We start from the raw sequence: 107,854 nt of genomic DNA, 5'->3' as shown, positions 1-107,854 counted from the left end.
CACCATTGTTCTTCAGTGATCTCCTGATGGTGGACTCATGAACATGAACATTAGCCAATGTGAGAGAGGCCTTCAGTTGCTTAGAAGTTACCCTGGGGTCCTTTGTGACCTCGCTGACTATTACACGTGTGCCTTGCTCTTGGAGTGATCTTTGTTGGCCGACCACTCCTGGGGAGGGTAACAATCGTCTTGAATTTCCTCCATTTGTACTCAATCTGTCTGACTGTGGATTGGTGGAGTCCAAACTCTTTAGAGATGGTCTTGTAACCTTTTCCAGCCTGATGAGCATCAACAACTCTTTTTGTGAGGTCCTCAGAAATCTCCTTTGTTTGTGCGATGATACACTTCAACAAACACGTGTTGTGAAGAGCAGACTTTGATAGATCCTGTTCTTTAAATAACACAGGGTGCCCACTCACACCTGATTGGCATCCCATTGATTGAAAACACCCGACTCGAATGTCACCTTCAAACTAACTGATCATCCGTGAGGTTCACATACTTTTGCCACTCACAAATATGTAATATTCGATCATTTTCCTCAATAAATAAATAAATGACCAAGTATAATATTTTTGCCTCATTTGTTTAACTGGTTTCTCTTTATCTACTCTTAGGACTTGAGTGAAAATCTGATGATGTTTCAGGTCACATTTATGCAGAAATATAGAAAATTCTAAAGGGTTCACAAACTTTCAAGCACAGCTGTGTAACTGATAGATAGAACTTTATTTGTCCACATGGAATTTTTTTTATGACAGAAGCTCTTTAATTAAATACAGTAAATACATAACTAGACCAATAAATCCATATATACAAACACGCACTATAGTCTGAACACAAGCCTTTTTAAACCGGGTGGCACTACCAAGCACAGACATTGCACCCTGGTTTAAGACAGTGCTTTTATTTTTGGTATGGCTGGACAGCTAGAAATAAATGACAAGCAAAGTGATGCACAGATGGGCTGATACCAGCCATTACAGATATGCCCACTGACATGCCAGCTAGTGTGGTGTGGGCACAAAAACCCAGTTAGAAAGAAATGGTGGTTGCAGGAGACGTAGTTTCAGAGAGAGAGAGAGAGAGAGAAGAAAGACAGAGATGGTGAAAAAGAGACCACCCAGCCTCGCCAGTCCCAAGATGGCATCATTTAACTCTCACTCTGACCTCCCAGCCTCATCGTGCCAGGCGCTGGCAGTCTGTTTCATTCTCCTCCCCTTCTTTTGTTAATGATTTTCTTAGCTGTCTCCTCATAACAAAAAGAACTTCATTTCAGTTTAGGCTTTGCCTTTCACGCTGAAGACCAGTCTGCCATTTTCTGTGACCCAGGTGCAGTCAGTGTTTATTTTTGGATAGCAACTTTTATGACAACTGTCAGCCCCAAGTGGCACACAGATATGCCCATGCTCCCCATGCTGTGAGGTGACGTGTTCTTCCAAGTACCCCTGTGATTGGGGGGAGGATAACTTGAGGTCTCAATGCTGGGGTTTGTGCCCAGGACTTGTCTTCATGCCACCCTGGTCTAAGGCTCAGGAGACAGAACTGCGGGCACAGGGGCATAAAACATCAAAACACAAAGATCGCAAGGTGACTACAGGGACACGACTGTGACAAGCGGGCATGGCATATGAACATCGGGCTAATGAGGAATACAAACAAACAAGCTCATTACAAAGGAGTTTATATTATGGGATATAAATCACAACCAGCAAAATGATGGCAATACTGAATTAGTCACATTTACACTTCCTAACCTCCTCAAAGTGCTTTACATAGACAGTGGGGGGCATCCACAGGGGTGATGTATCAGCAGCCATTCTTGTGCCAGTGCTCTCACCACATGTGAGCTGTGAAGGGGTGACAGAGATAGCACAGGATGATTAGGTGGGGGGTCCAGAATGGACATAGTCATGGTGGGCAATTTAGCCAGGACATCCTCCATATTTGGAAAGCGGTGCAGGGATCTTTTATAACGACACAGAGTGTGGACCCTCGGTTTATATTTTTATTCTCAAAGGATAGCACGACCTTCATTAGTGAACGAGGGTGGCATGCTGGATGCCTCCGTGCCCTCTGGACTCAAAGCAGCAGAGAAGAGCGAGCAAGTGCATCATGGGAGTTGAGCAGAGGGGGTCTCACGGGGACCTCATTGAGACATTCAAAACACTGAAAGGGGAATCCTGTACTTGAGGACAAAGGCAAAGTTTGAAGACTGAAGCACAAGGACGTGTGGGCACCTGCAGGCGTGGCGTTGAAGGAGAAACCCTTGGCAACTTTTAGGAAGGATCTGCTAGCCAAACGAGCCTGATGGCCTGAAGGGTCCGTCTCGTCTAAGTCCTCTCGTCGGCTCTCCTTGTCTCCATGAGGTTTCCTTTCAAATTTCCAATCACGTGCAGGTTGGATTGATGGTGGTCTCTGGACTGGCTTGGTTTGTGGTGGTCTGGGTGGGCGAGTTGGTGCCGTGGGAGCGTTGGTGCTGCTGGCTAATCTCATCAATAATTAACATTGAGTGTGTGTGTCTGCAGCCCACCTTTTTAGAGAGGGTTGTGACCTTAAAAGGCAGCAGCACTGAGTGTGTTTACACGCACTTGAGCAGCTCGATTATTCACAGAAACCCGATTTCTAAAGCACCATGTAAACCCTGTGAGCGCCCAATGGGATGGACTGCCATCCTAGGTGCTGGTTTCTTGCCAGGACAGGAGGCCTTCTCAGAAGGACAGGGGTGTCTGCTTCTCCCCCAAGCACATGATGGCAGCGTCCCACTGATGGAACTCCCATAAGACACCTGCAGGGCATGCTGGGTATTGCAGTCCCATAGGAGAGTCCTGTCAGGGTACTTGGGTGCCACTAGTTGGAGATCTAGGGGACCATTGCACCAGTCACTTCGCATCTCTGCCGCTCACGTATGTGGATTTCACTTTCAAAAAACAATAAATCATTTAATTCTCGGGCAGAGACGCGAAGTTGCTGGCTCGCAGTGCAGGCAGGGGGTTTGGCGAGTGAAGCCCCCGAATCTTTCAAAAAAACATCAAGTCGAATTTTGAGGGTCCCTAAAGTCTTACTGCCCACCACACTACTCGGTCGCTTATTCCAAGTGTCTATCATTCTTTGTGTAAAGAAAAACTTCCTAATGTTTGTGCGAAATTTACCCTCAACAAGTTTCCAACTGTGTCCGCGTGTTCTTGATGACAGGTACTCTACTTGCAGTCCTTCCTGGGAGTCTCCGCATTCCCAACAATGGAAGTTCTTCTATTCCTCTCGGTGTAGAGAAACTGCTTCTGAGAATCCTTGTACTCCAGAAGTTGCAGGTTTAAGGCTGACCACCGCTGACCAGTTACAACAGTGCAAATGTCTGGACTGGGATGGTATGTGGTGTGATTCTACAACAAAGCACTTGGCATAGTCGGCAGGATTTGCACTGTGAGTGGGTGGAATGCTGTAGCGATGCTGCACAAGATGGCCTCAGAGAGAGTGAGAGAGCGAGAGAGCGAGAGAGTGAGAGAGTAAAAGAGTGAGAGAGCGAGAGAGCGAGAGAGTGAGAGAGTAAAAGAGCGAGAGTGCGAGAGAGCGAGAGAGTGAGCTCAGGGGATGTGACCAGGAAGTGCTCCGTTTGTAATGCTTACAGGCAGTTCCTTACGTGCTGAGGGCCACATAGCGAGACCTTTGTAATTTAGAGCTCCTTGCCGCTTTTATAGTGCCTTTCCTTATTAATGACGGCACGTTCTAACTGATGTTTCCCTGTTTGACTGGCGGCAGAAGAAATGACTCTCATTGTCAGAGTCCCATTGGCACAAAGCTGTGATTCACGCCCTTGACCAGCAGGTGGCAACACTGCCTGCCGGCCTCTTTTCATGTCAAATCATAAGGCGACTCCGATGAAGGATTCTCAGATTTCTAGAAGTTGTCCAGCGCCAATGAAGCGACTCCAGCAATGCAACCCAACCCCTTCCCCACCAGGGAGCCTCCACCCTGAACTAGACTGGCAGCTGAGCCTCCCCAACCTCATGGCTGATTAACCCTTCATGTGCACTCCAGGGCTGAAGTTTCTTTTTGAGGGGTCCCAGCAGAAGACTATGGGTTGCTTTCAGCTGAAGCTGTCAGGTTACTCGGGGGGGAGACCCCAGAGTCCTGCTGTAGCACACCCGGCTGTCGCAGTTCGTCTCCGCTGTGTCCTTGACGTCTGCTCTGTGTTTGCTTTGAATTCAGCCTCTACTGCTGCAGCTGCCAGCCAAACCTGGCACCGCCAGCTGAAGCCTGGATTCCTGGTGGCATCCTGTCTTTATTTACACACACACAAACACACACACAGACAGAGAGGCCTTGTCAATTATTAATCAAACACAGTGAAGTGAAATCCAGTAATGCGGGCGACGGCTCGGCCAGTCTGAGGGAGGCACCCGCAGGAGTCGCAGCAGCAGCCGGCTTTTACCAGCGCAGGCCTTTTTCTGTTTTTCTTGAGCGAGTCTTCCTGAAGGCGACAGTTTGGACGGGCAGCGCGGCACCTGGGATGTCAGCACCTGGCGTCTTCATCTCCTGCAGGTAATCAAAAATTTTCTTTTACCCTCTCTGACCTGTGGTGCCCACCCCACCCCAGTAGGCATTCTGGCCTAGTGGCTAATGCGTCAGGAATTGAAGCCACAAGACTGGTGGCCCAGGGCACAGCACCCATGCCCGGGGTGACCCTCAGCGAGTCACCTAAACTGGCTCTGCTCCAGCTCTACCTTGAGGAGGTCGGACTATGAAAAGGCGCTATATATTTGATGTCTAAGTTCAGGGACAGCTATTGAGCTCCAGCTGTAGCGGGTATTTGCTAAAACAGAACTCCGATGTCTTGAAACTTGGATGGACGGGGCGCCACAAATATGGGCATCGCTTCTGGTGTTTAATGTCACCTCTAAAGTTAAGTATAAGCTTGTTTAGTGAAGCACCTTTTGATGCATGAAAGGCACTATATAATAAAAAGGGGCCATACTGGTAGTGATGAGCTGTCGTCACAACCTGGCAGAATGCCCTCCTTCTTGTGCGCAGGGTGTAGTTGCACAGGGCACAGGGCTGAAGCCGACCTCGACCAGGACGGCGGTCCACTCATAAACACACAACAAAATCAAATTCGGGGTAACAGGGTCAGCGACCTGTCCTGGCAGCAGTGGGCACAAGGCATGAAAGTCACAGACTGGATACCAGCCCATTGAAGTGCCCACCTGCCACATAATGGTGTAAAGTGGTGCTGTGAAATACGACTTTGAGGGCGAGTTTTAGATGATGCCACTGGGCACTGTCTAATGCTTCTGAGGTGCCAGGCAGTGGCATCTTGTAACACTTAAGTGCAGCACAGTTATGTTTATTTCATTCATCCCTCCATTTTCTAGCCAAATTATACAGTTCAGGGTGCTGGAGGTCCGTTGAATGCCCTGGCAGAACTGGCTGTGAGGTGGCATCAGTCTACCGCAGGGCACACTCATTCACTCACTCGCTCCCTTGGAAAAATCTTACATTTGCAAGAATTTTGCATGAGCTGCCATCATGACCACTTAGTGGCGCTGTGACACTGGCACCCAGTCTTTGTTAGACTGGCAAGCCAAGTTGTTGGCAATAATAATTTCAGGCCCCCAGTGGTCCACCAAGAGCTTGTCCCGCAGCTTCCAGTTTTTAAGATTCTTTGTTCTCGTTCTTCACATCCTTGGAGGTTACTTAAGAAATGAGTGAGTGGCACCTGAATGTACAAAAAAATCATCAAGTCGAGTTTTGAGGGTCCCTAAAGTCCTACTGCCCACCACACTACTTGGTCGCTTATTCCAAGTGTCTATCGTTCTTTGTGTAAAGAAAAACTTCCTAACGTTTGTGTGAAATTTACCCTTCACAAGTCTCCAGCTGTGTCCCCGTGTTCTTGATGAACTCATTTTAAAGTCACCGTCTCGATCCACTGGACTAATGCCCTTCATCATTTTAAACACTTCAGTCAGGTCTCCTCTTCATCTCCTTTAAAGGCTCAGCTCTTGTAATCTTTCCTCATAACTCATCCCCTGTAGTCCTGGAATCAGCCTAGTCGCTCTTCTCTGGACCTTCTCTAGTGCTGCTATGTCCTTTTTGTACCCTGGAGACCCAAACTGCACACAGGACTCCAGATGAGGCCTCACCAGTGTGTTATAAAGCTGAGCAGAACCTCCTGTGACTTGTACTCCACACATCAAGGCGCTATATAACCTGACAGTCTGTTAGCCTTCTTAATGGCTTCTCAACACTGTCTGGAAGTTGACAGCTTAGAGTCCACTATGACTCCTAAATCCTTCTCATAAGGTGGACTCTCAATTTTCAGACCGCCCATTGTGTATTCAAACCTCACATTTTTACTTCCTGTGTGTAATTCTTTACATTTACTGACATTAAATTTCATCTGCCACAAATCTGCCCAAGCCTGTCTGCTATCCAAGTCCTTCTGTGATGATATAACGGATTCCAAATTATCTGCTAATCCACCTATCTTGGTATCATCTGCCAACTTAACCAGCTTGTTCTTTATATTTCTATGTCAATCCATCCATCCATCCATTTTCTAACCCGCTGAATCCGAACACAGGGTCACGGGGGTCTGCTGGAGCCAATCCCAGCCAACACAGGGCACAAGGCAGGAACCAATCCCGAGCAGGGCGCCAACCCACCGCAGGACACACACAAACATACCCACACACCAAGCACACACTAGGGCCAATTCAGAATCACCAATCCACCTAACCTGCATGTCATTGGACTGTGGGAGGAAACCGGAGCGCCCGGAGGAAACCCACACAGACACAGGGAGAACGTGCAAACTCCACGCAGGGAGGACCCGGGAAGCGAACCCGGGTCTCTGCCTCCGTGCCGCCCCCTATCTAAATCATTTATAGATATTACAATTATAAAAAGCTGCCCCCACACTGCCCCCTGCTGGTCACCACTCAGTTCTGATGAGGTTCCTCACACCATCACCCTCTGCTTCCTGTGTCTGAGCCAATTCTGCACCCATCTAAAAACATCACCCTGAACTGCCACCTCTTTAGGTTCGATGCCCACCCTCTCATGTGGCACCTTACCAAATGCTTTCTGAAATTCAAGATAAGTGATATCATCTGCTCCACTCTTTTATTTGCCATTTGTGCATAAAACCAGCAGTCAAAGCACATTGGAATTCTTGTGCAGAGCTCCGTCCGAGTGATAGTAAAAAACATTAAAAAAAAATTAAAAACAGTGAAACAATATAATAAATAATAATAGATTATAGCAGCACTATACAGAAAGGTGGTACACCAACAATTCATTATATTTGTAGGTATTGCACAGTTCAAATATTGCCCGTTTTTCACTCGCCGTTTCCATGAGCAGTGAAGTGAGGTAGCGTGAGCTTATTTCTCGTGTTCAGCCATTTTGTTTTGCCATCAGCCTGACTGTGTTATTGAAAAGCCTTGTTGTCTGAGCGATGATGCCGTCTGCTCTGCGGAGTCTCACATCGTACGTACAGTTCTTGTGTCTGAGCAGAGAGTGAGCTGGATGGAGTGAGTCCCTGATAATTCCCTCTGCCCTTTTCCGACAACGATGTAAAGTCCATGGAAGGAAGTTGATCCAAGGCGCTATATATTTGATGTCTAAGTTCAGGGACAGCTATTGAGCTCCAGCTGTAGCGGGTATTTGCTAAAACAGAACTCCGATGTCTTGAAACTTGAATGGACGGGGCGCCACAAATATGGGCATCGCTTCTGGTGTTTAATGTCACCTCTAAAGTTAAGTATAAGCTTGTTTAGTGAAGCACCTTTTGATGCATGAAAGGCACTATATAATAAAAAGGGGCCATGCTGGTAGTGATGAGCTGTCGTCACAACCTGGCAGAATGCCCTCCTTCTTGTGCGCAGGGTGTAGTTGCACAGGGCACAGGGCTGAAGCCGACCTCGACCAGGACGGCGGTCCACTCATAAACACACAACAAAATCAAATTCGGGGTAACAGGGTCAGCGGCCTGTCCTGGCAGCAGTGGGCACGAAAGTGTCACAGACTGGCTGTGAGGTGGCATCAGTCTACCACAGGGCACACTCATTCACTCACTCGCTTCCTTGGAAAAATCTTACATTTGCAAGACTTTTGCATGAGTCGCCATCGTGACCACTTAGTGGCGTTGTGACACTGGCACAGCCACAGGGATGTTAATTTCATACATCCCTCCATTTTGTCTTTTCTGACAACGATGTGCGTACATATTTAGTCCATCGAAGGAAGTTTTGTCCCTACGATCCTCTCCGCAGTCTTTATGACTCTTTGCAAAGCCTTCCTCTCTGCCGGTGTGGTGTGCCCGTACCAGACAGTGATGCCTGCGGTGAGTCAGTCCTCTGTGGGGCGACGGTTCAGGTCGACTTTCCTGAGCAACCTAATAAAACGGAGCCTTTGCTGGGCTTTTTTCACGGTGGCTGTGGTGTTAAGAGTCCATCTCAGGTCTGGCGTGACCTGCAATCCCAGGAATCTGTGGCCGTCGGCCGTCTCCACCTCAGTCCCTTTGAGGATAAGAGGCTGTAGAGGGAGAGGATTCTTCTTGAAGTCCAGTATTATTTCTTTGGTCTTGTCTGTGTTGAGGATGAGGTCATCCTCCTCTCCGTAGACAAGAATGGAGGTCCTGTACCCTGACTCGGCCCCAAGATGGTGGTACCATCAGACGATGGTGTTGTCCTGGGTGGAGACACAGTCATGAGTGTACAGAGTGAAAAGTTTGGGGCTGAGGCAACAGCCCTGTGGGGATCCTGTGCTGACTGTGAGCTCAGCAGACACCCGTCCTCCCAACTCTCACCTTCTGTCAAGAAGTCCAGGATCCAGTTGCAGGTGGGAGTTGGGACGCCGAGGTCTGTCAGCTTCTTGATCAGTTTTCCCGGGTGGATAGAATTGAAAGCAGAACTGTAGTCCAGGAAAAGCATCCTGGCATACGTTGTGCTACTTTCCAGGTGTTGCAGAATGTGATGTAGAGCTATCGTTACCGCATCGTCCACCGATCGATTGGGGCGGCAGGCAGGCTGGAGGGGGGTCAGCAGTGTCCCGGGACCATATGCTTGATGTGTGCGAGAACCAGTTTTTCTAGACCTTTCTTAGCGACTGGTGTGAGTGCCACTGGCCTGAAGTCGTTTAGAGTAGATGTGTCCGATCTTTTGGGGACTGGTACAATGGTGGAGGATTCAAAAATATGGGGGACTACTGCCTGGGATAATGACAGGTTGAAGATGTCATCATACACACCAGCTAATTGTTCCCCCACAGTCCTTCAAAACTCTGGGAAGAACTCCATCGGGTCCCACAGCCTTGTGGGGGTTCACCTTCTTTAGGGCTTTCAGGACCACTTTGCTCGTATCCTTTTGTTTCCTCCCTGTTAGTAAAACACGACCTCCCTCTTCTGAGCCCACGCTGACTGTCCTGTCCTTGCCAGGCGTTGCTCAATCTTATCCTTAAGAACTCCTTCCATTAATGTTCCTGTGATGCCCGTTAAGCTTACTGGCCTACAGTCGCTCTGATCTGCCCGGTCACCCTTTTTATATAACGGGATGATGTTTGCCATTTTCCAGTGCGCAGTGACTTCCTACAGATACGTGTCGGAGGTTTCTATCTGAGCTCGCCAGCCTCCTTCAGAACTCGAGGGTGAACCTGATCTGCTCCTGGTGATTTGCTTGACTTCAGCCTATTTAATCTCCGCAGCTCTTCTCTCTCTCTCTCCAATTTCCAAATCCCTCAGCAGCTCCTTAGTAGTCCCGTTCACCTCTGGGATTCTCTTGTCAGCGGTCATTTTTGAGAGGGACACAGCAGTCCGGTTAGCTGTCTGCCAGATCTGGCCGTCTCTTGCTATGACTCAAGCTTGTCACTCAAGTGTTGGTGACATTTCATGAACCTCCAGTCACTCATCAGGCCTGCACTTTGGGTGAGGGCAGTCAGTCTTCAGGACCCCTTTGCCAGGTCTGACCACCTCTTGCTATGACTCAAGTGCATTGCCAAAGTGTTGGTGCCATTTTATCAACGTTTAGCTCCGCCCTCTGCATCACACTTAAGGGGTTTCAGTTTTTTCAAAGTGGGGGTCCTGTCACCTGGTCTGTTGCCAGGCTGTCCTGCATCAAGCTAAAAGCTCCCTCCCTCCCTCACTCACGCGGCCCCCGAAGCTCATCCCGGGGTGGGCACTGGAGCTCTCGTCCTCCTCCTGCCCTGCGTCTTCTCTTTGTTCATTTGTGATGTTGTCTCATTGCAGGTCTCCCCTTCAGCCAGCGCCTCGTAAAGTGACAGAGAACCCCCTTGATTGATGTCACACGTGTCGCCAGCTACCCACCAGTTTGTGAAGGATGACCGGAGTGAGCGACGACAGTTGTGCCGCAGGAGATGCCAGCCACAGCGGGCGAGCTGTGAGAGTAGAGGGCAGGCCGGAGAGCCAAAGACGGAGCATTCAGCTGGCATTTGCAGAAGAGATCAGTCTGCCTTCTGTTGTGGTTCCTGGTCCAGCACAACAGACCAGTACGGAGTACCACCAGGACATCCCCCCGGACAACTGTGGTGTCACCAACCCAGGGTTCACTGCAGAGCCCCCTCCTTACTCGCCACCGGACCCAAAGATGTGCAGTCTGCTGTACCCGCCATTTCCACCGCCTTACCCTGGCCACGTCCCTCTTGTATGCCAGCCAGGGTCCACAGACCAGCTGTTTTATCAGCAGCAGCTGTCACCGTCAGCAGTCTACCCCTACACAATCGTAAGAGCCCACCGCCGTTGAAGCCTTTTGTTCTTTAGTTTGTTTCATTTCCACCAAAAAGTATGAAATCTGCTCTGCATGCACTAAAACTGAAAGCCTTAAAATGTTATTTAGCATGAGCTTCTGTCATGAGCGCACAGTGGCATTGTGCCACTGGTACCCAGTCTGGGTTAGACTGACAAGCCAATTAGTTGGCAATAATAACTCCATCCCCCCAGGATGAGTCTTTTGTTAGTTTGACCCCCATTTTGGGTGATGGCAGTCAGCATGTTGGTCCTCAGCACTTGTCTGCCAGCTATTGCTACCTGGGCATGGAGGTCAGTATGGGCACCAAAATATGTAGTCTATTAGGATGAGTCCAGGCTTGGCATGTTTAATCCAATGTGGCAGCTACCAGTAGTCAGTGCCAGAACATGCCCTCTAACACTGGCACTGGTCCCACAGTGCTGTGGCTGGTGGTGTCTGCTGCCAACAGTAAACATCTAAGCCCACCAGATGTGGCATTGCATTTGGAGGCCCATTAATGACAGGACCACAAAGTTAGGACTGGCTGGCAGAACTGGTCTTGGATTAACTTGCCCTCCATTGAAGTTGGTGGAAGTCAGCATTGGCTCATTGGAGTCAGATTTGTATCTGCTATGTTGGTGCCCGATGCAAAAAGTCATCTCACCCAGTTTTCGAGAGTAAGGCTTAAGTCACCAGCACTAGACTTGGCATGGTGGCAGAAGAAGGTGCCAACACTGAAATGCCATGGTCAGCTTGTTTGACCCATTCTGCCAGATGCCAGTATTCACTTCCAGAGCTAGCCCACCGGCTGCTATTTAGTTCAGCTATTTTAGTCCAATGAGACTGTCGGTGGCACTTAATGCCAACAAAGATATGTTTGGTCAACTAGAACTAGTTATGGATCAACAGGTCCAGTCCAGTGTGCTAAGGTGCCAGTCTGCATTGATAGACTTGACCATTGGGTGTAGCCTTTGACCAATGCCACACAGCACCATCTGATATGGCTGCTGTTGGTGCCCAGTACTGCTGAGCTGCTCAGGTTTGCCGTTGGGTTAGCTTGTTTGATTTAGCCTGGTAGATGCCAGTCCATAGTGCCAGACCTGGCCCAGCAGGAGTCAGTTTGGCACTCCTTTAAATGGTGGTGCTTAACTCTGACCAAGAAATATGTGATCAGCTAGTGATAGCCTCGGATCCGCTTGTCCAGTCTAGTGTGGCATGATGCCAGTCTTCAGTGTTGCACTTTGAGCCTTGGATCAGCTTGTCCAGTCTAGTGTGGCATGATGCCAGTCTTCAGTATTGCACTTTGAGCCTTGGATCAGCTTGTCCAGTCTAGTGTGGCATGATGCCAGTCTTCAGTGTTGCACTTGCCTATTGGCAGTAACCTTTGCCCAGTGTCTGCTCTTTAGACTGATATTCTATTAGATGGCACTGTTCAACACGGTTATTAATGGTGCCCAGTACTGACCCTAAGGTACCAGGCTAGTCAGGGTGACATGAAGGCCAATTTATTTACATGAAAATAGCAGATGCCACTCATCACTGCTACATGTGGCACATTAGAAGGCACTTGACATTGCCTTTTTCAGTCTCATATCACTTCTGCCAGGGCTGAATGCCAATAAAGACTTGAGTGGTTAACATGTAAGAGCTTAGGATCAGCTTGCCTAGGCCCAGTGTAGTGGAATGCCAGTTGGCAGTGCCAGACCTGCCTATTGGAGATACTCTCAGATCAGTGTTGCCCTCGCCTTGGCTAGCCTCATCCAAACTGGTACCTTGAGTAAATGTTGCCACAGAAACACCCTGGCAGCCAGAACTAGTGCTGGGTGAGCTAACGGCGGATTCTTAAATAATTGAGACCCCTCGCTATCTGCACACCTTTCCGTGTTGTACATTTCATTTGAAATTAATGCGTTTATCATTTTTGTCCACCAGTCTACACTCAATAACCCGTAATGACAAAGTGAGCACATTTGAGCAGGGAAGTTAGTAAATTTATTAAGGATTCAAAATGGAAATCTGTCGTTTCTAGAATAGTCCGACCCTAAATTCAGTTCTTTGCAGAACTTGTTAAGTCTCTACAAGCTTGGCACTCCTGGATATGGGCACTTCATCCCATTATTCCTGGCAGTTCTTCTCAAGCTCCATTAGACTAGACAGGAAGTGTCTGTGATAGCCATCTTCATGGTCCCTCCTCACATGTGGGCCACTCGAGGACATTCAGGCACCCGTCCCACTCCAGGCTCTCTGGTTCTGCTACTCCAGCCCCACATGGACTCTTCAGTGCTGGTCCTGGACCACTAAGAACAGCCTGTACTCGATTACACCTGGTGGTCACCAACACTAGCTCTTCATAGATTAGTGAAGACAAATCCAAAATGGCTGCTGGTTGTCCCCAATGTCACCGGTCAGATAGATGGCCAGCTGTCTGGTTGCTCACTGCTGTTTTTTTTTTTTCTTGTGTGTGTTTCAGTACATGAACAACTTCCCAGTCCGGTCTGAAGAAAGACGAATACCCAAAGACTACATGGTGGAGTCCGTCTTGGTCATGATCTTCTGCTGCATGATGAGTGGAGCCATTGCTGTCGTCTACGCCCATGAAGTAAGACATTCTGGGGCTCTCGTTAGTGGGGCCACCTCAAGACGTGACCAGACTAGCTCTGAACTCCAGCTGGCCGGCCCACTGTCTCTGTAGTCCACTTGGGGTCTTCTGCGCTTACTCTCATCCACATCCCATCTGTGACTGACTGGGGGCTTCAGGTTGGCTGGTTGTGGCAGAGTGGGCCCTCAGGCATCCCCCACTACATTTGTTCCAACCTTACACCTGATGTTGCTGGGGTAGACCCTACAATTATTGGGTTGTGGCTCCCTAAATTTGCTTGTTTCCTTTTTTCTGAAAGGGCTGCTCTGTTTGGACCTAAAGGGTTCCATCCGAGGTGAGCAGGTAGTTGGACAAGTGGCTAGTGTCACCATCTTATTTCTTGACACATGGCTGGTGTCACCATCCTGTTGCTGGACATGTGGCTGATGTCACCATCTTGTTTCTAGACAAGTGGCTAGCATCACCATCTTGTTTTTCGACACATGGCTAGCATCACCATCTTGTTTTGGACACATGGCAATCAACATGGCTAGCATCACCATCTTGTTGGTGGACACATGGCTAGCATCACCATCTTGTTGGTGGACACATGGCTAGTGTCACCATCTTGTTGCTTCTAGAGCCTCATTTGATCCCAGGCTCAGGTTGTCTTCATATAAGTTCAACTACTTGGCCACCAGATGACCAAAGAGGGGTCAATATAGAAAGTGGTCTACAGTGTCCCCTTCAGGGCAAGTCTCCAAATAGCAACCCTGTACTTCTAGTTTGTCCTTTAATGCATGGAGTCTCAGTGACAAATAGAAGGAGGCCTGTAGGCAGGTTGTCCTCAAAAAGACCACAAGGTGTCATCTGCTGTTGTCCTGTGTGCTGTAAGTGAACCCTTAGGTCGTAGTTGATAGTTCTGGACATGGCGGTCGGGTGGAAGCAGCCACTTAAAATTATGGGACACACCCTGAGTCCCCAATACCCCCGTCCCCCCAAGCCTGCTGCGTGTTTCTCAGATTCGCACAAATAAATCGCTCCTGCAAGTGAACTACGATACCCGATGAGAGAAGTTGCAAAATCAACCGGAATGTTCAAGAAAATTATAGAAAAAAAAACCCGATCTAAATCCATGAAGTCGTTCTCTCGTGAAAAGCGCAGACAGACGTTGGAGTTCATATATTTAGAGATATCAAAACAGCGTTCCATTGAACTGGAGTTACTGGATACTGGATAGAACTTTGGTCTTGGAAGCTGATGAGTTGATACACACTGTTGGAGCAAAAAAAGGGGACTACCGGCCACCTGTGCAAACCTGTCAGGGTTCACATCTCTTCTTTAGAAACTGATCGAGAAAGTGTCATGGCAGAAAAATAAAACAGAGCAGCAACATCTGCTGAGCATGAAGCAAATTACAGAAGCCAATTACGTGATAGGAACCTAAGGACTGAGGGTAGACCATTCATTCCATCAAGCCCATTTGTTTTGACACTAGCTCAGCTGTCCCAGATCCTCCTTAAAGGTTCTCAAAGTTTCTTCTTCAACTCCATTTCTCAGTAGTTTGTTCCAGGGTCCCACAACTCTCTGCGTAAAGAAGTGCTTCCCAGCCTCAGTCCTAAATGTTCTTCCTCTTAAGTTTCACTGATGTCCTCGAGGTGAGTCCCGTCACCTGCTAAGCGTCAAGCACATGCTGCACGGCCACCTGCTGGTACTACTGGAGCCGGAACCTTAATCTTGGGAGGACCAGAGGTCCACGCGTTTTTAGTTTAAAACAATATGTTTAGTCGTAACTGACAAGCAGAGAGTTCTGTTCTGTTAAATGTGAAATCATAAATCTTGGAAACTTCTGTCAGGTTCAGCTTCGTTTGGAGAAAACGGAGAAGTGAAATATGTGCGGCCACACCTGCGTGTACGGCTGACAGAAGAACAAATTCTGGCCATTTTATAGGCGCACACTAACGTGACAAAACGTCCTGAGAATGTTCAGATGGATGTTTTGAGGGACGCTGGTTACACTCACTAAAGGGGTTGGCGAGTGGCGCCATGTTGATTAGCACATGTAAGTATGAAAGTCACCGGCCTTTACACATGTGACGTTAAGGACCCCATAAACATGTCACGTTTTGTTTATATAGAATTCACACAGAGAACCACCGACACATGGACTAAGTGACCAAGTAGAGTGGTGGACAGGAGGACTTTAGGGACCTTCAGAACTCAACGTGATGTTAATTTTGAAGGAACGACGTGAGCTGGACTGGCAGGTTTCGTTGGGCTGAGTGGCCTCTTCTCGTCCAGAATGATCTCATGATCTTTTACGTCCCATACTGTTTCACGTATCCGGGTGTCCTCAGGTTGATTTCAGTGTCCATGTGGAGATTGCTTTCCACATCCTATAGTAGGCAGAATTTTTAGGTTGATTGGCAAATCCAAACTGGTGCCCATGTATGAGTGGGCTCTGTGGTGGGCTGGTGTCCTGTCCTACACCTGATGTTGCCATCATAGGCTAAAGCCCCTGTGACACTGAACTGGATTAAGCAGGTCTGGTGGGCTCATTATGTTATGGTACGTCTGCCCGGCTTCTTCACAGGTCCTCTTCCGCATCCCACAGCTTTGCAGGTTTGCTTCATCATCGCCTGGCCCATTATGGCCGACTGCCACCCCACCCGCAGTTTGCTTTCCTCCTTGCACCTAGGACTGCTTGGATTGGCGAAGGCCCCCGAGATCCTCAGCTACATTAAATATGTTTGACAATGCATGGATGGACGGGTTTATTAACTTTTTATTTTGTTTTTTTGCAGGCTCGGACAGCCATCAACAGAGGGGACCTGGTGCAAGCAGAACAGGCATCTTTAAAGGCCCGCTCTCTCGTGATATTCAGTCTTCTCTTTGGGGTCTTCGTCTCGGCCGGCTGGATTGTGTACGTGCTAATTGCACTCTATGCGCTGTAGAGGGGCTGGCGTGGACTGTGGCATCCCTGGGGTTCTTTCTGGTGCCAGGAAAGGAAGGCATCAGCAGCACTAATACAGAGGGGCAGCAAAAGGCAAACCTTCAGAAAAGACATTTGACTTGTCAGGACAACACACATTCACATTTTTGTCACTTTATCGTGTGTCACTGTTCTATTACAATTAGTGCTCAATGATTTGTTACAAGTGTCTAAAAATCGCATTCACATTTGGTACTCCGAAATACGAGGGAAAGTGAAAAAAGATTTTAGCTATTGGCCATTGAGGGTCTACCAGCAGCAAGGGGTGTAAGTAACAAACCCAAGGAGGTCCGACTACAAGACTCTTGACTGCAAGACACAGAAGTGATCGTTGGTACAGTAGGGGGACATTTCAGACCCGATTCAACGGTTACAAATGACCTACGGCCAGAATGCCCACAAACAACAACTGCAGAAGTTTCAGTAAGTCAGCAGGAAAGGACACACCAATGGCAATGCTGCCACCTGGTGGCCGAGACACACAGTTACAGATTCAAGCCCAGTACTGATGGACTGTGCCTCCTGGTGGCTGGCACTGCGGTCTCTGTTCGGATCGTCCACTGCCACAATCTCTGTGTCTGGGTGGGTTTTACTCAAAAATCCCCAAAGTCTTGCATGATTAAGTTAATTGGGGAGTCCACACTGTGATGGCTAAGTCAGGCATCAAAAAAAAAAAACCCTCATTTTGACCAAGCGAGTTTTCAGATGGTTATGAAGCATTCCATGTTCCTGCTAGTGTGTCAACTACAATAAATCCGAGCTATCGGTAATTCTAAGAGTGTAACTCACTTTGTGATGGACATCAGGGGGTTGTGTTCTTAGCCATCTGCAACAGAAAAAAAAAAAAAATCTGATGGGCCTGTCACACAAGAGCAGCACCCGATTGACCAAATGGGCCCGTGATGTCCAGGGCTGCATGCCTGCTACACTAAATGGTTTGACGTGCGTCTCCCCGACCCCGAGAGGTGTGGATAAGACATTGAACCCAATTCGGGATGAGGACCCCACAAACAAGGAATTCCCAGTAAGTGCGGGTCACATAAGCTGGCACTGATGAAGACCCCGCCCTTCGTGACTACTGATTGGATGGTTTAGTGAGGTCATCAGAGCGGCCCTGCTGTGGTCGCTTATGGTGTCTGAGAACCCGTTGCAGACATTCGGCAAACTCGGTCCTGGGGACCCACTGTGGCTACAGGTTTTTTGTTCCAGCCAGTTATAAAGGAATTATCTAATTTATTTTCTTTCAAAAAACATTTTCATCTTGATTTTCATTCTAGGTGTTCTAATTGTTTAATGAATTCATTATTTACTAATTAGTGGGTCTGACAATAAGAGAAGTTGCAGTCTTTCATGATTCAGTGTTGTTTGCCTGGCTGGGTGCTCTGCTGATTTTTAAATTGTCATTATTAAGATACAACTGCACAGAGAAGGACAAATTATAATGAAATCACAAAAGAAAGCGAGTTAAGCATTTCAATCAAGAACAAACGGAGAAATATTTCTAAATGTTTTATAAATATAAAAACCTGCTAAGCTTTTTCTGAAGAGGAAAAATACCAGCCAATTAAAAGAGATCAGTTATCAGCCACAGTGGGCCCCCCAGGACTGACTCGGAGAACCCCTGGTTTAGAAGACGAGGCCTAAAAAGAGGCAGCAAACCTGTGGAAGGGTCTTTACCGAGAGTAGGGGGGCCGACCCTATTGACACAGGCTTGTGCCCCCCAAGGGACAGTCAGTTATTTTAAGGTATACCATTGTGTGATGGGGAACCAAATATGTTGAAAAGAAAAGACGCACTTGTGATTTCAGGGTTTCTATTTTGTTCACACTAATAAAGATGCAATTTTTTTTTTTATTTGTCCTAGAAATTAAAAAAAAAAAAAAAAAAAAAAGTTTTTCATTAGAAGGTTTCTCTTGTTTGCTTTCAAAATAAATGTCATTCAATCTCTGTTGTCTGGTTATTCCCACTGTTAGGAAGTAACGATCACAGAAAAGACAACTAGTGTCCATGGGAATGGCTGCTCGCCGTTTATCATTTAGAAATCAGTTCAGTTGCAGCTTCAGCGAGTGGAGGCGATGGGGGGCAAACAGTCCACAGGTGCGCCAGGGGGCACAATGCCTGGGTTGTGGCAAAGTCACTAGCTAATCATCGGGGTAGCAGTCACAGGACATGACTGAGTTGTGAATGTGCAGATCTTCATGGACCAAGCAGGTTTGAAAAGCATGGCCATCCTTGCCCTTTATGTACCATCTTTTTAACATTAAACATTTCCCGAGCAGGTAGCAGTGTGTGCTGTTGTAGACAAATTCAGACTCAAGGCTTCAAAGTAGGTCTGATCATATTTATTATATTATTTCCTTGTACTTCCTTCATTCATTCTACCGCCCCTCAGAACGGTGTGGGGACACCGACCTGTCCTCTCTCTTTCAGAGCTTCAGCACAGTAAGTCCCCTTTATATCCAGGCAAGTTATCACATCTGTGAGTTCTATCCATACACACTGATCGGCTACAAACATTAAAACCTAATACTGTGGCGGTCCTTCTCGTGCCACCTCAACAGCTCTGACAGATGGAGGCATGGACTCCACAAAATCTCTGAAGGTGTCCTGTGGTATCTGGAACCACGATGGCAACAGCAGATCCTTTAAGTCCCATAATTTGCAAGGTGGGGCATCCATGGATGGAACTTGTTTTTTCAGTACGTCCCACAGATGCTTCCTTGGATTAAGACAGGAGAAATTTGGAGGCCAGGTCAAAACAGAACTTTTTGCGATGTTCCTCAAACCATTTCTGCAATTATTGCAGTGGGGCAGAGTGCATCACGCTGCTGAAAGAGACCACTGCCATCAGGGAATACTATTGGCATGAAGGGGGGTATATGGTCTGCAACAGTCTTTAGGTAGATGCTACGTGTTAAAATAACCTCTACATGAATGCCAAGGTCTCCCAGAGCATTACATGGTCTTCATTGGGTCACTACCTTCCCATAGTGTACCTGCAGCCATCCATCTCTCCTCCAGGTGAACGACATACACACGTCACCATCCACATGATCTAGAACAAAACACAACAACAATGCCCACGCCCCAAAAAAAAACAAAAAACCTCCATGTCTACAGTGAAATACTGCTGGCTGGCGGCTCTCGGCCCCAAAACATGAACTGTGTGTTTGGATAAACAGAAGGGAAAATAGAAAATAGAATCAAAGACTGCAAAAGAACCGGTTTTGAGTCTGCTCCAAAAGTGAGCCTTAAGCAAACCCTCATCATTCAGCAGGACAATGGCTTCCAAAACACAAAGGCAAAGGAACCCTGAAGCGGCTCATGGATAAAAGCTGAATATCCTACAACAGTCTAAAGCAATCATATTGAGGATCTGTGGCGTCGCATTTCTGACCCTACCAACGTGTGCAGGATGCAATACTTACACAGAAATTGTATTTCCTCTTTATCTTCTTAACATTTTTTCTGGTTACAGAGTTGGGGGATATAAAGGAAACAGACGACACTTTTGATAGAATTCTTGCATTCCCCCCCAAATTAACACAGAACAAAAGGCACAATAACAAAACAAATTGAATATCAATGCTTTGATATTAAAATTTCACAGGAAACAAACCAATCAGCCTAGGATTTGTTACGCAGTAATGTCAAGAGATTTGATCAAAGGTCTACGATATACTTCAGCCAGACACTCCAGCGGAGAAGGATTTGATTCGATTGTCGTGGCAGAAAGCGCACGGAGACGTCTTTTTTATTTTCTTTTTCAGTGCCACCATAATGGGCGGTAAAAGAAAAGACGGGGTCAGAAAGTGAATGTTTGTTTGAACTGACCATTTGTGAATAAGCACAACGTACAAAGAAATGGAATCAAACCTGCATAGAAGAAAACTGCACAAAAACTTCCATTAAAGGTTACCTTTGATCTTTATTGATAATTATCCATTTGCTATGCAGTCAATATGCAGGTACAGGCAATAAATACACTCTTAACATGAAAGAGCTCCGTGAATCAAAGAAAACCAAAGAGAAACGGAGAAAACAAAATGCACACAGAAGCAGAGTCATCGTAACGCAAGTGTAAAAGAATCGTTTTCCTTCAAGTTTTCATCCTTCAAGTTTCAAATGTTGTGTGTGTTTTAAGAGAAACGTGAGAAAAGCACATCTCATCAGCAGAGCGTCTCCTTTTCTCAACAAAACTGACCTTTGTGGTTTTTCTTCAAATAGATGCAAACATGAAATCGCTAAATATCTGGGGTTGGACTCGATATCAAAGAAACAGGTGACACGTTCAGGAAACTCGTTAAGTAAATTTTAATGAAGCGCATGCTAGTTTTCATGAAGGTTGATGCCACCTTTTTTGCATTGCCACTAATTCTGTAGTAAAACACCGCTTTGTATCAAACGCACTTACCACACAGGAGATTTCACATATGGGTTTGTGATTTTTAATGTTCTAGTTTTAAATGTAATATGACATCTTAAAGAACACATAAAAAGCTGAACAAAAGTGTACAGTGCCGATTCATCAGACATATATGGCTTTAATTTGAAATCCAGGCCTTTCTACTTTGAAACGCTTCCATTCAAAACTCACAGCACTCACATACGCACATCAGTCCCAATTACAACTCCAGCCAGTTGCCACTCAAAGGCCTGGCAGATCCTTCTTCAAGTTTTTAAACAATCTTTTCTGATAGAGAAATAAATGTGTGTATGTATGCAAACCCTGACATACATGAAGACAACAATAAAAACCAAACGAGTGTGTCGAAGACCACAGCAGTGCACTTCAGGGACACAGAATGTCCTGTTTGGGTGTTTGGGTGAACTGCTGGTGGCTGCCTCACTGGGGTAGGCCTCTTGATCTCTAAAAACCTGACATGGAAAAAATGATCCCTGAAAACAGATGGAATAAACATGCAGAACATCATTATTTTATATCATACAACCAAAAATGTTTGAATCTGAATAGAATATGTTAAACACATCTCATTTTTGCAAAGTGTGCCTGTTGATGCCCCTCAGTCTCTTACTACATTTGTGCCCTTTTGTTCAGTTAACATATACAGCTAGTATTCATTCTCTGGAGTGATGGACTTCATTTTAATGCTCTCCGCAAAGTGTGGGTTTTACTTTGTACAAAACAAGTTAGATAAAAGCCTCCCATACCAGAAGTCCGTTAGCTGTTGGCAAAGACAGGCACACATTTAGCCTATTCATGTCTGAAAAGCACACACCACCGTGTTTTGAAAGACAACATTAGATTCTTCAAAAATATTGCAATCTTTCCTCACTATCCTTTGTTCTGGTCAGCGTCTTTTAAGAGTCCTCTTTGTTCTCTGGCATTTAATCTCAAAACAATTCGGCCTCTAACTCGGTGCCAACTGCAGATTCTAAGAAGTGGGTGGCAGCCAGACAAGCCATACTCGGACGAGGTGAGTCACAAGTTAGAGGTCTGCGTCATTTAACATGTGCAGATTGTGGCGGCCGCTGTTTATTTACAATACGTTTCTCGTGTTATTTTGAACCAACTCTGGTGGTGGGTGAGGCAGTACTGCAGTTACTAGAAATCCAAACGCATCACACAACATCTACAAAAATCTCTGTAGTGGCAAGTCGAGAGGGTGATTTATAAAATGATTTTGTGAAAAACGGTGGTATTTAAACATCCGATCCTTGTACCGATGATGGTTGTTAATCTTTAACATTGGCTGACAAAATAGCAATGATTTTGCTAGACCTTTTGGATGTTTTGCTCCTAATATTCATTTATTGGGCTCAGCTGGTAAAATGTTTCATCTCATACATTTGTATTTTCTAAATTGTATTAATTTGTATGCACAATAAAAGTCCCTCAGACACCATGGTGGAAGAACCCACAAACGATCTTGGCATGAAACAGAAACCTAAATCAAATTAACAACAACAATAAATGACAAAAATGTCAGCATCAACCAGATTCACATCATAACAATTCAATTAAACCAAAGATTTAACCTTAAAAAACGTATTCATGTAGTACATTTTGGACAAAGAACGGTAGCAAATGAACAGATGCTTGTCCCGTATTTAAACCACAGGTTTTGTTTTTCTTGTTCACCGTTATTTGCAATGGACTCAGTGTACAAAATTTCCCAAGCCGGGTTTCCTTTCCATTGCAGTCTTTAAGTTGAAAATAAACCCATTACCAATTGTGCAATACAGAGGAATGAGAAGAACGTTTGAATTTTGCAATAAATGACAGATTTCATCACAAATGTGTACAAAGTTTTGGAAAGCAGTAAATATTTAAATTAAAATAAACTGGATCGTTGAAATAATTTTGAATACAGTCAGCTGCAAGCAATGCAAACACAAGAACATACAAACATTTCAAAATACTATGAAAGGGTTTTTTGGGTCGAAAGTAGAAACATGTAAAATTAAAAACTAATGTACTTCTCAAAATGTAAGAAGAGGCCTCCACACTAAACACTGAGCGGGGCATTCACACGGTGCTCGAATTATTTTAATTGTGAGAAATGAAGGTGGGTAGTTGTGTGCACCACAAACTATTGTACCAGACAACGGTATAAAAAAAAAAAAAATACTGACCAAATTATTACTCACAGTAAGTTGATTCATTGCAATAGACTAATTTTAGAAAATCCTCTTTTTGAAAAATCTATATGTAATACACAAGGGACATCTTATTACACAATGGCTCACAACTGACCAGCTTTTTTTCCCCCCACATACCATTATATTTTGTAACGAAAGTGGGATGTCAATGTCAAACAAAATTAAAAAAAAAAAATACTTAAACTATAAAAGGCCTAAAGTCTCACATGACACATTACACTTCAAATTTTAGAATAACGGAGTATAAATGTTTTTACACCTTTCTTCGGTTTCAGGTCTACTTAACTTCCCCAAAAAGGTGATTATCAAAATCGTGTACTTCTTTTTGAAAGTGCCAACTCTCAGAACATTAAGTAAAGCACTCATCGGTTTAAGATCGTTTTCCTAAAATACGCTAAAACGAGGTGATACATATTCAATGTTTCCACTTCATGCCTTAAAAATGGTGCTGGGAAAAGCCACCAAGCTTCCTAGGGAATTGCAGATTACAGTCATTATCACAGACAAATGGAGATTTTTTTTGCCCCTTGCCTCTCAAATTCCAGCCAGACACTTCAAATGTAACTTACAGAATTTTAAATTTTATATAGCGTACTGCAAAAGTGTGTGGGTACAGACCCTTGCTGATTCTCTAATACACAGATCTGTGAAAAGGCCCTGTTCTTACTATCTGCATTCATGTTAAAAACAACAAAATGAAAAGAGAGAGACAGCGAGAGAGAGGAGTGCAAGAGTGAAGCTGCTGGTTTGAGGAGGTCCATGCCCATATAGTGCTGGAATGGATGTTAGAACTGAAAAGCTATTTTTACCCTACATTTCATGACCATTCTTATTTGTATTGGTCCAAAAGTGTTGGCTTTTTCAATTCTTCATTTCCTTTAGCTGAGCAGCTCCAGATAGGTGACGGGGACTTTTCCTTTCTGGTTTCCTCTCTCCCCAATCAGCCAGTCAGGATCCATGCCAGGTACAGTGTACACTGTGATTAGCTAGGATACAAATGAGGAAATATCCATCAACAACAACAGAGTCATTTTAAACATTCATTCCTCTCTTCAAGAATACATCTTGGGAGAAGTAGAAAGGAATGTCACTAATTGTACAAATCCAAAACAAAGAAGCCAAAAATATGTCAATTAATATAAAGTAATGACCTGATAAAAATATTAAGTTACTATTAGCAATTCAAATAAAAAAAAAATAAAATCAGTACTACCGAGAAAAGACCACTTCTTTACCCTGAACAAAGGGAAAGCTAAAAACAAAATGTTTCATTAACTACTAGTAGTATTATTATTATTATTATTATCTACTACTATTCCCTTCCATTTTCTGAACCTGTTTTCCATTACAGGTCTATGAGGGGCGGCACGGTGGCGCAGTGGTAGCGCTGCTGCCTCGCAGTTAGGAGACCAGGGTTCGCTTCCCGGGTCCTCCCTGCGTGGAGTTTGCATGTTCTCCCCGTGTCTGCGTGGGTTTCCTCCCACAATCCAAAGACATGCAGGTTAGGTGGATTGGTGATTCTAAATTGGCCCTAGTGTGTGCTTGGTGTGTTTGTGTGTGTGTGTGTACTGCGGTGGGTTGGCACCCTGCCCAGGATTGGTTCCTGCCTTGTGCCCTGTGTTGGCTGGGATTGGCTCCAGCAGACCCCCGTGACCCTGTATTCGGATTCAGTGGGTTAGAAAATGGATGGATGGATGGATGGAGGTCTATGAGGAGCCAGATTGTATGCCACACCTCTGAAGAGCAAAATGATGTGCACAGAACCACACTCATTATACCAACCAATTAACATAGAAATGAACCTCAGAACACATGAGAAGCTTAGTAACTAAGTAACTAAGCCTATGCAGACATGGCGAGAGTGTGCAGACTCCACAAACACAGTGACTAGGCGGAGACCCTACCACAAATCTACCAACCACAGTACTAACCACAACAACCTTCCTACTTTATTTGAAAGTGTGGAGCGCTACAGAACATCACCATCCTCCATTGCTGACTTCTAACAGGGTTACAAGTTTATATTGTTGTCAGAGAACAGTAGATTTCTTACTTGCATGTGTGTTAAGCAACATTCAACACATTGTCACTCTACAGTGCCATGATTAAAAAGTTTTATACTATTAAACATTTTTGATAGCTTAAGAGGAGAAAATCTGCTCCTGAATTGGGTATGGCATTTACAGCTTTAGAAATGCTGCACATTAAAATTAGCCCCCATATACAATGCAATAGATGGGTTGAAATGAATAATTTCCTACAAGTCTGTGAGGTCAATTAACCCACTCTAGACGAGAAGCTCATCATGGATGTACTCATACAAACACAAAAACAAGCAAATTTACTGTCTTGAATTAAATTAACATCTTGGATGTGGTGAGTAAATGCGGACATGTAACCCAGATCTGTGGAGATGAGAGGCAGTGGTGGTAGCTGACATACATTTCTAACCAAAACCAATGACTAGAAAATAGAATCTTTCATCTGAACAACTTACCTCATCAGCAAGCAGAGAAAGCTCACTAGTATCTGCTGCTTCATAGTCATATAACACTTTTGCCTTTCTTGTACCTGTGGCAGGTGCTGGGACACTCTCAATTCCAAGTGTACCAGCTTCCAGTGAACTTGATGAAGCTCCCACCACTGTAGAAACAACTGGAATTGTGGCTGCACCAGATGAAGAAGCAGAAGCCAATGGAGTGGAAGAGTTGGTATTAGGTGGAAAAGTATTGGGAAAGCTAGGAAAAAAAGACAATGATCCATATACAAGTAAAAAACAAATCCTGGGGTTTAGTTTAAAGCTAAAATATAAAACATCTTAACAGTGGTAATAATAATAATTATAATACAAGTACAGTAGCATTGTCACATGTGCAGTGAAATTCTTGCTAGCATGTCCAACGGACATACAGCTCTTTGCCACTCTCTAGCACTCATCAGCAAGATTGTACTAAACAGAAAGCACAAACACATTGTTTGCGAGATGACACCATACATATACATCGCAAACCTTGGTGCTTTCAAGATAGGAATTTTTGACTAGCAGCTACGGTAACTAACATCCATCCATCATCCAACCCACTATATCCTAACTACAGGGTCACGGGGGTCTGCTGGAGCCAATCCCAGCCAACACAGGGCGCAAGGCAGAAAAAAAAAAAACCCCGGGCAGGGCACCAGCCCACCGCAGGGTAACTAAAATAATACTATATAATACATAATATATTTATAATTAGTGTATTTAGTATAGTGGGTTTGTATGTGAAACTGCAGTTTATTAGTAGGCAAGAATCATGTGTAAAGGTCATGGTGAAAAAGCTAGGGGAACTGATGTATCTTAATAGTTCTGAAGTCACTGAGTCAGAAGATCTGTGACTCCCTGGGCGATTACAAATTTATTTTTGCCCTCTACCAAGTCATTCTCTTTTAAAAGCAATCCACCAGGCTTCAGAGACTTATCTATTTAAGGACACAGAGTAAAGACTTCCAAGTAGCGCCGGCTCCAGACATAAACAGGAAGATGGGTGTCTGAAATACTAGGTGGGTCATGATATTACAAAATCCCCAAATCCAACAAGTTAACAGTATACCCCAGCAGTGTGAGTGGGGGTACTTGGCCCAACTAACTGACCCATGGAGCCAAGCTTTTTTACAGGTCTTATACAGTGCCTCTGGCAATGGCAGCAGTGTACACTGATAATATTAAATATAGTTTTCGACCTGGGACCCCAAGCCTTTTAAAAACTTTTTTTTTTTTTTTTTTTAATGTTTATTTTGTGAGGGTGTTATGATTTATATCTGAATTATGTAAGCATATACTATACAGAGTTGTATGTACCTTTGACGTTTCCCAAGCTTCATGGTGTCACAACCCAGCTTTTGACATGCCAGTGTATTTGCAACCCACCAGGGGAAGAGGATTTTGATTCTGCCCTGTGAAATTAGCATGACCCACCATTCACCCTAATGGAATTTGGCATGATTCACGGTGGGGGACGAATCAAGTGTGATCGTCAATGATTTTCCTCTTGGGTGAATCAAGCATGACTGGGTGGATATGGGGACAGAATTTATTCTGCGGACAGCCGCTGCCCCACATACAGTGACATCATGGCTCACATGGTGGGAAATGCTGTACTATATTATATTGTAGTAGGACATAAACGTCTAATGTACTCACATTTCTCCATTGGCACTGATGGCATAAGAGGAAGGAAAATTAAAAATAATTTACAATTGCTGCATATTTGAGAGAAAAAAAGAGGGAAACAGAACTTGAAAAACTAACAAATCATATCTACAGTACTTTAGAGTCCACTTTAGTCATTATACCATTAAAACGGTCAGAAAAAAACATACTGCTGCCAAACGTTTGACAAGCAAGGTGCAATCAATTACATGACAATAATATAAGCCAAAAATGTGGCACGGCATTGGAAAATATTGTGCAAGTGTTCATAGTGTTAATGATCTGTATGAAAAACAAAAAAAATAAAAAAACAACAGTTGAGCTGAGCCAGAGCTTTTTCCCTACTTGAATTTATAATTTTAAGTTAAATATAAATTTAACAAATTCTTCTTAATCAAAACAGAACTTCAATACGAAGACAATGCTTGCAATATTGTACACAGCTTCTACAAACTGCTGTAATAATCTGTAAACAGGGGGCTGCAAGATTCCAGTTAGTTACAGCTCTTTCCCTCAAGCCCCCCACAAATTCTGTCCCCAACACTCACACAGGCAGATAAAGACAACATGGCAGTGTTAGGCCTGTGTTTAAAGTTTTTATTTTAAAAAGTTGAGAGTAAATCTGACACAAAAGTGCTTGCAGGTCTGACCAAGGCAACAGGCCTATGCTTAGACTTTTTTCTTGGACAACAAGCCCACCCTGAAGAATAATTTTTGAAACAAAATGCTGTTGGCATAAGTGGTAACCTACAAAGCTGGTTTTCAAGTTGGTTAACTGGCACAAAACAAAGAGTACAGATATGAGGAGAATACTCCATGTGGAGTGTCTCAGGGGTCTGTCCTTGGATTCCAGTACAGTTAGAAAACTTGTGATATTCAGAGATGATACTAAAACTGAAAGAACAGCAGACACTGAGAAGGCAGCAAAAATAATTCAAAACAGCTTGGACAAGCTTCAGAACTGGGCAAACACTTGAAAAATACAGTTTAATGGAGAAAACTGTACTAAATGAAGCAAACCCTCAAAAGGATTTAGGGGTTCATGTTGACACAACACTTTCATAATCTAAACAATGCGCAGAAGCAAAATTGTAAAAACTGCTGAATGAAAATCTAAGGACATTATGTCCAGACTATATAATGCACAAGTAAGAGTATTGTGTGCAATTCTGGTCACCACACTTCAAGGAGGACAGAACAACAAATGAATCTGTGCAGAGGACAGCAACCAAGTGCATTTCAGGACTTAAGGACACGTCCTACTGTGATGGACTCTGCAATCTAAACCTGTTTATTCCCAAGCAGAGGAGACTCTGTGGAGACCTAATCTAGGTCTTCAAATTTTTCATAGACATTGGTAAAGTAGATCCAAGCAGAATTCTTTCCACTAAATGATGAATCAAGTACTCGTGGAAACCAGAGGAAATTCATTTAGAACTAAAGCCAGGAAGCACTTCTTTACAAACTGAGTTCGGAGAATCTGTAACAAACTAATGAAACGTGCAGTTGAATTGAAGCAAAAACCTTGGCAACCTTTAAGTAGTATTTAGATGACATATTGGAACAGCTTAGTTACTAGCTAAACAAACAAGTTTAATGGACTGAATTGTGTCCTCTCATTTGTCAAAATTCTTATACTTAATGTTATTGGCAGCAGTTTTCCTTTAAACATTGTGTACTAGTTAAAAAAAAAAATGTATGTAGCCATAAAGATCAATGATACTAACTGCACCACTGCAGGAAATATGGTTAGTGAGTTTGGCACTCGTATAACCTGCTTATTAAATATTATTTTATGTGTCCTAAATATTTTATTATTCAATTACACAGCTTTGTTTCCTTTTTTAATATACATTCTTGCTTTTTTTGTTCTTGTTACTAAGCTCTGAATGTGACCAAATATTTTATGGGCCCTACCAAGAGAAATACCGATAAAGCTTTATTTTACTTTTACAGCGTTTTTTTCTAAAATATGTTTCGTGACATTGGCGGGCCCCTAGTTAGATTGATTTACTCAACTGAAATTAGTTTCTTAAAGTTTCAAAATGTATTACAACAAAATGGTACATGAGACCCCCCGCCAACACTGGACCCCATACACATTTGTGCACCACAGCTGCTGACCTTCTCAACACACTTGACACTTTCCACCTTCAAACTTCTGCTACAACCTCTGGACAATATAACAGCAAGAGCACCGAGAGATGCTCAGTTACCTGCTGTGTTTATCCCTGTCCATTTTAAACACAGGTCTCCCAGTAACACCCATGTCTGGTCTTGTATGCTAAAAGATTACTTAATACAAGCTAAGAATAAAATTAGTATTTGTGTCCCGATTGGTGCAGCTTGTCGTTATGGTCAGTTTTGTCGCCACAGTGGCTTTAAAGTGGCATTGCAACCATAACAATCCTTCTACAGTGCTATTTCCAGCATTGAACCTGGACAATTGGTAGAGCTAACAATCCCTGTTGGACATAGAAAGCAAAAAACTGTGTTTAATATCAACTTGAAGAATTAATGGAAAAAACAAGAATAAAAAAAAGTAACAAACATTTTGATGTTAATTATGAATGTGCAGTTACTTCTGAAAAGACAGGAGAAACGTTTATTTTAGGAAGATAGAAATATTCTAATATATTATGAACGTGTGTTAAGTAAATAAAAACTCACTTCCCAAGTTGTTTCTGAAGCTCTTGCATGTACAGGTGACACTGGGCATAGTAGGTCGCTTGGGCTTCCACAAACTCATGTAAACAGCGCAAGTGATTCACCTAAGGGGTAAAGAGGAGAATACAGGATGAAATGTGAAAGGTTTAGTTGATAAGATAAAATCAAGGTATTAGGAAAAGCTCTCTTAAACAATGTGGCTTGTAAATAATTTCACATATCTTCCATTAAGATAACTATTCACAGTCATAATTTACATACTTGTTTTCCAAAAAAAAAAAAAAAAATCAAAGTTGTACTGAATAAAGTACAATTTGTCTATAATGCCTCGCTATGATTTTAACTGCCAAGTCAGAAGTTTTCTTTGTTTTTATATTTTCTTTCTTTTTAGTCGTTCTGGTATATGTTCAGACTATAGTGTGTATGAATATATGTATGTATTTATCGATTTATATATTTATTTCTTTAAAGAACTGGAGACAAATAAAGTTCTATTTATCCAAATAGGCCTTCTTCCAACCTGGCTGAACCACATATTAGTATGCACTTACTGATTCTCTTGGCAAATGTGAGACAATTATGACCAGTATATAATGGGGTATTTCTGAGTGGTATGGCTCTTCCCTCCTCTATAAGCAGGGAGTTGGAGTGGGGGCAAATGACAATGACAACAACTATATAAACTTGGCTCATTCTCTCATTCTATCATGGTCCATGAAAAAGAGGAGGAACACATCACACAAAAGTCTACAGTTGCATGCTTGTGCTTCAGCAGTTCCTTTGGCTAGTGACCGGCAAGAAGTGCATACTGATAAGAGGTTCACAACAAGTACTTAAGAAGTAACCTTCTGCAGAAAATGTGACTTGACACTATAAATCAAAAAGCAAAACAAAACATTCACAGGCATTCTGAATTTACAGACCTCTGACCACTATAAAATCCTTTTACAGTACTAGTTTATTAATTTTTAAAATTAATACAAAATATAAAATGTTAATATTGTAAATAAACAATATTCTTAAATCTGCTTATTCCAAATCCACTGTCACATGGGGCTACAGCCTATCTCAAAAGCATTTGGAAAAAGGCAGGAAACCATCTTGGGCAGAGCCTGGTTGCACATACACCAAACACATGACCAGTTTAGATCCAGCAATTAACATCACCAGCATGTGCTGAGGAATGTGTGAGGAAAACCCACAAGATACAGGAAGTAAGTGTAAACTCCACATGGCTAAAAACCAGTAATGGGATTCAAACCAATGGATTCTTGATCAATGGGGTGCTACCCACTACACTAATTATGTCGTTTCTCGAATGTATGAGGTCATTTTATAAAATTCAACATTTACACCACTGAACTCTATAACAGGGGTTTCCAAACTTTAAGACAAGGCACCACAAAACATTTCACGCCCTCTACTAATTTAAGCCCAATGCTGAAAAGCAGATCCTGAATTTCTGTACTACAAACAGTAGCCAGCCAGCATTTGTATAATATTGGACCTATCAATCAAGGCAAATGCTTAACTAAAGTAAGCTAACAAAACAAATTTGTCAAAAAATAAATAAATAAAAAAATCGGCAGACTAGGTCTGAGAGAAACAGAGAACGACATACTACTCAGGTTGCTGGTGCACTGGGGATTTATGGGGTGAGAAAGAAAGCACTTACCTTTAAATTGGCCTTGGCACACTGTACCCAGGGAGTCTTGTTCCTGGCATGGGTTGGCTCAAGGAGGTGAGGAGATAAAGGGAGCTGTTACCTCAGACCCCTTTTATGAGCAGTGGGAGACTTCGAACTGGTGTGGCCGGTGGACAGGGAAGAACAGAAAGAGGCAAGGTGGGAGAGACAGTAGTGGAGTCTCACAGCAGGATCACTGTGAGATGGAGTGGTGGAATCGGAGTACAGCCAAGTACAGAAACTTGGGTTTGGCTGCTGTGTAACCCAACAGTGTGTTTAAGTCCCACTTTGTTCCCCCATAATTATTTTTTAGGCTTACTTGCATACCACCAGGCAGGTGCTCGCATATCACTCAGATTGAGAACTATTGCTCTAGGTTACAACTACATTAAAATTGGCCCATTTTATGCAACAATTGAAGAACATTTTAGTTAGGTTTATTTAAAAACTATATGAGGCAATTTTTTTTTTTTTTTTTAAAAAGAAGGTAACATCACCAGTACTCCCACGGTTCCCATTTTGAAAACCACTGATCAACAACAACAACAAAGAGCTCTACAATTGAGTATGCGGTACTAGCTGTTTTCTCCTTTTTTAATCCCATTTATCAGTCAGTTTAACACCTCTCACATTCAGTTATGTGATTTATACCACAATCAATGTAAACACTGAAGATCTATTCTGGAAAAAGCTGAATAAGAAGCTTATACCAATGGACAGCTTGACAACACAAATGAAGAGAAAAACTGAACTAAATTGAATCTGTTAGCCATCCTCAGTGAAGCAAACAGCAGGTGGTAAATATTTTACAATATTGATGTAAAGGTTAAAAACAGTGCTTTTTGTTGTTTATTCCAAGAGTAGGGTGGAATGGTCATGATAATCAATTGAACCCAAGTAAATAATGGAACTTATCTACAGAGGTAACCAAAATCCGAAAGTACGTACTATTAAGCTAAAAATGTATATGGGCAGTAACTATGTAGTAAGTTAAGCATGAAATCCTGACAGAAGCCCGTCAAATTGTATTTTTGCCAGACTATTTCTATATTTATAATATGTTCATATAACCAAGAGAGGGAGAAAACCATTCACACTGGTAATAGTAACATCATCCTGAGGCATTTCACTTCTTACATGTGTGCTGCTGATTCCCTCTAAAAGCAACCGGGTAACCTCTGCCTGTCGATCAAATTCAGTCTGGGCAACCCGCAGCTCCTGCTCTGCCTAGGAAACAATGAGATTTCACATGAAAAGGCAGAGATAACATGTGGTATATGCAGGTAAATGATACATTTTCAAGTTCATTTGTTTTTTCAGATAAAATAGCATTTTAAAAATGCTGTGCTCAGCGATGGTTGGGAGTATTTGTGTACCACCTTAAAATAATTTTAAAATGTGAATACAATCCAATGGAAATGTTCAGCATCATTTAAATTAAGAAAGCTGGGTAAATAAGGATAAAAAGAAAATATTTTTCAAAAGTTGGAAGATGGGTCATGATACTTAGCCATGCTTTCTATTCCATGGACAAGAATAAAACCATAAATTCTGCAAACAGGAGAAAGCAGACTTCCAATCTAGGACCACTATTTCAGAATACAGTTTATAATCTTGTAGAATACTGCAAATATTATTTTATAAAGTGATATGTTATAGTATATACAAAGACAATTCAGTTACAAGAAAATTCACCTTTAAAAATCTAAGATCAAGATGCTAGAAAGCTGGCACAAACTGTAAATTTATTAGGATTCATACATTATTTTGGTAGAACAAAATGTTATTTCAGGAACAACAATAGTAGCAGCCACATTCCTTAAAAAAATGCTAATCCACAAAGCAGACTAGGATGTAGAACAAAGAGACAACAAAAGAGATTGATTCTGTGTTAGCTGAGCCCTGCCAGAGACTTCGAAAACAATTTAAAACTTTAACACATTGAGTGCAGGGGCTTGGTTTGGCTCGTCAGGAGACAGCAGTCAAAAGTGATAACAATCTCCATTTTGCAGAGGAGAAAATGATTGACATGTCTCTCTAAAAATCAAAACGGACTGTTCAATACTTTGAAGTTATGCACATTTTTTAAAACAAGTGTTCATCAAGATGCAAAAGGTGGCAACAAAAAAAGTGATGTTTGGCAATGTTTTCCACTATAAGCATTAGCAATGCTCAATGGCTGGAGTGAGGGATACTGTTTTGTGTTTTAAAATACACAACTGAATAATGCACATTACCTTTATGCAAGACAGCAAAGATTAAAATGGTTTTCTATCCTATATTCTAAAAAATCTAGGAAAAGAAACACTATTGTTCTAATCAATACAGTGTCTATTTATTTTATTTCCAAAAGCTTAAATCGGTCCACATCAAACAGTGTCTCAATACCTATAGGGACAAACCAAAGACCTGTTTCAAGTGCAGCACTTTCTTTCATATGCCTAGTTTGGCCAGATTTTTAAAGACAATAATCAGAACTCATGTTATGCATGTGCCCCAGGATGTGCATGTTATGCATACCCAATTAAATCATTTCAAGAAAGACAAGCTAAAAAAGTTTTAGTCTATCTTGGGATCCTCAGAGAACCTTAAAATGAGGTTAAACTATGATCCAGTCAAACTGGTGTTTAGCATATAAACCCATTTAGTTCAACTTTGGATTATGGGGGCCAGTGCTCATGCTGACAGTATCAGACACAAGTATGGATGATTTGCTAGTTCACTGCAAGGCACAAGGACATTTGAGATTAACAGTCAATTTGAGCGGTCACTTATCTGAAAACATGGGTCATTGGAATGTGAAAGAAACAACTGGAGTGTCTGAAAAAGGGCAAACACAGATAGGGAGAGAAAATTTAAAATTCACAGAGCATGGGTAGGATGAGATATGAATGCAGAACTCTCAAAGCACTTTTGCCAATAACCTATTTTTCAAAGATGAATTAAAAATAAGAATATGAAAAGGGAACTGTTGACTTTTCTTTGTATAGAACAATGCACAGTTTCATATAGGATGTACAATACACCATGATGACTATCAGTCATTTTTTGGAGGGAGATTGTTATTCAAATTTAGGTATGTCCTCTTACTGTGACAACATACAGCCACACATGGAGCAACTTCAAGCTGAGCCAGAAATTCATATTGCAATTAGTGGTTTAGGCAAACAGTTGCCTTAATTCTACAGATTTACAAGGTGCAGGTTTCCACTGATAACCATTAATTTAACTTCACTTCAGTAATTGAATACAATAACATAAGAGTTTCAGGTAAGTGCTTATTTTATTTATTCATTTTTAATAAGAATAGTGAGCACAGCTAAAGCCAAATGAGATGTGCAATGCTTTTGAAGTTAATTTCCGCATTTGTCTTTAGTCGACTAAATTACTGTAACTAGAGTAGACTAGAAATACTTCAGTAGGTTGCAATTGGGTCAAAATGCATCTAAAAAAATTCTATCCAGAAAAGGAAAAATCCCTCCAATCTCATCCAAATCTCCAATCGCTCCAGTTTTAGCATTGTTACATTGGTTATCGAGTTTGTTTGTACTAATAAGGGTATATAAAACTATAAATCTTACTCCTTCCTACATTTTGAGGTCCTTGTCCCTTTATAATCCAAGTCACAATCTTAGATCTTCTAATAGTGTTCTGTTTATTATCCATCCATTAGCCAACCAACTATATCCTAACTACAGGGTCACGGGGGTCTGCTGGAGCCAATAACAGCCAACACAGGGCGCAAGGCAGGAAACAAACCCCGGGCAGGGCGCCAGCCCACCACAGGGCAAACACGCACCAAGCATACACTAGGGACAATTTAGAATCACCAATGCACTTAACCTGCATGTGTTTGGACTGTGGGAGGAAACCGCAGTACCCGGAGGAAACTCACGCTGACAAGGGGAGAACATACAAACTGCACGCAGGGAGGACCCGGGAAGCAAACCCAGGTCTCTTAACTGCGAGGCAGCAGCGCTACCCATTGCTTCACTGTGCCACCCTCTGTTTATTATTTGAAGAGCTAAACATAAAAGTGGTGAGGCAGACATCTGTTGGTTTGCTTCGAAAAATTTGAATCAATTCACCAATACAGACATGCCAGGCTAACATTATAGAACATTTTAAAAAACATACACCCACTTTTTAAATTAAATTTTATCATAGCTAAATTTTACTTGTACTCCTAATGTACTATATATGTATACAATTATAATATTCTTTATGGATTTGCAATCATTACTAATGTCTACTTTTCTCTGGTTTTGTTTCTAACTAAAACACAAACTACTGCCTGATTGAGTGGCTATCCATGAGACCCACTGCATTAAACCCTATGGGACGAAGCCTAGGAACAATCAATCAATCGACTTAAAAATAGTGGCTGTGGTTGAGCATGAACAGAGCTTACTGCTCCATTCACATACACACACACATACGCATGCACATGCGCACACACACACAAACACGTCTTTTGTTTATACATGTCTAATATATAAGGACTCTACCTTTCTTCTGATTATATATCTATTTTATGTAAGCCTGTTAAGATTTGTAGACATTTATTCATTATTTTTGCCTAATTTAATTTGTTTTTCTTTTATTGTATCCATTTCTTTGACATCTTATAAAAGCACTTTGAGCTGCATATGAAAATATGTTATAAAAATAAACATTTTTGTAAATAATAGGTAAACAAGAGAGTACATCATTTAAAAAAAGTTAATAAATCCTTAATATTAAGGTGAATGATAGAAATACCGTATATACTTGCGTATAAGTCAGGTCTTGACTTAACCCCAACCCGAAAAATCGATCATAATTGTCTTATTTTTTGAACGGTCATATAAGTCGGGGTCTGATTATTATTTTTTTCTTGCTTCCACCAATTTACATCAGTTTCTCAGACAAATCGAATTTTGTTGCAGCATCGCAGTTACCAATTTCATTCGCCACTTTAACGAATTTTAATTTAAAACCACCTTCAATTTTTCTTCTGATTGAACGCTCCATTGTAGATAAGGGATACTCTTACGATAAGGGTGTATGAGGGTGTGAGGTACAAAAAAATTAAACACTGCAAATGTCACTTTGGAATAGTTTGGGTATTACCATGTGGGCACAATGCATATAAAAAGAAAAAAAAAGTCAGTGTGCTTTGTGGTTATTCGAGTATATACGGTAGTTAGGTCGTAAAAGAAAGGACTGATAATCACTTTCTCCAAAACATGTGTTTTAAGAAAATATCTACAATGCCAAACAGCATTGTCATCGACTTAAATGCTGTAGCTGGTATGCCACTGTTGCTTAGCTAGAAGAACACATTTGCAGAACAGATGCACCTGGGCAGTCCTGCGCATGGATTTAGTTTCTAGTGTTTTCTACCTAATCTGGACAAATGGAATTAATCATTTTCTGTACTTCCAAAGACTTGTCAAACTGGACCAATTTCCCATTTTTCTCCAAATGAGATAATGGACCCCCAAAAGAACATCTTTGTTGCTATTTACAGCTTTGAAAATACTTGCTCCCCTTCCTGTTTGCAATTCTGTTTCAAATAATCACACAGTATCACTAACTGAGAAAAAACAGTTGCTCCCTATCAAAATCAATCAATCAATCAACATTTATTTATATAGCACATATTCATACAAAAAAATGTAGCTCAAAGTGCTTTACAAAATGTATAGAAAAATAGAAGACACAATAAAAAATAAACATAAGTCAACATTAATTAACATAGAATAAGTAAGGTCCGATGGACAGGGTGGACAGAAAAAAAAAAAAAACTCCAGAGGCTGGAGAAAAAAAATAAAATCTGTAGGGGTTCCAGACCACGAGACCACCCAGTCCCCTCTGAGCAATCTACCTAACAAAGTCAAACAGCCCTCTTTGAACAATAAATGCACAGAAAATAAAAAAAAAAAGCAATTAGTTACAATGTTACTTTGGTTAACACAAAGGAAATTCAAGCAAAGAAACAGGCAAAAATAGAATCCAGGCAGGAAAAAATAACTGCTTGCTTCTTAATCTGAAAAGGTTTACTACACCAAAGATCATGACCGCAATCAAGAATTACTCTGGCGAGGAGAAATTCAATATAATCCACCACATCATTTTTTTTCTCAAATGAAAACTGAAAAACTCCTTGCAAACAGCAGTTGAACCTGTCATCTCTTGAAGTTCAATTTATCACAAACTTCAGTGTAGAAGGAGCTGAATTCTGTCTAACAATGTTTTCCTTATTTGCCACCAGTTACATATTGATCAATGGCAACATGTATTCTTTTTGTGCAGTTTGAAAAAGAAAAGACACAATAAAAGATGGCAGTGGAATGCGGAGATAAACATGGCAATCAAGGAAAGAGGAAATGCTATAAAGGTGTGGAAGAAAGGAAAGGCAAAAGGTGACAGGCAAATCTATTATGAAGAAAAATATGCTAGAAAATCAGTTGTGATGGTTGCAAGAAGCTAAGAGATGGGACTGGACAGAATAAGAAGGAAATAGAAATGTGCTTGGGATTGTAAGGCAGATGGAAAATAAAGACAGGATTACTGTAATAGTACATAATACTGAAATAATTAATTAAGAATTAATACTGAATTGCATGAAAACAGATTGATAACAAAGGGATTAAGGCTGACTGGAAGACATACTGTACATGCAGAAACTGTGGAGATGAAGATGAAGATAGGCAAAGCAGCAGCCCCACCTGCATTGATATTGCAAATGGCAGCTGATGGTCTTGGAGATGAATGGTTAGTAGACATGTGCAGCATTGTTGTGTGTGATTTGAGGATCCCCGTAGACTAAAAAAAGAAATGTGTTCATTCCAGGGTACAAAGGAAGGGTATGATTCACTGGCCTGTCTGTCTTACAGAGTGTTTAAGCTTTTAGAATAGGTAATGAAGGTGTTGGAGGAAAAAGGATTAGGGAACAAGAAAAAAAGTTAATAAAATGTTTCTTTGCATGCTTTTGAAATGAACAAAAGGTGTAAACCTTTTTGTCATGCAAATGCAATAAAAGCATCAAGCAAATTGAAGGAAGCAGTATTATGTGCTTCTAGATCTGGAGGAAGTATTTAGAGAAGTACCCAGAGAATTACCCAGAGGTGGGTATTGAGAATGCCAAGTGTGCATGAATAATTAGTGTCTGCAGTAATGTCAATGAACAGGAAAGTATCAAGATAGCACAGGGGAATAGTGGACATTTTCTGATGAAGGTGGAGCTAGATCATGGATCTGTTATAAGTTCATTGCAATTCTTTAGTCACTTTTCACTACCACAAAATGTGGGCAGGACTGCTATGAAAGTTATGCATGTGGATGATCTTGCATTGACAGAGGAAAGTGAAGCAGAATATATTGAATGAAAAACTAATTTGGAAGTGAAAGGCCCCAGAGTAAATGCAGCTCAGAAAAGACTGAGATGCTGGTTGGAGTTGAAGGAGGAGAAGGCATGTAAGAGGTTGGTGCATGACCATAAGGTACGTGTGGGAGAGGGGAAAGGAAAAACTCAGTCCAATGTAAACATGGACAGAAGTGATCCATGAAAGGAGAGATAGTAGGACTCTTAAAAACACCTCTCTGGCACTGAAGGGAAACGGTTAAGAAAGCTGTGTGAGGAGTAGTATGGTCTATGGGAGAGAGAAACAGCTGATTATAGCAGACCAGAAAGAAAAGCTGGAAAGAACGCAGATGAAAAGGAGCACATGGGTGTGTGTAGCGGCACGAAGTGTTAGGAAGATGACTGCTGTGTCAAGAGAAAAACTTTGTGTGGAGGCAACAGCTGTTGTGTTGAGGGGAAACAGACTAAGGTGTGTTTTGGACATGTGGACCAAAGTGCAGAAGAGGATGATCGGGGTTGGGGTTTCATGTATAGAGGTGGACCAAGATGGAGTGAAGGGAAAAAGAGAAACCAAAAAAGACATGGTTGGATGTGGTGTCAGATAATTAGAAAAAAATGGATCCCAAAAGATGCCCAGTACCATGGAGACTGGAAGTAGAAGATTTGGGAAGCATCAGGCTAAGGCTAACCTAGGTAAACCCAGGAAATTGTAATTAAACCAGTAACAATGATGATAATGATTATCTTTATTTTTTCTTAGCCCATTTAAAATTTCAAATTGAAACTGAAACGTCAAATACTGACAAGCACACACACACATTTGGATCAATAGATTTGGCATCTCTAATGTGAATTGTGAATGTAAAATGTCCTCTGTATCGGTAGACAAATCCAAAGTCCCATCTTAAATGTACAATAACAAATTGGTTGCATTTAATGAAATAAAATTAATCATGAACACTTAGCTCTAATTAGATCTTCCCCATCCAGTACAACCAAAATGAATGTGTACAATAAAACTGGTTAACCAGATGTAAATGTTCTATGACCCACCTTTAAAAGAGTTGCTTTCATAGTACATTATTATAACATTAAAATTATACTTAAAAAAGAATAAACTTAAAAAGGCATCAGATGATCCCTATGTCACTCATCCCACATTTTTTCATAACAGAAATTTATTATTAAATGACAACACTCACTTAACATTATAAGTTTTTAAATATACTTACTTTATCCACTTCCTCACTCCAGAGCTGCAAATTCACATAGCAACAAAAAAATTGATAAGCACTGGAAGATTCAATATCTCAGCAGCAACGTTTGGAAAGTTTGATTAAAAATTTTAAAGTTAAATTAGCCAACAGTTAAACCATTTGAGTCTTTCTGCAGGGTTTCCATTATCTTGTACTGTTCAACTGATTTTTGTGAGAATTGCAAATTAAATATGAAAGGTGCTTTTGTCAAACCTGACAAGATTTTTTCATCATAAACCGATTTAATAGTTATCTGGAATGATCTAAGGAAAAACTCAAGAGTAGACAATTAACTTTTGTTTGCACAAATTATAAAAAAAAAAAAAACAATGCAAAACTTTGCTTGGAAAAAATTCCAAGATGGACAATGGTAACCACTTAACTCAAAAACAAGGTATTTGCATTAAACGATTAAGGCAAATCATCAATGTAATGACATAACATGCCAATACATTTTTAAACATAACGTTTACTCTTTAAAGAGATGCAATATTCTAGTGTAGCACTGACCGGTCATGAATCAACTTGAAATAGAACAAGCTGTACTCAACTACAAAATCATCAATCCACAGTTCTGTTGCAACACCAATAAAACCTTTTTCACCCCTCCTTTTCAAAAATTTTATTGTTTTTTTATGGTATTTTATCAAGATAGTATGCTATTAATAATACAGAAGGCTCTATAATGCCAGTGAAAACAAAACTCTGTAGATCCTCCTAATCAAGACTTTAAAAAAAAAAAAAAAAGAGAATTACGGATTCCAAAAGTATCAAAAGAGTACGTTTAAATTAAATATAAAAAAGAAAAACTATACTTTCAAGTATTCATACTATACCAATGGGGCAACAGAAAAATGGGTCCCGAGTCTTTGGAGTGATCTTGTCACTTTTGCACACTAATTCTGCACTGTTTTGTCAGTCCATTGCAAAACTGCTTAAGCTCAAATTTATCAGAAATAGATGTACATTTCTTGTACAAAAAAGTATTTGTCTTCTTCCTGATTTCCTCTATGATTATAAATGTTTCACGCTTAATGTTTTCTGGCCTTGAAGCAAAACCAATTATTAAATAAGGGGTCCAGAAGTGAACAATTATTACATTTTTAAACTTATTTCATTTACCTTATAAAGTTTATTTATGATTTATAATATAAAAAATGCTACCAAACACCAAGTGGCAGCGAGAGGAAAAATAAATTCTCCTTTTTGGTTAAAATCAACTTAATTGAGTATTAATGGTTTCACAATCGGACACTGAGCAAAATGTGAGGTTTAGTACAGATGAAATGGAAAAGCACTGCTAACGAAAAAGGAGACACAATGCTTATCTGTTATTTGCCAGGCATAAACATATTATAGATGTTGTAAGGACTTGAAACAAGTAGTTGATGCCCAAAAAACCTAATAGTGCAATAAAATTCCTTTACAGCAATATGTAGTACTAGGTTGTTGTACCGTGTTAGCCATTATGAATGTAGAGAAAAGCCAAGCAAAATGACACCTTTTATTGGCTAACTAAAAAGATTACAGCAATATGAAAGATTGATAATAGAAAGGAGGCAGCTGGCAGCAGTAACTGCAACTAAAGGGGTCTTAACCAACTATTAAATGTAAGAGGGGGGCTATTTTTACCCCCACATAGTGCCAGTTGGCTGGGTTAAATTTGTTCATTCAAAATATGGTATCAGTTAAAAATGTTTAGCTGCTCACTTAAGGGCACTTAATTCCATATTAAGAGATTTTGATTGATGACCTGAAAAAATTCACTTTCATTTACTTTTTTAGCCGACACCTTTATCCAAGGCGACTTACAACATTTACGATACAGTTGTTTATATTTCTTTTTGTTTTCCAAATGGAGCACAGGAAGGTCAAGTGATCCACTCAGGGTCACACAGTTTCAGTAGTGGGATCTGAACCTACAACTTCAGGGTTTGAAGTCTAAAACCTTATCCACTGCACCACACTGCCTTTGCAACAAGAATACAAAAGTGTAATTAACAGAGAATAACAATATTGCCACAAACAAACACTTCAAGTTATCAAAATGTTTTCTTTTCTCAATACTGGTAGTGTTTTATATTCAAAAGTAATGCATACAACCAATACAAACTGCAAATATTCAAATTAAGCCTTTCATTCAGTATTAAAAGTCTGCAATAACAAAACAAGGCCAATTAATTTGCTTTTGCTGTGGCATTTGTGTCTGAGATCAAAAGATGAATATGAGAAGAAATATCAGAGTTTCAGATTTTATTCCCTGGTATTCACAGCTAGATACAGTATGTTAAACAACAGAGAACAGAGAAAAATTTGTATCAAACCACCCAATTTTTTTCCAAGTGAACAAACGTATTTGAGTAAAATGCTTTTACTAGATTAAAGTAAAAAATACTTACTATTTGGTTGCATATCCCTTGATCTCAATAATTGTATCAGGCCTTTGACCCATAGACCCCACCAGATTTCTTGTTTCTTCATTGGTTAGGCCTTTTCAGGCTTTTGCCACAACATCTTCCAGTTGCTGTGGGGTTTCTTCCTTCAGTCTTCTCTTCAGGAGGTGAAATGCATGTTCTAATAGGTTAAGATCTGGAAAGTGACTTCCATTTTTTCTCCCTGATGGAGTTCTTTGTTGAGGTGGAAGTTTATTATCGATTGTCTTGCTGCATGATAAAAGTTCCTCCCAATTAGTTTGGATGCATTTCACCATAAACTGGCAGACAGTATGTTTCTGTAGACTCTGGAATTCTTTCCGCTACTACCACCATGAGTTACATAATCAATAAAAATGATTCAGCCCGTTCCAGAAACAGGCATGCAAGCCCAAGCCACAACACAATCTCCATCATGCTTCACAGATGTGCTTGTATGCTTAGGATCATAAGCAGATCCTAACTCATTCTCCATACTTTGGCCTTCTCATCACTTTGGTAGAGATTAATCTTTGTTTCAGCTTTCTATCAAACTTTGTTCCAGAACTGCTGTGGCTCATCTCTGCAATTTTTTGCAAATTCCAATGTGGCTTTTTTGAGTTTTACTGCTGATGAGTGGTTTGCACCTTGCAGTATGGCTTCTATATTGTTGTTCTCGAAGTCTCCTTCGAACAGTGGACTGTGATATTCCCATCCCTGCCCTTTGATGGTTGTTCATGATGTTAAAGACTGATGTTTTGGGGTTTTTCTTTACTGCCCTCACCATTTAACATGTAGTTGTGGTTTTCCTTGGATGATTGGTTTGATGCCTGTTGCTCAGTACACCCAGTTGTTTCCTTCTTTTTCAGGACATTACAAACTGTGGTACTGGCTATGCCCAATGTTTTTGAAATACAGCTGAAGGATTTTCCCTGTTTTCTTTTTTTTTTTTCTTTATTAATTTTATTGCAATCCATACAAAGCGATCAAGTTTTTACATAAAGAAAAATTGAGTTAAGAACAGATCGATCCCACCCCTGAGAGAGAGAGAGCACACCAAACGGAGTGAAATTTAAGGCTTGTAAACATACCTAAATGAATAAATTCTCTGTGCTTTATGAGCTTATTTTAAAATATTACTGATTAGATCCTGCCATGTTTTGAAAAAAGTCTGTACGGATCCTCTAACTGAGTACAGTATTTGATTTTTTCCAATTTCAAATAGTATAACACATCAGTTTCCCACTGACTTAAAAGTGGAGAGTTTGGGTTCTTCTATTTTATCAGAATAAGTCTGCGTGCCAAAAGTGTAGTGAGTGCAATCACAGTTTGTTGGTCTTTCTCCACTTTAAACCCATCTGGAAGAACCCCAAACACAGCTGTTAATGGGATAGGAGGGATTGTGACACCAAGGCTGTCTGAAAGGTAATTACAATTTTTTGTCCAGAATAATGTTAATTTGGTGCAGGCCCAAAACATGTGACCCAGTGATGCTGGGACTTGGTTGCAGTGTTCTCAGGTTGGCTCCTACCCTGGAAACATTTTGGAGAGCTTTAGTCGAGGCAGATGAGCTTGATATATAATTTTGAGTTGTATAATTGTATGCTTTGCACATATGGAGCTCGAGTGAATTCTCTGCATTGCTACTTTCCACTCCTTTTCTGATATATTAATTGAGAGATCTTTTTCCCAGTGTCCTCTTGGATCTTTGAAAGGGAGGGATTGTAAAATGATTTTATATATTGTAGAGAGGGTGTCCAAGTCCTTGAGATTGAGCAATATTTTTTCCAGCATGGATGAGGGTGCAAGATGAGGAAAATCTGGAAGGTTCTGTTTAACAAAGTTCCTGATTTGAAGACAGTGAAAGAAATGTGTAGCTAGAATGTTAAATTTGGAATGTAATTGTTCATAGGATGCAAAGATGTTGTCTATATAAAGATCTCTAAGCAAGTTAATTCCAAATTTTTTCCAGATATTAAAAACTGCATATGTTTGCGAAGGTTGAAAGAGGTGGGTCTCTTGCAGAGGTGCCACAGATAGAAGCTTCTCCATCTTAAAATGCTTTCTACATTGGTTCCAGATTCTAAGTGAGTGGAGCACAATTGGGTTATTGGTATATTGCCGATAACGTGTGTTTATTGGAGCACAGAGTAAGGAATACAAAGAAGTACTGCAGGATTTTACTTCTATTGTGGACCAAGCTTGTGTATGTTCTTCTGTTTGTGTCTAGGTTTGAATTTTCCCGGTTTTCGCAGGTTCAGAATGATACTTTTCTCCCGTAGACATCTCTCTGGTCTTTATACAAACAGCAGGTATTAGTGGTATTGTGGGTTGAAAGAAGCTAAACATTTAGGCTACCTGGTGGGTCAGGGTATCGTGAAGCCATAGTGTTCGAAGGTAAATGGAATACTGAAATGCTCCCATCCGGCAAGTCCCAACATTTCTCAGTTTAGCAGGGTATTATCGCCAGTCTGTACCTTGCCCTTGCAATTAAATGGGCTATTACACAGTTGAGGTACTACCTCTTGGGCAGGGAGTTTACTCTTGCTACAGATCATACACCTCTACACTGGATGGCCCTACACAGAGTCGAATCCACGCGTCACCAGGTGGTTTCTTGAACTTCAACCATATAAATATCGCTTATTCATCTCAAGGACTCTCTCCATACCAATGCCGATGCATTTTCTTGAGTTCACGACTTCATGGTCAGGGCCGCCAGACCCAACAGTCTAGATATAAATACCTGTGAATAAAAACTGAAACTCTAATCTCTCTCCTCATATTCATCTTTTGATTTCACACACAAATGTGCACAGCAAAAACAAATTAATTGGCCTTGCCGTTTCAAAACTTTATATTTCCCCCACCAGTTTGTCTTCACCAAACAGCACCATCTTCTCCCATTTGACCTCATTGTATCATGCACTGTATGCCTTCTAGCAAACTCCTGTTAGGATCTGATGCAAATCTTTTTGCTAGAGCAGTTTTTATGTGCCATTTAGCCTTGATGTGTATATTTTGCATTTATAATGAATATGACATGAGCTGTATGTAATTTTAATTGGTTTGGAAATTTTTCTTTCACTTATCTGTAAACTAGTACTTTACAACAACCTCCTTCCAGTTTTGCTTTTAATACACAATCAAATTAATAACATTTTTCAGGAGCCTAGTGAAGTGAACCTAAACCGAACATATGTAAACAACAACATGCAGACTCCAGGTAAATACAGGACTTCTGAAGAAGTTGTCCTGAAGCCTATTTAAGCACACTGGTGTAAAGGTGAAGAAAACTTAAAAAAATTATATATTTTTTAAAACTTGTTCAAAACAATCTGAAAATGTTATAATTTCAAATCAATGACAAACTGTGATGATCAACGGAAAAAATGTAAATTTAAACACATTAAAATTACATTCAACACTAAAAAGTAAAAAAATGTGGTCTCCTTGGACTTTTTCTCAGTTGCTGCAAATGAGAAAAAATACATTCAAATACAAAATAGCTTACACAGCACATTACAACAGAAAGCACAATTTACTTTTTAATTATAAAATATGTCAGAATATCTGCTTCATTTGAAAGAGTATTTAATGCTGGAATTAACTAAACTGCTTTTGCAACATTAAATAAATTGCTCCACAAAACTAAGCATTCTCTAAGTTCAATTCTGTTTCATTTGCAGTGTTGCAAACACTTCAGATTTATGATGAGTAAATACTGTCAAAATAGTAAAGAACTTGTACTTTTTTTCTCCATACTATGTTTGCTTAAGGTTTTTTTAATGGCCAAATACATATATAAAAATTACAAAAACACAGAGGTGCCTTTTTCTCAAAAGCACTCTTTCAGGTGGTAGAACAGTTTCAACAGTACAAGATGGCTGCAGCTCTTCAGAAAAGGACTCAAATTAACACACAACAAAAGCACGTGCAGGGAATGACAGATGCAGAGAAGGAGAAAACATATTGATGTCATTATGACAGAAGAGCGTTTATTTGTAACAAAAAGCATGTCTCCCTTTACATAAAACACAAATCTACAACAACCAATAAACAAGAAAAGTTGACAAAAGAGCCGTAAGTTTGAAGTGGGATGTAAAAAAAAATCTGAGCATCTTATTATACTAAATGCTAATTAATTTGAATGTTCAGTTAAATTACGAAAATGCATCATCTTTACATTAGTTTGCTAAACTTTTACTTTAAAGAAACTACAGGCTTAACAAACATCAATTTGGACAAAATGTTAGAACATACGCAAGGAAGGAGAAAAAAGGGAAACATAAAACAACCAAAAATAAAGTAATTTAGTCAAAATTACTTTTCCTTTAAAATTGTAAATCTTACATATACAGCATATTTACAAGCACTATGTATTAAATAGCATGTAAAAGTAAAGGACTTATATTCTAAACAAATTTAACTAAACTCAACGATTTGCAGTATTGTTTTTAATTATCTTTTTGCTCTCAAATTAAAGTACCAATACTGCCTGTAAAACATGACCTATCATTTGAAACAGGTCTTTAAATGAATTATTTGTTATCAAAAAATGATGTATCATTCAAATCATCAAATTTGGCTCCCCATCAAGAACATAAATGTATTGCACTTCAGTCCACGGTCTTTGAGCCCAAGACACCACTCTGAAGAACAAATAAAGTAACTCACCCTTATAAAACAAACATTTTGAGATTGTAAAAATTTGTTTCTATGCTATTAGATCACCAATTTAATCACAACTAAAACTCAAACTACTCAAGCAAATAAACAAAGATTACAAGGGGAATAATCTGACTGCAAAACCAATAACTCTGATATGATCACAATGATCACAATATGTTTTCTTCTTAAAACATTTTAAAGTCGTTTGATAGAGAAAACACAATAGGAACACACATCTTTGAGTGTGAAGTTATTTATCTGTATTCTGTTTACCAACATTTATAACAAATACTGATATGTGAACATCTAAAAAGAAAAATAGGCACTTAAAAACTTTTGATCAGGTAGAGTGGATTTCTTTGTAATTGGATGGATAGAGTTAAATAAAATATTTCACAAATGTCTAGAAAAATTATAAGGTAATTTTGAGGTTTTCTTAATTTACAATTTCACAAAATCTGTTAATATGAGAATATTAAAAGATTGTTCTCATGTTGCAGTGTATACTACTGACAACTTACAAAACAGCATTGTAGGTGATGGTGCCCATGCACATTTGCACTCATTTATTAGTAAAAATGCAATTTGTTCATGGAAGAGTTTTCATCCAGAGGGGCTTAAAAAATACATTCTTAAATAATAACATGGTACACAAAAGAATTTCAATAACTACTTGCAAAATAAAAATATGATTATGCAGCTGCAGAGGAATCTGTCAAACATTGTGCTCTAAATTGTAAATGTTGGCAAAAGTCTTACACACTCAAAGAAAAGAATAATTAAGTCCGGTCCATTAAAAGTTAATAAACGTAAATAAATCACTTTACCAATAATAAAAAAAGCCATTACATATCCTTTTACTAGAGCTTTTTTCCTTTTTTACTTCTAGTGATTAATAGCTTAACACAGGTTAAAAAGCAAAATCTGTAATATCCAGCATAAGCCAGCAAGCTTTATTTAAAAAAAAAAACAGTATTTTTCTGTAATGACTCACCAGTGACTTTACTCTGTGAGCAGCAAATCTAGCTGCAAGGGTACTGCAATTTGAATCAAATTTCAAATGACAATTTAAGCAAGCACTACACTTACTTCTGTGTTTCATGACCAAGGTTTTTGTGCCACTGACTTGCATAAATTATAAATGGCTACTATTTGTCTGTTTCTATGGGTTGTTGCAAGGTGTGTGGAATATGTCTGACAGCATTTCATATATCCATTGGTCAGATAATGTACACTGCCATCCTCCAGTGAAGTGCTGAAGCCTCTTTACTATGGGGTGCATTTTTTGAAAATCAGTGTGGGTAAAATATTGATGGGATAAGGGACAAGACCATTGGGACTTGCTCCATGAAGCAAAAGGCAGCAGCAGCTCATAGACTCAATCTATGTCTAGCAACATTCTTTCAACTTAGGGGTGAATCACATACTCAATGACATCAGTGGAAATTAAGGGGAAGTGCATTTAAAACTGAAACCAGGAAGCGCAAAGTGTTGTGGGATTCTGGAACAAACTACCAAGACATGTAGTTAGAGCAGAAACCTTGACAACCTTTAAGAGGAGTCTGGATGGTCACCACTTGTTATATGTGACATAAAGAAGAATACAATCCTGTCAATTACTCTTTTTGTATGATTATATCTTAACAGCCAACAAAAAAGTCCGGCTGAATTCAAATGCACTTTGTCTTTGCAAAAGCATAAAACCCATCACAAGCACTTTTGGTTATATTCTATGCATTACAGATCACTTTATTTACCTATTCCGTGACTTTTTGGAAGGGGGCTGGCAATCAGTTTGGTCACTTCCACACAAAAGAGACCATGATATATTTTGCCAGAACGTATTTAATGTGCCAAAGATAACAATCAGAGACCAGAAAGCCTTACAGATGTTTGCATCCACATGACACACTTCCTGTGACAATTCAGATTGATATACAGTACTTGCCACTGTTTACAGTGTGTCACTTTGCTACTGGTGCTTTTACCTTACTTGCACCTGAGCGCATGCTTGACCAGACAGTCCTTTCACAATTCCCAGAAACACCCGCAGATCATTAATAGTTTGTTACTGACCTAAGTCACTTGTGGAGTTAAACCTCTTCACACTGAAAACAACATGTGTGTCCACAAGCACCATGGGTCAAAAGACATTCTAGAAAAGTCCTGATCTTGTCCAAGAGTAAAACAGTGCTCCAAGCACATTTATATGTTCCTTTTTCCTATAAACTATTGCTATTAATGGATATACTGACCATTTTTATTGTGAGCCATCCAGCCCGGTGTTCAATTGTTGGATACTACAAGTTTTACTGTAGCACTAAATTAAAAGATTTTTCATTTTTACTGCTCTCTCCAAGCTTAAGACAATAGCAAGTAGCGTAGTTTAAATGTGCTTATTAAATTAAAATTAACTGCTATTATTCTAAATCGCAATATTTATACTGAACAAAAACTGCACAGTAAACTAAAAATCTAATTTTTGTGAAGACAAACAGGACATACAAATAAAATTAGCATACATCCTTTTTTGGTATAATTTTGATTCTATAGTTAAAGGAATAACTTTATTTAATAAGGTAGCACAAACATAAAAGGATATGCAACATATATGGCATAACAGTGGGATTCTCTTCATTTGCTTCTCAAAACTCTGTTGATTAAATTTAAGCTACCCCAGTGTTATTCCATAACCAGTACGGAATAAGATCATTTAACATTTTCAACATTTTCTTAATTACGTATTTAGTAATAAAAAACCATCTTATTTCCAACTATTTATGAATTCATTATTGACCTACTTGAATAGCTATGGATTGTTTGGGTTTGCAAATCATTATAAGCAGCACAAATTTGGAAATATTCAATTTAGTATACATTTAATGAAAATCAGTTTCTCTAACTTTAAATCATATTGTGGGTTTTACCAACATTGCCAACTTCAAAAGATAATTCATATTATTGTACAATTACATTCTCTAGTCTAGCTTACCATTCTTTACCTGGTTAGCTTTTAAATGTTGAAAAGGTTTCATGATCAGAATCAAGAAAAACATTAATCCGAAGACATCATTATTATTAGGGGTGGTTTTAATAGCCTTACCGCTGACGCACTTGCAGAAAGAACATAATTACGAGGCCTAGTCTCTTGAAAATCAGGCATAGCCTATAGTTGGAAACAGAGTTTACATACTTAAACATTAAATATTTTTTTCCCCCCCAAACTGAATAATCTGAGCAACTAGGTAACTAACATCGGTGGAAAAAACGAGTCACATTTAGCTTTTGAGCCTGTAGTTTATTTTCTTTATTCTTTATGGTCGTCTGCTTGAGACAACTGGAACCATATTAGATATTCAGTTTCAACAAGTTACATTGGCCCATCCAAGAAGCACACAATAAAAATATGTTGGGATAAGATTACAAATGGGAGGTGGGGGAAAAGAAATCTACCGTGCCGCTACAGAAACAGCATTTCTTGCATTTCTCTAGGGAACAAGTCACCCACACTTAAAGGTCACAAAAAGATAAACACACAGCCATCTTTGGTAAGAAATGAAGTTAAGCCTTTTTAACCAAAGCTGCATCAAAGTAGTTTTGAAAGAATTTTCAAAACTGACTCTTCTTTCAAAAAGGCTACATCAAAGGGAAAGGCAGGTCTACTCACCTATATTGACAGTGAATCTTCTTACAACTTCACTACATTGTAACAATATTGCACACTTCATCTCTCCCAGACAGCCACCAGAAGTAGGAACACATGCTAGTACTGTACGACTTTTAATTTAATGTGAATCCACTTCCTCTGTTCTCCTCCCCAATAGTCTCTTGATCAATGACCCCTCTCTGTCAGAGTTAGTGTTATTGGCATAGGGCAGGGGTCCTCAATCACGGTGCTGGAGAGCCGCAGTGGCTGCAGGTTTTTGCTCCAACCCAGTTGCTTAATAAAAAGCACTTATTGCTAAAGTAACACTTCTGCTTCACTTTAGTGATTTTGAGCCCTTATTGCTTTAAACAGCTATTTTAATTGCTCCTTATTACCAATAACATGCAAATGACAAGAGAGAGCAGCATTTCTCCATTTAGCTTATTTACATTTACACCTGTGTGTATTTATCTGCACTATTGGGTTTAATTAAATACTTGGAAGAAAAATGAAGAGAAAAAAGTGAAGGACTGAGAATTACTCGTCCATTTTAGCCTTCAAATCATTTGCATGATAGAAAGGGGAAGAAAATCTAGGATATGAGAATGAGCTGACATAGCAGAGTTAATTTAATTTCATAGCTTGTTAGTGCTTTATTGGCAAGAATTGCTTTCTAATTAAGCAACCAGGTCAGAACAAAAACCTGCAGCCACTGCGGCTCTCCAGGACTGGGATTGAGGACCCCTGGCATCGGGTATAAATTTATAGACTATAAGCTCATTGCAGCCTTGTACCACACTATGAGCAAGGTATTATCTTGTATCACAGGAAAAGAAAAAGAGTTTTGTCCTGGACAGTCAAAAGGAGATTTTGTAGGAAAGCATAAAGAGAGAAAGTGCAAACCAATAAAAACGGGATACAGGGTCACACCACACTAAGAATAAAGGATCATATCACAATTCTCTTATCTGTCTTACAGGAATAGGAAAGTGATGTAAAGTTTCATCATCCCAGGTTGGCAAAAAAAGGTGCAACTTCTTAACAACTATGCTGAGTAACTAAGCATTTAAGGAGGTTTGACTCACAAGCTGCTATCAGAGATGTCAAGCTCCCTTCTCTGGGGACTGCATAGTCTTTAAACATCATTCCCTAGGGTGCTCTGCATTAGCTTTAATGATAAAATTAGTGAAACAGTATGTCTAGCTAAATATGACAGAATCATTTTAAAATAGCCCAGTTCAGTGTGTGTTTGCAAAGAGAACATTCAATTGTACATTGCAGTAAATTTCAATGTTGGCTATATACCGCTAGTTACTTTTTCTTAAAAAGTCATGTTACTGAGAGATGAGCAAGGGCACTGAAAGGTGTCTGTAGCTTAGTTAAAAAAAAGCACACAGGTTCCTGATGGCAGTTAATATGATTTCCTTTAATTTCTTGTTTGTATTTTTAGTGTTAATCACTTGGAGACATGGAAAATATACAAACATTTCCATGTACATGTATAAATGTAAATACAACTCTTCTGTGCTTTTTTGAAGATTAGAAAAAAAGAAGATCAGCTCATTAAACAATGAGATCAATTAGAGAAAAAATAAATGTCTGCCTCACTAACTGGAAAACTGGTTGGAACAAAAACCTACAGCCACAGTAGGGGCTTAGGACTAAACTTGTGATCAAAAGACAGTTCTACTAATCATTAGTAAAAATATTTTGGGGTCTCCTCCACTATCAAATATACTCAAGAACACTGAGAGCTTGTAACAAGTTAAAGGCACAGCAGCACTCTAGGAATAATGTTTCAGAGGCCTAAAGTTAAGTGTCCTTAATGCTATGAATATCCATGCATATTTTAAAGGTCAGGTTTATAAATTCAGGATTATTTTATATAAAAGTATTTTATCAGTGAACTTTCATGATAAAGGCCAAAAATAAATGAAATTATGCTCTATTTCTATATAGATTATTGCATTATTGTGACTTTTAAAGTGCAAAACTTTGTAAACATGACCTTTAAAATAAAAAAACTGCAAGACACGGATTACTTTTGCTGCAAATTGTGTAAAATTAAATGTTCATTTAAAGTTTTTCTGTAAAGCGCATTTCCACATGATTTCTAAAAGGTATAGTGGAGCTAAATTAATGCAGTTAACCTAGAAAAAAAAAACATACTAAATATCTACAAAATTATACATAAACACTAACAAAAGGACAAGCAGTTTGGTGAAAAATATTAACCTTTTTCTTAGAACATCATTTTAACAATACAATGCCTAACGTTTTATTTCATCTGTGGCTCTACTATACCTTTGTCAATGAAATCTGAAAATGAAAAAATAAGCTGACAACTTTTTAAAAATGAATACATGTGAATGAGTCATTTTTTAGGCACTCATTGCTTTTTAGTAATAATTTGTCTTTTAAACACTGTGGGTACAAATTAACAATTTTACATTTTTCTGTTTAAAGAAGAAACAGACAAGGACACTAGATGTCAGCATAAAAAGGTGAAATATGATCACAGCAACACAATGCACACAACAATACTCACATCTCCCTCACACTGTGCAAATTACAACAGAAAAATATGTTAGTTAGTAAGTAATATTTTTTTCATGAAAATGACCAATGGATGAACAAAAAATGCTCCCGAGTTAAGGAGTTTGACCAGCCACTACTTTTTGTAATGGAAAAGTTGCATTCATCATATACAGACAACAATCAGCTGAGTGCTATATGAATTGAATTAAAAATGTGGGCACACAGAAAATATATATTACTAAGAATAAACTGTGCTCTTAAATACTTCCGATTATCTTTAAGCTCAGCCTATCTTCTAATGTAACATTTGGGCTACAAGTTAGATTACGCAGCTTTCCATGGTCATGGGCAGACTTGTTTGCATTATTTCCTTATGACCCTATAGGCCATAGCAAATTACTAAAGTGTGTCAACCTCAAATATTTCTTCAAAAGCATTTGCAAATTTTAAAAATGTCTTTACTATGGCCAATTTAAATAGTATCAACTTTCTTCAGTATCATCATTTGAAGATTACATGGTTTGGCAAGTAGAAAAAAAATGTGCAGAATTAACAGGAGGTTCCATGATCATAAAATCACTAGACAGTCACACTGACTCACTATATCAGCTGAAATGGCTTGACTTTTTTTGTTCTAAAGTGTTTGAAAATAAGTTTACGTACACATGGAAAAAAGATTTTATTTTAATTCTAGTGAATATTCTCACTAGGTGTTCGATGCAGCATAACCGCCTTCTCCCAGACAAGAGAACTACAACACTGCTCCAACGTGCTAAACTTATTTTAGAGTATGAGACAATCAACCCTGCAGAAAAACTTAAATGCCCACTTGAGCTCTCCTTCAATGACCACTCAAAGCACATCATATATCAGGATAAAGATTTAAATTGCTTCTTCTGAGGATTGAATGAATTGTATTTACATACATGGATATTAAGAGAAAATGTTGGAATTCGCCAGTACTGACAATATGTCTTATGGAGCTGGAGAAGGCCTTTTGTCTTATGGAGGTGGAGAAGGTGTAACCTGGTGATTTGTGGCTCTAGGAACATAGTCTTGTGTAATTCATCCACTGTACTTACACAGCTGTTATAGAGCCACGCCAAAAATGATGTTCCTTGTCCATTAAAATTATAAACAGGCAAAACAAGAGCTTGAAAAACATGAGTGTTGAAATATGCCCTGGTCTGTGGATGAAAGAGTTCTATTTGTGATGTTTGTGGATGAAGTTATCATTTGTCCTTCTCTCCAGTGTTCATCCAAGTCATAGAAGGCTAAGAATTTACATATCTAACTAAAAAGGTCATGATTCTGTCTTAACATAAGTGTGGTTTTTATTCTGCAGGTTATCGGATAGGGGAAGCTCAGTTGTTCCACGTCAGTTTAAGTATCTGAAGAGTAGAGGGGACAGAGTCTTAAAAGAATAAATGAAAAGATTAAATAGAATCTTCTAATCATCAAATCTTTCTAGAGTTTTTTAATGCTTAGTTACTGCAGCATACACGGTTCTTTTCAGTCCCATAAGTTGACAGAATGTTGAGCAAAAAGTGCAAGACTTACAGCCGCTTTGGCCTCTGCAATCTTTGCCTTCTTTAACCGAGCTTTGCAAGCATCTAGATCAAGTCTGCGGTTTTCCAACAATCTTCTTTCTTTCTGTATTAAAAAAAAAAAAAAAACATTCCCCCTTAATCTTGAACTGAAGATCTCCCAAACTTCAAGCTCTATATAAACTTTCTGGGGATTATCGCTAAAAGAAGATGTTAGCAAATGATTAAGTTATACGTTAAATAAAAATGTGATTGCTTGTTTAAATTGCACCAAAGCAAGCAACTAAATGACTCAATTCAAGATAACTCTATATGACTCACACCTCCCAGCTATAGATTAAGGAAACACAAAATACATTTCACTCACAGATATGGTTTTCCAGTCCCCTTCTAGAAAGTTTCTCAGAGGGGTAAGGAAGTTGATAGATGCAGAGTGCAAGAAATCACGTTCTACTCCACCAAGTTTTTTCTCACTTTCCCCAACTTTTATAAGAGTGCTTCCTGAAAAGAAAAAAATGTAATAAATGCCTTTTAAACCCCAAACCTATTACTCTCTTGTACAGATGCCCATTTATAGGAATTTACATTGGTCACATGTCAAACAAATGTATGAATGGTTATAAATGACTGTACTTGAAGTGGTCAGCAAAGGCAAAAATAATTTCATTTGACGGGCTTACCATATGGTGCTCCAGGTCCAAAGTCATTTGCTGCATCTATCATATACTGTCCAAGAAGCTCTGCATTGGTGATGCGTGAAGGAATCTTTCTGTCTAACTTCTCATACAAAAACTCTTCAATCCGTGCGCCTAAGAAATGAAGGTGAGAAGCTGATTTAGGCTGAAAAATCATGGCTAATATAAAAAGAAGGCAATATTTTTTGCAAGAAAATGCTCATATATGAATTCAAATTTCTCTTCTCCAAAAACCTAACAAATCTAAATTTCCTTACTGTAAGGTTTTAAGAGAACACCAGCTCGAAAGTAAAATGGTTTAAACATGTAACATTAATAACAGTAAAAAACAAAAAATAATTGAAAGCATGCAATTTGGAAAAAAAAACAGTTGAGACCAATACACACACACACACACACACACACACATTCTTGACTTAAATCTTAAGAAGTACCAAGTAAAAAAAATCTGCAAAACATCTTATGTATTCCCAAAATGGAAAAACATCCAGACCTCCATTGGAACACATACCAATACCATAACATTTGACCTAATGTCACATTACACATTTTCTAGTCATTGGGTATGTCAAACGATTCTTGTCACCGGCCCAAGTAAATTTACATGACTGAATATAACTGGGTATGTCACATTTAGCAAATGTATGTTACCCTTTCAGCACAGTTGTGCTTGCCCCTTTTTGTGACCGCCAATAGCTTGTTGCTTCACGAAGTCGGTGCTGTAGAAAGGGTTAAAGGATAAGTTCAGTATTTTTGAAGTCAAAGTTGTTTTTTCACAAACATGGTATAAATGCATTTGACATGCAAACTTGTGTTCTAAAGTTAACCATATTCTATAAATTAAAAAAAAAAAAAATGTACCTTCACTGGCTCTTTACAATGGCAACTAATTAGGCATGGGGTGTCACCAAAAAGTAAAAGCATAAAAACGTACCAAAGACATCCAAGATGGTTGTCCAGTATTGATCCACAAATTGTGATTATACACAATTTAAAATAGTTAATACTGCTCATTTTTGAACAAATGAAACACTAATAACATGAGAATCAGACATGTACACACTACCTCAGCATTTGTCTTCTTCAATAACCTTTCAACCTTCTGCAGTGTGATTTTTTTTTTTTGAAAACCAAATCAGTGTTTTACTTGCATATTTATGTAACAACTCACCCAAGAGAATAGAAAACATACCCTTACCAGGAGAAAAATAGTACAAGGAATATGCAATAAAATAATTATTTCCAGATCTTTGTGGTTATCACAAACATGCACTGAAAACAAGGTAAGCTTGATTTCTTATACTGAACAAATTAGCCACTTCATAATGAAGTTTTTAGGCTTTTATTTTCCAGTGGTGCCCTGTGCCCCATTAGCCTCTATTGCAAAGCTCCAGTTAGAGCAAGATACATTTTTTTTTTTTTTTTTAAATAATTCATGGAATACGTTTACCTTTAGAACATAATTTTGCATGGCAATTGCATATATATCATGTTTTTGAAGAATTAAATTTGACTTGAAAAAAAAAATACCAAACTTATCCTTTAACATGGAAAGGCGAATTTAGCTGCAGTCTCTGTCCCATTTCTCTCTCAACCCCTGCTCCCCCCTCACTTCTATCGTGGTACATAAAAGAAGAAACATGAGACAGATGAGCTTCTGTTCTCTTTGTGAGGTTAAAAACACAGACATTCCTTATTCCTTGTCCCTGCATTAAATGAATTGCACTTCTGGATCCATTGGTTGTCAGTTTTCATAAACACAGAGCCTGCCCCAACAACTGAACACTCAATCAAACCTGTTTGATTTTATAGTGGCAAGTTGTGGACTAGTTGGATTGACTAGCTGGGTATGCTACATTATGTGACTGGACTCACAGGAGAGCACCACCAACTACCTTGGACTCCCTAAGATTATGTAAATGAAGATTACAACTGAAGATTACTGGAAAAGTCGTCAGATGTGACATAGCCTTTACACAATGCCAATATCTGTTTTAAAACAGTTTCATGCATCACCCAGTTACAGAGTGATAAAATTACCATCTTTTCTAGTTTTTCTGAAAGGGAAAAGGTGCATACATTACTAGAGCAGAACTCGCAGGTTAGGGGTGTTTACATTGAAGCTGCAAACTAAAAATGGGAACTCAGACACCACATGGATGTGAAAACCAAGACAGGGTTACAGGAGGAGCTCAAACTATGTAATCTCACAATACAAGAAAATTTTCCATATACATTGGTCTACTGTTTAAAAAAAAAATCAAGGGAAAAAAAGTAGAAATGTAGTATGTTTATGAATAAAATTTTGGCCAACTATCCTAAATAAGAGTCGTACAGCAACTAGTTGCACCAGGACCAAACAAAATGCTTATTTGAATATGTCTCAATATAAATGTTAACTGCACCAAAATTATAAGCATATAAAAGCATTATGTAATATAATGTGTTTAATTATATAGCATCTTACCCATGCTCAAGCAATTTCTGGATCTGCTGAATTAAAACTAGCATTAAACAATATGAGGGTAATTGCATGTTAAATCATCACACTTTTGGACCTCATTGCCACAGATTTTAACAAAACATGAGGTGCTGATTTGGTCATATAAGTAACCTATTGAACTAAACTTGCACATGTGATCAATATTAAGGGAGATTTAAGGTAACAAAGTTTTAACTTGTTGGGGGTTATGACTTTGACTGGCTGTATCTCCCTAAATAAGTTGCACAGAAATGGTTCCCATATTGTTTTAAACTCTTTTCCAACTCAATATTATTATTTTATATATATTTAATAGATAGACAGAAAAGATATCTGGACTTAAAATTCATCTTTATCCAGTGATTTCTCTAGCTTGTAATAAAATCGGACTGCACACCTTCCCATTTATCTTGGCAGATAAATTCAAATATCTATAGGTAAATATATAATCTCTTTTCAACAAAATTTTGCTGTCTGCATGGAAAAAAATTAAACAAGACATGACTAGGTGGTCTATCCTCCAGATTACAATAGCAGGGAGAATTAACACTGTTAAGATGACCATCCTTCCCAAGCAGCTCTTCCTATTTCAAAGCATCCCCGTATACATTAACAAATAACTTTTTAAGAAATTACGCTCAATTTCTAACTTCATTTATTTGGAATATTAAACATCCACACATCCAAAGGGCAACTCTACAGCAACCTAGAGCAGAAGGGAGCATGGCACTACCAAACTGTCAATTTTATTACTGGGCGGCAAATACAGGTGCCGGTCATAAAATTAGAATATCATGACAAAGTTGATTTATTTCAGTAATTCCATTCAAAAAGTAAAACTTGTATATTAGATTCATTCATTACACACAGACTGATGTATTTCAAATGTTTATTTCTTTTAATTTTGATGATTATAACTGACAACTAATGAAAGTCCCAAATTCAGTATCTCAGAAAATTAGAATATTGTGAAAAGGTTCAATATTGAAGACACCTGGTGCCACACTCTAATCAGCTAATGAACTCAAAACACCTGCAAAAGCCTTTAAATGGTCTCTCAGTCGAGTTCTGTAGGCTACACAATCATGAGGAAGACTGCTGACTTGACAGTTGTCCAAAAGACAACCATTGACACCTTGCACATGGAAGGCAAGACACAAAAGGTCATTGCTAAAGAGGCTGGCTGTTCACAGAGCTCTGTGTCCAAGCACATTAATAGAAAGGCGAAGGGAAGGACAAGATGTGGTAGAAAAAAAAAGTGTACAAAACTACCAGTACCTGGTTTTGTATCCCTGTTCTTGATAGGCCAGCAAACTCGCCGGACCTTAACCCCATAGAAAATATATGGGGTATTGTGAAGAGGAAGATGCAATACGCCAGACCCAACAATTCAGAAGAGCTGAAGGCCACTATCAGAGCAACATGGGCTCTCATAACACCTGAGCAGTGCCACAGACTGATCGACTCCATGCCACGCCGCATTGCTGCAGTAATCCAGGCCAAAAGGAGCCCCAACTAAAAATTGAGTGCTGTACATGCTCATACTTTTCATGTTCATACCTTTCGGTTGGCCAACATTTCTAAAAATCCTTTTTTTGCATTGGTCTTAATTTATATTCTAATTTTCCGAGATACTGAATTTGTGATTTTCATTAGTTGTCAGTTATAATCATCAAAATTAAAAGAAATAAACATTTGAAATACATCAGTCTGTGTGTAATGAATGAGTCTAATATACAAGTTTCACTTTTTTGAATGGAATTACTGAAATAAATCAACTTTGTCATTATATTCTAATTTTATGACTGGCACCCATATACATATATAAAGACCTGGACATTGACACAAATTGAGGGATATCCACAATACTGGTCTGCAACAGAAATAAAATCTTGCAGTACTTCTTTATATTTACTGCTTTGTGCCCCAGTTCACACAAACTACCAAATTTACCCTTCATTCTTGCAGAATATGGAACCAATGTAGGAAGCACTTTAAGACAGAAAAGATTTTATCTGTTGCACCTCTACATAACAACCAGCTTTTTCCACCCTCTCAAACATACACATTATTCAATGTCTCGAAAATGTCTGGGATTAAAACACTTCGAGACTTGCACATAGATAATGTCTTTGCATCCTACGAACAACTAAGCTTCAAATGAAATTCTCATCAACACAATTCCTCCACTACTTTTACGTAATTGTTAAGTTTTGTACTTTGATTTGATGTCAACAGTTTTCAAAGTTCCAAATTGTAAACAGTAAATCATAGCGATTCTGTTGTTATGTTCCCCATTAGTTGGCAAATGCCAAATATTTGAACAATTGGACAGTTTTTATAGTCTCACCATACGACGCTATGTCGGCCAGTTGCAGTGGATCCGGCAAACATAAGAGTGGTGGTGCTAAATGTAAGGCATTTTTGCAACAAGAATTGGAAAATGGTAGTCTTACGACGATTTCTACCTTTCTCAAAATTGAGCTAGGGCCAGTAATAGTAACTGAGAATGCAGATGCGGCTGTAAAAAAGCGATTAAAAAAGTTATTACAAATTCCATTTAGAGAGCTGCTTTGTTTGTCACCGGCATGTGATCTGATAGTGACATGGTGATGGACACCACTGCTCAGCCGGATGCTAGAACCTAATTGCAAATAAATTACTAACAGTTATTATGCTAGACAGGCGGACCCACTTCAGGGAGCTGCAAAAGGGCCTTCAGCAAGCTAGCTATGCCACTGCGGAGACTAACTTGCTCAACTGGAAGAATCCTACCCCACCACTCTTAAGTCAGTGGGCAACAATGTTCAATACTACTTGAAATTGGAAAAAATGAAACTCACACTCAGAGGACCTATTCAAAACTTTTTTTTTTTTTTAAATATGGCAGGATCTAATCAATTGAGATTCAGATGCATCTCTCTGAAGTGTCTGAAAGCCTCACGAAGTTTGAATCAGTTTCCTCTCACCATCAGCTTTCACTGACACACAATCTTTCATTCCAGGCATCTCTCGACTAAAAGATTTTTGACAAGAAGAAATCCTTTACCACTTCCTCTTTTTTCTGGAAAGTGTTTTACTAGACTTGATTAGGCATTGACAAAATCCCATGTTCTTTCACCAACATCTTGGATTTTCATGCAATGTAGTGGGAAGCACCAAACTCCTCCTCAATTTTCCTCACACTCCAATTGTTTGGTAGCATAATTAGGACATGCACCTTTTCAGTTTTGGAGGTTAAAGACTTGAACTTTTCTTTTAGCTGGTCTATTATCTCCTTTCCATGATCTTTATATGAACTCAATGCTTATCCAGTGGCAACTTATAATTTCTTCATCATGCTACTGTTAATCCTCTGTGCTTTGAGTTCCACATATGAGCTTGCCCCACTCTCTTTTTACTGGAGATTCACCAATCAATGACAAAGACTGGTTTAAAAGTCCAAATTCAACATTGGAAAATGAGCCTTCATCTCCAGATACTGAGGGACCAGCTAATAGGTTCAAGATCAGGAGGGTCAGCTAAGTCACTACTGAAAGAGTCACACTGACAGATCTGTTTGTTCTCAGGCGTGAGTTTCGATAATCTCACACAGCAATTTCTGCAGATGACCTGACGTGACCTTAAAATGAGACTTGGGTGGTACTGTATTGTGGTCTCATGCACATCTTTTAAAGCACAGGTTATCTTCTTCAGATGACATTTAAAAGGGTCACAACTATATTTCTGATTGAATCTAAACTTCTCCACTGAAGGCATTGTGAAAATGTATGCTGCTACAGCAAAGACAATTCTTTTATCTCCACCAGGTAATTGACAGCATCTGCTACTGATGGATTACACCTGACCGATAAGCACATCTCACTCCCCTCTGATTAATGCAGGGCAGAGCATTGACATTTATTAGCCACACTGGAATGGGCCCTTTCACAAAAGCCATTTTGACATGAAATAGTATGGCAAGCACAGGTGTCACTAATAACATTAATGAAGCTTCTGTTCAATTTCAGTGTAGTATAACTGCTACCTTAATTAATGTCATTACTTGTAATACTACTTTATGTCAATTTGGCTGATAAGAAAAAGGCTCATTAGTGATATGAAACCATGTGACACCATCTATAAGTAATGACAGCTTAGCAACAAATCAAAAACCAAAGACCAAATTTTCCAGAGATGTTCATGACATTATAAGCTAGTTTTAGCATAAAAAGGATAAATAAATAATCAATTTGAAAATAGTTTTTTTTTTTTTTTTTAGTTATTCAATTTGTAATATTATAATCACTCAGAACATGGAAATTTCTCATTTTGGGAATAGCATAGTATTAGTGAAAAATACAGAGCTGGAAAAGAGCTTTAAAACGATACGAGAACCATTTCTATGCAACTTATATTTAGACAGATATATAGTCAGTCAATGTCATAATTACCCCCTCAATAAGTTCAAAATTTGTTAGTTTAAATCTCCCTTAATATTGATCCAAGACACATGCAATTTCAGTTCTGTGGGTTACTCATATGACCAAATCAGCATGCCAAGTTTCATTAAAATCTGACGATGAGGTCCAAATGTGTGATTATTTGATATGGAATTACACATGAAATACATTTGCAAAGAAAGAAGGGATATTTTATCAGGGGAGTTAAACCAATTTCCTCTCCAGTGGATGTATAAAAAGATCTTCTTAGAGCCTTCAACAAGTTTAAAACACTAACTAGATCAAAAGTAAGAAAAACATTACCAAATATCTGACAACAATGAGGAGGGATTCTTAAGTAAATGTGAAACATGTGCAAATAGTTTTGAAGTCAAACTTAATCACATTTTGTCAAATCTGATTTCTGGTCTAAGTTCTGCATATGATTTGCACGTAACTTGTCAGCTGGGCAAAACACCAGCCATTTACAGAAAGCTACATTGTCAATTCCTCCCTTGTTGTGGCCTAAAAACTTGAAAGCTACACTAGGTAACTTGGCATAATTTTTTATCTCAATTTATGCTTTGTAACACACGTCTTAGCTATAAAAACACTTAAAAAACTGAAAACATAATAATGGAAGAATAAAAAAGGTATACTGTACATGTCTTACTAGCACTAACTTTTGTTATGACTTAGTAAATTTTTCAATTTTACAGGCTCCAAAGTACTACACTAGATGTACTGACATAACACACTTAAAAAACACAAAATACCACGAATGCAATATTTACAACACTAAATATGTAAGAACAGAATAATGAATTATGTTTAAGTTATTCAAGACTTTCAGGTTCTTATGGCTTCTACTGATGGTTATATAAGCAAATGGGGAAAAAAATACAAGAAAAGGTAAGACAAATTCAATTTTCTTTGATGTACTCATCACATAATAATCTAATTGGGACCCCAATTCTAATCACATGTGCAGGCTGTTATACTTTGTTCTAGGACTTTGTAAAGGCTATTTCATACCACTAGTAATAAATTTATAATACATAAATTGACAAAAAATTTGAAACATTTCAAATTAAAACTCTTTAAATAATAAAAAAAAGAAACCCTGGAAATAGGTGCCAACTTTGGAAAAGAGAAAACTCGTTTTTATTTTACAGTCACAGAAATGTGTACTTATCTACCTACCTTAAAATAAGTACATTTTGTCAAATATCAGGGCAAAACTTTACACCAAGTAGCTAGCATGTTTAAGTATGTCTAATATCTAAAACACAGGGTACTGTTAAGAAACAGAGACTTACCCGTGTGATCTACTGTAGCATGTAAGATCAATACAGAAAGTTAGATTAAAGAGCTCATTTCCTGCCAGAAGGTATGCTTAAATGGATTAACAAAATGGCTTTAGACAGTACTATGAAAGTTTATTAAATAACTTTATATTCCTTGTACTCACAACTGTACCCCACCCCCAGTCACTGGTTATTACAGAATGGTCATGTATGTGTTTTCTTGTATTTTAGCACCAAAGTATTTTTTCCAGATTCAGAACACCATTCTTCCATAACATTGCAATTAAAATATCAATTCTTCAAAAACACTAGAATGCAAAATATACTGTCAAATAATTCACTGCACTATTAAAGATAAACTGTGTACACTGCTAACAATAAATACCATTTATTATTATATTAAAAAAAAAAATCTCTTAACTTTTAGTATTTACAGTTCATGATACATTTGAAAATAACGGACCTTGATTATGACATCTGCTAATGAGGTAAAATGAGAAAAAAAAACAAAAAAACACGAAGTATAGATATTTAAAACTACATGGCTAAATTAATCAAAAGTGATAATATAAAGTGCATCCGGAAAGTATTCACGGCGCATCACTTTTTCCACATTTTATGATGTTACAGCCTTATTCCAAAATGGAATGTGAAAAAAGTTGAGGTTTTTGCAAATTCATTAAAAATAAAAAAATTGCGACAGCACATGTACATAAGTATTCACAGCCTTTGCCATGAAGCTCCAAATTGAGCTCAGGTGCATCCTGTTTCCCCTGATCATCCTTGAGATGTTTCTGCAGCTTAATTTGAGTCCACCTGTGGTAAATTCAGTTGATAGGACATGATTTGGAAAGGCACACACCTGTCTATAGAAGGTCCCACAGTTGACAGTTCATGTCCGAGCACAAACCAAGCATGAAGTCAAAGGAATTGTCTGTAGACCTCCGAGACAGGATTGTCTTGAGGCACAAATCTGGGGAAGGTTACAGAAACATTTCTGCTGCTTTGCAGGTCCCAATGAGCACAGTGGCCTCCATCATCCGTAAGTGGAAGAAGTTCGAAACCACCAGGACTCTTCCTAGAGCTGGTCAGCCATCTAAACTGAGCAATCGGGGGAGAAGGGCCTCAGTCAGGGAGGTGACCAAGAACCCGATTGTCACTCTGTCAGAGCTCCAGAGGTCCTCTGTGGAGAGAGGAGAACCTTCCAGAAGGACAACCATCTCTGCAGCAATCCACCAATCAGGCCTGTATGGTAGAGTGGCCAGACGGAAGCCACTCCTTAGTAAAAGGCACATGGCAGCGCGCCTGGAGTTTGCCAAAAGGCACCTGAAAGACTCTCAGACCATGAGAAACAAAATTCTCTGGTCTGATGAGACAAAGATTGAACTCTTTGGTGTGAATGCCAGCCGTCACGGTTGGAGGAAACCAGGCACCGCTCATCACCAGGCCAATACCACCTCTACAGTGGAGCATGGTGGTGGCAGCATGTGGGGATATTTTTCAGCGACAGGAACTCGGAGATTAGTCAGGATAAAGGGGAAAGATGACTGCAGCAATGTACAGAGACATCCTGGATGAAAACCTGCTCCAGAGCGCTCTTGACCTCAGACTGGGGCGACGGTTCATCTTTCAGCAGGACAACGACCCTAAGCACACAGCCAAGATAGCAAAGGAGTGGCTTCAGGACAACTCTGTGAATGTCCTTGAGTGGCCCAGACTTGAATCCGATTGAACATCTCTGGAGAGATCTTAAAATGGCTGTGCACCGACGCTCCCCATCCGACCTGATGGAGCTTGAGAGGTGCTGCAAAGAGGAATGGGCAAAACTGCCCAAGGATAGGTGTGCCAAGCTTGTGGCATCATATTCAAAAAGACTTGAGGCTATAATTGCTGCCAAAGGTGCATCGACAAAGTATTGGGCAAAGGCTGTGAATACTTATATACAAGTGATTTCTCAGTTTTTTTATTTTTAATAAATTTGCAAAAACCTAAAAAAAGTAATCTTTTTTCCCCCGTTGTCATTATGGGGTGTTGTGTGTAGAATTCTGTGGAAAAAAATTTATTTAATCCATTTTGGAATAAGGCTGTAACATAACAAAATGTGGAAAAAGTGATGCGCTGTGAAAACTTTCTGGATGCACTGTATGCTATCATAACCTAATTAAAAATGCAATAAAATGTTGACCATAAAATTCTCATTTTAGGGGGCTAGAAAGAAGAATACAAGTTTTGCATAATGAATAGGAAATCATCATGTAAGGAATTCACTACAATGAGCATAAAACAAAGAGGTCCATATTTTCAGGAACTATAGATGAAAGCAAAGCAATTTTAACAGAACATCTGTATGAGAAAGAATAGAGAATTAAAATTTCATTACTTTAAACTACATTGTAACCAAGCACAATAACAAAACAACTTTGATTATGTATTTAATTGGGTTCTATCCGATTATGCGAATAAATAAAAGGGGTTCACTCATTGGCAGAATAAGTATACCTGTCTCTCTTAAAACAGTGAATTCAAGCAAGCATGAAGAACAGAGTTTTTAAATTATTATGGAGTTGGACCTATTCAAATTCAGATTGACTAAGAATATATAATGACTAAAATAAATCCCAGGACTTGCACAGGTGCATTTGAAAATATTTCTGCTGGCTAGCGGGAAAGATATAAATATTCTTTGTAATAAAGAACAACAAAAGAAAACACAATTTTTAGTAAACCATGTTAAACACTGGTGCTATCTGAACACAGAAAAAAACATTTCTAAATTTCAGAATCAAAAGCATCCACATATAGTATCCCTTGACAGGTATCTGGGGAAAAAAATAAACATTTTGAACTGATGGTGCCTCACCAAGTTATACAGATTTTTAATAATTAATCTTGTGCCATCATAATGTTAATAGAGAATTACATTTGGGTCACATGCTGTAGGTTCTCCAGTTTTTTAAGTTAAAGGTATGCTACAGAAAACCAGATATTTCTATGTAATGGCTAACAAAGTATTTGTCATCTACTTGGGTAACATTCTTCGATGTAGAACTCTTTGCAACGATAATGTGAGACTGTAACAAAATATATACAAGACTTTGATAAAATACGATTGAATGAATGCAAAATGGGAGATATTCTTAGTTGATGTATCTAATAAGAAAATGCAAATTTATTTTTTATATCAAGTTTGACTATTGACCACAGATACATATTTCAGGAAATAAATGAAATTAACAAAGTTAGACATATTTACTACTATACTAAGTATAGCAGAAATGCTAGACAGATCTTAATCAAATTAATCATATGGATGTATGTATATGTTCAAATATGTAGTCAACTAGAAGAGTGTGAGTTACACTAATATGCATAAAAACCTCAGTGTTATATCAGCATCGTCCATAGGTTTAAAAAAAAACAAAAATCCTAAAGGCTTGAAAAGCCTCAAGGATCTTGTAGATGATTACTTACTCAGCTCATCATCATCTGCTTGTAGATTCCAAAAGAAAATTTCAAATCACCAAAATTAAAGAACTAATAATACAAATGACAATGTATAATTTAGGCTCCACTCAGTTTTACCCACAAAAAGCATATGAAAAAAATGCAATGCAAGTAAACACATACAGGCACCAACTGAACTGTCCCAAGTTTTAAAAGTACAAGAAAAAGATAAGTGACATTGCTAACTTGTATGGTGTACCATGAATGTCATCAAGAGAATAACACCTCTACTTTAATCAATTGTGTTAATCAGAACTGGGGATTGGGCGGCACAGTGGCGCAGTGGTAGTGATGCTGCCTCGCAGTTAGGAGTCCTGGGTTCACTTCCCGGGTCCTCCCTGAGTGGAGTTTGCATGTTCTCCCCGTGTCTGCGTGGGTTTCCTCCGGGCGCTCCGGTTTCCTCCCACAGTCCAAAGACATTAGGTCAGGCTAGGTTAGGTTCTATTCTAAAATTGGCCCTAGTGTGTGCTTGGTGTGTGGGTGTGTTTGTGTGTGTCCTGCCCGGGATTGGTTCCTGCCCTGTGTTGGCTGGGATTGGCTCCAGCAGACCCCCGTGACCCTGTGTTCGGATTCAGCGGGTTGGAAAATGGATGGATGGATGGATGGACAGAACTGGGGATTGAAACAGCCGACATCGTCTTCAGGGCCCATAATACATGACCCAATTATTAAATTATATCATACAGAACAAGTTAGAATATGTACACATTGTGTAACATTTAGGCACGTTTGAGGCCTGTGCAAGCACTTTGCCCTCAATGGACCAAGTTCAGGAGGTTGGTTCTAGAAACTTCTCAACCCATTTCAGGGTTGCAGGGTCCAAAATCTATCTCGCCAGGAATGGGCAAAAGGCTAAAACAGTTTGGACAGGTCTCTAGTTAATCACAGGGACCACTCTCATTCACATATGCGCATAAAATCACACAGTCAGTTTACAATTGCCAATTAACCTAAATTAAAAAAAAATGTAATTAATTTCCTTTCTTTGATTGAGCAAGTCTAGTTGTGGATATTTTCAGAAAATAGAATTTGCAAAGCTTTCAGTTATTGCAAATATTGCGACTCTTCAATTCCACCCAGGGGGGTGGACGTTAACATTATGAAAAGTTATTGTCTGTTATACCTGCATTTTTATCACTCTTTAATATTGTTTTTTATCAGTATGCTGCTGCTGGAGTATATGAATTTTCCCCTGGGATTAACTTTGTTGGACAGTTATCTTATCCAAAGATCTTGACCATACATTGTTCTTCTGTCTCTTGTTAAATTAAGCTTAGCCTGAATGAACCTATTAATTTTTTACATTTAAGATTTTTCATTTAAAGATTTACCAATGTTGTTTCTTGTCCTAGTGTGTGGATATAAACACAGGGAACTTCAGTTTCTGTATTACATCTTGCCTGAAGGGGCCCCGAGTTGCCTCGAAAGCTTGCATATTGTCATCTTTTTAGTTAGCCAATAAAAGATGTCATTTTGCTTGGCTTTTCTCTACACTCATAATGGTTAACACGGTACAACACCCTAGTACCCTTGGGATTAATAAAGTATCAATCTATCTATTGGGGAATAACAGAAGTGATAGGCAAATTTTATTACAGCAACCTCTCAACATCAGAGAGAGAGAGAGATAAGGGCACAAAACATTTTCACAAGTAAACACACATAAGATTGCACACAGTGCTTGAAGTGAAGACAAGTAAATGGCAGTATTCTATCTGTTGTAAATGTATTTCGCTGATATTTGCAGCACTGAAAAATTTTATTATATAGGTTGCCTGCTAAAACCAGGACATTTTGATATTCTTGTTATTTATCGGGATGCATAGCATGAAATCAGGACTGTGAAATAGTTAATCATCATAATCTGCAGATAATGGAGGTGAGATTGGTTTAATGTAAAGTTAATACTAAGTAAATATTTATTTTATCAGATTACATCCCACAGGGCACTAAATCCATATCATTTAAATATAATTAGTGCATCCTGTGCACACAAAAATCAGCTAGTGACAACAACTTCCTACCCACACACCCAGTCTCTGCTGGTGTTTCATTAATTTGTACTGGGGGTCTGTTTGCAGTCAGTAGCAACTATCAGGGAAAAAACAGCACAATATACAAGCTGATGTAACCGCTGTCAAGTTAGAATTGATGCAGTAAACTATTTTGTAGCTGAAGTCGCACAGAATATTTCTTCATTTTAAGACAGACAAATTTGCAAATTAGCCAATGCTTTTCAATTTGAAATATGAAATGTATAAAAACTGCACAGCATCACCTTTTTATGATATCTCAACAAAAATTTACTCTCTTGGTAAATTTCCATGGAATTTAAGCATGCCACATTTCAGCTTATTTGGTCCATAGGGGAGCCGAGCTGTTTCAGAATGACAGACAGATGTACAGACAAGCATAGGCTATCACAATATCACCTTATATACATACGCACAAAAAAAAAAATTAAAAATCAAACTGTATGAAACTTCATAAAATTCTAGTTTGGAAATAAAATCATACTTGCTGTTGCAGGATATAGAATTCACAAAAAAGTTACAGATATTTCAGGAAGTTAGTGTGTATCCCTAATTCACATTATGCTAAATCACTACCAACTGTACATACTGTATCTAATTCTCACTTTGCAGTAGGTTCAGAATTAATTTTAGATATCTTAAGTATGAAGTCTGATACTCAAAAATCATACTTAATTTATCTAAACTGTAACTTTGGATAGTTAAAGGAGGTCATTAAATGATAAAAAGGGAGAAAGAAATACTTCACATAAAATATTCTCCATTTATCCCAATTCTGGGTCATAGGGTTAAAAGCACCCCTATATCATCTTACTGAAACAAATGGTCAACTGATACCTACATCTTTGTGGACATATTTTATCACCTTTAGAGAAAATTACTGTGTGAAACCCAACAATGACTTGCTGTCAAGGTGGACACCAGAAGGTATGACAAAACTGAAAGACCCAGACAATGGAACACAAGGTTCTCTCTCCTTCTAAGTGTACCAGTGGAATCTCTCCATGGACCTTAAAATCGATTCAGGACAATTCTTTGGCATCCACTTTGTAGGAGACTAATACTGTGTATATGTGCATGCATAAACTCAAGAGAATGCTTGAATTTTGCTGCTAGGAATAATGTTCAGTTTTTTTTTTTCCATTTCTTACCTTTTTATGGCATTACTAAAATGGGGGTTAAGAATAACAGAAAACTTTTTTTTTTTTTTAAACTTGCAAATCTTAATTAAGATATCAAGATTTTTAAGATAAAATGCAATACCAACAGTTTGATCAAAACTAGCATGAAAACTCAAAGCATTAGTAAACAAAAGAATTAAGGAGTGGCCACATAAGGACCTTGGTAAAGGTATACCTATTTTTAAATATTTGCAGAAAAGCAAAATATGCTTGCATCTGAAGGTTTCCAAATGTACTTTTTTGGAATACAAAGTCCTTAAACTGGTGCAAAATAAGAACAACATAAAGGAAATCCATTCACAGAAAATGGCAGTCACCAAACAGTTGTGGGGTTTATTATCTGGATATCACAAAGACTTGTAACCATCGGCTAGAACAGAGATTTATCAATCACTTTATCCCATAATGTTTGGTTTAAGTGATATTTATTTTTGCAAAGTCTCTTCTTCATCTTTTAGAGTATAGTAAGTGTGAGCCATAAAAAATCAAATAGTTAACTCTCACCGTAACTATTTCTGTCTCGAGGGCTTAACCTTTCTTCCCCCCAATGATGAGCAGCAGCACATCATCATAATGCTATTTGGAAGGCATGCCTCAATGCTAAACAGGACCCCTGTTCATCACAGGATACCCTTACATTCTATCATACTGGGCCAATAAAAAGTACAAATTAGGCCTAAGCTAATGTCTTTGGGAAGTGAGGTGAAATCTATGTTGACATAAGAACAACAGACCTTGGTCCCTCAACTTTATTTAAAAAAAAAATATACAAAATAAAAAGCAATTATGCTACTGTATGTAAATTTGTTTGTGCTTAAGACATTACACAACTTTAGCACTCTGAACAAGATAAATTCTAAAAAATAAAATTCAGTGAACTTCGATTTAGAAGGAACTCTACATAAAGCAGCTTCAGGCATCCAAAAATGTACCTTCTAATAATGAACCTGTTTGTTTATGAATGTTTTTTTTTTTATCAGTTTTAAATGTGCCCTGAGAGATGGAAAAAGAAAGAGTTAGGCAAGCAAAGAAATGGTCACGGAGAATTTGACAATAACAGAAGATGACTTTAGTCACCAAAATGAGATATCAATCTCATCCTTACTTTTTTAAGTTAGATCCATCATATTATACTAATAGCTTTATTAGTTGCTATAAAATGCATTATTTTAACAAAGTTTTAGCCTTCTCATATCCACCTATCTATTTTCTCCAATACATTTCTATGTGGTGGTAAAGCCTTCACAGGCTAGATTTCAAAACAACAAAGGAGACAAAACTGAATGAAACACCAGTCCTTTATGAACTGTATTCAGAGCCACTCACTCCTAGCCTCCAGTTAACCTGATGTCAAAGCCATTATGTGGTGGCCGGAAACTATTAACTAGAGGAAATCCATGTGGATACTAGGAAAACCTAGACTCACCCCCAGAAAACATCCAAGCCAGGAACTGAACCAAAACTAGGTCCAAGAGCTATAGGAATGGTAGCACACAATGTACTGTGAAATAATAACCATTAAAAAAATAATAAGTTGTTTGATAACTATTATATTTTGTATTTTCATTCCATATCTGCTTTAATTTACCAATTTATTTGCTTTAAAAAACACAACAACAACAAAAACGGATCTTTGTAGTCACACGTAATGAAAAGCTTTAGCCCTGTGAACATTAGGATAGTCCCAGGCTGGTCTTACTGGGATTTGGTTGCAGAAGTACTTCTGTTTGTCGAAAAATCTTCTCAGTCCAGTTCTTGGTTGTATCGGCTCTGGTTAGGAGGTTTTCAAAATGTGCATCTAATTCTGTCTTCTCTGCCTGGCCCAATTTCTCCTCTGTATACTAAAAGAACAAAAAAAAAGTTACAGATAGCATAGATACACAAACTCCAAAATACAATTTTTCACAAAATCCAAAATGCGATTTTTTGCATTATTTATTTAGAAACTTTAAACTCAGAAATTATTATAAGAAGGTTATAAGTTGTTACTCAAAATAGATTCCACTACAATATACTTAGTTATCCAGCACCCCTAATTGGTGTGAAAAAGTATTGCCCCCTTTAGTTACTCTCTCAAACAAGTTATCAATGTTAATTGATAAAGACTCTGCTAGCTGAACACTACCAGTTCTTTTGAATTTAAACCTAATTACAAGCTGATCCTTACTGTGAGGGAAAAACTCACCAAGGAAAAAAAAAACTTGTTGAAATTCACCAACCTGGAAGAGTTACCAAGCCATCATCAAGGCTTTTGGACTCCAACGCACCACAGTGACAGCTATAATCTCCAAATTTTAGAATATTACGGAACAGTGCTAAATCTCCTGCAAGGCTAATCTATCAATTGCTGTTTTTGAAGGAACTATGAATTCTGTACATTACCATGATATTCTTATCTATAGGTGACCTGAAGCTGATGCTTAAGTTAGGCAGCAGGACAATAACCCAAAACACAAAAGCATGTAAACAGAATGCTTCAGAAAAAGCAAAATTTAAGTTTGAGTGGAAGGACCCACCACATGCAGTTGACACTCACAAACCTACCAATGTGTCTGAATTAAAGCAGTTCTACAAAGAACTGCAATGTGAAATTATAGGAAGTACATTGTTTAGTTGCTGAAACCAAGTATTTAAACTATGGAGCAGTTAATTTTTCACATGGGTAATAAGAGTGTTGGATAACTTTGTAAAATAATGATTTCCAAACTGTACTGTGTGCTCACTCAGGTTCCCTTTCTCTAATAGGACTTTTTATTTAAAGGTCTAAAGGCCACTCATTGGATAAAGTAGACAAAAATAAAGAACATTGAGAAAGTGGCTCATACATTTTTATCACCAATGTAGCTATGTGCAGGGATCAAAATGAACTGTTCCAAAATGATAAATGAGTGAAAAGCTTAGAAAATAGTAAAATAAGCATATAGAACATGTTAAAAACACAGCTGCCAACAGTAAGTCTACCATTTTAAAAAAGATAAACCTGTATGGGTTTGCTAAGACATTACATTACACAGCCAAAAAAAAAAACAAAGATAGAGCAACATTTTAATTTAAAAAGAGGAATAATTCTTGGCAGCAGTAAAGTAATCTAATACCAGGCACTATGTGGGTTTTTGAATAATTGAACAGAAGGCAAGCCATCTGCCAAGACCAGGTACTTGCTGTGGTCTGAGACATGCCACTTCACTGGTCTAAAAAAATGGTTCAGTGTACTAAGCATTGTGTGGTATCAATATGTCACTAAGGTGTAAGGTAAAACAATAATTAGCCTTTGAATTCAGACCAGCCACCAACCTGCATACTACCAATCAAAGTAAGCACTCTGAACAGGAGGACAGACTAAAGCAGTAATGTGCAGCTTCAGTGTTCTCCTACAACTTTATGCTCACAGCAGGTTGCAGAAAGCTAGAGAGACATCCGAGTCTGATCCTTGTGGTTACAGAGGCTTCTGGTTAGCATTCCCCCTCTGAGAGTATTTGTTTTTGAATATAAAGGGTTTTTTAAAATTAAATTCCAGGTGTCTAAATTAAATGCTGCTTGTGTTTTTTAAGGGGTTTAACAAAAATGCATGTTCATATTTGGACACTACTACTGTTCTACCAAACCACAGAGCTTTCATCCATTTTATGCCTCAGATGGATCTGTTTATGCAGATAAGAAAACATACTGTGCACTGTAGGTGCACTTCAGCTCATATTCATAACTGCAGTAAGAAGAAGGAAAGAATGGTGCAGCACCAATCAATGAAGGATCAACAATGCGATAAAGATGATTAAATTAACCAAAAGGTGTTTTAAAACTAGTACAAATTTGTAAGTTGTCTTAGATCATTTTGGGTATGTTTGAAGTACAGCAAATAACGAAAAATAAAGCAAAGCTACATGTAAAACAGGACCCCAGCACTCCTGCATGAACAATAACTTCTACTGTATTCATTAAGCCCTTTCAAGTATTTTCCAATCCTGTTATCCAGTTCAGAGTGGCAGTGGCAGGAAACAACCATTGATAGTGTATCAGCCCATTGTGGGCCCTGTAGGCAGCAGTGAAAATTAATAACAAGTGTCATTGTGGTCTGTGCATTTAAGCTTTGAACTCATATGAAGAGACTGGTTACGAAATATTATGTCACATACAATATACATTGTATTTATACTTGTGTTAGATTTCTTGCTCTCCCTTTTAATGTCACATTCTTGCTTGTTTTCACCATTGTGCTATATCAGTCTTTGGCCCCATCCACACTACTACATTTTAATTTAAAAATGCAGACATTTGTCATTTTGTATTCATATCCACACTTCTGCATCATTTTGGAAGTCTGAAATCAAAGACCTTCAAAAACACTCTCAGAGTACTTAAGTCCTTCTACTCTACTCGGTTTAAAGAAGATGAGACAAAATCTAATGTGTTTTGTGATGCACTACAAATACCAGAGCTAAATACTCTCTTTAGTACAGAGGAACTGGACTCACTCCAAAGTGGAAAAGCAGCAGGCCCTGTTGACTACCCGGTGGAATTTTACAAAGAATTTTCAAATAAGTTAGTTCCACTGTTAATTAGCAACGTTTATAGAAGCTGGAGACAACAAAATTCTACCTCAGCCTTCTCGCCAAGCATTAATTACCATCTTTCCACCAATTTCACTTCTCAGTAATGATGTTAAGATACTCTTCAAAGTCCTAGTTGGAATGACTGGGAAAGTGCTTCCTTCCGTAATATCACAAGACCAAATTGGAATTATTAAAGGCACACACTTAGCTTCTGACCTTCAGCATCTGTTTAATGTAATATAGTCCCTCATAAAATCTTAACACACCAGAGATACTACTATCTTTGGACACAGAAAACGCATTTGACATGGTTGAATGGGACTACTTATTTACCACATTACACAAATTTGGGTTTGGTCTAAATATATGTGCATGGATAGAACTACTTTATACCAGTCCAAAAAGCCTCTGTCTGTATTAACAACATTATTTCAAACTATTTCAAACTAGAATGTTGTGACGAAGATGTCCCCTATCAGAATTGCTTTTTGCAATTGCCATTGATCATTCACTTTTGAAATGTATTAGAGATAAAGGGGATTATCAGAGAATGACTTGAACAGAAAATCTCACTATATGCAGATAATATCGTACTATATATAATCGGACCCACAAACATCCTTACTAGTGGTCCTTAATGCACTAGTAGAATTTCAAAAGATATCTGGACTCAAAATCAGTTTGAGTATAAGTGTACTTTTTACAGTGAACTCTCTAGCACACAATACTAGACTGGACATCTACCCATTTATTTTATTAGAACAGTTTAAATATCTTATTGTAAACATCACAAGCAAATATAAAGATCTTTTTTAATAAAATTTTACTGCCAGCATGGAAAGAAAATCAAGCAAGATGTGAATAGACTGTCTGCCCTCCACCTCACATTAGCAGGGAGAATCAATCCCTGTAAAATAAATAAATGTAAAAAGGGAAAAAGCAGTGAAAGAGTCAGTGCTGATCTGGTTTGGTTCATGTAAAAAAGACTGATTTCTTACAATCAAGCTATATTTTAGTTAAAAAGAATTGAAAATGTGATTCTTTATATATAAAAAAAAAAAAAAATATATCACTGAGGTTTCAATAAACTATTAGTTTTTAAAATAAAACATCTGAATGTCATAAGCAAATTTAATAATAGTTTTCATCCAGTGTTCCATGTGGTCTGAAATAACTAAAACCATGTTGCTGTTTTACAAGTTGTCACCCATCAGTTCCTAATAAACATATATATATAATATGTTAATAAGCTTTTTCAAATTTATTGTTATGTCACACACACTGATTAAATAGCAGAAACAAAGCATGCGAGTTGTTTGCAATTTTACTATCTTTAGACTTGGCAAAATTAGTTTAAACCACACTGGATACTTAAACTTCTAATCAGAAACCGGGCCATATATAGCTTTGGCAGAGTTGACAGGACAGTATGTTACAATGACTTTGGATTTCTTGTTTGTGCCTACTCTCATAATATGTGCAATGCCCAGTAGGAAAATGAGTATAGGGAACATCTACAATAATTATAGCTATAACAAATTTGGGGTGTCAGAAATCAAGAAACACAAAGCAGCCAAATGTCTCAGTTTATGATGATTGGCTCAAGGTCCATATGGGAAAACTGATGACTAGACCAGCTCCATGCCAGATGACAGGTGATGGCACAGGCCCAAAAACAATAACTCAGTCTTTAAACTGATTCAGGTTAGAAATGGCCTGATGACATTGTAGGCCTGAAAAACAAAGTTTAATGCATGACCTTTAGACAGAGGTCAGTAAGACAATCCAGAAAATGCGTAAGAAAGCTGACATGAACAGAAAACATACCCCTTGGTGCTTTTGAGTGTGATCGTCAGAGATTGGGAATCAGGCATGATGGTCACAGCCAACGATCCACTGCCATTATAAGCAATAGTAAACCCAAATAGTGGGTCACAACCCAGTAGTGAGAAACACTGGCTTAAAGGACCTTTTGAAATGAGATGCGTCATCGGCAATACAGAGGTAGATTTTTCAATGCACTTACAAAGTAAGCGTGGAAGTTTTGATTGATTGTAATTAAAATTAAGATAAGAAACAAGGTTAGTTATTATATTGGTGATGCATGTTTACTGGTGTATTTACAGATATAGACATACAGATATACAGGGTGGTCCAGATCTAATTACACAACTCTTAATGCAATGCAGGAAAACAATACAATTTTCGGGTGATTGGCACCACCAGTCCGGTCAAACATTTTGTTGATTTGGGAGATCGTGTTCCTATGCACTGCAGGCGGTCCAGATTCCTCCAAAATCCTGCATTGCACGTTGTGATAGCGTAATTAAAATTGCATAATTAGATCTGGACCACCCTATAAATAGATAGAGACAGGCTACACCTTTGTGGCTAATCTGTAACTAAAACAAACTTCCAGTATAATATAATATAAAAAAAAAAAAACAACAGCAACAGACTATGAGATATATTCTAAAAAAACTAAAAGTATGAACACTGCTAAGAAGGTCCAGGAAAAGCTTTGGTGAAAAGACCAAACCATTAAACAGAAAGGAGAACGAGAATTAAAATGAAACGAACATATGACAAGCCTGTTTTGGTAAAACAAAGAATTGCTATGGTTGCCTCGCAACTCAAGTTCCAGCTATACTTTCCTTAGGGACAACTTTCTAAGGATTAAATTGAACTCACTATATTGCCGGTGGTGTATTAGCCTCTAAGGGACTCTTTCTATGCCAGTCCTAAGTGGGTTTCAACTTTGGCTTATTTAAATTTACACAGAAAATCCTATCTTGCCGTTTTCCTTGACAGTTAAAATGCAAGTTTGGATGTAACACCAGATAGCCTGCTTTTATTTGTAATATCAGGCACATTCTGCTAATCATACAGTAAAAAGTACCACAGTCAGTCTCCAAACATTTCACTCACTGCAATGAACAAAGATTTTCCCTTTAAGCCAAACTGATATAGAGTAGTAGGACATAATCATTTGGTGCATTTTAATTTGAGAGAAAGGCAAGAACTGACATTATAATTAAGGAGTTCAAAACTATGACTGCCTCAGTTCCTCATTGGATATTGAACAATTCATGGTAAAGACAGACACTTCACTTCTCAAAATAATTTAAAAACCAAACAGTTGTAAATCATTTCCTGCTAGCTTTTTAATTTGTAAACTTGGAAGACGTGGTTCATTGTGCATTAAAATGATCAATAAAAGATATTTCAGGTCAGTTTTCAATTCATTCGCAAATGCATTTGAAGAGGAAGCACTCAAAGCTGAAATGTTAAATTAATCTCCAGAAGCCTGGGCACTACCTGCATATGGTTTATGAATGTGGCTTTAATCAGCTAGATGAATACAATAACGGAATGGAAAAAACACAATTTAGAAATATACTCCGACTTAGATATAAATTCTCCATTTATTTTTCACATCCAACAAGCTCAATTCAGATTTATAGCCAAATCTAAAAGTTGCAAGTTAGTTACCAACTATGAATAGTGTTCCATTTAATGGCAGTAGAAGGCTATAACATTAAATACAATTAAATACATTCAAGCAAAGTGTAGGTGCTTTTTTCCCCATACCACATGCTTTGCTGCTATATGATTCAGAGTTAAGAATAAAAAAAAAACAACAACTTTTAAGATTTTTAATATTTGCTATCAGTCTGGACCAACACATTTTACTGTCAGAAGGAAGTCTTCTGTTGGCACAAGAAAGTGTGTTTTTATGCCATTTCATTTCAGCTCTGATGTACTAATTTTGCAGAAAGGTAGACCTTTACATTGATTATTTTTCTTTGGCACATGCTACATGCAAGTAAAGAAGTTAAACAAACCCCAGTGTAAAATCTAAATAACTTTTCAAGTCTCTTTGGTATATCTTAAATGTTATGTGCAGTATTGGCCTCCATGTCATGAGACGTGTTATTAGTCTTAGTCCAGTAGTGCAGAGTATAAACCACAGTTAAAGACAGATGCAGAAGACAGAATTTTCCTGTCTTAACCACAGATATATGACTGGAGAAACAAATTACGGAGTGGATGTAGGTGTAAAGATATGTTACATTTCATATAAATGTTAGAAAATAATTCTCCACACAGCAACTGTAGATCTGTGGAACAACAACACCAATATTTATTTCTATAGCACATTTTCATACAAACAGTAGCTCAAAGTGCTTTACATAATAAAGAATAGAAAAATAAAAGAGACACAATAAGAAAACAAAAATCAACATTAATTAACATCGAATAAAAGTAAGGTTCAATGGCCAGGGGGGACAGAAAAACAAAAAAACTCCAGACGGCTGGAGAAAAAATAAAATCTGTAGGGATTCCAGACCAAGAGACCACCCAGTCCCCTCTGGGCATTCTACCTAACAAATAAGTAAGTTCAAATGCAGAGGCTCAATCTTGAGTCAATAAAATTTTGGACACTTTAAGTAAATAGGAACTTACAAGCTATACTGAACTTAATGGCCTTAATTGGCCTCTTCAATGTGAAATTCTGAAATCACCAAAACTTACTTACTGTTTCATTCATTTCTGGAGTCTACCTGTTTGAAGATAGTTTCATGGCAGTGCTGCATTCCATCCTGACTACACTGGGCACAAGGAAGAAACCAGCCTTGGTTGGGACATCAATCTGTTGCAGGAGACACTGATACACACCAGTTGAATTAGGAGCAAACCTGTCAAGCTAATATCTCTGCCATGTAAAGTTTTGAGGGGGTTGGCTACTAAGTGCCCAGGAAACATATGTGCATACAAAAGGAGAATATGCAAAACCATCAAAAACAATGCCCACACTAGGGGTTTGACCCTAGGGCCACAGGGCAGCAGTACTACCTACTGTGATGTCAAGCTACCTAGAAGTGCTTATTATTAAGTTAAAATTACATAACCATTTATTGAATGGGAAATGCAAACACATCAGGCGTGTACATGGGGCATTTTTGAGGCTAAACGCTGTAGATGAACATCGGAAGAGTATCACTAAACAATGTATGATTTTTTTTTTTTTAAGATGACAACCTACTGCCATACAATACATAACCAACATACAACATACTGTTGAGTCATTTCACAGAGTGTACAAGACCATGTTGCTTTTTGTGAAAGTAATAAAAAAATCTAATTCTTTAGTAGACATTCAGAAATGTGTAATGAAATTTTCACCTCCACGATTTTGTTTATGTTCTACTAAAAATGTCATGTCACTCAGACATTGTCCAACCCGCTATTTCCTAACACATGGTCACGGGGGTCTGCTGGAGCTAATCCCAGCCAGCACAGGGCGCAAGCAGGAACAAACCCAGGGCAGGGCATACTAAAAATGAGATGTTTTACAAATTATACTGTCAACTTGGTGCTCAACCATTAATTTCATCCATACATCTATTACATAAACCTTTTTTAAAAAAGGAACCCAGTTTTTTTTCTAGCAGAGATGAGTGCAGTTCATCCAGTTACTGAACTATGCTCTGAACACTTTCCATAACACTGTGGTGTTATGGGTCCACAGCTCGTTGAGAAAAGGCCATTCATTTTAAATAATCACCGCACCCGAGGCGGCTTCGTGAGGGGGGCGTTGTTGTAGCGAGCCGCGGGGCAGTCGTCGATGTGGGCGTTTCTCACCGTGTGCACAGGTGAGGAACTGCCCACATTCGTGATTGCTCCCGTGGCTAATGCTACAGCTGTAATGGCCCCTCACGTTTTAAAAAGAAGCGCGAGTCGGTGTGGAGAGGGAAAAAAATGGAGAGAGAAAGGAAAGGAGAGGACGGAGGTTACAGGGAGCAGGAGAGGAAGCAGGCGGTGCATGAGTGTGGTGAGCGCGCGATCGAGCGCTCGTGGACAGCTGCGTGGAAGCTGGGTGTTAGGCCGACACCCAGGTGTTTGTGTTGATGTCGCTCCCGCTGAGCGATCAGGTAGCGGGAGTGACCAGGGAAGGCGACTGGCCGCAGAGAGTCCATTGAAAGGCAGCGGAAGTCGGGAGACTTGGTGGTGGGAATCCCCAACGTGAGCGACCTGGCCGTTGGTGGAAACCAAATTCTCCGAGGCTGGGATGAGTGCCATACCGGATCCAGGGATCGGGAGGTCTCCAGTCTCGTGTGTGTGTCTAGAAGAGGGCAGCTGCAAAGAGCGTCTTGCCTGCTGCTTGGCCCAAACGGGATAAGCAGGTGAGACGCTAACAGAAAATAAGCACGGAGCTTGTTTGTTGTTTTTAAGACTGCTTCCAAGAGAAGATTTTAACCTCTGGTTTTAAGGATGTGTTTTTTTTTTCTATTTATTGGTTTTATCCCCCACGTTCTTTTATGGATTATTTGATGAAGAATTTGAATTGAAACTGCACTATTTATGGAACACTGTTTTTGTTGGTTTTTAAATAAAAGCACTGTTTTGCACTTTTTACCTTCCCCTTGCTCAGTAATTTGCCTCCATTGACTAGCTCACTCGGTTTCATTATCGACGGTGTGGGGTTCGAGTGCTTCCAATAGCAATGGGAGTGTGGAGCCAGAACCCACATCGTCACAAACACACTCATGCACTCACTCGTTTTGTAACTTAGTCTTCAATCACCTTGCTAATTATACTTTATTCTTTGGGAGGAAAGTTTAGCCAGAATGCCAACAGCTGGAGTCCTCGGAGGAAACTCATTTAGATGTAGGCATAGATTTTCTGCATTTTTCTAATGCACACTTTTAATAAAAAACATTAGGTACAGAGAAACACCATCCTTATGGAATCTCTCATTCTGGTTCTGGGTTTTAAAGCACAAAATTTAAGCACACTCTCATGATTGCACATTTTAAAGTCACATCATTTCATCAACGGAATACAATTCAATACAAGAAAACATTTGCAGTGTTTTTAGGGGTCAATACCATAAATTTGGAAATACAGGAGAATGTTATATATATATATATATATATATATATATAAAAAATATATATATATATATATATATATATATATAAAAAAAGTGATTGAAAAATAGGATAAAATTAGAAACTTGGAAGCAAGTGTAACTAGTAATGATTCGGTGAAATATCATTTAAAGCATTTGTCTGCAAGATAAAAAAAAATATGTGAAGCCTGACCGATTAAAAGTTGGGACTAGAGAAGTACTAAATCTGAAGAAGTGTCGAGTGAGAGACAGGCAGGAGGTGATCACACCTCCTGATAAGTGATCAATAAGTGACAATATGTGATCAGGATGATACTGTAGTATATGGGCACAGTATTCACATATAGTATCCAAACAGGAATATAGCTATGCACAGATAAACAATTATAGTAAAGCAGAATGGTGGTAGGAGTTAACGCATGTACCTGTGTAAGAAAAGATGTGAAGGAGGCATGGATATTGTTTTACTGTCGTTCTTGTTTATTAATACTGTTGGCTAATTGTGAATCCTCTCCACTTGCTTATGAAGAATACATTTACCATGCATAAGAATCTCAAATTGTGTGCTTCATGAGTATTAGAAGGGGTGCTCTACATAATAAACCATGGAGCTCACAATATGGGAACCATTTCTATTTAAGACCAAGAAGAGTCAGTTAAAGTGATTAGGTCATATAAAATATAATGTCCCTGGATAACTGCCATATGCAGTGCTGAGCCAGACCCAGGATATGACAAGGGATTATATCTCTCGGCTGGCCTGGAAATCCCACAAGAGGAGATGAAAACTGTTGCTGAGGACTGGGTGTTTATCTGTATCCAGCTCAGCATGTTGCCACTGCACTCTCCTCAATAAAACAAATCAGGAGCAAACTACTGATGTTGATTCATAACACAAAAGAGGTAAGTAAAATTATATACAATGAAGACCATGACAAAAAAGCGTAAATTACTTATTTATACAAATTATATTGATCTTCTACTTGTTAAACACGGACACTAAAATGACCAAGCTAGGCAGTCACATGGTCTACACTTTACAGTGTGTCAGCGACTACCCGTGCTTCTAATTAATATGACAAAATCACCACCCACCTCTCAGAGAACTTTTTATCATTAAAAAAAAAGTATAGATAGCATACCAAAAGCAAACATTGTGTTAACATCTCTAACTGCACACGTTAACTATTGTGGGCCAAACAGGGTATATTGTCCATTACTATTTCTACTTCCATTTTGAATTAGTAAGACTCAGGTTTTAACTATAAGCCATGCATTCTTGATAGCATATAAATTACAGAGAAAAGAGATTGAACCTCTGGCTGGGACTTGGGCTACAAGCTGAATGTATCATAGTAAGCTCTTGCTTTCCTGAGCCAATTACCATTTTGTAGTTTGTCACAGCGAGCTGTCAATGACTGCATAAAACACTATACTGTATTTTACAATGGTTTTCTTGTTTTTATAAAATGCAGCTTATGTGTTATTTGACTTGCTGCTGCCCGATTGGATACACAATGCAGCCCCAGTAATTATTCCCATTAACTAAATAAACACATCCAGCAATTGTGTCACAATACATAGACAGTAGCTTCAGTAATATATCCTGGTTTGTAGTGTTGTAACACACTTTACAACTCTTTTGCTGTTACATGTGTTAAAAACATAGTATTAGTAAAATATTTTCCTTAGTCTCCGAAATGAGAAGTATTGTGGACATTCAGGAAACAATCAAAGACACTATTATTGAAAGATGGAAAATCAAAAGCAAACAGCATTAATCCACAGCAGGACACACACATGCACAGCCACACACACACACACAATGTATGCTTACTAATTCACAGTAATCAATATATGTAACTGATGTCATTGGTAGCACAAGAAAAGTCCCCCAAAGCAACGCACGTTAAAAGAAATTTATAGAAACCGTTTTTGGGTTTAAGCTGTGCAACCCATAACAAAGTACTGTAATTTATTTTTTTATGAGTGGTTATTTTTGTTTTAGTGTGTCAAATGAGATTCAAAGTAGTTTCACCAAAATCAATAACTTCACATTTAAAATTCTGAAACAAAATGAAAACAGATTTTTAAAAAAACAAAAACACAGCAAAACCAATATTCTGCTCCTAACACAATACAAGCTGAGAGAGCTGACAGAGACATAAAAGAACTCACATGTGAAATGAATTTTAACTCAATATATATTTATGATTTTTAATTAACCTACAACACTTTAGGAGTTTTACATTGTTGGTCCATTTTAAATTTAAATATTCAGCATACAGTACAGGCCAAAAGTTTGGACACACCTCCTCATTCAATGTGTTTTCTTTCTTTTCATGACCATTTACATTGGTAGATTCTCACTGAGGGCATCAAAACTACTTGGTCAAATAGCCCTTACACAGCCTGGAGGTGTGTTTGAGGTCATTGTCCTGTTGAAAAATAAATGATCGTCCAACTAACCTGACTTCTGCACAACACAACTGCTGGTCCCAACCCCATTGATGAAGCAAGAAATTCCACTAAACAACCCTGATAAGGCACATCTGTGAAGTGAAAACCATTTCAGGTGACTACCTGTTGAAGCTCATCGAGAGAATGCCAAGAGTGTGCAAAGCAGTAATCAGAGCAAAGGGTGGCTATTTTGAAGAAACTAGAATATAAAACATGTTTTCAGTTATTTCACCTTTTTTTGTTCAGTACATAACTCCACATGTGTTCATTCATAGTTTTGATGCCTTCAGTGAGAATCTACCAATGTAAATGGTCATGAAAATAAAGAAAACACATTGAATGAGGACGCGTGTCCAAACTTTTGGCCTGTACTGTATAAACCTTGCCTTTCTATTCACAGCAGGCCACTAAATTGATAAACTTAAAACCTAATTTCTAAAATAATTAAAAAATTACTAGACTTACATTTCTCAGGTAAATGTTTATTAACAGTTGGACCAACAAAACCTTGACAAACACTGAAACAATCTTCTTCTTGCAGCTGCTCCCATTAGGGGTTGCCACAGTGGATCATCTTCTTCCATATCTTCCTGTCCTCTGCATCTTGTTCTGTCACACCCATCACCTGCATGTCTTCTCTCACCACATCCATAAACCTCCTCTTAGGCCTTCCTCTTTTCCTCTTCCCTGGCAGCACTATCCTTGGCATCCTTCTCCCAATATACCCAGCATCTCTCCTCTGCACAGGTCCAAACCAATGCAATCTCGCCTCTCTGACTTTGTTTCCCAACTGGCCCACCTGAGTGGACCCTCTAAAGGCGCTTTTCCACTGCATAGTACGGCACAGCACGGTTCAGTACAGCTCACCTTGGTTCGGCTCGGTTTGCGTTTCGACTGCAGTTTAGTACCGCTTTAGAGTGGGCGGGATTATTCACGTGTCGTTATAGTTGTGCCGCCTCTACTGCCGTGACACCGTGGAACTTTTACAACAACACGCAGACAACGACAACACTTTAGCTCAACGACGCGCAAGGCTAAGCATCTAAAAAAAGCACATCACCAGCTAACTTTTATCACTGTTGCAAAGCATAAAATGAACTTAACTGCCAGTGTAACATTAAAATGCTGATTCTGTATATTACAGATCTTCCACATTTTGCAAAAAAGTTGCCGCAACAGACCATCTGTTTGGACATTTAACCGTGCTTCAGAGTGGTGGGATGTGATTGTTCCCGGTTTTACAAACACTCAGTGGCTGGAGAACTTTCGAATGTCTGAAGAAACATTCATCCACTTATGCAACAAACTGCGTCCAGCGATGGAGAGACGGGACACAAACTTCCGCGTGCATAAAGACGCAGTAATGACGATTTTCTCCGGCCAATCAGTGACCAGCAGTTTACACGTCACGTTTTGGTAACGGTTCGGCGTGCTTGGAACCTCGGCTGAGGTGGTACTAAAAAAAAGGACCAGGTACCAGGTACTGTTCCCAGTGGAAAACTCCCCAAAAGTGAGCTGAACTGAACCGTGTCGTGCCGTACTATGCAGTGGAAAAGCGCCATTTTGTCCTTGTTCCTAATCCTGTCCATCCTCATCACAACCAATGCAAATCTTAGCATCTTTAACTCTGCCACCTCCAGCTCTGTCTCCTGCTTTCTGGTCAGTGCCACCGTCTCCAGCCCATATAACAAAGCTGGTCTCACGACCGTCCTGTAGACTTTCTCTTTCACTCTTGCTGATAACCGTCTGTCACAAATCACCCCTGACACTCTTCTCCACCCATTCCAACCTGCATGTACTCTCTTTTTCACCTCTCTTCCACAATCCCTGTTACTTTGTATTGATGATACCAAGTATGTTTCCTCCCACAGTCCAAAGACATGCAGGTTAGGTGGATTGGCGATTCTACATTGGCCCTATTGTGTGCTTGGTGTGTGGGTGTGTTTGTGCGTGTCCTGCAGTGGGTTGGCACCCTGCCTGGGATTGGATTCCTGCCTTGTGCCCTATGTTGGCTGGGATTGGCTCCAGCAGATCCCCGTGACCCTGTATTCGGATTCAGCGGGTTGGATAATGGATGGATGGATGGATGGATACCAAGTATTAATTTAAAAAGCACTTTCAGTTTGAAATCATATTTTTATCTGTTTATTAATTACAAAAAAAAAATATTGTGGTTAAAAAAATTTTGGAAGTATTATTTAGAAGTCAACTTTTGACCCCTAGTACAAATTACTAAATGTGACTTTTATTTTAATTTTGTGTTTAATAAAGAAAGATCAGCCATGCTGAATCCAGCATCCTTGAATGATTAAGTCTTTCAACCCAGTTGAAACTGCAAACTAAAATCTGTTACGTTTTATTTGTCACCTGAGGTAAAAGTTATCTAATGTAAGGACTTGCCAAACACTAAATTAGTAAATTAAGCCCTGAAATGCAAACCCATTAAATTGTATTTTCTTTATAGATGTTTTATTGCTTAGGTTCCAGTAATTCTTCAAACGAATGTTAAAAAAATTACGGTTCTCATTCAGGCGGCATGGTGGCGCAGTGGTAGCGCTGCTGCCTCGCAGTTAGGAGACCTGGGTTCACTTGCGTGGAGTTTGCATGTTCTCCCAGTGTCTGCGTGGGTTTCCTCTGGGCGCTCCGGTTTCCTCCCACAGTCCAAAGACATGCAGGTTAGGTGGACTGGCGATTCAAAATTGTGCTTGGTGTGTGGGTATGTTTGTGTGTGTCCTGCGGTGGGTTGGCACCCCGCCCGGGATTGGTTCCTGCCTCGTGCCCTGTGTTGGCTGGGATTAGCTCCAGCAGATCCCTGTGTTCGGATTCAGCGGGTTGGAAAATGGATGGATGGTTCTCATTCAAGCTTACTTGCAGGTTTGTAGAATAATTACCTTGATAAGATCATTTTACTCTCCTAGTAACACATATGCACAATTTTATCATATATAACTGACCAACTATCAATCAGTTATAATTCAGGCAGGGAGCTTCAAACTCTACCTGATAATAGGACTAGGAGGCTTGGAGGCAGGTGTGGAAGAGAGGCAACAGTTGATCTAGTAGGCTAAATGTGGCAAAAGAAAGATCAGAGTAGTGAAAAGGGGGGAGAACATGTGTAGCATGGGAAGTGGATAACATCTGTAGAAAGGGCGATTACTTGTACAGGGGCAGCATTTTATTAATTTTATTTTCCAACTTTGGGTTTGGGTGGGGCATGGTGGTTGCATTCTGGGAGAAAACAAAGTACTTATTTAGATAATAAACGACCATTCTTTAGGTAAACCTGAACTCCTATAAGTTTTAGGCTTGGATTCTGCTCTGCAATGACCTTGCAAAATTTACACCGCCATATACATATTACAGAAAACAGCCCAGTTAGGTCCCAGTAAACCAAGATGCAGCACATCAAAGCCATATTCTCTTTCTGCAACAGATGTTAATTGGCAGCAAAAAAATAACTTCACTCAGCTTATTTCCCATCAGGTGGTTATTATAACCCATAGATAGATCTTTAAATACTTGTATTTGTGATATTGTTTTCACCTCACAAGATTAATTACTCATGATGCCTCATCCTTGCCAGGAAAACAGGTCAATTGTGATGCAGAAATTAGTGAAACATCCTTATCATCTTGTGACATGTGTGATGTCCTCAGGACAGCTTTGCCATTCAAACTTTGAGTATCACATTTTACCGCAGCTTAATTTAAAGAAGGACACACTGCCATCTTGCTTCAAACGGGTCAACTTAAAATAGCCAGAACTTTATTTTATAAAAGACCTGTGAAAAACATCAAAAATAGTGGGGAATTAAAACATATCTATCGGATTTAACAAATGGAATGTTAATACCTGAAATTACATCCGAGAAACTTGGATTAATGTCTAAAGTAAACCAGAATATTTATCTCCATTTGGTTAGGAAGTGGTCAATGAGGCATTTCCATATCACAGCCTTTACAAAGCTGATTAATCCACACCATGCATGTACACTTCTATTGAACTTGCATGCTCTCCTTGGTTGCTTGCGGGTTTCTTTCTCTCTCCAAACATATACTATCCAGTTGATTGGATATAAATGGATCCCTCTGTGAGCAAATACAGAGTGTATTGAACATGCTTTCTAACTAGCATGCCTGTGCAGTGTTCATTAATGCTTCAGAAATACAGCATGTTGTATAAATGTGGCTGGCTTTCTAATAGCTACGCAATTCAGCCTGTCATGTAACCTGTTTTAATGGAAGCGTAATATGCCAAGTAAAAGCAACATTCCACCAGACATTTTTTGCCTTATGTAGAATTTCCAGTTACATATAAAAATCAGAGCACCCACTCACTAGTGAACATCAAGTATATAAAGGATTTAGATGATTGGTTATTAAAAACTGTGTGTGTTGATGAAATAAAAGGAGATCGCTCAGATCTTGGTTATGCAACTGCAGGATTTTAATGCAAGAAAATCAGAATTCATCTAGGATTCACAACAAGTTAAGGGCAACGTTCATGAAAAACGAATGCTGTCTGGTAAGGAAATAAAGTAATTTATACTACAGATGTAAGCCTGAAGCGAACAATTGCAATATAAAATATAATCATTCAGCAACATTTAGTTAGAGCCATGTATTTTAAAGATGAGATTATCATTACTTCTTAAAAAATTATAAAATGTATTTATTTTAAGAAGAGTTACTTGAAATTGTATATCGGAGTTTGTAAACTGGATGTACATTATTTAAATATTAATTATCATTAAGTGACATGGTGGGGTAGTGTTCTGCATTGATGGCTGTAGATACCACACTTTTCGCTCTGGTCACTTTCTGTACCAATTTCACACATGATCCCCGTGGCCTGTATAGGATTTCTCTTACAGGGGAGACACAGGGACATTATACAGGCGTGGTGCAAGTGTATGTCTGTGCACCTGACACTGGTGGAACAGACTCGGACTCCCTGCAGCCTTGTAAGTGAAATGGTTAAAAATGGACGCCTGAATTGATAGATTATTATACTCATTTTAATTTCATCTTTCTAAGTATATATGGTATTTCAAGAGACACTTCTGCATCACAATAAAGAGACCAGAGTTTGATTTCCAAGTTCTGCCTGCATGGAGTTTGCATGTTCTCCCTGTGTCTGGCCTGGGTGCTCCAGTTTCCTCTCACTATCCAAAGAGATGCAGTTTAGGTGAACTGGTGAAAATTAATTGCCCTAGTGCCCTACTGTCTCTCGGTTATGTGGGGTAGAGGTGTGTGTGTATATTTGAATACTAACCCTCACCTATTCAGTTTCTTTTCTCGGTACCCAAATGTGGCAATTGGTGCCACGGCCCACCTGCCAAGTTGTTTGCCTGCCTATGGTAAAGTCATCCCTGATGGAGGATCACAGGAATCATGGGAAAGAGGGGTCCTTTCACCGGAGCAACGTTTCAGCCGTGGCATGGCCAAATGGGGAGGCAGCTTGATGGATGAGGTCTCCAGGACTCTAAAAATATCCAAACCTAATTATGTCATATCATCTACTGTTACACCGTACTTCTAAAATTTATTATTATGCTGTATTAAGGAATTGTTCTGTTCGGTGTATTGTATTGTATTGACCCCCTACTTTTGACACCCACTGCACGCCCAACCTACCTGGAAAGGGGTCTCTCTTTGAACTGCCTTTCCCGAGGTTTCTTCCATTTTTCCTACAAGGTTTTTATTGGGAGTTTTTCCTTGTCTTCTCAGAGAGTCAAGGCTGGGGGGCTGTCAAAAGGCAGGGCCTGTTAAAGCCCATTGCGGCACTTCCTGTGTGATTTTGGGCTATACAAAAATAAACTAAATTGTATTGTATTGTGTGTGTGTGTGTGTGTTTAACATCAGATGGACTGACGCCCTGTCCAGGGTTTGTTCCTGCCTTCCACCATCTACTAGTTGGGATAAGCTAAAGACCCCCAGGTTACAAAAGTAAACGGGTTAGACAATGAAAGTACTTTTTAAAATATTTTTTTGTAATAGGTAGATTGAAAATGTTTCTAATACACATTTCTAATTCAGCTATTTATTTTCAGACTTCAATTTTCTGACTAAATGAGAACCAGAATAAGATGTACATTTGTGTACAGCACACGCACACATACACACATATATTAGTTATATTTATGCATATTTAGTACAGAAGTATTTATTCCCTTCCCCAATTCCCTTATTGTACTGAATATTTCTGCAAACCACATTAAACAACATATTTTTCTTGTTTCTGCTGAAGATTTGTTATAGTATAAAACATATTTGAGTTTCAGGACTTTGAAATAAAAATAATCACAAAGAACAAAACTAGGTAGGAGTAGTATGTTATTCACTAAAATTAGAGAACTGATAAAAGGATTCAATACTTTTGCAAAATCCTTTATATACAGTATAGTATATGAAGAAAAATGTTAATCTCTTCGTAAAACCAAATTTATTTTGCGTTTCTGATACAATAAGACGAAATTGTTCAATGTAAATCTATTAAAAATATTATAACAAATAAATGTCTTCAAGTTCTGTTTTGTGTGGTTTTCTGTGCAAACTAAAGAATTAAGGGCACAGCCTTACCCTAAACTGGTCACAATGAAAGAAGGCTTCTGTAAGCGGTCAGATTATACATGAAATTGTTTGCAATCAAATGTAATTTTATGTATACAGCATGCCTATGTATATTTTGCATAATTGTGATAATTTTGTTACAGTGACGATCATCTCACTTGCGGTCAAGGAACACGATTGTAGATATTACATCTACACCTCCTCTGATACTACAGGCATGGCAACATATAGTCTGCCATCTTGTATTATGAAGGCTCAAGAGCATTGCACTTTAACAGTGATGCTGCATTCATGTGCTACATGACAGAAAGGAAATAGGAGTTTCCTAGTGGGAAATTTCATGTGATTGCCCTTCAAAGCGGTAGTCCCTAGAGGAACAATTCATGGAAAACAACAATATTCGAAATATCCAAGGTGCGACATGACACTGACCTCTCACCTCATTCAATTATATTAAATAAAATAATTATACAGTATATACAGTAAGTTGGAAATGGCATTTTTGTGGCTTCATTGCATTGGGGGACACATTTTAAAATTGATTTTCAGAGAAAAGTTTTTTTGTTTTTGTGTGAATTAAGTAGTAAATCTATAGTGACTGCGCATTTCTGCAAAAGCATTGACAGGAAACTCCTGTGGAAAGTGTTGATATTTCCAGTTTTCCTGTAGAATGTGAATGAAGTATTTATTTGTGCTTGAAATGAATAAAGCCAGCTCTTCCGATGTTCAAGAAATTTACAAACTGCCTATGGTGAAACCAAGTTAAAAAACTCTAAATATGAATTGCAACCAAATTGTATGTAATAAAATTGCAAATAGCAACAGCACATGGTTTGATGAAATCTTATTCAGACAAATTTGAGGCCACAAAATCCTTTCAAAAATAAAAATTAGATGAAAACTAAAAAAAATCCATTCAAGAATTAAATTTCTTCACCTCAATCCTAGAAGTTACTGTTCGAAAATTAAATGACAACTGTATTAGTTTAAATGCATATTTAGTATAAAGACGCAGATTCAAACTACCAAGTTTGGATATATTTGGGATGGAATGACAAGCATACATCACAGAAATATAGGGTGAGGAAATATAGTCAGTCATATATACTAATTTAACTTTAAAAAAAAATCTACAGATATGAATGCTTTTCACCACAGTGTAGACTTGATAAATCAATAATTAATTTGCAAAGTAACTAATTGGAAGGGCGGCACGGTGGCACAGTGGTAGCGCTGCTGCCTCGCAGTTAGGAGACCTGGGTTCGCTTCCCGGGTCCTCCCTGCGTGGAGTTTGCATGTTCTCCCCGTGTCTGCGTGGGTTTCCTCCTACAGTCCAAAGACATGCAGGTTAAGGGCACTGGCGATTCAAAATTGTCCCTAGTGTGGGATGGCGCCCTGCCCGGGGTTTGTTTCCTGCCTTGCGCCTTGTGTTGGCTGGGATTGGCTCCAGCAGACACCTGTGACCCTGTGGTTGGGATATAGCGGGTTGGGAAATGGATGGATGGATTAATTGGAAGCCGCTCTAAAAAGAGTCAAAGAAATTACAATTATTATTAACCCCTTCACTGCTCCTAATGGAACTCATTTTGTCTTAATTTTAATTGACTTGCTTTTTAAAAATCAGAAACATTAACAGTTTCTTTGTACTTTAAACTGCAGCCAAAAATTAATGAGATGCAAAATAAGCCACAAGATGTCTGACTAACTCGGGGGTACCAAACTTAGTTTATAGAAGGCCAAAACGTTTTTTTTTTGTTTTCTGAAAGCGCCTCCAAAATGTTTTGTAGACGAGAACAGATCAATATTTTTTTCACTTTCACTCCAAAAAATACATTGAAACTGATAAACCATAAACGCAAAACAGGATACATTAGCTGCTCGTCTGTGTGATAAAACCAGTGCAGCATAAGGAAAACCCAAGCAGCGATGGGGAGAATATATAAATCCACAAAGGATTTAAACCGATCTATGGACTACTGACAACACTACTGTGTCACCCCTGCTGTGCACTGTGTTTCGTTTCATAATAATTACAGAACTCATTCAGACCTCACACACATTAAATCACTCATGCATATTGCAAGAAATATTATAAAAAGAAGTAAAGCATATCAAAATCTTGATAATTGTAATAAAATATAAACTTTTTTTAACTTAAAATGACAGGTAAATGTTCTCAATGGAATTTGAATGAAATATTTAAAACAGTCTTGAGTGGCTAGGGTTTTGCAAAAAGAAGAATATCATCAGTATTTACAGCAATACTAAAGAGTACAATATTTTACAGAAGAAATATGTTTGACAGAGAAATTAATAAAAATGAAAGCAAAGAAAAAAATAACTTTACAAAAGCCACTTAATGTACTGTCCTAAAACAAAGGTAATCATAGATAATCATTTCTATCGTAAAGCACCTGTAATGCTTTAAACAACTTCTTTTTTTCTGCTACAACTGATTTTGTTGTACTGTAGTTGCTATTACATTTTCATATTTAGGCTTGTGTCAGCAGGGTGTTAATCTTATTTGAATAGCTCAGAAAAAATGAAAACAGAGAATAGATGCTTTTACCAACCTCGTCCAGATTTAAATATAAGGTAATGTTGCATTTAAAACATACAAAGGAGATCAACAAGATAAGGATATTTTTTTCCCCAAGTTTTTCACAAAGAAAAGAGATTCTTAAATTTGTAGAAGTTTCCGAACTGAAGATGAGGTAACAAGATTTCATGAACTATAAAATTAAAACACAAAAGATAACAATATGTAAAATACATCAAAGAGTAAAGTGACACAACTTTTAATAATTACTGCAAAAAAAACAAACCATTATTTACTTGGCTATAAATTTAAATTTTCCGGTCAATATGGTGCTGTAAAGTTTTCTGCATGTTTTTACAGCCTAACCAGTAGTGGGTTAAGTAATTTAAGAGGGTGCCAAGTTTAACATTTCAGTAGATGAAGGAACAAACACCACTACAAGATGCAACAAGGCTGGGGCCTCTTTAATGATCCAAATATTGGGGCACAAATCAAGTACAAATGAAGAACTTTATCACAATTTGTCTTTTAATATTACAATTCAAGACTGTGAAACGCAGAGAGCTAATATGCTCACTGTATCTTTAGTGCTGCTGGAGTAATTTCTTCTGTTGAAAGAGAGCAAACAGAAGCAGGGTCAACATACAAACTGATAGTTAAACATTGGTGGGGCACATAGTGTTAAAGTTACAATAGTACAATTGTCTCAGTTTGGTCAACCGGGTGAACACTGATAGATAAAAGGGCCTCTCTTAGAATGGGAATTGAACTAACAACCTTCTGTTTCACTGTACAAAATCCAAGACATCGATCACGAGACCATGCTGCATGTAACGTTCTTACAATGAAAATTACAAATAGCCTCACTGTTCTTGTAATATTTGAATTACATTTTTTACCAATTTTAATGGTGTCATTATAATTAACAAATTACAAAAAAAGCACCACCGACCGTATTACATCTAACTCTGATCAAATCAGATACCCCCTTTCTCTACACCATCCAGATGAAAAAAAAATAAATTTAGATAAATTACTCCCTCAAAGATAGTGAAATATCTAAAAAACTAGCACTCTTTACCATGCTAACAGAGATAAATGCCTGCCTCATAAAGTGAACTTAAACTTTCCAAGGTTTAGTATAATAAGACATGTCCACCTGAGGGAAAAAATCATTAGATAGCAGTGCAGAGTATATTAAGAAAATGAATTGCTCATTATGCAGGAATACTCCAACAGCTCTGTAAGTTGAGCCAGTAAACCATAAGGAATTATTGGGAAATCAAGGGTTTTTGAAAAATACCCAGAAGATTTCTTTCTGGTAAGCTTTAAACAAGGTACATTTCAAAACATATGGCCCAGTGAGTTAGGTGTGTTAGAGCATCTCCCTCAAGTAAGGCACTGATAAATTCTGCAGTAGACTTTGAGTGGAGTTAGATCACAAAAATTGAGGAAGGGTGTCATTTACCTAGATATGATTTTTATTCATTTTCTTAAAACCTTACTGAAAGGTCAGGTTCCCAATGCTTTCTCAGATTACAAGTTTCTAAATGTACACAGCAAAAAATGTTTTGAGGAAAGGATATATTTGTGACACAGCAACTCCAGAAATCTTACATAAAACTCTTTTCAGCAAACCAAATCTTCACCTTTCAATGTTTAAGATTATGACTGTGCATATGTTTTAATAGGAAAAGATAAGCTCATCCTGTTCATCAAATATAAAAAAAATATTTAGCTTTGTATTATAATCGGAGGAAAATGTAATTAATTGAAACAAATAAAAACACATTTAATCAATTCTTACATTAATGGAACTGCCATTGAGTACACAACATTTAAAGTACTGATAACTATAAAATATTGATATCTCTCTATTACATAAAAAAAAATCCTGGGACGAGACAAGACTTTTTCAGAGAGATCATTTGATTTCCCGCAAGACGAGACTTTGTGCCAAGAGATTTAACCATGCCCAAGGCCAGAAATAAAAGACAAAGAGTAGATGACAAAGTAGAATTTCATAAAGAGGTTCAAAAACAGTGGTGCGATACACATGCAGAGTAGGTTAGAGATAACGAAAGTACTAAAATTCAAAAGTCACAAAAAAATGATAGTAAAGACTGCATTAGCACAAACAAATGCAAATTATTACTCGGTGAAATAAAGGAACAACAAAAAGAGATCGAATATATGGACATAGGTGATATGACAGAAGTATGTAGATATTTTCAGATTTAAACTTTAAGTCGGAGACTTGTACAACATCTAATTCGTGTTGATATCAGGGAAAAGTAGTGTTTCGTCACAATGAAAAGGCCTATCCGCAAGAATTAAAAGATTTGTTGTTTGGTGAAAGTGAAATCCACATATGCGAGTGGCTGGCGCATAGCATTGGCCAGGGGGTTGGCGAGCGAAGCCCCCTAGTCTCATATGTATTTAAAAAAATAATTGTTGAAGTATAAATTGCTCTATATATCATATCATGGCTCCACAGGTCAACTATTCAATGTGGTACAGTTTTAAAGACACAGTATAAAAATAATGATAAACTGAAGGGCAGCATAATTGAATTTAGGGTAGCGCTGCCAACTTATAGTCCTCGACTGTTTTATTTCAACCTGGGATTGTCTCTTCATGTAGTTCACATTTCCTCACTACACTTTTTGGAGTTTCCTCTAGTGATTCCTGTAAACAATCTCTTAGGTTGATTAGTAAGTCTAAGGCTATGTCCACACTACTAAATTTTCATTTAAAAACACTAGCATTTTCACACTAAAATGACTGGACATACAATATCTCCATCCACTGCCGTTTCTTTTCTTGCACCTACTGCTTAAAGAATAAAATTATGAGACCCTGGACATGTGTTCAGAAAATGGAAGAGGTAATGAATGGCTTGACCACAGACCGCAATGTGTAAAAAAAGGACATGTAAGGGGAAAAAAAATAAATCAATTAAAACAAATTTTCAGGAATATGCTCAACTGTTTTGATTATATTTCTCCCAGTTTATTAGCATATTATTTATCAGATTGCTTCTTTACAAAGCATTTGGTGAGTTTATAGATGACGTGGCCATACTACAGATATTCCACATGGGCTTTAATAATAATGTTAATCTGTTAATAAAATACATTGAGCTTTTTAAAGAAGCCAAATGTTTGACACAAAGTTGTTATACTTATTAATCATGGTGCAGATGAGAAGTGATGTGTTGCATGTTGAATTTCAGTGTACTCTATACAAATGAAAATAATGACCCTATAAACTGTAGGGTTACTAGCCAATCATAATATCACAAAGACTAACATAAAAACTGTTTTCTGTATATATAATAAATATTAGCAGATACATATTGCATACACTGAGACACCAAAACATTATGACCACTGCAATATGAAGTGAGTGACATCGATTATCTTTTAACAGCAGCAGATGCCAAAGTCAAGATATATTGGACTGTAACAGAAATTAGGTACATTGTCAACACATGCCGAATGCAGAAACATATGGATGGGTGTAAAGACCCAAGTAACTTTGACATGGGACCACAGCATTCTCAAACCACCAACAACTGTGGAATGCTCAGGGTGAGGCATAGAGTGAATACCTACCAACAGTTGCCCAAGGAGAGATAAAGCACAAACTCTTGGCAGGATATTAAACAGCCAAGACTCATGCATGGAGGTCAAGACTAAGGCAAGGAGGTCAATGAAAGCTAGTCTGTCTGTTAAATACCAACAGAGGGTTACTGTGGCACAAATCTCAGAAAATTTGAATGATGGTTACTGGAGTAATGTGCCATTATAACACACAGTGCATCAAACCCTGCAGCATATGGGACTACATGGTCGCTAACCCTGACCACCGTCAATAGCGCCTGCAACGGAGCAATACAAGAAGATTTCCTGGTTTAATGAATCCCATTTTCTTCTGCATCATTTGGACAGCCGAGTAGGTGTGCATCAATTACCTGGGGAGGAGATGGGACCAGGATATAACATGGGAAGAAAACAAGCCAGTGAAGGAAGTCTGATGCTTTATGCTGGAAAACCCTGCATTCAGGCATTCAAGAGGTCGTTAATTTGATGTGTACCACCTACCTAGATATTGTTGCAGACCAGGTACACCACTTCAATCCAAATGAGTATCTGTGGGATGTATTGAAACAAGAAGTCTGATCCATGGCAGCTCCACCTCATATCTTGCAGAGTCAGACAATATGCTGCAAGTGTGTTGGTTACAGATACCACAGGGTACATTCAGGGGTCTTGAAAAGACCATGCCTTAGTGGGTCAGATCTTTTATGGTGGGTCACAGAGCCAGGAGCCGAATTCTGGCATGACCGGATTCAAGGAAGGAAAAAGCCCTGAATAGGATTAATGTCTACTGCAGGAACTCATATTATTTATAGTAATGGTACTGTCACATGTAAATAATACAGGATGCGTATTACAAATGTACTAAATGTCTACACCTGTTGATTATATATTGCATTCAAGAACATAGACAATAATGATTTGATTGATTATATTTTGCCATTGGACTCTTTGGAAAGAGGGATCCAGCAGTCAACAGTAAAAATCACACAGCCGTGTAACTCCATCACTACTTAACAGATCATTATGACCAGTACATTACTGCATAGAATGGTTACTTCAGATGATGAAGCTAAGGGTAGCACAATGCCATATCATAATCGGAATCCACTTTATTGGTCAAGTACACTGAGGTGTACTAGGACAACACAAAATATAATATGTAAAATAGAATAAAATATGAAGGAAAAATATGGCATTAAAGTTCTGAAACGCCCATTTTCTGTGTGGAAATTGCACAATCAATCTTTGCTTACCATTTTGTTTCAACATTCCAATCTAATGCTCGTAGGTCCCAGCATGCATTAGTGTGAGTGTGTATGTATGTGCATTACATGATATGGTGTGTGTGCATATGCATTCAAATCTTACGGTACAACTTCCAGGGTTGGTGTACTCCCAAGGCCTGACCCCTAATCAAGACACACTGCATCTGTTTGTGACTCGTACTGGAAAAACAGGTTTACAGAACAAATGCATGGCTGTTTGGGTGTCCTTTATGGATTTTAAACAGTGAAACGGACCAAAGACACTGAAACTTTGTAAAATTTTGTATTACACTGCTTCCGTTAATTACTGAATTAAAAAAAATAAATATGTCTGCCTTTAATAAACGACGGCAGCCGTTATGAAATACAAAAAAATATTTGCAGTAAGAAATATGAAAAGTTAACTACATAAACTATATTTCAACTACAACTGGTAAACTGACATCCGCAATATTCGAGCAGCCTGTCTCATTAGATATATTAGAGAACTGGGGATTATTTAACGCTAAGTGTTGTTATACGTAAAACCATTCTAAGGCAAGGCAAAGCAATGAATTATTGATCTACATAGCGAGTACTCCGGATCGCAATTACGACATCTTTAGGGAAGAGCTCGTTGTGTACATCAAAATAAATATAAAAAAAATACAAGCCGCGCTGTGACTGGTAATGAGACATAAGATGATTTAAGTATACAAGGCAGTAAAGCGGCATTGGAATGAAGAGTTCTACGAGGTTTCATCTAAGGTCCTTTGTGCGAGTATTTTTGTCTCGTGAAAGGCACAGCCACTTAAAGAAGACGCGTACGAAAAAAATGAAATGTAAACCTTTCTTACCTGTACAGCCCTTGTGAAGAAGACTCCGGCATCCGATGCTAATTTCTTGACATTGAAATCCATGATGTCAACGCGTGTACTTGTAACACAGACAACACATCAAAACTCCCTGTAACACCACTCGCATCAAAGGAGAGAGAGGAGAAGGAAAAAAATAAAAAAATGCAATCAGCAGAGTGGAACAGCAAATCTCCGCACAATCGGCAGTCTCGGCTATCGACTGCACATCCTGAGCTTAAAGATAAACCACAACATTTCGCAGGGATAAATAGGGTAGCGCACCTGCTCCTCCAATAGAAACACACAAAAAAGATAATGTGCGCAATCATTAAGTAAGCAACACTAGCCTCAAACCTGTAAGTGCAGCGCTTCGGGTGTCCAGCCAAGGTCCGGAGACGTCTATCAGCAAGCACAGCTGTCCCGCAATATGATCAGCTAGAATGACGAGAGCCCGTATTATGCGGGCTACGCAAACGCCCAAATCTCGCAATAGTTGACAATAATAACGGTAGGCGTGTGAGCTTTGGCTAGCCATGGCAAACACCCGCTACTTAAAATGTTTTAATCTTAAAGTTCAACTGACTTGAACAACTGCTGGACTACTAAACTGATATGCATTTCACACTTTCTTTTTATTTATGTGCATTGTTAGGCTGTGCCTATTGTCGAATTTATTTTCTGATGTGTTACTCTATATACTGGAATGATTCTTTATTTTTTATTTTGTTGCTTTAAAAACGCACTGTGATGTAGCGCACTGTGATAAACAATGATTAATACTTTAGTATAAAGTAGTGAGCTAGGACATACATTGTACAACTAATTGGTGGTAAGATGATGATCCGCACTTTATGCTAACAGAAGTGAGCGATGGAAACAAAATGTACAGATATTTGTAAGTATGGGTCAGTGAAAATACATGCTATGTCAATGAAATATAATAAATTTTATTTATATAGTACCTTTCTCATGGTCATTGTAGTTCTCAAATATTCAAAAAGACACTACAGGTCTCAGGGGTGGGGGTCGACTTGTTCTCAATCCTACTTTTTGTAAAAACTGATTGATTTGTATGTAATAATTAAATTATTAAAAATTAATTTTTAAAAAAAGACACTATAGGAACTGAAGCTCAGAAAAGGCTCAATTAATAATAAAAAAAGCACATTGGTGGATTCAATAACATTAACGTTTACGTAACAAAAGTTTATTCTTTGAAGTAACTAAATCACAAGTACACCTGCATATACAAATTTGAGTCTAATGAGTTTGATTGCCAATTACACGTGTCAGGAGATTTAACAACTGAGATAGGCTCCAGCTTCTCTCAAACTCCGCTCCAGATAAGCGGGTTTGAAAATGGATGAATGTACAGTATACTGTGTATCCGTTTACAGAACAACAAAAAGGAATTAACAGGGTTCCAAAGAAATTAAATAGTGTCAATGTATTGGCCATAAAAACTGTAAAATTATTTAAATTGCCAATGAGAATAGTTTCAAAAATAATTAAATATACCATATCCTAAATATGGACAAACTTCAGAGAATAGAAACAGTAATTGAAGGTCAATGGTAGGGATAGGCAAAAATGTTATAGGATAGTAGCTACAAATTCCACAAATGTACAGCCTCAACAAATTACCATTGAACAGAATCAGGCCCTTTGTGACCCAATCTCATAAAAAAACTATACTCCTTGATCTTCACAAAGCTGGAGTTTATGGCAGTGCTGCTATTTGAACACTACTTGTATCCAAGGCCAAGGCTATTTTACATGACCAGGAGCACCCTGTGGTGCCAACACTATTTTCCAGTGATACTCTCAAACTAAAAAATTATTATGCCCCTATAAACACTGCTAAATTAATTCAAGAGTGTCTTTATGAACACCAAGGTGAACATAAACACATTTTGTGGCCTCCCTATTCACTGCATCTAAATATTATAGCTCATTTATGGGAAGTTATGCAACACAGACTACATAGTTCATTTCCACCTTCTTCATTATTCAAAGAACTGAAGGCTTTTCTTCTTAAGAATGGTGTAATATCTCACTACGCATACTTAAGGACTTGTATGACAGCATTCCAAAAAGGAATGAAGCAGTTTTGACAGCAATGGGTGGAACCTACTTCTTATTAGTTTTTTGATAGTAATATATTCTTAGGTGTTTATATTATGTTGTCCACCTCCTGAAGTATTAATGCATTGCACACAAATCAGAAAATAAATACATTAAGCACAGAACTCTGGATTAGCACAAGAAAACAATAAGCAGGAGTAAAATCAAAAGTGCTAGAATACAACAAACAACTAACACGGCTTGTTATACAGAGTACCTCATTAAGGATCTGGATGGAGGGTTAACTTGAGAGTGGTGTACAAAATGTCATTGTAAATTAAATACCTTTCTGAACATGTTTTATTTCACATCAAGAATAAATCGAGTTAGAAAAATGAATTACTTTACGGAGGTTATTCCAAATTCTGGAAAGCAATAGAGTTCAGGGTTCTGTCATCTGTAGAGCATTTGGGAAATGACAAGATTGGCAACATAAGCTGACAATATATCTCTCTATTATAATAAAAAAAACTTGGGACGAGACAAGATTTTTTAGCCTGACACGAGACGTGACTTTTTCAGAGAGATACTTTCATGTCCTGCGACACGAGACTTTGTGCCAAGAGATTTAACCACACCCGGGGCCGGAAATAAAAAACAAAGAGTAAATGACAAAGTAGAATGTTGTAAAAAATTGAAAAACATTGGCGCAATACACATGCAGAGCAGGTTAGAGATAATGAAAGTACTAAAATTTGAAAGTCTCAAAAAAATATTAGTAAAGATAACATTAGCGCAAAGAAATGGAAATTATGACTCGTTGAAATAACCGAACAGAGAAAAGATATTGAATATATGGACAAAGGTGATATGACAGATTTAAACTTTAAGTCGGAGACTTGTAAATCATATAATTCGTGTTGCCATCAGGGAAAAGTAGCATTTTGTCCCAATGAAGAGGCCTATCCGTGAGAATTAAAAGTTTTGTTGTTAGGTGAAAGTCAAATTTACATATACTAGCGGCAGAGACGCGAAGTGGCTGGCGCATAGCGCAGGCCAGGGGGGGTTGGCAAGCAAAGCGAGCAGGGGACAAAGCCCCTTAGTTTTACAGAAAACAAAGATACGATAGTATTATCATTGAGAGTCAATGGAAAGGAGTTGTTTTTCTTAAACTGGGCTTTAATGCCACTGTTTTGTTACAGTTGAATGTTAAAAAGTTGTTCTCTATCCTGTATTTGATTTCTTAAAGGCAAGTCATGGGCCAGTAAATCCCCAGTGAACATTCACCTTTAACCCTAATATCACATGGTAAAAAATAATAAAGTGCAAATAATATGACCAAGAGGAAGCATATAAATGTAGAAAAACACAGGGCCAAAGACAAAGCTTTGAGGAACATCTTTCAAGAGTAACGCTAAGCTGGACCTGATCATACCAAGGCTGACAAACTCTATAGCAGGAGTGGCCTATTCTGATTCTGGATAGCCATAGTGGCTGCAGGTTTTTGTTCCAAACCAGTTGCCTAATTAGAAACCAATCCTCACCAATAATAAATCTTATTTAATTTCATGGCTTGTTAGTGTTCTAACTCTACCATGACTGTTAATTCTTAAATCATTTGTTTTTCTTTTCCTTTCTAATGAGATATGTATCATCTAAGTGATTTGAAGTCTAAAATGGATGAGTAATTTCCAGTTCTTCACTTTCTCTTCAGTTTCCTTCTGAGTACTTAATTAAACCAAATAGTGAATGATGAATACACACGGGTAGAAATGGAGACAAGCTGCACGTAGAACTGCTGTTTCCTTTGTCAGTTGCATCTTCTTAAAATAATGAATACAGCTGTTTAAGACTAAAATAAGCAATTAATTGTACAAAATCTTAACAAGTGAGACAACAAAAATGAACCAGAAAATGTCACTTGAGCAATAAGTGCTTCATCAGCAATTAATGATTTCTCATGATGCAATTTGGGTGGAACAAAAAACTGAAGCCGCTGTGGCCCTCCAGGACTGACGTTGCTCAGCCCTAAATTAAAGGGTCCGAGTCTTAAATAGTAAATAAATTAAATGAAGTTAATGATTATCAATAAACTAGTCACTAATTAAGAAAATAGGGTAAAAAACATGTAGCCACCATGGCTCACCTGGGGCCTCATGTATAAATGATGCATATGCCCGTTTCCACACTCACATCATGATGTATAAAAACTAAACTTGGCATAAAGCCACTCACATTTTCATACCAGGTCAATCCCTTGCGTACACAAGTTCTCCGCTCGGTTCTGCAAACTGGCAGCACCCAGCGTCAAAGCAGTGCTACTGTTCCGGTGTTGTTTCCCTTTATTTTTTAGATTCACATCCCTGACGGGGCTTTATCAAATACACTGAAATTAACAACATATTGTTTATTAGTTTAGGGCATCTGATAGTAATTAACTTGTAACCATATAATGGTGCACAGAATGGCCAAACTATTCCAAATACTATAGCTGCTTTAGCATTGTCGCTGTCAGTGCACTACTCAGAGTATTTAATTCACTGATTGTGTGGCGATTGGTTACTTGGAGAAAGAAAAGGAAGGAGAGGAATTGGGGGTTAGAATGTTTGAGGTGGACACTACTGCTGCAATAAATTATTTCATTGACGGTCGCGCATGGCGCAGCAAGCATCTTGCAGGAGGCAGGAACAATCTCTGGACAGGGCACCAGCTCATTGCTAATATTGCACCATGGTGTCCCCATGTTTAATGCATGCTTTAATTCCTATCTTTATGAAAATTATATCAAGTATACATCTTAATATTTAAATTGTTCAGACAGCTGTAATATCCTGAATGTAATGGAATCTGTGTCCTGTTGGCGGAAGAGAAAGCCCGTTTAAGAAGCACATAGTGATTCACACACATAGACTACATAGAACATATACAATACTGTACAAAGTATTTAATGTGCTACTTTAGTTACAATGGGATTTGAGAAACTAGTAAATTAAATGATTTTAAGATGAAGTTTATGACGTTTTACTTTAATGACAAAATAAACTACATGATTAAAGTAGAAATTTCGAGATTAAAGTTGACATTTGGACATTTTTTTCAGCTGTGTCCCTATTTTGTTTTTCTTTTCTCTGTACCTTAATAAGCTTCCATATGAGACTCAGATGGTGAGCTACGACTGATCTTTTCATGGCAACTTTGATATCTGAAAAACGTATTTATTTTGGGCACTTTGCGACGTTCTGAACTTCAACTTTCGAGTTTCTCCGCCACTCTGTTACTCAATCAACTTCCTTTTGTTGTTTATATCCCTGCTTAAACCAACAAATAGTATGTTTTTCCTTGCCTCTACTTGGTATTCGCTGAAATTCTTCCTTTTCCCCCGTGCTGCTGCCTTTGTCTTTTCACAGAACGCAGAACATAAAGGGCTATTTACATTGATTTGCATATTCAAAGAGGCGTAATTCAATCTAGGAGGGGCAGCAGGCGCATGCACAAGCGTTACATTTCACGTGGACCAGGATTTATGTAGTGGAAGAACGTGGAAGTTGGCATACGCACAGATTTATGCATCTGGATTTTTTTGTGCGTACGCACATTTCCACTTTTGTCCGTACACCATGTTGTAGTGTGCATTCTACGCACAGAGTTATGCATGAGGCCCCAGGACTGGAGTTGTCCTCTATAGCCTGTCAGTAAGGGAGGACTCCAATCACTGAAGAGCAGTGTCAGAGATAACCTCTCTGCATCCTGGACAGTAGAATGTTGTGATTGCATATATCAAATGAAGCCCTAAGAACTAACTAATATTCATGTATTCATTTTCTCAGAATCTGCTGTTATAATACTAGTTACTTAATAGATAAACAGTCTGATAGCAGTGTTGCATCCTGAAGATGGAGTGAAATGGTTCTATCAGTTTAGTAGAAGTTAAGTAATTAGTGAGCTGTGATGACATAACTTGCTTGTGATGTTTAGATATATACGATAAATAAGAGATATTCTAATTTTTCCAGAGACTGCTGCCATTAGTATTTACTAGGACCTGAACAGTCTTGCTGCAGTGTTGCACCCAGAAGTTGACTGGAATGATTCCACTTGGTTTTTAAAAATTAAGTAATTAGTAAATTGGGATGTCACAACATGCATCAGAACTCTAAACAGGAAGCTTATGTAAAAGAGAGGGTAAATATTGTTTAAACTGTCAGCAACTCGATTTTGTAACATTAAGATTACAGAATGTCAAATCAGCTAGTACAGAATTAACATCTAAAGATGCATGCATTGTTATTACGACAGCTAGAACTATTATATGCAGGCAGGATTTGATGAGTATGGTAGGGATAAGATTTCATTTTACAGAGCAAGACACTGATGTGTGAAGATGAAACCAGTGATTCATTGAAAAACTTTAGGAAGTTTTCACATTCAACAGTAGCAGAATCAGTAATAGAGAATAGAGAACAAAATCCGTGCTCTCTACCACTTTGCAATAATATATGTTCTTGGCTGTGATTAATGCCTCTCAATAAGCCCCCCCCTAGATTGTCGTAGAAAGCATGGGCATGAATGGTGAGGCACCTCTTTATGCCAAAGTCTTCCAAGTGTCAGCCAGCTGCTTTCCAACATTGGAGGAAGGATCCTTAAAGTGGATTTCTCTGTGTTTTAAAAGAACTACTTTATCTAAAGCTAAGCAGAGGGCCAAGGCTAAATCAAACAACAAGATTTTCTACTGTGACACAGGATGATCAGCAATAGAGGCAGAAATACTTACCTTTTTAAAGAATCTAAAGGAAATCTGACTTATACAATTAAAGACAGAAAGGGAGTGAGGGCTGGAACATACACAGCTTTATGCTCAGACAGGCCCTTAACCAGTTCTGTGAGTAACGTCAATAGACACGCAGATCTACAGATCATGTCCAATATTTGAGGATAAGAGTGGGTACTAAAATTAAAATGCTGCACCATCTCAAAACAGTAAAACAAAAATTAAAAAAAAAAAAAGAATTTGTAAGTTTACTTGTAGGAATGTCGATGTAAATATTACACCGAGATTTTTATATTATTTATTAATTAACTCATTTATAGCACTAATTAATACATACATACTGTACATTATAAATAAATCCTTTTTTCAAGATATTAAATTGCAGCAGTGAAGTGCCTATACAGCAGCATCACACTCTCTACACCAGGATGCAAATCAAGGATTCAGAGTAGGAACAAGCAGACACAGAGATAAACCACACACTACTGTACCAAGGCACCACCGTGATTTATTTATATTCACCTTTATTCTATTAGATCCACTGGAATGACCAGTGACGTGTCCACTTCTAACCATCAGTATGGGCTAGAGACCAAGTAAGACAACTGAGGAAGCTGCACCCAGGAACCGCTGTGGGATCAGATCGAGTCAGTCCTCAAGGTCTTAAGGCCTGAGCTGACCAACTATAAATACATTAATTAAGTGGCACTTTGTAGAGGGTACTGGCCATGAACAAATTAAGTACAGTTATTATAATAACAACATACACATATAAAATAAGCCAGATCAATTGGTTATTTTTACTCCATAAGTATTGGCAGGTAAAGTGTTGTCTGAATTAACAAACGCAGTTAACATTAGGACACAATTAACATTTAACCCAATGCACGTACCTGTTCCGATTGACACTTGCAATGGTTCCTCTGTATCCCTCAGGGAAGCTGCAACTTTTATATGCAGTTTTCACTTTTACATATTTCTGTTCATTCCTTCTTAGCTTTATTGCCAGAATCGCCTGCAAATGTCCACCTTGACGGCATCCAAATACAACAAGTTCAGCAGTTCAAATATCTTGGCTCACTGATCGAACAGAAGAAAGTCGCGTCCACGGCGGAGATCCACAGTCGAATAGGTCAAGCAACCACAGCATTCGCTTCTCTAAAGTGGTGCTTGTGGAAACGAACAAATATTTCCACTCCGACCAAAATCCGCCTTTTCCGGACCCTGATCCTGACGATTCTACTTTATGGATCCGAAACGTGGACGATACTCAAGGCGGACCTCAACAAACTCAAAGTTTGCCAGATGCATTGCCTCCGCCTTTGAAATGAGGACATCCGACGGAGATGTGACAACCTACCACCAATCGAGGAACAAATTCAAACACGTCGACTGCGATGGTTTGGTCATGTATGTCGAATGGATGCGAGCAGACTACCACACCAACTCCTCTGGCGTGAACGACCCACCCAGTGTCGAATCCTACGAACGGCACCGAAGAAAACATGGCTAAAACAGGTCGAAGATGTCATCAGAAATCGCAGAATAAATCTCGACGAGGTCAGAACAATTGCCAACGATCGTCATGCATGGAAGCGAGTTGTGAAGGAGATCCGAAAACCATTGGCACCCACAGCAGCGTATGAGCTTAGGAGCCGATCTAGACCCAACGCCAGCTAGGGATCAGAGAGAGAGAGAGAGCCAGAATCGCCATTTTACAGGCCATGATTTGGTGTTTCACTTAACACAACATTCACAAACTT

The 107,854-nt window shown here is 38.6% G+C and overlaps 2 protein-coding genes across 12 annotated transcripts; one reads left to right on the top strand and one right to left on the bottom strand.

The window, feature by feature from the left end:
- Positions 1-4,368: 4,368 nt before the first annotated feature.
- Positions 4,369-17,204, top strand: LOC120536044 (proline rich transmembrane protein 1B). Its single transcript, XM_039764372.1, has 4 exons — positions 4,369-4,542; positions 10,244-10,736; positions 13,213-13,341; positions 16,125-17,204. The coding sequence occupies exons 2-4, from the start codon at positions 10,335-10,337 to the stop codon at positions 16,272-16,274; spliced, it is 681 nt and encodes a 226-aa protein (XP_039620306.1). The 5' UTR covers positions 4,369-4,542; positions 10,244-10,334; the 3' UTR covers positions 16,275-17,204.
- Positions 17,205-20,220: 3,016 nt separating this feature from the next.
- On the bottom strand, positions 20,221-99,724 carry LOC120536043 (endophilin-B2-like). Of its 11 annotated transcripts, XM_039764361.1 has the most exons (15): positions 99,614-99,724; positions 99,260-99,368; positions 72,216-72,357; positions 63,811-63,822; positions 55,574-55,702; positions 55,261-55,394; positions 54,907-54,999; positions 53,357-53,368; positions 50,266-50,328; positions 40,057-40,080; positions 32,614-32,703; positions 29,796-29,896; positions 27,117-27,131; positions 25,434-25,674; positions 20,221-23,922 (listed from the first exon to the last, which is right to left on the bottom strand). In XM_039764361.1, exons 2-15 carry the CDS (start codon positions 99,320-99,322, stop codon positions 23,815-23,817), a joined length of 1,227 nt encoding a protein of 408 aa, XP_039620295.1. In that variant the 5' UTR covers positions 99,323-99,368; positions 99,614-99,724; the 3' UTR covers positions 20,221-23,814. The 11 variants fall into 11 exon arrangements, with proteins under 11 accessions (XP_039620295.1, XP_039620299.1, XP_039620297.1 ...); XM_039764365.1 differs by lacking the exon at positions 27,117-27,131; XM_039764363.1 differs by lacking the exon at positions 53,357-53,368.
- Positions 99,725-107,854: the final 8,130 nt, after the last annotated feature.

This window comes from Polypterus senegalus, chromosome 9, assembly GCF_016835505.1.
Source record: "Polypterus senegalus isolate Bchr_013 chromosome 9, ASM1683550v1, whole genome shotgun sequence".
NCBI classification, from domain to species: Eukaryota; Metazoa; Chordata; class Cladistia; order Polypteriformes; family Polypteridae; genus Polypterus; species Polypterus senegalus.
Note: the sequence above shows the minus strand (reverse complement) of the source record. Positions and strands in the feature narration are given on the sequence as shown.

Coding starts and splice junctions, on each gene's coding strand:
- LOC120536044 (XM_039764372.1), top strand. CDS start 10,335: ATGACCGGAGTGAGCGACGACAGTTGTGCCGCAGGAGATGCCAGCCAC. Junction 10,737..13,212: donor CAGTCTACCCCTACACAATC/GTAAGAGCCCAC, acceptor TGTGTGTTTCAG/TACATGAACAACTTCCCAGT. Junction 13,342..16,124: donor CTGTCGTCTACGCCCATGAA/GTAAGACATTCT, acceptor GTTTTTTTGCAG/GCTCGGACAGCCATCAACAG.
- LOC120536043 (XM_039764361.1), bottom strand. CDS start 99,322: ATGGATTTCAATGTCAAGAAATTAGCATCGGATGCCGGAGTCTTCTTC. Junction 40,081..50,265: donor TTTCTGCAAGTGCGTCAGCG/GTAAGGCTATTA, acceptor GTGAATTTGCAG/CTCTGGAGTGAGGAAGTGGA. Junction 29,897..32,613: donor AGGGAATCAGCAGCACACAT/GTAAGAAGTGAA, acceptor TTTACCCCTTAG/GTGAATCACTTGCGCTGTTT.